The sequence below is a fragment of the Sphaerodactylus townsendi genome, linkage group LG07, assembly GCF_021028975.2.
Source record: "Sphaerodactylus townsendi isolate TG3544 linkage group LG07, MPM_Stown_v2.3, whole genome shotgun sequence".
Lineage (NCBI taxonomy): Eukaryota > Metazoa > Chordata > Lepidosauria > Squamata > Sphaerodactylidae > Sphaerodactylus > Sphaerodactylus townsendi.
Genome location: NC_059431.1, coordinates 101,984,242 through 102,099,344, shown reverse-complemented (window position 1 = coordinate 102,099,344; position 115,103 = coordinate 101,984,242). Strand labels below are relative to the sequence as shown.

The 115,103-nt window shown below is 45.1% G+C and overlaps 2 protein-coding genes across 4 annotated transcripts; one reads left to right on the top strand and one right to left on the bottom strand.

Moving 5' to 3' along the window:
- The first annotated feature begins 47,338 nt into the window (after positions 1-47,338).
- On the top strand, positions 47,339-78,243 carry GNE (glucosamine (UDP-N-acetyl)-2-epimerase/N-acetylmannosamine kinase). Its single transcript, XM_048503350.1, is given in 13 exon segments — positions 47,339-47,698; positions 53,673-53,881; positions 57,360-57,811; positions 59,430-59,582; positions 60,795-61,007; positions 62,487-62,574; positions 64,227-64,437; positions 67,346-67,475; positions 68,694-68,915; positions 70,681-70,834; positions 70,836-70,861; positions 71,972-72,088; positions 74,912-78,243. Coding segments are annotated over 12 exon segments (2,166 nt in total). The 5' UTR covers positions 47,339-47,698; positions 53,673-53,717; the 3' UTR covers positions 75,148-78,243.
- A 3,609-nt stretch (positions 78,244-81,852) lies between these two features.
- CLTA (clathrin light chain A) lies at positions 81,853-113,755 on the bottom strand. Of its 3 annotated transcripts, XM_048502981.1 has the most exons (8): positions 113,322-113,754; positions 99,414-99,451; positions 97,098-97,215; positions 95,283-95,394; positions 89,081-89,134; positions 87,196-87,231; positions 82,515-85,577; positions 81,853-82,374 (listed from the first exon to the last, which is right to left on the bottom strand). In XM_048502981.1, exons 1-7 carry the CDS (start codon positions 113,533-113,535, stop codon positions 85,499-85,501), a joined length of 651 nt encoding a protein of 216 aa, XP_048358938.1. In that variant the 5' UTR covers positions 113,536-113,754; the 3' UTR covers positions 81,853-82,374; positions 82,515-85,498. The 3 variants fall into 3 exon arrangements, with proteins under 3 accessions (XP_048358938.1, XP_048358939.1, XP_048358940.1); XM_048502982.1 differs by lacking the exon at positions 87,196-87,231 and having other exon boundaries at positions 113,322-113,755; XM_048502983.1 differs by lacking the exons at positions 87,196-87,231; positions 89,081-89,134 and having other exon boundaries at positions 113,322-113,753.
- Between the last annotated feature and the right edge of the window lie 1,348 nt (positions 113,756-115,103).

The window sequence follows — 115,103 nt, the reverse complement described above, 5'->3', positions numbered from 1 at the left end:
AAAGGGTGCTTGTATGCTTTGGGGTTGTTAAATTCATTCTGAACCTGTAAATCTCACTTGGTTTAACTCCTTCCACTTTCTAATTTCTCGACTCAGATTCATGATTCAGAAACGGACTCTTTAATAGCTATTATTATAGGAATACAAGTGGAAACCTGCACTGCAAGAACTAGCAAGAGGCATCTCATTTCCCCTTCCCTCACTATTTCCTCTTTCTCTATGGCCGAATCCCCGGCCCCTTCTGTCTGTATCCCTGGATGAAATGACTGCTGTGGAAGGTGTACTGTATGACATTATATTCAGTGAAGATCTTTCTCCTCCCCATCCCCTTCTCTGCTCAGACTCTACCACAAAATCTCCAGGAATTTCTCAACCTGGAGCTGGCAATTTTAGCCAAGCTTGGCCCCAGCGAGTCCTCCCTGAAAAGCTAAAATAGGCTCTTCCCCTGCCTTTTACTGACAGACCCATGCCAGAATCTATTGTTGCCTAGCAATAGCCCCTAAGGGAATCCCTTTCTTGAAACTGCAGGGGCTCCATTATCATTGGAGCATTGTTCAAGTTTGCAGGCAGATCTGTCTTGCTCTCTTACTGCTCCATTCTCTGGATTTAAGTATTCTCAGATTTAGCTGACTTTGCTTTAGTATGTAGACAAGTGGGGCCACACAAAACTCACAGGGGGGAATCCCATCTGTTATATTTTCTAGTATCACTCACTTTGGACTCCAGCCACAGCAGCAGCAGTATCTGAGAGCTACTCCGAGCCTAGAGTGGAGCCCGGATCCATCACCATGGCCAGGCCCAGAGCAGTCAGCATCCATAGTGGCTACTGACATCTACTCCTGTGACTGGACCCAAAGCAGCTTCTGGGCTCCACTGCCACCATAGCCAAGCCCAGAGCAGCATATGGCCCTGATTTGTGGATTTAGATATCCGCAGATGGAAGTTGCACTTGGAAACTATGTAGATATGCCCTTTGTCCTTTACAATACTAATAACAAAGGAGGAAACAGTTTTAAATAGCAAACGCAAGTGGAGTTTAAAGGTTAAACATCCCTTCTCCCTGCCCATGCATGACCTTGAGGCAAACAGAGACAACATATATTTGCACTTGCATTTTATGGATGGAACCAGGCCTGTGACCTGTGTGTTTTAATGGACTCAAAATAAGAACATATGTCAGTCAACTTGATGCGGGCTCAAAAGGAAAATGGAGAGGGAGGAGTAGCAGAGATGAAGGCCTGTTTCATACATTCCCCCAGCCAGGGATCTTTTCTCATGGCTAAAAAGTAAGTGCACCTCTCCTCCAATGCATTACTGTGATTGTATTGATTTTCTACCTTTTTGGTACATTTTTTGGAAAAGCAGTAATACGTTTGATAATTTAAAAAACATGCACACACAAACACAAGGAATATACAATATACCATCTGCCCCTTCCCTTCCAGTAACTTACACAGGTCCTTTCCATCAGAGGTGTATGGGGGCGGGGGGAGGGGGGTATTGTGTCTGAAGACAAACTTTCTCTGGGCAAGCCCCCCCACCTGTGCCTGGGGGCAGGGCTCAGGGCAGGGCCCCTCCCTCACCCCCTCCCCACAGCCTGGCTTCTGCTATCCCCAGAGTCTGGGGAGAGCAGAAGCCACTGCCAGCCTCCGGCAGCTTTTATAGGTACGAAGTCCGGGGCAGGGCTTGGGTGGGGCCACTCCCCATGAGGCGGGGTGTGGGGCAGGGCCCCGGTCACAAACTTTCTTCATCTACTTTTTACAGTGAAATAGCCATTGGATAAGCTGCAAGCAGAGGAAACCTCCGTGGAAGGCCTTCAGAGAATCTCTGCTGCTGCACACAAAATAGCAGGCGCGACCAGCAAAAATAAAAATTAGAGGTTTAGGTAGGAGAAATAAACCATTTCCTGCCTGCTTCTGTCCATTCAAGAGGCAGGAAACATCTTCAACCCGGGTTGGAGGGAAAAGATCATTATTGATTTTTGAAAAACCCAGGTTGAGAGAAATAGAACATTTCGAAGACATTTGGGGAGATACAGCTGTGCAAATTCCTCCCCCCAAACGGTTTTTAAAACATCCCAAAGACGTTTTATTTCTGCTGAGTGGAATTCACAGCAGAAAAAGTGTTTTTAAAAAACCATAGCAAAATGTGTTAACAGTGCCCTCTGGTGACTTTTGGGATGCTATATTTGTTCTTCAGGGTTTCCAGTCACTCCTCTGCCTCACATTCCCAGCCTTCAAAAAAAAAATTGAACACCTAACTTTTTAAAATAGTCCCATCAAAAATCCTGAGTACTTGGTCAGGTTGCCATGTTTATTCCCCAGCAAGGTGCTTCTGCTGCTAATGACTACAGTAGGGGAGGCTTTTCATAGCATGCAGATGCAACATTCACCTGCGGAAAAGGTTCTGCAGCAGTGAAAGGCTGAGGAACACAGCCAATTAAAAGGGCTGTGATCCTTGTTGTCAGTATACTAATTGTAGGACTGCTGGACTGAGATATATTGTAAGATCACTGTCCTTGGCTCTTGCTCCTATTTCCTTAACAATATCAACATCCATAAATTAAGCATGCACACGTTCCTCCCCCTCCCATCACATCTCCAGGACAGGAATTGGTGGATGTTGAAAGTACAAGGAGGGGGGGATGGCAAGACCCTTCTGCACATGCAGAATAATGCACATTCAATCCACTTTCCCAATTGTTTGAAAGTGGAATTTGCTACTCCGCACAGTAAAATCCAACTTCAAAGTGCATTGAAAATAGATTGAAAGGGGATTATTCTGCATGTGCGGAAGGGGTTAATGTTTTGAACAGGAATGACCTTCACATTCCCTGTGACATGTTTGTTCTCTCAGCTAAAGGGAGATATACTTTCCGCCCTCATGTCAGTCACTTTCCCCACCCTGCCCCTGCTGCTGGTGTACCCCCATGCCCAGAATGGGTTGACCCAGTAAGGGGGTGGAGACTCGGAGCAGCAGAGAGGCTGAAAGAGCTCTTTTGCAGAAGAACAAGGCTACCAGACTCGGACCTTGATTTCTATAAGCCCTTAACACCTTGTTAAGGGTTTTCTTTTGTGGTTGTAATGGGTGAGAGTTCTCCTGGAGACCTTCATCATGTTGCAACCTGTTCATCAAGCCCTTGGAGTCTTCAGGAGCCAGCCAACTTGCAAAGAAGAATTTGGACTTGGCAATATCAGTAGACTGTAAATAGAAGGACTTGAAATGCAACCTGAACAGGACCTTGAATTGTAACATTAAATGTTGATGTTTTAAAAGTGTTAATTGTAAAGAAAAGTAAACCATTTTGTTGTTTAAAAATTGTTGTTGCAACTCATTCCAAGTACTGCCCCACAGAACCCACAAGCTGAGGTTACACTGGCAGACCTTTTGCCTGTTTTTTAATCGGTACTAAGAATATTGCTATAGTGCTACACATATATGATGATTCCCCACTTGCTTTTTCACTTAATCCTACTGAGCTGCTCCTTTATCTTCTTTGTTTCTCTGTCCCCGCTAGATGTTAAAATGTATGTCTTTTGGCCAAGCCCAGGAAGCTGAGGAACTGAAAGACCCTTTGTCAGTATATGTCTGAAAATGGCACACAACATGCTAATATTAATTCATAACACATATTTCACTCTTACTGGGAAATGATCAAGTCAGACTGTTTAGGGAGTTTCCAGTTTTAAACTTGGCAGGTGAAAAGGCAACAGGAAATGTGGAAAACTTCTAACTATGTGCAATAAATACCTTCTCACACAAAATGTAGCTGTTTTGTACATTAAGTAATTTACAGCTGATATTTCTTTTAATATTGTTTAATTATTGTTATTAAACATCTTCTAACATTACATTATATTATTGCGTATTTATACATTACTTTTATACTTAAATTGTTAGATCCTTGAACTGAATAATCCCATTATGGGTAAGGGAGAAATAAAATTGTGTCACTGACAAAGTGCCGTGGTCAAGCCTCCGTGGAATGGGAAGGTTACCAGAGCCCCTGTCTTTTCAATATTTTTGAAGATTTAGAACTGTACCTGTGTCATTTGTCCAGACATTTACATATAGTGTGTCTATATGTTTGTTTGTATGTAAGTTGCTTCATATTAGTGGTGCTCAGTCTTAGTTGTATGTGGACATTCATTGTATATTGTGCATGTGTTCACTTTATGATTCTAGACACTTTATAGACATTTTATTAAAGCAGCCCTTTGTTGATTGGATCACATTCTTGCCAGTAGCAGAAGGGTAGTAGGTTCATTTGATTACTCAAAATAACACACAACAGGCTGGTATTAATTCACAACACATAAACTTTTTAACGTTTCATTCTTACTGGGAAATGGTCAAAGTCAGACCTTTCAGGGAGTTTCCAGTTTTAAATTTGGCAGGTGAAAAGGCAACAGGAATGAAGAAGAGAAGAAGAGTTTGGATTTATATCCCCCCTTTCTCTCCTGCAGGAGACTGAAAGGGGCTTACAATCTCCTTCCCCTTCCCCCCTCACAACAAACGCCTCAGAGGTGAGGGTGGGGGGGCCGATGGGAAACTTCTTGTGTACAGTTTCTCACAAAAATATGGCTGTTTTGCTCTACCAACAAGTGTTTATAACTGTTGAGAGAAATTACTTGGCTGTCACTCCTTAGTTAAACAGGAATTATTAAGTTTATTTGACACACAATTTATGGAGTCTGTGGAAGCAGGAACATAACACACAGGTTCTAATTTTCCTTTTTTAACTCTTGACAATTATTAACCCATTTTCCTAGGAACTATTTCCATCAGGGAAGGCCTGCTGAATTAATTTCCCTCTTTCAGGATCCTCACTAGGAACACATTTATCTTCATCACCTCATTTACAATGGTAAAACATAGAATCCATTCTGTTCCAGCACAAATTTATCCATAGGTATTAGCACTATCTAAAGACAACTCTTGGAGCATGAGAGACACTGAAGTCCAAAACAGAGATACACCCTTCTTGCGTCCACTGATGTCAATGGGCTTAGAAGGATTCGACAATGCTTAGGACTGAGGGGTCATGAATATGAAACATATTGGACTCCAGAACGTTTGCAGTTTCCCTTAACTGTTTTTTTCCCTCTTATCTTTCCCTTCAGCACAGCTGGCATTAGGCAAATAACACATCAGCCATACCTGACTTCCTCTTCATAATAAAACACTCCCATGTTGGCAAAGCATTCATTCACTTTGGTGAAGAAAAGCTCCAGTCAAGCAGTACGGACAAGGAAAAGTCACAGTGAGAGACAAGGATACAAATCCGGGATGATAATCTTTTTCCTGGACTTCTTTCACCTGCTGCGGTGATGTAATAATGCACAAAAAGACCTCAAGTGGCCAATTGAATTAAATTTTACTTCAGGAGAGCTCACAAACTAGGAGTCAGCAGCAGAGGTGGGATCCAGCAGGTTCTCACAGGTTCCCGAGAGTAGGTTACTAATTATTTGTGTGTGCCAAGAGGGGGTTACTAATTGGTGATTTTGCCACGTGTTTTTTGCTTTAGTTACACCCTCCTCTCAGCAGTAGCGCGCAGAACTTGAAGCAGTCTAGCAGGAGGTGCACCAGGGCGCAGGCAGCCTACGCATGCGTGCATTCATTTCACTTCCAATGACTTCATGCAGCTGCTGTGTCCTTTTGCTACAGCTCCTCACTTCGAATGCTCTCAGCCACGCCCCTGCCGTGCACTTCCAGCCCCATTGGAAGCTATTTCACAGTTTGAATCCCACCACCATGAGAACCTGTTACTAAAATTTTTGGATCCCACCACTGGTCAGCAGCAACTGTCAGTCTTTGGGTAAAACATAGTCCTTTGGGAAATGTCATTTCCCCCCTTCCCAAACTCTAGAGGCAAAAGAGGACCATGGTGAATTGTGGGGTCTATGGCAGTTATCCCAATTTGGAACCCACTGAAGTACTCCTGGTGTTCATTTCCTTCCTCCACAAAACAAAGAGCCAGTCTGGGCTTCTTAGCTCCCCCATGTTGCCAACCCTGGTTTGGGAAATTCCTGGAGATTTGAAGGTGAAGCCTGGGGAGGGGAGGGCTTGCAAAGGGCAGGAACCTCAGCAGGGCATAATGCCATAGAGTGCACCCTCCACAGCAGCCATTTCCTCTCGGGAAACTGATCTCTGTAGTCTGGAGATCAGTTGTAATTCCAGAAGATCTCCAGGCTTCATAGGGTTGTCAGATCCCTGGTAGGGGATCACCCGCTTTGGGTCTCCATCCCTGGTTCCATTCAGAGGTCTTACCAGGCACAAAATAGGCCTCAACACCACTCGTACATTAACATCACTTTCAGAAGTGACATCATCACGTTGTCAATGACGTGGGAGACTCTGTGGTATTTGGCAAAACTCTATGGTAAAAACAGCTTCTACCAAACAGCTTTTGCCCAAATATCAGAACGTCTTACACCATCCCCAGTGTGATGATGTCACTTCTTAGCATCAAGGTCTAAGCCTCAATTTTTATCTGTAAGACCCCCACACCCCACCCCTCCCCCACTGGGTACTTAGCAATCCTAAGGCCTCATCTGCAGGTTGGCAACCCTACTGCTACTTCATTGTCACTGGAGATGTTTCAGAAGTCTCCCACAACATTCTTTAGGCAACAGCTGCCTCCATCATAAGACAATGCTTGGTTTGGAACTTTCTGTTATTTTGTGACTGACTCCAGCCCCCCTGGCAGCCATTTTGTCACTGACTAAACCCTTCAGTGGCAGCCATTTTGTGGTGGCACTGGCAACCACTTGGTGTTCTCAACATTCCAAAAGTGCCTACAGATTCAACGCTGAGGCCCCCACTTTATGGCATGAACCACCCTCTTCTTTTGCATAACTCCTGTAAGGATAAGGTGACCAAATAATCACCTTTGGGAACTGGGACGGGCGCGCGCGCGCAGCCGCAGGAGCACACTGCATTTTGGGGCGCTCCAGTTTCCTGCCCTGTCACAGGGCGGGAAATGGGAGCGCCCCAGAAGGCCGTGCGCTCCTGCAGCCACGCAGGAGGCTGCCGCACTGCCTTGCGCCCCAGAAGGCAGTGCGGCAGCCTTCCAAAACCTGGGACACTTGAAAAAACCCACGGGACGTGGGACAAGTTGTTTCAAGGTGGGACTGTCTCGCCAAAAGCGGGACGTCTGGTCAGCCTATGTAAGGACCACAGATGAAAATAAGCAGCTTCAGAGGCCATAATCATTAGGAGAATCATGGTGTGGAGATCAGGCTTCTTCAGTTGGTCTCTTCCTACTCATAGAATCATAGAGTTGGAAGACCACAAAGGCCATCAAGTCCAACCCCCTGCCATGCAGGAATACACAATCAAAGCACTTCTGACACATGGCCATCCAGCCTCTGTTTCAACTCCTCCAAAGAAGGAGACTCCACCACATTCCAAGGCAGTGTATTTCACTGTTGAACAGCTCTTACAGTCAGGAAGTTCATGTTTGGGTGGAATCTCTTTTCTTATACCTTAAATCCATCACCTCTTGTTCTGGTCTCTGGAGCAGCAGAAAACAAACTTGCTCCCTCTTCTACATGACATCCCTTCAAATATTTAAACACGGCTATCATGTCACCCCCTAACCATCTCTTCTCCAGACTAAACATATCCAGCTCCCTAAGTCTTTCCACATGGACCTTTTACCATTACTCCTTCATGGATTGCTTTTCTCCATAGAAGTGGAAGATATGGGAGGAAAACCTTTTGGGAAGAATTTGTTCTGGCAAATAGGAGGGAAAATGGTTAAATAGCCACCATCCATATTTCATTCCTGATCACAGCCACCAAAGCCTGTTTCTCACATTTAATAAAATGCATAATGAAGATGCATCTCATATCCATTCAATAATTTTTTATCCCACCCTTCCTCTGAGAAGTTCAGAACAGCAATGCCGCTTACATGGCTCTCTCTTCCATATTTGATCCTCACAACAACACTGGGAAATAGATTAGGCTGAGGGCCAAACTAGATGCCACAACATCTGCAGGTGCAACCTGTGGGAACTGTCACACCTGGCTAAGCCCTGAGAGAGAATGAATGGTTGAAAGTCACCCCGTAAAACTCATGGCTGACAGAGCTGAGATTCAAACCTACATCTGTCGCATCCAGCATGCTAACCATTACACTGTTTCAATAGAACTTTGTGCCCTGTTTACTTTCTCCCAATGGACTTGTGATGGCTTCTTCTGGTCACATGTCTCTGTTACACAGAGGTTCCTTTCTCTTGGGCAGTCTTCTTATCTTTGGCCAAATGTTTCTCATTCCTCTTTGTGCCTATCTGGCATCACAGCCTTCTCCCCCTTCCCCCCCACTATTCTTCTTTTGTCAGAAACAGAACTTTCCAACGAACTGGGAAGGGCAGGCAGTTTGCTACAAAAACAGATACCCATATAAGCTGCTGTGAACTCCATGGACAAAACAGAACAACCCCTCCCCCCCTTTTAGTGCATTTTTACCCTTCCCATCTTCCAAGGCTTCTAGGCAGTATATCATATTCTCTCTCCCCATTTTATTTTTGCAACAAGAATGTGGGTAGGTGAGGCTGAGGGAGAATGGTCGAAGATGACCCAGCAAGCTTCATAGCAGGGGAGGGATTGGCACTCCCTTTTAAATCCATCTAATCCAGTACCATCACCCTATCATATAACAGTGAGTTCCATATGCTAGGCCCCTTCCGCACACGCAAAATAATGCATTTTCAAACCACTTTCACAACTGTTTGCAAGTGGATTTTGCTATTCCGCAAAGCTTCAAAGAGCACTGAAAGCAGTTTGAAAGTGCATTATTCTGCATGTGCAGAATGACTAGTTACCTATAGTATGAAGCAGTCATTCCTTTGGTTGGCCTTGAATCTACTGACAATCAGTGTCATCATTAGGTGTCACTGAGTTCTAGACAGAAACATTCCTCTTGGGTTGATTTTTCACGGTAAAAATGCCCTGTTGTTAGCCTGGAGAATACTCTGGTGCAGCTGGGAGTTCTTCACGGCTCCCGGTGCTACAGCATGTCAATCACGTTGTTGCCCCTGTGGCGTTCCGCAGCATTGGCTTTGCTCCGCAAATTTCAAAAACCACAAAATTAGAGGTTCTTTTGAAATGCCCCTTTGTTGCTCTGGTGGCTTCCGCTGCCATGAAAAGCTCCACAGCAGCAGAACCGGGGCCATTTTTCCCGCCTCACCGCTCTGGCCAGCCCCACCAATGAACAGGTGCTGAAAATCAGCCTTGATCCACTTTCTCTACCACATACTTAATTTTGGGAGGTTCTCGTTTTGATGCCAGAATAAAACTGCCTGTTTCTCAGTTTGCCCTGCACCTGGAGTTCACTGGAAGAATGAGCAGGAAGCTCTAAAAACATCACTCTGGACGTGAACTCTTCCTGAACTCCATGAAGTTGGATTATTTCAAATAAGTGAAGTAATGAAGAACGTGGCTTGGAGGTCTTTCAAATTACTGCAAGAGGTTTTCATCTTCGCTCATGCTAGATAGTTTAAGTGCCAATTTATTGGAAGAAAAGTTGCACAGCGTATGCAGATTTTTAATGAACCTTACATTATGTTTTCTGAAATTGAGGGAACGTTTCCTAATCTAGCCCTTCACATGTGAATTATGCTTGCCACCCTCCAGGTGGGGCCTGGAGGTCTCCTGAAATTTCACCTAATGCTCAGACTACAAAAATCAGTTCCCTTAAAAAAATGGCAACTCCTGGGAGCACACTCTGTTCTATGGTATCACATGCCCACGGTGCTCTTTACGTGTGTGTGTACATAAGTGTGTGTGTACACACACACACACACACATATAAGCAGAGGAGAACAGAAGAGACAGATTCTCAGTTGCTTTTTATAAATGAGTTTACTAACTATAAGGGAGGGTTACATGGAGATAAAATTAGAAATCCTTTCTTTCCTGTTACACATCTACATTACCGTATGTTTGGTTACCTCTTGGTGCCTATCTGCCGTCTCACATGATGTCATCTACCTCTCTGGTGTCATGTCTGCTCAAATGAAACAGAGTTAACTTAATAACTTTGGATGTACGTGCCCACTCACATGTAAGCGATGCCTCTCTGACTGACCAATAGCTGATCAATAGGCCCAGGTCATAAACAGCGGCTTCAGCGACTTGTTTACACACAGTTAACCCTTTTATGACTGAGTTGTGACAGACACTTGCAAAATCCCGACACTCCTTCCTTCCCAACGTCCTCCCTGCCAAGCACTGATCCCAAATCCCCAGGAATTTCCCAAAACAGATCTGGCAACTGTGGCATGAACAGGCTGACTAGACGTCCCGCTTTTGGCGGGACAGTCCCGCCTTCAAGCAATTTGTCCCGCGTCCCGCGGGGTTATCTCAATGGTCCCGATTTTTGGGAGGCTGCAGCACTGCCTTCTGGGGTGCAAGGCAGTGTGTCAGCCTCCTCGCTGGGTAACTTCTGGAGCACCGGGCCTCTCTGGGCTTTCTGTTGTTTCGGAACGCTATCGCCAAGACGACGTCGCTTCTACCCCATCCCATCCTTCGGTTCACAAAGGTGACCATCCCGGTTCACAAAGGTGACCATCTGGTCACCTTAGGCATGAATGAATTATGGCTTTTGTTCAGCACAAAGGCCTGCAGGCCATCATAAAGTACCATCAAGTTGCAGCTGACTTATTGTAACCCTGTAGGGTTTTCAAGGCCAGAGATATTCAGACAAGGTTTGACATTACCAGCCTCTGTGTAGCGAACCTGATATTCCTGGTTGGTCTCCCATCCAAATACTGACTAGGGCCGCTAGTGCTTAGCTTTCAAGATCTGACACAGTCACTACATTTCCTTCAAACAAGTAGTTCTTAAATTATCTTTCCTTCATGGTCCAGCCACAATGTAGGGACAAGGTTGGTAAATTCTACCCAGCTTTCCCAGGGTTGGTTCTCCGGTAAACTGCCTAGCAGCAAGAAGAGCCAGCGTAGTATAGTGGTTTAGAGCAGGTAGATTCTAATCTGGAGAACCAGGTTTGATTCTCCACCCCCCAATCTGAGGCTCATTCCACACATGCAGAATAATGCACTTTCAAACTGCTTTCAGTGCTCTTTGAAGCTGTGCGGAATGGCAAAATCCACTTGCAAACAGTTGTGAAAGTGGTTTGAAAACGCATTATTTTGTGTGTGCGGAAGGGGCCTGAGTGGCAGAGGCTTATCTGGTGAACCAGATGTGTTTCCACACTCCTACATGCCAGCTGAGTGACCTTGGGCTAGTCACAATTCTTCGGAGCTCTCTCAGCCCCAGCTACCTCACAAGGTGTCTGTTGTGGGGAAAGGAAGAGAAAGGAGTTTGTAAGCCACCTTGAGTCTATTTACAGGAGAGAAAGGTGGGGTATAAATCCAAACTCTTCTTCTTCTTTAATCTGCAAGCTCGTTACAAGATATAGTATATTTATGTCATTTCAGAAATAAAACAGACATTTTTCTTTCATAACTCACAAGATTTCATATACAAGGTGGGGCTGACTGTGCAAGGAGTTACAAGTTTATGCTGGATCTTGAGATATGATTCTTGACCCTGCTATCTTTTGCTGGAGAGTACATAGTATGCCAACATCAAACAGCTGGATTGGGTAGATAGGCAGGTCCCCTTATCTAAACTGCAACAGAGGAAATTATTTGTTCATAAGTTTAGCAGTATCAAGCTAGATCTAAACATAATTCTCCATATTATGTGGAAAAAGAAAGGGAGATTTCCACCACCTGCCTGCCTCTGATCCACTGCTTTTTGCGATGCAAGTTGCTGTTTACATAAGGGAGAATTTCTAAACATGACACTACTCTCATTATTTATTAATTTTTTCTTATTCTCACATTTCTACTCCACCCATTCCCCATAGGGCTCAGGGCGGTGTACAACCATTAAATATAAAAACACATTTAAAACACAATAAAAGTGAAGTAATGTAGATAAATACAGTAAAATACAATATATTAAGTACAACCAGTGGTGGGATCCAAAAATTGTAGTAACAGGTTCCCATGGTGGTGGGATTCAAAGTGTGGCGTAGGACCAATGGGGATGGGCGGGGCATGATGGGGGTGTGGCCAGGCATTCCAGGGGCAGGCCATTCCTGGGTGGGGCTGTGGCAAGGACGCAGCCGCTGCGCCAGTCCTTGGGCAGGAAACGAATGCACGCAGGCGCAGGCTGCCACGCACGCCGGTGCACCTCCTGCTAGACTGCTTCAAGTTCTGCGCGCTACTGCTGAGAGGAGGGGCGTAACTAAGCCAAAAATCATGTGGCAAAATCACCAATTAGTAACCCCCTCTTGCCACACACAAATAATTAGTAACCTACTCTCGGGAACCTGTGAGAACCTGCTGGATCCCACCTCTGAGTACAACCCAATAAAATGGTGCCACGAATTCTTGCCCACAGAAGGCCAGAAATGGACACTAACCTGGCTGGTTAGGTGGAAACCCCTGGTGGAATAGCTCCGTCTCACAGGCCCTGCGATACTGATTTCAATCCCCCAGGGCCCTGATCTTATTAGGGAGCATATTCCACCAGGTTGGGGCCAGGACAGTAATAGCCCTGGCCCTCATAGAAGCCAGCCAGACGTCCTTGGGGCCAGGGATCACCAGAAGATTCCCCTCTGATGAACAGAGAGGCCGAAGAGGGCCATACAGGGAGATTAGCCCACTGCCTTACAATCGACTGGATCCAACCAGGTTTTTCCACTGCTGAAAAGGGGCAGAGAGAGTCAACCCTCTTTGACCATCAAAAAATGCTATGCTGGAGATCATGGGACCCATATAAATTAGCTTTATGGTATGGAGTTTATAGTAAGAGAAGGAAGGGAGTGAGGTTGAGCAAAAGAGCTCGCGTGATTCAGTCCAGAGCTGCCAATCTCCAGGTGAGACCAAGAGGTCATTCAGAATTCCAACTTAGCTCCAGACAATAGATTACTTCCCCTGGAGAAAATGGCTGCTTCGTAGGGTGGACTCTATGCCTTTATATCCTTCACTCCTCAAACCCCGCCTCTAGGCTCCATCCTCCAAATCTCCTAGAGTTCCCCAACCCAGAGTCAGCAAACTTGGGCCCCTTCCGCACACGCAAAATAATGCGTTTTCAAACCACTTTCACAACTGTTTGCAAGCGGATTTTGCTATTCCGCACACCTTCAGAGAGCACTGAAAGCTGTTTGAAAGTGCATTATTCTGCATGTGCGGAATGAGCCCTAGTTTTTGTGGAGTGGCTCAAAGAAAGAGAAAGCTAGCCAACACGTATTTTGAGAGTCACAAGGTGGCATCTTTCCACCTTATCATAAGGAAGCCTTTTTATTATGCCCTGGTGACCTCTGGGGCTCAGAGGGATTAAAATAGATTGCCCCAATTGAAAGGAAAGCAGCGGCAGGCCACGCGAGGTGGAGAAGCAGAACCACAAACAAGAAAAGCAAGTAATGCAAGCTTTGTGAAATAAAAGGCCTGGGTATGACGCAGCTGCATACTTCCTGACCTCCTTAACAAATACTTACTTTCCTCAATCTTGCCCCAAAGCAAAGAGATCTATATCAGATGACGTTTAAAGTTCACACGGAGTTTTCTGCCTTCCTGGTTTCAAAAAACCCACATCAGCCTGTGTGTTTCAATCACAAGGTTGTCATGGGAAAAGCAGGCTTTAGAATTTAAAAAAAAAACAGAAGGGAGTGGAAGGAAGCTTTCCATTGACCCTTTCCCACCGGGTTCCGTTCTCCTTGACTGAGAACAAAGTTTGGTATAGTTATACAATTCTTTCACGTAGCATAGTGAAGTATCAGGGTGTAAAGTTAACACTAGGGAGACAGAGAAGCAGGCTGATGACTACACCAGAAAAATATCTGAGAGAATTTACTTAGCATTAGAAAGCAAAAATAATGGTTTTCAAAACAAAATTTGAACTTCCTTTTTATTTGGGCACAGCCAGAATGTAGAGGGACTTGGAGGTTCTTTTAGGAAATCTGATTACAAGTTTATCAGTCTGTTACCATTTAAGTTTTAAAAAATCCGGTTCAAACAATTTTTTAATGGCTCCGAGAGGTTCTGACTTGTTCAAACTGGTTCAGAAGTGTTCAAACCAGTTAAAACAAGTTCAGAGAGGTTCTGACCTGGTCATACTTGTTGGAACTGGTTCAAACCAGTTCAGACCAGTTTAAAATGGTTTGAACTAGTTCAAACTGATTCAAACCACTGAGGTTCAAACCAGTTCCCACCAGTTCAGACTCGTTCAAATTGGTTAAAATCAGTTCAAACTGGTTCAAATCGGTTCAAACCAGAGGCGTTCCTCCCATTGGGCAAAGTGGGCAGTTGCCCTGGGCGCAGCCTTGTGGGGGGGCGTAGGTTCGTTTGTGGGATTTTTTGTATTTTCAGTGTTTTTTCCATTTTTGACCTGCAGGGGGCGCAGTTTTTAGGCTAGCAGCACCAAAATTTCAGGGATTCTTCAGAAGACTCTCCTGATGATATCACCCATGTTTGGTGAGGTTTGGTCTAGGGAGTCCAAAGTTATGGACTCCCAAAGGGAGTGCCCCCCATCCTCCATTGTTTCCAATGGGAGCTAATAGGAGATGAGGGCTACACCTTTGAGTGTCCATAACGTTGGACCCCCGGAACCAAACTTCACCAAACCTGGGTGGTATCATAAGTAGGGTCTCACGATTTATCATAGTTTCTTGGAAATTCCTTGGTGCTGCTATCTTAATAATTGTACCCCTGGACAGCAGGCACCCCTAAATTTCCCCAGATTCCTCCTTTTTTTTTTTTAAATCCACCCCTTCCCTAAGCCAATGCTTGTTTTCTTTCTTTCTTTTATTCTCTCAATGCCTAATAAAGGTTGCCATATTATTATTAATATTATTAAAATCCATCCCCTTCTGCATTAGATTTAAAGGGAGAATCTGAGGTCTCCTGGTTTAAAACATTGAAAGTGGTGATGCCTGTTTCAGGGAGGGAGTAGAATCCACCTTTCAAGAAAAGAGTATCATCACTTTCTCAAATGTCAAGTTAAAACTGTGGACCCCAGATTCTCCCTTTAAGGTGGATTTAAAAGGAGAATCTGGGCTCCCTAGTTTAAACACCATTGAAAATAATGATGTTTGGGGGTGGATTCCAGCATCCCTTGTTTAAACTAGCAGTAATAAAACATTTCAAAAGCATTTTCTGCTGTGTTCAGATTTGTGAGTTGGGGCAGGTTCTATAATGTGATGGTGACTTTGAAACAACCTGGTGGAAAAAAATCATTGTTTGGTTACCGTGGGAGAGGTTGGCCACTTCAAGAAAACAAATCTCAGGTTTTGGCTCCAGGGCTCCAGTTTGGCTCATAGGGTACTCTCTGGTTCAAAACCAGGTACAGATGGGTCTTCAGGCTGGCCTCGTAGGACTCTGGTGGACAAACCAGTTCAGACGAGTTCTGACCAGTTCACACCTAACCAGGCTAAGGAAATATTCATTTAAATGACAGTGTCAAATATTGGATATGTTCCAGGGAAAATTCTAGTTTCCTATCTATCAGGTGGATCCATCCAAAAATACAAATATTTGGGGTGGGGAAAGTTACAGGGGTCAGTGGAAAAATAATGAATTTGAAGTTATCTGTAGATCTATTCAATGTATTATTCATCCTTATTGAAGAAATGGTACTGAAGGGCTTCAAACCAATGACGGGTCACTAAGCTTTTAATAGCAAAGAATAAATGTCAGGCCAACCCTCTGACATTAAAAAGTTGTCTAAAACTTGAGAAATGGTTGACATTGTGATAATAATATAGGATACTAAGCAAATGCAAATACTGAATGGCTGATGTTGTTAATTTTATTTTACACTTCAACTGGCATAAGCCCTATATATTGAAAAAATACAAAGGGGTATACATAATATTCTTTAAAAATGAGAGAAAGAAAAAACCATAAATGTGTATCTTAATCTCTTACTCATTAATCATCTTAATGGTCAAAGATTCAACTGTATTGGCATTCAGAGATTACAATTTAAATTTACTGAATACCATTGGGGTTCTATGTGTAGATTATTTTCAAGCAGATTACAGGCTACAAGTGCCTTTTAACCCTAAATAAAAAGCTGTCACAAAATCATAACCATCAAAAATCACAACCAACTGATTACCTTCCTAAAAGTAGCAGAAGGACCGTCACAAGAAGAGTTGGATGTGTTAGACACCAAAATGGGCAACCACTCTGAAATCTCATTCCCCAACCATATTCTCTCTCCCATCCCATCCCTTCCAAGTTCAGACTCTGCCACATCACCTGTCACACACAGTGTTTTTCTGGACAGAGATCTAATTTATTTTTTAAAAGGGTCACCTTAGAAATAATGATTACATTAGACAATAAGCAGGAACCACACAAGGCTGTGAACTTATTAACATCCTATTTGGGAGTGGTTTTTGGATGCCCGCTGTTGAAGAAGAAGAAGAAGAAGAAGAAGAAGAAGAAGAAGAAGAAGAAGAAGAAGAAGAAGAAGAAGAAGAAGAAGAAGAAGAAGAAGAAGAAGAAGAAGAAGAAGAAGAAGAAGAAGAAGAAGAAGAAGAAGAAGAAGAAGAAGACGCATGGACTAGGACGAGGATCGAGGATCTCCATCATATCGACGAGGACGCAGGATCTAGAGTTTGGATTTCTATATCCTCCTCTCCTGTAGGGACTGACATGCCCATAACTTTTTGCCCCTTCCCCTCACAACAAAACACCCCTGTGAGGGTGGGCTGGAGAGGAGCCTAGAAGAACTGTGACTCTTCTTCTTTCTCCTTGCCCTTCCCCCCTCACAACAAACACCCTGTGAGGTGGGTGGGGCTGAGAGAGCTCAGAAGAACTGTGACTCTTCTTCTTCTTCTTCTTCTTCTTCTTCTTCTTCTTCTTCTTCTTCTTCTTCTATTTGTATATCATTAAAGTCTTAATGATAGATAAATAAATAAATAAATAACAAAAGAAATGTTGTTTATCTAGATTACCTAAAATTCTGCAAGAGAAATTGAAGTCTGTAACTCTACATTATTTGGATGCATATTACATCCAAATAGTACACAATTCCTTGTACTTTTCATAATTTGTCTTCAATGGAGTTAGAAAGGTGTAACCCTGCATGAGACAGGACTTCCAACTTTCCATCTGAATTGTTGCGCACAATTTGTCCTGCTGCCATTAGTCACATGGGTGGGACGAGGACCTGTAGATGCACCCTCTCATTCTGACAGTTACACTGGCTTCATCAGCCACTGCCACATGTTTTCATGCATATCTTGATGATCATAAGATCTAGTGATTTGCTTTTTTTTTTTAGAAATTGAGATCCTTGGGAAACCAAATTCTCTACGAGATGCCACATTCCACAGCTCTTTTTGCCCTTTTGTGGAAGAACATCACAGCAACTTTACAAACTGGCCAGAAAATTCAACTTCCCAAGGAAGTCACTATCATTTTGGGGAAGATCATAGCAGCTTTCCAATGAATCTTTACTACTCTAGCATGGTGAGATTACTGGGTACCAAATGGAGTGCATTAAAAGGGGCAAGAGCTTAGAACTGCCCCAGGATAGCCCAATTTCATCAAATTTCAGAAGCTAAGCAGGGTTAGCCCTGGTTAGTACTTGGATAGGAGACCCACAAGGAATTCCCGGAATGATATGCAGGCAATGACAAAAATCATGTCTGTTAGCCTCTTGGCTGAAACACCCAAAGTGTGTTATAGAGCACTCTTTAAGTTTACAGCCTTTTCATTTCTACATAATAAAAACGATATCAGTTACCTGCCTGACCCCTCAAATCCTGCACATTCTTTGAAGGAAGAAGTGCCACACAGAGGTGATATCGTTTAGAGCAGCCATTCTCAACCAGGGTTCCGTGGTACCCTGGGGTGCCATGAGCATGTCCCAAGGGTACCGTGGCAACACTACCGCCCGCCCCCCCTCATTTTTGTGGTGTCTCCCACCGGCGCCAGCAAGGACATGGAGCTGGCCCATGGGGCAGGACCTGACACAAGGTCAGCAGCCGCCACCACCCCCAGTGCTTCCCTTCACCCTGGTGGGTGTGGGTGTGGCAAGCAGGGGGATTGGGAGGGGAAGGTGGAGGGTGGCGGCAGGGGTACTGTGAGATATGAAGAGTGAGGTCAAGGGTACCCTGACCTCGAAAAGGTTGGGAAACACTGGTTTAGAGAATTGACAAAGGACTGTAATCCATGGTGGCCATTTTCCAAAAAACCAAGATGAAAATTAAACCCATCTGCTTTTACCACTTTGTGTGTGTATAAAGTGCTATCACGTCATAGCCAACTAATAGTGACCTCGTAGGAGTTTCAAAGCAAGTGGCTAACGGAAATGGCTTGCCATTGCTTGCCTCGGTGTCTGGAAGCTGATATTCCTTGGTAGCGTCCCGTTCAAATACTGATGAGGGCTGACCATGCTTAGCTTCCAAGGTCTGATAAGATCAGGCTGGGCCATCCAAATCTGGGTATTCTACCTCTTGCTTAAAGTTAAGGGTAACTTTCCTATGCTTCACAGAGGATAAAGGACAATAACCTTAAATAGGTCAAGGAAAATAGCAGCAGTTGTTATGCGGTTCATTCTAAAGCCTGTGTTGCTTTTACTCTATGGTGGTCACTTTCCTCTGTTGAAGTAGAAAAAAAGTCCCTTTTAAGTAAGTTCTGTATAACCATTGGTAGATGAATTTCAATTCCTTCATTATGCGGTCGATTTGAAATATTGCCTCAAACTCCTGTAGGAGACAACTCATTAACGCAATGGATCGGCAGCTCCTGGGTGAACTCCCAGTGACCTCCAAAATAATGAATGGCCGGGTTGCAAGGCGAGGTGGGGAAATGTTTGGAGAATATTTTCCCCGTAGCATTTTGCAGGAGAAATACGGCTTTGGACACCCTTAAATCATATACACCATCCCAGAGGAGCATCTAGATGCCATTTGTATCAATGTGCACTAATACATCAGAGGTGATGAGCCAGAATCTATTTTCAGGCAAAAAGGGGAAGGGGGAGGGGGTGTCAATCACAATTAACAGCATGACTCAATATATAAGATTGAAACTTTGCAGATCAGCAATGTGATCCCAAACAAGATTGCTGGTACTAGCAGGTGGTGCTCAAATTGTAGCCAGTATTGTGTAATGGTTAGAGCAGGGGTGTCCAACTCATTTGTTATGAGGGCCAGATAAGACATAAATGTGACTTGGTTGGACCGGGCTCTAGGAGAGGGGGGAGAGGGCTGCTTTGGCTGGTGAGCCCCCAGCAGGCTCACCAGCCCAGACTGGCACTGGCGGGCAAGGGGGCTAACTTGGCTAGAGAGGGCTTATCAGGCCGTGAGCCAACTAAGGCAACTCCCCCCCCCCACTTGTTTCCAGGAACCCCCTTGGCAGATTGGGAATGGGAGGTTGCCTCAGCTGGCTCATGGGCCTGATAAGTCATTTCAAGGGGCCAGGTTTGGCCCCCAGGTTTAGAGTGTTGTATTTGACATCCCTGGGTTCAAGGCAGAGGTGGGATCCAGCAGGTTCTCACAGGTTCCCAAGAGTAGGTTACTAATTATTTGTGTGTGTGTGCTTTCAGAGAGGGGGGGTTACACTAACATTTTGGCTACATTTTGCCACGTGATTTTTGCCTTAGTTACACCCCTCCTCTCAGCAGTAGCGTGCAGAACTTGAAGCAGTCTAACAGGAGGTGCACCGGTGTGCGTGGCAGCCTGGTCGCCTTCGTGCATTCAAGTATCTGCCTCAAGTGACTCTGCATAAGCAGCTGCGCCCTGCCACAGCGCCCTCGGCCTCAGGAATGTCCCGCCTCGAGTGTTCGTCCCGGCCACGCCCCCATCGTGCCCTGCCCATCCCCATTGGCGCTACGCCACAGTTTGAATCCCACCACCATGGGAACCTATTACTAAAATTTTTGGATCCCATTACTGGTTCAAGGGTTGGACTAGCATCTGGGAAACCCAAGTGTGGATCCCCACTTGGTCATGGAAATTCACTGAGTGACCTTGGGTCAGTCACATACTATCAGCCGACCCTACTTGTTGAGAGGACAGAAAGAAGGTCTGGAGGATCACGTAAACCACTTTGGGTCTCCACTGGGGAGAAAAACAGGTTGTTAATAAGATAAACAAGAAACATATTCATGAGCGTGATTCAGGGATAAGACTAATTTACCATTAGGGATGTGACTGTTGGAAGGAAAGAGGTCATAAGACGAGTTTAATGGTGACAGTACCGTCTGGTTAGGAAGCTGAAGACTGGTCCAATGCTGACATGCACAGGTGCAGTCCCAGTGTGTGACTGTACAGAAAACCCCAAAGACCAGAAGTTACAGGTAAATGCAATGGCAACCCTGTCTTACCAAGGAACTAAATTAAACTCTTCTAGGATCTATGGCGAAGAAGAAGAAGAAGAAGAAGAAGAAGAAGAAGAAGAAGAAGAAGAAGAAGAAGAAGAAGAAGAAGAAGAAGAAGAAGAAGAAGAAGAAGAAGAAGAAGAAGAAGAAGAAGAAGAAGGAGAGCTGAAGGAGGAGGAGGAGGAGGAGGGAGGGAGGGAGGAGGAGGAGGAGGAGGAGGAGGAGGAGGAGGAGTTTGGATTTATATCCCCCCTTTCTCTCCTGCAGGAGACTCAAAGGGGCTGACAATCTCCTTGCCCTTCCCCCCTCACAACAAACACCCTGTGAGGTAGGTGGGGCTCAGAGAGCTCCGAGAAGCTGTGCCCAGTATGTGTATATATGTGTCCACCACCATACCACAGTTTTTTTTTAAAGGGAAGGGGAAATGACATTCATTAATTTCATTCATTTTTATCCTTAGCTCTAAGGAGCTAAGGGCAGCATAGTTCACCTCTCTGCACTGTTTTTCAATTCCATAATCTTGTTTTATTGTTTATGAGATACCTTTTAATTCATTTGAAATCCGCCTTAAGCAAGAAAGCTGGGCAATAAACGAAGTATGAATAAAAATAAGGAAATTCTCACCCTTCTGCCACTTTGTCTACACTGCAGATATGAGAGGTAGGTCAGGCTGGCCCAAGGTCACAGATGGTCAACTCATGGTAGTTGTTGTTCTGGTGTTTCAGCTCAGCCTCTGATCAGCTTGATCACTCTTAATACAGCAATGGAGTCAAAGTAGACACGTTGTGTGCTTTTAATTTAGAAATCTGGTGAGCTTTTAAAAAAACACCTTTAAATAAGTAAATAAATAATTAGTGCTTTGTGGAGATTAGAAACACTTCGTGTGACATCATCATGTAATCCTAACAACAGCCATGCAAGGTAGGACACAAGTATTCTTCTCCTGCCCACTGTGTTGCAGGTTTGAGACTGGGAAATGTTGGCTTGCCTGTGGCTACCTAAGGGATTAATGGTTGTAGGAAGCTTTGAATGGGGGCAGGGATTGGTGATGACTTCCTAGCTCATAGTTCACGTTCTTGACTGCTATGGTGGAGAGTGCTACTAGGTCACAACAGACTAATGGAGACCCCCTAGGATTTTCAAGGCAAGTGAATGGTTTGTCATTGCCTGCTTCCATATAGAGACCCTGGAGTCCCGTGGTGGTCTCCCATCAAATTACTAACCAGGACTGACCTTGCTTAGCTTCCCAGATTGAGCTAGCCTTGGCCATGCAGATCAGGTTGTTAACTGAAGTGCAACAAGATTATTCATTAATTCTAAAGGAGAAACAGAGACTTGAACATATCACTCAAGATGCACCTTTGGGAGCTGGTCAGTTTAACCCAGGGGTCTGCAACCCATGACTCCGGAGCCGCATGCGGCTCTTTCAGCCTTATACTGCAGCTCCACATGGCCTAGAGGTCAGAGGGTAGCGTGGGCATGTCCCTCCAGCCCTCCAGAGCAGCGCTGAAAGGAAAGGTGAGTGGAGGGGCCGAACCGAAGGCGGCTCCGTTCCCCTCCACTCACCTCTCCTTCCAGCGCTGCTCTGGAGGGCTGGAGGGACATGCCCACGCTTCCCCCTGGAGGTCGGAGGGTAGCATGGACGTGTCCCTCCAGAGCAGCCGCCATTCCCCCTCTGCCATCCCCGCAGCCGCCATCCCTCCTCTGCCCCATGGAGCAGGCGGCTTTCCCTGCCCGGCGTTTCCCTGCCTGGCGCCTCCGCCTCCCAGCGCTGGAAGGAAAGGTGAGTGAAGGGGCTCGGTAGACCTTCGGGGCCATGGAAAACAGGTCCAAATGGCTCTTTGGATGGTAAAGGTTGCCAACCTCTGGTTTAACCTCACTCACCCTGTATTGATTTTACGAGTTTTGGAGGTGTTGTTAATTGCACCTCTGAAGATTAGTCTAGACCGGCTGTGGTATTTTGCTAAGAAAATGTTTTGTGTGTTTTATTTATGTGCTTTCATGTGGGGGTTTTATGCATGTTACTGTGGTTTAAAACACAATCCTCTAGTCTAGGGTAAGAAAGAGAAGAGCCCCTAGAGGATGGGGCGGTATAAAAGTTTAATAAATAAATAAATAAATAAATAAATAAATAAATAAATAAGATTGGTTGGCAATTGAAGTGTGTTACAATTGGATGGTAGCTGTACACTGGGGATGGATTTACCCCATTCATGGAAGGGGCTTTTGTCTGATAGAGGACTGAAGAGTTGAGTGGGTGGAGAGGTTGAATGAGGTGCTACGGAGAGTGAGAGAAATCTTCTTTGTGGAAGTTATTAGCCTCTGTGGCAAGGGAGGGAAATAAACTTTTGGGGAGAGGTCTATTTTAGGAACTTTACAGAAAGGAGAAGAACTGTACCAACCGGAAACCATTATGTGTAAAAGCTATACTGAAATCGTTACTTTGCAATAAACTCTACGTTTAAGAGAAAACAGCTCTTTTATTTGGAGCAATAAAACATTTTACCTCAGAGGCGTTGACCTGTCGTTCTACCATAAATAGCGAAACCATCCTTTTATTGGGGTTCAACTAAGAAGTCTACAGTGAGAGCCTCGGCTGGCAGGAAAAGTAGGCAGGAAACGTTAAGGAAGACGAGGAGGCAGAAAAACGCACATCATCTCAGAACATTACGGAGAAGGGCCATCACAGGTGTTACACATAAGGGGTTTTAGGAAAGCCACATACCTTTACAACAGCCTTGCAGATACATCCACAGAAATACATCCACAGAAACAGAGTTGTCACCCACTGTTTAAATTTTTTTTGTAGTCTCAAGGGTCTCAATTTGTTCATGAATTAGGTCAAAAGTAATAAGGACTCCCAATCTCCTAGTGGTGGTTGGAGATAGAATTACAAGTGGCCTCTAGCCAATAGGTCATTTTCTCTGGAGAAAACAGTCTTTATGGCATTATATCCTACTGAGGTCCCTCCTCTTCCCAAACCCCACTCTCCCCTGGCTCCAGAGGCTTAGCTATAAGGGGGGGGGGGTGCGCCACACACCGGGCGCACACCTGGGGGCAGAAAATTGCCCCCACACCCCTCCCCCTTCCCTCCTTGCCTCTGCACTTTGGAAGGTCTCCTAGGAAGTGTAGTTCCCACCAAGGCATTTTTTCAGTCTGAACTGAACAGGCTACTTTTTGCAGCCTGAACTAACGCAAGGGGGGGCGGGGAAACATAGGCCCTTTCCCCACTCACCTTTGCCCGAGGGTTGCTGCGGGCAATTCCCGGCGCGCGCAATTCCTGGCGCGTGCCCTGGCTTCCCCATTCTGTGCGGGGTCGTCATAAGGCTAGGCTGACCAGTCGTCCCGCTTTTCGCGGGACCGGCCCGCCTTCGGACAATTTGTCCCGTGTCCCGCGGGTTCCACAAATTGTCCCGATTTGGGAGGCTGCCGCACTGCCTTGGGGGCGCAAGGCAGTGCGGCAGCCTCCCGTGCGCCAGGCCGCAGGAGCGCACAGGCTTCTGGGGCTCGCCGTTTGCCGCTCTGTCACAGGGCGGCAAACGGCAAGCCCCAGAAGCCTGTGCGCCTCTGCATGGCTGCGCACGCTGCCGTAGGAGCCGCGACAGGCTTCTGGGGCTTGCTGTTTGCACGCCCCCGTGACAGAGCTGCAAACGGCGCAGTCTCCAGAAGCCGCAGCGCTGCTGCGGCCGCGTGCGCTTGCTTACCTGGGGCTCCCGTAATACTCTGTGACAGGGCGGCAAACCGGGAGCCCCAGAAGCCGGCGCACGCGGCCGCAGCAGCGCACGGGCTTCCTGGGCTTGTGGTTTGCCGCCCTGTCACAGGGCGGCAAAACGGGAGCCCCAGAAGCCCGTGTGCTAATGCGGCTGCGCGTGCGCGCGCGCGTGCACACAACCACCTCCCCGTCCCGGATGAGAAAGGTGACCATCTGGTCACCTTACATAAGGCGCCATTTCAAAAGGCGCCAGGAATTCCACGCGTCGAGGGGGCGGGAGAGAGGCAGCGTCGGGGCGGCTGCGTTCTTGCCGCCCCTGAAGTGGGGAGGGCAGCTGGACCCTGCGCTACTTGAGGAGAGTAGCGCAGGGCTTAAGGTAAGTGGGGAAAGGGCCATAGAGTCCACCCGGGTGCAGTTTGGCCCAGCTACGCTTCTGCCTGGCTCCCCCAGCAAAATCTTCAGGACTTGCCCAACCCAGAGGTAGCAATCTCATAACTGCTGCCTGATTATTGCTGGGGTGGGAGCAGCATTTTTAAAACCCGCCTGCCAAACCCATGAATCCGCTAAGCAGCGAAGGCCCAGTTAGCAGCCTACCAGAATTTTCACCAGCTCTCTGCTAGCACACGGGTGTATTTAGTTCTATGGTGAACAGCCTGGAGGACCAATCTAGCTGAGAGTCAACAGGGAGAGGTATTTTTTTTAAAATGTGATTATTGATAACTGTTAAGGAGGACAAAAGTGTCAGAGTAACAAAATAACGATATGCTGTCTCTCTGCCATTGTAACCCCAATTATAATAGCTTCCTTCCATGTTCAAAGGGCTGCAATGCCCACCTACTGCAGTGGTTCCTAACCTGGGACCAGAGGCATAGCAAGGGGGAACAGCGCCAGGTACACTGGTGCGTCCTCCACCCCTGCCGCCCCCCTGGAACGCCCCCCGGCCTGGCCCCCGGCACACCCTTACCACACACCCCACAGGGGTGCCCGCCTGGTGCATCGTGCACCCTCCGGTCCCCTTGGAGCTACGCCTCTGCCTGGGACACACGTACCCCCAGGGGTATGCATCACACATTGGGGAGTACACGAGAAAACTATATAATGAGTTTGCTAGCAAAGGGGTACAATTTTAGGAAAAGGGGTTGCCAAAGGGCACGGGAACGAAAACAAGGTTGGGAACCACTATTACATAAGCAGTCCGATTTCCAAACAGGCACATGTCATCCACATTTCCAATTTTTCTGCCGTGCATCTCCGGCATGCGTGCACTTTGAGAGGGGGAAGTAATAGGTTCTTGTTTGGGGACCTGCCACGGGCAGGGGAGGGAGTATATACATCCCCCCCCCCCAAAAAAAACCAAACAATGCATGGATGAGGAATAAGGAAGGTAATCTGAGCAGAAGAACACACACCAAATAATAATAATAATAATTTCCATCTAAAAGGGGTGAAAACGCGTCCCGTTAAAAACCCCTGCCGGCTATGGGGGACCATGGGAATGAGTCATTTCTCCATCTATTCTTCCCCCGCCTCTCTCTCTCTTTTTTGTAGTTAAAAAAATGACTTTCCGAAAGGGCGGGGCGTAACGTGGAGCGGAGCATTCAGGTGCCCATCGGGCTTCCTCCTTGTCTCTCTGCTCCTCCGCCGGCGCCCGAGCCAGAAGCACCGGCTCTGCGGGATGGGGACCAACTTGCACCGGCGCTGGGAGTGGGCGAGCCCCCGCGGTCCTCACGTAAGCCAGCCGTCGCCTCCATGGACAGCCTTTTGTTTCTGGAGCCGGGGTGGGGAGGGGGAGGTCCAGAGAGCGGCCGGCCGCCGTCGGGGGGAGAGAGGGGCTGAGTGGGGGGGGTCTCCTTTCCCCCTCGCCTGCTCTGCCTCCTGCCCCCCCCCTCCATTCAATTTGGGGGCTGTTGCGTCGCGATCTGCCTGCAAGACGCACAAAGCGAGTAAGTGGGGAAGGAAGGGGGGGGGGTCCGCCACGCCGGTCGAGAGTCCCACCCCCCACCCCCGTTTTCCAGACCCCTGAGAGCTGCTATGGCTGGGAAAGGGCGGGCGGGGAGGGGGGAACCGAGAGACTTGGTGGACTCCGTTGCTTAGATGCGTTGTGATGGTGGGGGGGGTGGGGGGTGGGGGTTAGGGTCCTCTAATCTTAGGAAACATCACCTCCTTCCGCTCCGGAAGCCCCTCCAGCGTGCAACCGCTCGGTGGTTAGGAAGGCGTGACGAGGCACTCTGCACGCGCTCAAGAGAACTTTGCTCATCCTAAGGCGAACGTGGCAAACGGGCGCCGGGACTGACCAAGGCACAGAAGGGCTACTTGTGAACGTCTTCCTTGCAAGCCCAGCGCTGTTTCTCTGGTGCTCCCCGTGGCTTTTCATGCAGGCACTGCCAACCTCCGCAAGTGTTTGTTTGTTTAGACCCCACTTTCTTCTCTGGTCCTGTCCTTCAAGGTGGCTGCCGGCCTTGTTCTGCTCTCCCTCATTTTATCCTCAGAAGACCCCTGTGATGTTGGCTAGGCTGAGAGTATGTGACTAGCCTCCGGTGACAAAGTGTGGATTCGAACCTGAGCCTCCCAGATTCGAACCTGAGCCTTACCCACTACGCCACTCAGCTTAAGTTTCAGCGGTCCTTCTTCATCAAGTGCTCCCAGGACACCCTTGTGTCCCTCTTCCTGCACACCTCGCTTCAAAAAGAACAGCAAGAACTTGGGATATTTTTCTTAAGTATTTAAACTATTTTATACCTAGCTTTCCTTTTTGCATAGCACCCCCCCCCCTTAAAAAAAATCCTCCAGTTTGGACAGTCCATTACAATTATTTACCCTTCGTTTTAAAAGCCCCTGACAGGCATTTTGAGTGATTCACTTCTCTTCCACCCTGGCAAACCGGAATCTTTGGGAAACTGTGTGCTACTTTGGGTGCTGTGTGGTTTCCGGGCTGTATGGCCGTGTTCTAGCAGCATTCTCTCCTGACGTTTCGCCTGCATCTGTGGCTGGCATCTTCAGAGGTGCTACTTTATTACGAGACATTTCCTCGGAAAGTCTTCATCTCTGCTTGGAAACCATCCATGCTTCGTGGCTCACCGTCATAGAATACGCCCTTTCTTTACACAGAAATGCCTGGCAAGACGTCTGTCATTATGACAGGCGGAATATGCGTGGCTCTTTTACTGTAAGGATGAGAACGTAGAGCATATCCTTCCAGTGATGTGGCGATATCCCTCCAGTCTGGCCCTTTAAGCAGATAAGAACTGCTCTTCTGCATCTTTCTAAAACCCCAACATCTGGTCCCACCATCCTTTTTTTCCTCAGGAGCAGCCAGGTATTTCAAAGAAGGGAATACCTTTTTTTAAAGTGACATTCGAACTCTGCACCAGAAGATGTTAGTTATTGACCGTGGCTAATTGCCAGTAATTTACCCTATACATTTGTCCTAAGCCTCTGAACCAGTGGCTGATGATCCCCATGCCTTGTAGCTATGAATTCCACACCTTCATTACTAGGAAGGCAAGTAGATGCCTTTGAAATCTGATGTCAGGAGATAATGTCATGGATACCGTGGACCATCAGAAAAACCCCAAATAAGTGGGTTCTAGATCAAATCGAGCCTGAAATGTCCCTGGTAGCTAAAATGACTACACTGAAGCTGTTGTACTTTGATATTGATATTAATATACTATTGAGAAGACAAGAGTCACTGGAAAAGACAATAATGCTAGGAAAGGTGGAAGGTAGCAGGAAATAGTGGAAGACCCATCATGAGATGGACTGACTCTGTAAAGGAAGCCCCGGTCCTTGTTTTGCAGGACCTGAGCCAGGTTGTTAACAATGGGACATTTTGGAGGACTCTGATTTATAGGGCCACCATGAGTTGGAAGTGGCTCAGTGGTCCCTTCCGCACATACAGAATATTGCACTTTCAATCCACTTTCACAATTGTTTGAAAGTGGATTTTGCTATTCCGCACAGTAAAATTCAGGTGCAAAGTGCATTGAAAGTGGATTGAAAGTACATTATTCTGCATGTGCGGAAGGAGCCAGTGGCACTTAACACACACTTCATTTATACCCTGCCTTGTGTTTGTAATTCCTTCAGTGGGTTTGCATTTCACCTAGTCACAAAAAAATATTGCTGCCTCTCTGTCTCTTCCTGGTAGTCATGTGGGTATCTCTTGGAAACCGTGCCCACCAGGTAATCATCAGTCATTCAGAATAACAACATCATCTCTGTGTCTCTATACCTTGCATATTTTTTTATAAATCTCTGTCATATCCCTCCATAGTCTAAACTAGCAACCCAAAAACAGGATGCTCAAACCTTTGATCATTTTAATTGCCCTCTTGTGCGACTTTCAATCTTTATCTTTTCTTTTTTTGAGATGGGGAGACCAGAACTGTAGATGGTTTTGCAACGAGGTCGTGGCTTAGATGTGCGTAAAGGCATTAATTATTTATTCTTTTCGTTTATACCCCCAACAGGGACCCAAAGCAGCTTCTGTCATTCTCCACTTTTCCATGTTATCTACACACGACAACCCTGTGAGGCAGGTTAAACTGAGAGTGTGTGACTGGCCCGTGTTCACCAAGCAATATTCCATGACAGAGTGGGGATTCGAACTTGTGACTCACAGATCCTCGTCAGACATTCTAACCAGAATACCGTTCATTGTTTGTCTTATTCTCAGATTGCTTTCCTCATAATCAGCTGCATCAAATTTTCCTTTTTCATGACACAGAGTTGACATTTTCAATGCCACGTTTGCCATGACATTCAAATCTCTTTCCTGGTTAGATACTGCCAGTTCACACTCCAGTGTATATGTTAGGATTTTTCCACAGAGTGCCTCATTTTAGGCTCACCTGTGTTGAATACCGCCTGACAATCCATGCCTGTTTCTGATGTTTATGAACAGCACCTACCCCACTTCAGGTCTTGTGGCACTCTACTGCTTAACTTCCCTCCATTTTGAGAAGAATTCTCCATTTACCTCTCTGTCTTCCCTTATCGGTCCTTTGACCAGTCTACGGAAAGGTCTTACTTTACCTTGCTAAATTTACTTCGGAACCTTTGCTGAGGAAGTTTCTCAAAAGCTTTCTGAAGATCCAACTCTAGCATGAGTACAAGGGTCCCCTCTGTCGACAGATAAGAGTCTGCCACTCATGTGGAGGAGTGGGGAATCAAACCCTGTTCTCCAGGTAAGAGTCCACCTGCTCTTAACCACTACACCACTAACCCTAGAATTTAATTGTGAATTCAGTTAATTTCAGGTGTCCCCTGTGAAAAAGGGTGTTCAGGTCTGAGAACTTGTACAATACCTTTCATTACATCCAGGGCGGTAAGTGGTTAAGAGTGTTGGACTACTATCAGGGAGAGTCATACTGTCACAGTCATACTGTCACAGCCTATCTTACCTCACAGGGTTGTTGTGAGGAGAGGATAACAATGTTGACGTCACTTTGGGTCCTCATTGGGGGGCAAGGTGGGGCGTAAATGATTCAGTTAATTAATGACGAAGACCAATTTGAAGAATTCATTAAGCTGCCATTTCCCTATCTTCCGGTACCAATCCTTCAGCTTTTTTTATCATTTAGTGGTCCAACTAACTCTTTGGCTGTTTTTCTACTCCAGATATCTCAGCTCAAACAATAGTTTCCTAAAGAGACCACTGATAACATTAATTTGAGATTCATCAGGTGCTAATTACTCGTGCATGTGTGAACCCACCTTCAATGTGAGAAATACCAGAATTAGATCATTAAAAATCCTGTTAACTAAACTGAATGACTTTCCCGATTTTCTTCTATTAGAGAGTGATAAAATTCACATCCAGGACAAACTTATTTGTCACAATTAATAGATAGGATTTATGTTAAGGAACTATTGCTGGGGGGTGGGATTTTTTGTTCTGGTGGAATTAATTTCCAGCGTTTCTCCTAATGTTCATGGAATTCGACAAATCCCAGTCCATGCTGGCAGGGGCTGATGTGAATTGTAGTCTGCATGAACATCTGAAATGCCATAGGTTCTAAACCCCATATAGTCTCTCTCCCACGTGGAAGAAGAGGCCGTCAAGTCTCCCTTGGCTTATGGTGATCCCAAGGTTTTCAACGGAAGACATGACGAGAGGTCTGCACCATTGCCTGCACATGGATTATCCCATTTCTGTGGTGCACTTTGCAAGTGTCTTTAAGAGATTGGTACTTTAGACTAAGGGACGGAAGTGCATGCAGCTGTTGGAATGACTGAACTTGTTGACTGAACTTGAATAAAGAGGTTTGATGTAAGACTTGGAGGGCTTATTGCTAAGACATAAGTTCCTGGATGGTCCATATACTAACCAGGGACAAACTTGTTTAACTTCTAAGATCCGACAAGATCAAGCTTGCTTGGGCCATTCAGATCAGATGTATTATTGTTATGAAATCGTGCAAGCTACAGTCTTCCAACTCAGTTCTGTAATAATAATAATGTGAAATTAAGTTCTACTGATTTGTTTGGGATTGTGGTGTTAAGCTTGCAGGGAGGAAACCTACGGCCATGTTTATGTCTCACAATGTACAAACAAGAAAATTGGACTGACGATGTAAGGTACCTGCAAGAAACTCAGGAGTGGGGAAATACCATTATTTCCTTTACTTCTTCCCCCATTCCTTATGGTTGCTACCATCTCCTTCCCCTGGCTACTACTATTGAAGTCCACAGCAAATCTCAAAGATGGCATTCCAGTGAGCATCACAGTTGCTTCAGTAACCAACAATATTGCCTGAACTGCAGTTAGGTTCCCCCCCCCCCCCAGTGGCCACACATGTGTAAACACTGGTAGTTCCCAAACTTATTTTTTTTTAATAAGATTTTCCTGCAAAACTCAGCGTCCCCTTAGAGTTGAAGAACCATCAGTCGTAGTATTGATTGGCCCCATTGCATGGATTTTGTGATCCTCGCAAGGGCCAATCCTTTGGAATTCGACACCATGACTAGGTTTTTCTGACGAACGTTAGTATGTTGCATATGTGCTTGTAATGTGGAAAAGCCATATATGTGGACCTCAGATGTGGTTGAAAGTTCTGATGGCCACGTTTGCTTTGCATATGTCAGAAGTAATGGTGGCCACACATTTATCTTGGAGCATCTTAGAACCATCGGTAGAAAGGGGGAATGGCTGCAAGTGCTTCTGCCAAAAATAGTTACTTGACTTCCTTTGCCTTCTAACGGCAGCTTTGAGGGGCAACTCAAGCTGGAATTCAGTTGTGGGACAAGCAGTTTCAATTAGACTCGCTTCACATTGTTTGTTCATAGAAGACAGAATACCCCCCCCCCCTCCCAAATCTGCTTTGCTGAATTGATTTGGTGGGGTTGGTTCTACTTGTGTCCATATTTAATGGCACCCTACGCTGAACTGATTCAATGCCATTTCATATACAGTGGAACCTCGATTTTTATTGCCTTCGGTTTTCATCGGTTTTGGTTTTCATCAATTTTTTCAGCGAAAAATTTGTTTCAGTTTTCATCGATTTGCCTCGGTTTTCATCGATTTGCAGTAAGGTGCAGGGGTTTGTGGAGAAAAATCACCCGGACAAAGCTGTCGCAGGCCGTGTCTGCAACTTGTTTAATGACAATGTCTTGCCCCATTTCAGACAAATCTTAAAGAGGCATCAGAAACAGTCTCTTTGGACAGCTTTCTGGTGTGACATTGGTCCACTGGCTCTGAAGCTGATCCTAGTGTTATTGTTTGTTACTGTTTTCAGCATTAAACACTATGTTTATTCACCAAAAAAATGTGGCTTTAGGTATGTTTCTTTTGGAGGTGCCTAAAACGGATTAATTGGATTTACATTGATTCCTATGGAAAAGTTTGGCCCTCAGTTTTCATCGGTTTCGGTTTTCACCCTGGCCTTTCGGGATGATCAGCACTGAAACCAGTAGGTTCTCACCTGCATATTTTCCCTCCTGTATACTTATGAGCAGCAAGCCAACAGGGTGTAGTGGTTGAGAGTGGCGGGCTGAACCTGGAGGTCCTGAGTCTAAACTCCCACTCCTCCACCAAAGTATGCTGGGCCACACTTGGGCCAACAGAAGTCTGAACCCCCATACAGACGCAGGCAATGGCAAATCCCCTCTCAATGTCTCTTGTCTTGAAACCCCCATGAGATTGCCATGAGACAGCTGAGACTTGACAGTACTTTCCACCACAGCATACACTCCTTAAAACATATGGTGTGAATGTTGCAAAAGTGTGCATCATATGTGGGGGCAAAATCCACTGCAGCTCCCTGTTGAGATTATACCCAGCTTTGCCTCTGCGTAACGTGTGGAATGTCGCTTTACAACTTTTAGTTCCCTGATTAGATTTATGGGGGAATCTAGACTGTTGTGAAAAGTTATGTCTTTGTAAAGTGCATGGACTCCGGCTGAAAGTACTTGCGTGCATACTCATAAATAAGTAGTGTTTGCCTTTACAAAATGTACTTCTTGTTTCCACCAGATTTTCACAGGTCTGCATCCTGATCAGAAAATGACATTTTAAAAAAAGTTACAAATAAATTAAATGAGGCACTTTTTCTGCTTTGGGAAAGAAGTCTCACGAAGTAGGAGAGAGACTATGCAATTCTAAGCAGAGTTATCCCCTTGTGAATCTATATAACTCTGTTTTGGATTTTACTGTCATGCTGCAATCCAATCACACTTAAATTGGGAGTGACTCATAGGCCCTTTCCGCACACGCAAAATAATGCGTTTTCAAACCACTTTCACAACTGTTTGCAAGTGGATTTTGCTATTCCGCACAGCTTTAAAGAGTACTGAAAGCAGTTTGAAAGTGCATTATTCTGCATGTGCGGAATGAGCCTCAGTGAATGCCTGGGTAAACATGTTTAGAAGGTTCAAGGCTACTTAGAATGCACGGATCTTTAAAAGCTAGCTTCCAAATCCCAGCTGTGCAAAGCTGTCTTAATCTGTGCTGGAAAGGCACTCTGTGTATGCTTAGAAGCTTCTTCAAGCAATGTCATATTCTGGGTCTGAGTTGTCCTGCCTCAAAGAAAGCTTGGCAGCTGCTACTACTGTTGACTAATCACTCAGAGTGTATTCCTCACTTTGGGAGTATATTAAAAGCAAATCAAGATAATAATTAAACTGGCAAACGGCAGAACAGACATTCATCACAAATAAGTTCCATTTGGTGGTTCAAAAGTGGGTTTCCAATTCCCAACTTCATAATTCCCCTGATGATTATTTCATAGTGTTTACATAGGGCTGGTACACACGTAAGGCAAGTGTGGTTGAGTGACCCGGACTTGCTTGTCAGAACATGGGTGCTTTTTCACTGTCAACATAACCATGGTTATATTTATATTAACTAAGATTCCTATTTAACCAGGATCTGAAATCCAAAGCTGTAAAAGGCTCTTAGACTATTTTCTGCATTGGGGATGCAAAGTGGTTAAGGTACTGCAAGAAAGGAAGAGGATGGAAGAAGGGAGAGCACATTCCTTTCTCGTGAGAAACCCCAGAGGCCACCATAATATGTTGTGGTGTAGTGCCGGTGGACTCTAATCTGGAGAACCAGGTTTGATTCCCCACTCCTCCATCTGAGCAGCAGACTCTACTCTAGTGAACTGGATTTGTTTGCCTGCTTCTACACAAAAAGCCTGATGGTGACATTGACTAGTCCAGGGGTCTGCAAACTGCGGCTCTCCAGATGTTCATGGACTACATGGTGGCAGGGGCTGATGGGAATTGTTGTCCATGAACATCTGGAGAGCCGCAGGTTGCAGACCCCTGGACTAGTCCCAGTTCTCTCAGAACTTTCTTAGCCCCACCTACCTCAAGGTGTCTGTTGTGGGAAGAGGAAGCAAAAGGAGTTTGTCAGCCCCTTTGAGTCTCCTTACAGGAGAGAAAGGCGGTATATAAATCCAAACTCTTCTTATTCCAGTTTTGTGCAGGGCACCTTCTCAGGGCAGATGTTCAATCCAGAATTTTACTTATCAAGGACTGACTCTATCCATGCCTACTTGCACATATAAAAGTTCTGAATCCAACTAGAATTATTTCGGGCCATCTGTGAGCTCTCAGAAACCTTTCATTCTGGCAGGTATTTTGGAAGGGAGTGTTAAAGGTTGAAGACATCACATGCACAAAACAATAAAGAACAAACACAAGAACATCCAGGGGTGTTGGCAGTATTGTTATACTTTTGATATACAGAGCATCAGTCTAAACTAGAGCAGGGGTCATCAACCTGCGGCTCTCCAGATGTTCATGGACTACAAATCCCATCAGCCCCTGCCAGCGTGGCCAAATGCACGGATACTCCAGAGTATCATAGCTGTCACCATTCCCCCTTTTATTTTATTTTTCTCCTGCTCCTCAAATGATTGAGGATTGTGGGGGAATCCCACTGTCCACGTGCAAATGGCAAGCTTCTTGGAATAAGCGGTGCTTCAGAAGTCTCCAGGAAGCATCATCTCTGGGTCTGCCGAGAGTACCCAATTGGAAATGGCTACCTAAATCATAGTAAATGGCATGGCTTGGAACCTCTAAACATTTTGAGGAGCCTCCCAGTGTTTGTGACTGGACCCAGCTCTCATGACAGGCATTTTGGATTGGTTCCAGGGCAGCCATTTTGTTGTGACAGCTGCTACTTGCATACAAAACATACGAAACATGCTATTTGCATACGCAACAAGGCTAAGAACCCCTGTCCTCAAGTATGTTGTGTGTTTACTGTGGTAAATTCATTTGAATGTCATTCTCTTGGTCTTTAACAAGTCATGTTGCATAGTTCTCAAAACTGGCTGTCAATGTCTAGGGTTGAGCACATAGCTGTTGGAATCTGGATTCCATTTCCTCCTCCTTGCCCCCAAGAAGCTGGTCATCCCTACCCTACCCAAACCTTCAAAATGTCAAAACTCAAAAGGTGTTTCCAGGCTTGCTTAGTACCACAGAGCCTAAATATGTGGGCGATGCACAGAAAAGGAAATGGGAGTATAGCACTCAAAACTGAACTTCAATACCGTGTTTCCCTGAATATAAGACAGTGTCTTATATTAATTTTTGCTCCCAAAGATGCGCTATGTCTTATTTTCAGGAGATGTCTTATTTTTCCTGTGTTCTGTTCGTCGGGCATGCTTCCAAACAAAAACTTTGCTATGTCTTACTTTCGGGGGATGCCTTATATTTCGCACTTCAGCAAAACCTCTACTATGTTTTATTTTTCGGGGATGTCTTATATTAAGGGAAACAGGGTAGCATCCTACCAGCCAAACATTCCAAGAGCTTTATTTCAGTAATACTTGTTGTATAGAATACTATTTAGCCCATATTTTAGTTGCTAGTTAGTTTTTAAGTCCTATTTCTCTGCCTGTTTCTTGTTTTCAATTAGTCTTGCTTTTTTATGGTACTGTGGTTTTTATTGACTATTGACTGTGAATTGGAATGGTTTTGATAGCTGATGAGGTTAGCTTTATGGTAGGGTTTTTTTTTTCCAGTCACCATTTCATTTTGTATTTTTAATCATGTTATGTGTTATTATTCACTTCCATGGGCAGCTCTCTGTAAGGGCGACATGCCAATATCTGAAATATTTTTTCCTCTTTTGGTGGCACTAGTACCAAAGTGAAATTCAAAAGCATTTTGTAGAGTTGTCCTTGAGATACAAATCTGTATTCAGCAATGAACAAATTAATTTCAGAGTTACAAATATCTAGGGAATGGAGGTAACTTGTAACGAAACTAATTTGTAATTCTATCCTTGAGCTTCTCGCTCACGCATACCTTCCCTTAGAACCATGTGAAAGTCACCTCCTTATACCCTAATTTATTCCCTTGAATCTTGAAGACTGAAGCACACCTTCCCTTGGCACCCCCTGAAAGTCACCTCCTTATACCTTCATTTATTCACTTGAATCTTGAGGACTGAATGGATGAAATTCAGCTTAGTTGACCAAACTATTTTGCAACAGTCCAGTTTTTATAAGGGTGGCACGGGAGGAGGAATCAACTTGTTTTCATCTGAATAGAATAGAATAGAATAGAATCTTTATTGGCCAAGTGTGATTGGACACACAAGGAATTTGTCTCCGGTGCATATGCTCTCAGTGTACATAAAAGAAAAATACATTTGTCAAGAATCATAAGGTACAACACTTAATGATTGTCATATAGGTCTAGTAAGCAATCAGGAAACAATCAATAGTAACGAAACCATAAAATGTAAAATCATAAAATAAAATGAAATTAAATGAAATTAAATGTAATGTCAGCACAGGCTATAGTCATACAGTCATAAGCGGGAGGAGATGGATAATAAGAATGATGAAAAAAAGTAGTGCAGTAATTATATAATAAATATATAATAAATAGTTTAACATTATCGAGGAAATTATTTGTTTAACAGAGTGATGGCATTCGGGAAAAAACTGTTCTTATGTCTAGTTGTCTTGGTGTGCAGTGCTCTGTAGCGACGTTTAGAGGGTAAGAGTTGAAACAGTTTATGACCAGGATGCGAGGGGTCAGTAAATATTTTCTGGATTGGCTCTCAGTCAAAGCCACACAGCAACTTTTTACTAGGACCAAGCAAAATGACACAAAACAGCGTGTGAGCTTTTGAATTCTCCAGAACTCTTCATCGGGCCAAATATTTTTTAAAAAATAGGGATGGGGATGTCTCAGTCCATGATAGTGACTTTATGTGAGATGTGCAGGAAGGCAGGTTTGAAATGATGTCTTTGCACACACTAATTCTCCTGTTACATTCAGTGCATGTACTGGCGACTGTGAGATTTAAACCCAACGTTTATCCAGGTACAGGTCCTTGGATTAATTTGCATAATGAACACTGTGCACACATAGATGCAAGCTGTTACAGACATTCAGTGCCACATGTGAACAGGACTTAAGTGCTTGTGTCACTTTAAAAGCAAGGTAAATTGTGTAATGGAGAGAGTTTGTGCCAGTTATCTCAATCTGTACTTCCTGCTCGGGTGTGTTTTAAACAGCGATAACAGCAGGGGAAATTTCTTTTGGTTGTAGGCTTTTACATTCTGTGATGAGCTCTGGTTTGCAGAATGAACTCTTAGACTCCAAGTCTAGGATTACTTATCCGTGTTGCAAAACCACAAAAGATTATCGCTAGCTTATTTAATGTTTCCGGAAGGGGGATGGGAAACTGCTGAATGAATAAACCTGAAACAAGAGTCAATATGAACTGTACGTGTTCATCATGAAATTCATTTGCAAATTCAATTTCGGAGGTAATTACGTATCTGCGTAATCTGAGTTTGAGCTATGTGAATAACATACCAATACGTTACTGATGCAAACAAAAGAAATAATTTCCCAGATAGTTGCGTTACGTTTTTACACGCAATCAGCATTTTGGCCTCCAGCTGGTTTTTGAAAAATGGGTTTATTGTTCATGGCTAGGCAAGCCAAACGGTGGTGATCTTGTTGCCAGGGAACGCTGGTGACAGTTGGGGAGAAACCGTTTCTATGTCAGTCGCTGGAAGCTTAATCAGAACAGCCGGTGGTGGTTGGGTTTTTTTCTTGAGTGAGAGAGAGAGACATGGTGAAGAACACCCAGTAGCTACACTAGGGGGGAAGGTCAGCTTGATCCATTAGTGTGATATGTTGCTTTGATGAACTCTTTATAGAGGGGCAATCTAGAGTTTTTACTACTTGTAAGGTGACTGACCCTGCACTCCAGAGGACACTTACCTGATGGAATAAAATGGGACTTACTTCCATGTGTAAGGACTTGCACTGGAAGTTTGCATTCCCAGCTCCTCCCAGGATTTATGTAAGATGCTTTGTACTGACTTCCATGTTCTAACTCTCCATAAAAAGCTGTTTTCCTGACGTCTGGTTGGAGAGTGTCTCACAGTCCTTGGGAGGAGTGTGTCTGGGTTTTTGTCCGGTCTGTGGTCATTCGAGATGTCTGGTACTCGTCACGCCCTATTGAGAGACAGACAGAGGAATCTGGAATCCTCGTGTACAAAACCAGGAAGAAGGACAGCCAAGAAACAGCAAAATTAATGGCTAAAGTGTTGCACTCGGATCTGGGAGACTTCGGTACAAATCCCCACAGTGCCATAAAAGCTTGCTGGGGGACTCCCACACTCTCAGCCTCATCTACAGCACAGGGTTGTTTTGCAAGGATAATATGGAAAAGAATGATGTAAACTGCTTTTGACCTTTTTTGAGGAGAAAAGTCGGGTAAAAATGAAATGAATAATTAAATTATGCCTTTATATAAATCTGTACCAGGGCTTCCATGAAATATCATTTCCAAGGTGGTTGCGAGGTAAAATGGGAAAAAGAAGGTTGTGAGCTATTTATGGCCCAATCTGGGGTGGGGTGAGGGTGGAGACAGTTTCTCTGTGCGGCGGAGGGCCAGCATGGCGTGGTGGTTAAGAGCAGGTGGATTCTGATCTGGAGAACCGGGTTTGATTCCCCACTCTTCCACATGAGCGGCAAACTCTTACCTGGTGAACCAGATTTGTTTTTCCATTCCTACATTCCTGCTGGATGATCTTGGGTTAGTCACAGTTCTTTCTGAACTCTTTCAGCCCCAGCTACCTCACAAGGGGTCTGTTGTGAGGAGAGGAAGGGAAAGGAATTTGTAAGCTGCCTTAAGTCTCCTTACAGGAGAGAAAGAGGGAATATAAAGCCAAACTCTTCTTCTTTGCCCCCACTGCTGGCATAAGGGTCACCCCTGCCAGGGGAGAGGGCACAGATGCCAGTGTTGGGCGCCCTGCAGCTCTGCAGAAGAGAAATGGAGATACACCGATGTCAGATCGGACACCAGGGTAAGTGTGGGGGTAAGCTAAGGCGTTCCTGGGGTTTAGTCGGTTTTTACCTGGGCTTTGGAGCTGGGAATGGTATGGTACAAAGCTCAGAGTTATGCCACTCAAATAACTCCATTTTGAAGTACAGTATATACTCGTGTATAAGTCAACCCGTGTATAAGTCAAGGCACCTAATTTTACCACCGAAAACTGGGAAAACGTGTTGACTCGTGTATAAGCCTAGGGTGGTAACTCTGAAGCAGGCAGGGGCAGGGAAGAGCTGGGGCACCCTCTCCCCACCGGATCACTCCCCCCCTGCTGCCTCCCAGATCCCCACAGCAGCCCCAGCCCTTGGCTGCTCTGGCGTTTCCTTGCTTGCAAGCAAGGAGACGCCAGACAGAGCATTCACCCACTTTTGGGGTTTCCTTGCTTGCAAGCAGACAACTGCTCTGCAAGCAGACGACTGCGCCTGTGGGGCGCCCAGCAGGCTCCTGTCCACTGCCCCACCATCGCCACGGCCCATCGTCCCACACGCACACACACACTCACTCACTCACTCACTCACTCACTCACTCACTCACTCACTCACTCACTCACCTTTTCCTTTCCCCGCAGGCTCTGAGGCTCGGCTTCAGGGAAGCTGCTGCTCAGGCAGCCTGCTTCTATCTTTCTTAAAAGGGCAATGTTTCAAAGATTGCTTAAGCAATCTTTGGAGCATTGCCCTTTTAAGAAAATCATAGAGACACCCTACCCGAGCGGCAGCTTCCCTGAAGCCAAGCCTTGGAGCCTATGGGGAAAGGAAAAGATGAGGCTACTGGGGTATTAATAATCGATCCGGCACAGGCATGAAAAGAGGCAGCAAACCAGAATCACCAGTGGCCTGGGAGATGATTGTGCTTTTCACTGTTGAGAGCCAGTGTGGTGTAGTGGTTAAGAGCAGGTGGAGCTTGTAAGCCACCTTGAGTCTCCCTGCAGGAGAGAAAGGTGGGGTATAAATCCAAACTCTTCTTCTTCTTGCTTCAAAGTCAGGAATAGGATAGTTTTAGAAGACTGCTGTTCTGGTCTGCAGTAAAACAGTTAAATTTGAGCCCAGCAGGGCCTTAAAGACCAACAATAGTGTCAAGGTACAGTATAAGCTTTTGAGAATTGCAACTTTCGTCATAAAAAATTGAGTCAGATCCAGTCCAAAGGTTGGAGGAATGTAATAAAGAATGCTTGTAAAGGATTCATATTGTAATCAGCTTATTGTTCCGTGCATATTTTATTAGATCAGTGAGGAAATGCTTTGGGGCATTGTGAGTTATGCAGAGAAAAGCAACGGCAAGCCACCTGTTAGTTTCTTGCCTTGAAAACCCCTCTGGATTGCCATAAGTGTGCAGTGGCATATTTGCCTAGGGACGACGGGTACTCCCTGTCCCTGGGCACCACTAACCTGGTCACATGGGGGGTGCAAAAGTGGGGGCCCCCATGTGATAAGAAAGACGGCAAGGCAGCAGGAAGTCTTTGTCTTCAGGTCCCCTTGACACAGAGGTGGAGCTACAAGGGGACCGTGGGTTGCGTGTTGCACCAGGTGCATGCCTGGGGGGGGGGGGGGCGCAAATTCAGGTTTGTGTTTTTTGTATTTTTTAGTGTTTTTAGTTTTTGGCCTGCAGGGGGCTCAGGTTTTTGGTTAGCAGCACCAACATTTCAGGGATTTTTCGGGAGACTCTCTTGATGATACCACCCAAGTTTGGTGAGGTTTGGTTCAGGGGGTCCATAGTTATGGACTCCCAATGGGGGTGCCCTATGTCCCATTGTTTCCAATGGGAGCTAATAGGAGATGGGGGCTACACCTTTGAGGGTCCATAACTTTGGACTCCCTGAACCACACTTCACCAAAACTGGGTAGTGTCATCAGGAGAATCACCTAAAGATACCCTGAAAGTTTGGTGCTGCTAGCCTTAAAACTGCACCCCTTGCAGGCCAAAAACTGAAAAAACACTAAAAATACAAAAAACACAAACAAACATAGCCCCCCCCCCCCCCCCCCCGGCCCGGCAAAACTCTGATTTTTTGTACCGGGCTCCATTTTCCCTAGCTACGCCTCTGCCTCGATGCTGCCCATGTCATCATCGACATGGGCAGGGCCAAGGAAGCCCAAGGACACCACCTCCCCAATCGAAAATTCTTTTCCCAGGTTCATTTGCAAGTTCTTTGTGTCATACCAGGATATTGTTACTGCTGGGCACACATTTTTAACTCAATGCCTGACGTACAGGTTGTGTGGAAATTGCATCCGGATATTGTTATTGCTGGGCAAACATACCTAGAGTTAATATTTACCCAGAACTGTCCCTTTCAAGAAAGATGTCAATGCACCAATTCAGTGCCACTCCATAGGTTCATCTCTTCCCTTGATGTATATTTATCTGCACTTACAAATTCAGCTAATGGTATAGGCTTTCGTGAATTAGCCTAACTCCAGCTGCAGGGAGCATTTTGATGTCTCCACTTGTGTTTGTATTATAACAAGGACAAAATGTTCCCACAGGTAGAAAACAAGCACATTTAGAATGAAGATTTTGAGCATAGTCCTGTTTCTGATGAAAGGCTGGCTCAACCTCAACTATAGAGACAATTTAGGCATTTTTCTGGGAGCTACAATTCTACATGTACTTCAGCTATGTACATCTTGTGGGTGTGGGGGAGAGATTTTGCATGAACTTTCGGAGGCATCAGAAAGAGGCAGTTAAGATTCATGGCTGTAGGATACAACTGAGTATTTTCATATACCTTAGCTATACAAGAAAGGGAAGGCAGCATGCTATAGTTTGATCTTGAATCCAAGGTCTCCTAGATATTAGTTCTAAAAATTTGGACAGAAAGAATACCTTTCAAACAAAATGGTCAAAATATCTTTACTGCAACAATGGTTTCAATGGCAACCCTAGAATTTTGTATTTATGTATTTATTTTATTGTGCAATATGTAAAGCTGTGAACTGATGACTGAGAAATGGTGGATGAATTCATCAGCTCATCTTTAGCATCTGGCCGTGTGGCAAGGTGAATTTTTCCTATCTCTCCAAATCCATGTTTGAATAATCACTAAAGGAGATAAAAATTGTCTTGCCAGCTCCAGATCGTCTTCAAGGGTAACTCCACAAAGAGTGCATTATAGTAATCCACAGTAATACAGTGGAACACTCCAGCAGCTTGTGATTATCTCCTGCCACCATGGCAGCCATTTTGTTGTAGCACATGCCAGCTACTCATTTCATTTCAGAAGTGCCCACAGGTTTCAACGTTGTTTTGGGACCCCTGAATCAAGACCTTTAGTGTCCCAGTTTTACAGTTTAGCCCATGAAAGATGTTGTTATAAAGATATGTGTGTATCTTCACTCTTCAGCTACTCTTCAGGTTTTCTTCTAATATGGGCTATGTTCAGTGATTATTCAAACATGGATTAGAGATATAAGATATGGGAGAGTGTACCACCCCCCTGAAGAATATCTACATATGCATGAAGTGAATAAGGGAAATCTAAATAGGAGGGGAATTTATTTGGTCACTATGACATTTCTTGAGGAAACGTGTAGTCACTCTTCACCTCATTTCCTGTGCTTGCTCCAAAACATAGTGAATGAAGGCTATCCCTCCTCTCAATTGCCACAACACAGCAAGTTTCCTTTTTTGTTTCCACCAACGATTTTTGTTTATGTGGTAATTTTGAACTTTTACTTCACAGAACTTGTTCCAACAGCCTGTAGCATCTACTGGTGCATGAGGCAGGGAAAGGAATCCTTTTGCTCTAAAAAGATGATCTGTACACACTTGGAGGGAGCTGTTTGACGAAGAAAATCTAGTCACTGGGCAACCAGATTGATTGGAGGCTTGCTGCCCAAGTTAAGTGTTCACAAAGGACTGCAAACTTGTCCCAGTCTTTAAAAAATTAAATTAAAAGTCTTATGGTAGACTGATGCCAAAAGGGGAAGCAGCCAGAAGCATCTTTCCCCTTGATGAAATTGATTCCTGCCAATATCCATTGTTGTCCTCAGGGACAGTTCAAGCCGCCCGCCATCCCTCCCCCCCCCAATCCTTTTCAATGCTATGTATGCCAGGTTAGTCATCCCCATGGCATCAGCTGGGTTGCCCTCTTGGTGTCCAGCTGGGAAGCGGCAGCATTGATACTTACCCTCATGACATCTTGCTATTTTGGCATCTCTGATTGGTTGCCTGAGCATTCAACTGGCCCTGAGAGTTAGCGTGGTGTCGTGGTTAAGAGTAGGTGGACTCTAATCTGGAGAACCAGGTTTGATTCCCAACTCCTCCACATGAGCAGCGGACTTTTATATGGTGAACTAGATCTGTTTCCCCATTCCTACATTCCTGCTGGATGACCTTGGGTTAGTCAGTTCTCTCAGAACTCTCTCAGCCCCACTTATCTCGCAAGGTGTCTGTTGTGGGGAAAGGAGTTTGCAAGCTGCCTTGAGACTCCTTACAGGAGAGTAATGCAGTATATAAATCTAAACTCCTCTTCTTCTTGTTGTACATCAGTGGTTTGTAGTCAGAGTGAGTAATGAAGTTGCCATGTTTGCAGATGGTACCTGGTTAGTCAAAATGGCAACACCCTCAGAAAGTGCTCCAAAAAGGATCATTCCTAGTCAGTGCCAGATTTAGATGAAGAGGTTATTCCACTTGTGAGGCCCCTCCCAACCCCCCCCCCTCTCCAACTACTAGAAAAGGCTGGGTCCACAAAATGAGGTCACAAAATGGAGTCCACTTCAGTGAAGTCCTGGAAGGACAAAATAAATACAGAAATCAATGCTAGTGCCGAGTTATTGGTTTAAGATAGTATTATTCTGAAATGGAGCACAAGGAAAATTACTGAAGGGTTGTTTAGAGACTACAGTGCATTATGACAGCATGTGTAAGAAAAGCCTATGACAGTGTCAAAAGTATTGTACACCTTGGCTGGAGACCCTCTAGATCAGCGATTCCCAACCAGGGTTCCGTGGTACCCTGGGATGCCGTGAGCATGTCCCAGGGGTACCACGGCAATGCTACCGGCCCCCTTCACTTTTGCGGTGTCTCCCGCACCAGCAAGGATATGGAGCTGGCCCAGGGGGCAGGGCCTGCCGCAAGGTCAGCAGCCACTACCCACCCCCCGTGCTTCCCTTCACCCTGGGAGGGGAAGATGGGGGGTGGCAAGCAGGGGAACTGGGAGGGGAAGGTGGGGGGAGGATGGCAGAGGTACCGTGAGATATGAAGAGTGAGGTCAAGGGTACGGTGATGTCGAAAAAGTTGGAAAACACTGCTCTAGATTTTGAGGCCCTAGGGGCTCCAGCCTGCCTAGCCTATACATAAATCCAGCACTGTTCCTAGGCTGGTTTGGCAAGCAACCGAATGACAAATGAGAGTCAGCATAATTTAGCATAAAGTGACCTACAGCAGGGCAGAAAATAAATAAATCCTAAATTCATACACACAATAGCGACATTTGAATTGCCAGTGATATAACTAGGAAATAGATCTTGGGGTGTAGTGGAACGCCCAGTGAAAGCATCATTTCAGTGTGTGCCAACAGTGGAAAAAGACAAACTCCACGCTAGGGATTATTAGGAAAGGGATCAAGAATACAACTGTCCGCACCACAACGTCTTCATACAAATCTGTCTTTTAATTTTTAAAATTTTCTCAATGTATAGAAACACGAATAGCAATAACAATAAACATAAACATTTTACACCTCACACAAGTATAAAACATAAGCATGAAATACCAAAAAAAGCAAAGCAAAAAAAAGATAAAAAAGAAAAGTAAGAAAATATCCAAATGACTTCCCGCTGTCTCACAATTGAGTCTTAATCCATTCTAGGTTCATGCATCTAATTAAAATAAAACATCTGATCAGCTATACTCTGTATCATAATATACTATTTCAGACTGCTGTTTTCTTTTAACTCTCAAATCCTGCAGTTATTTCTCTTCTACCATATTTTCTCATTAGGTAATCCATAAAAGGTTTACAGTTTTCTAAAAAAAAAATTCTCTATATTACTGTCCTTCATTAAAATTGTTAGTTTTGCTATTTCTGAATATTCTGTGATCTTATGCAAATCTCTGATGCAGTTGCAGTTGGAATACTATGCACCGTTCTGGTTGCTCCAAGGTAAAGCTGGAATTAAGGGCAACTGATCAACAAGTTGCAGCATTTTCCTCTTATCTGGAAATGCTAAAGCATCTGGAACTTTAGAAAAATTATAAGGAGAGATAAGGGGATTCCATTTAACAGGGCAATCCCAAATAGAGTTATGCTTTGTTCATTCCAATCAATGGCCTTAGAAGAGTGTAATTATTATTGCACTATAAATTTCCCAAGGTGTGTAGAGAATGCAGGAAGAGAAAACTTTTCCTCGCTCTTCCATGTTACTAGAATCCGATTAATAGCCTAAATTCTAGAAAGACAAACAGATATTCTTCACACACACAACCTATGGACTGTTACAAAACATGTCTACTATTACAAGGGGCTTATTAGACAATTTCACACCTAAAAGGATAAGGAGCCTCCATGTTCAGAACCGCCTGCTGCAGAATATGAATTGCAGGGCACAGCGGCGATTAGCTCCAGCTTATGATCCAGGAGATCCAAGTTCAAATCCCTGCTCTGTGAGGAAGCTACCTGAGTTACCACAAGCCAGGCATTCTTCACCCGAATGAATTCAGCAGCCAGAAATTAAACAAGGTCACCAAATTCAAATGCCTTGGATCACTGTTTTCAGCTGATGGAAACACATTGACAGATGCCCGGTCACGAGTCAATACTGCATGGCTTAAATGGTGGCAAACCACTAGCATCTTGTGTGACAAGAAAATGCCTGAACACCTCAAGGCCAAAATCTACAAAACAGTTGTTTGCCCACGTCCAGAAGCACTGTTCGGAGCCGAATGCTGGCCAGCAACAAGAAAACATGAACAAGCCCTTCATGTCTTAGAAATGAGGATGCTTCGATGGATGCTAAACCTGACACTGTTCGACCATGTGCCGAATGATGATATACGGCAAAGACTTAAAATAACAACTGACCAGTACATGAGGCAGGCACAGCCAAGGTGGTATGGCTACGTCATGCGCCGTGAGGAAACATCTGTAGCAAAGACAGCCCTGCACCTTGAACCTGGTGGGTGCTGCCCACGTGGCAGACCCAAAAAACGGTGGATGGACACAATCAATGAAGTCTTAAGGGCAAAGACCCTTACCCCAGAAGACACTCAAAATCATGACCTTTGGAAGAGACAGTTACAAAACTGACCCTGCACGTACAGGAAACCTGTTCGGAAAGAAGGCATTCTTCATCCGACTTACCACACAGCATTGTTGTGAGATAAAAAGATGGGAAAAGGAAGAACAATATATTGCAGCCCTCATCTCCTGGGAAGAAGGGTGGGATAAACATTTGATAGCTTTTATACTCTGTCATGTTGAAGCTGGAAGGGTGATTCTGAGCCAGCCTACCTAACATTGTTGTTATGAGGATAAAAATGAGGGCGAACTCAGCCATGAAGTACACCATGAGCCACTTCCTTTCAGCATCATCTACTACATTATAATGCTACAGGGAAAACTGCATGGGAGTTACTTAGAGAAATGGGCAGGTGGACTTCAATGCTACAGGGAAAACTGCACTGGAATTACCTGGAGAAATGAGCAGGTATTCCATTATATTATTTAATTTATTATTTTTATATTTGGTTTGGTTTATTAGATTTATATACCGCCCTCCCCAGTAGGGCTCAGGGCGGTGAACAACAGCTGCAAAATGACAATATCCATAATCATAACATTTAACAACAACCATCCATAAACAGAATCAATAAACATAGCACTATAACATATCATTCTAAACAATGAACATAGCATTTTAAACATAGCATTATAACAAAAGAAAATAAGATCACAAATGATATAAAGCAACAACACCCATAACAAGACATCACTAGCAGCATAACAATAATAGATGGCGACTTTCTTTTTCTGTAGCATGCTACAGAAAAACACAATAAATAATGACCCAAGAACAAACCCCCAATATAAACTACAGCCACGTTGGTACAAAAACCTAGCTTGTGACAAATCTAAATACAGGAAAGTATCAGTAAATTAACCTAAACTATACCTAACGCTAGCTGAACAATTTTGCAATGATACAATGACAACATCAAAAACGGGAGGGTAACCCAACACAACCTCACTAGCTAGTAGCTACATTCACCCCCCATTAAAGAAGGGCTCAGGGCGGCTTACAATGGCATCAAGCCTAAAATAATACATAATTATAATGCGACAGCCAGGGGCAACTGCGCTGAAGTCACCCGGATAAATGGGAAGGTATTAAAATGCACTGCAGGCATTAACATATTCTGTGAAAACCCGCAGGGTTGTCCCGCTGGGCGGGTTTCCCGGGGAGCACATATCGACTGCCAGAAACGCGACCCCCACACCCCACCCCACCCCACCCCACCCCAAGCAGGACTCCTCGGGTGCCACGTGTCGTGTGAATGGCGCCTCTGACAGGAGGCTGAAGAGTGTCGCGGGTGGGAGGAAGAAAAGAGCGGGCACAGCGACCGCCGTCGCCACCTTGGCTGAGGCGGGGAGGAAAGGCCAGGCCGCGGCGAGGGGGCTGCAGCCGGGAGCGCGCCATCCCTGCGCTCGCCCTGCTGCCAGGCGCCGGCGCCGCCCCCACCCGACGCGGCCTACGGAGGGAAATCGCAGCGGCTCGCGTGTGCCGCCTTATCTCCGCCGGCTCTGGCCGCCTCCGCTCCCAGGTTCCCTCCTCCGGGCCTGCGGGAGGCGTGGTGAAGCCAGCATTAAGGTAACCGGGTGTGAGTGTGTGTGTATTAATGACTGCTTAGTGTTAATTAGAGCGAGGATAGTGAGAGATGGGGGGGGGGGCGAGGATCGTGAGAGATGGAGGACGAAAAGCCTCGCCGGGGGGTTGCGGGTGTGCAGAGAGGCCGCTGTGTGGGAGGGAAGGCAATGGCTGCTTTTTTCCCCAGACCGTTTGCTGCAGCGTTCCCCCCCCCCCCGCTTCCAAATGGATTAAAAAAACCCGCTTCCCCACGACCGCCAGCCTTGCCTCCTTCCTCTCTTCCTCATCATTGAAAACTGGATAAAAAGCTGCAAGAGGAGGTGGAGGGGGGAAAAAAAGGACAGAAGGCTGCTTCAACATGCCTTGCGGACTGCTGCTATTCCCCGGGCAAAAGTGCCCTCTTGCGCTCTCCCTTTTTGCCACGTTCCTACAACAAAAACACGCAGAGAGATATGCTGGGTTTTGGGTGCATCCGCACACGTCAGTTATTCGCATTTGCAGCCGTCGTAAAGGTAAAAACCCGCTTTTCCACGACCGCCGCCCCTGCCTCTTTGCCCTCTTTCACAGAATTAAAATTTGAATGAAAGACTGTCGATAATACAAGAGGAGGCTACTGTCAACACACAGCAGACAACACGAAAAGGCTTCAGAAATGCATAGGACAGAGCTTGGACGGGGCAATGGTACCAATTCAGGCAGAACCAGGTGTTTCCAGGGCAGGTGCGTATCCCAGTGTTCACCTGCTGGCCACTGGAGTTTATGACAAGCCCCGTGAAAATACTCCACAACCTGCCATTCTCCACTTTGGGGCCCGTTAGTTTATGAGAAAGATGGCAAGAAGGATGGGTGGTGGTTGCGGGAAAGCAGGTTTGTACATTTATGAGTGTTGCAAATGCAAATAACTTCTGTGTGCAGATACACCCAAACATATTATATCTCTGTGTGGTTTTTTTTTAAGGAATAGGATTGTGGCAAAAGCGCTGAGTACAAGAGAGCACTTTTGTCCTGGGAATAGGACTGTAGTTGTCTGTAAGGCATGCTAAGCAGCCGTCTGTTCGTTCTTTCTTTCTTTCTTTCTTTCTTTCTTTCTTTCTTTCTTTCTTTCTTTTTTTCTTTCTTTCTTTCTTTCTTTCTTTCTTCCACCTCCTCTTGTATTATCTATAGTCTTTTATTCAGTTTTTCATTATGAGAAAGATGGCAAGGATGCAGGAGTGGTGGTCGAGGGAACCCAGGTTTTTACATCTATGGCTGTTGCAAATGCAAAAAGCTTATGTGTGCAGGTACTCCCAAAACGTATATCTCTCTGTGTGTTTGTTTTAGGAATGTGGCAATAAGGAAGAGCGCAAGAGGGCACTTTAGTTCTGGAACTAGTAGTTGTCTGCAAGGCATGTTTAAGCATCCTTGTGTTCTTTGATTCCTCCATATGAGCAGTGGACACTAATCTGGTGAACTAGGTTTGTTTCCCTTTCCTCCATGGGAAACCTGCTGGGTGAACTTGGGCTAGTCTCAAAACTCTCTCAGCCTCACCTGCCTTGCAAGGTGTCTGTAGCAGGGAGGGGAAGGGAAGGAGTTTGTAAGTCACTTTAGGACTCCTCACAGGAGAGAAAGGTGGGGTATAAATCCAACTCTTCTTGTTCTGATGCTTTTTGACATTACTTCTTCTTTCCGAACTGGTTTCCTGAACTCTACAGAGACGTATAAATGGTGAAGGTAGAAACTGAAACAATGACTACTCTTTTCTAATCCGGAGATTCCCTGCTCCTGCACATGAAGCTTGCTGGGTGACCTTGGGCTAGTCACAGTTCTCTCCGAACTCTCTCAGCCCTACCCACCTCTCAAGGTGTCTATTGCGGGGAGAGGAAGGGAAGGAGTTTGTAAGCCCCTTTGAGACTCCTTACAGGAGAGAAAAGTGAGCTATAAATCCAAGCTCTTCTTCATTTTCTGATACCTGCAGCACTGTATTAAGGCTACAGTGCAGGCCATTGGAATAAGGGGTTGCTTAGTTCCTCATTCCTTTTTGCTCTTTTGGCATTTAAACAGGGTTAACCTTTTGCCCTGACTTTCTACTTGACAGTGGTTATTACTCTTTAAAAGTTTACAGTTCAATGCTATGCAGTATTACTCCAGTCTCAACAGGTTGAAGTACCTGGCTTTGGGATTGCCCTGTTAGTGTCAGATGCTGTTTGCTTCAGCTGAGGAAATATGAAGCTGCCCAAGCAGGTAATTTATGTTAGTCACGGCTTCTTGTTTCCGTACCATTGAGGAAAGAGGGTGGAGAAAAATCTAGTGTAAATATTTGCCCTTTAAAAATTTTTAAATGTATTATGCAGTGAATAAGAAGAGGGAAGGAGGCAAGGTTTTTAAACGAGAGAAAATGATTCTTAAAACAGGAATGTCTACAGCCTTGACTATTTATAAATTTAAGAAAAATTCCCTTTTAGTTCTTGTGAGAAGAAACAAGTAAAAATTAAAATATGTGATCCATTCTCAAAACATAAAGCCAGGGATGAACATGTCGTAAACTAGTTTTCTTGGCTGTTACAGGTTTTTAAAAACAGTGGGTGATACCTTGATTATTTAGCTTTATAGCCAGACTGGTCTACTCAGGTTTGCTTAAACCGAAAAAAAAACTTTCCTTCCTGGACTTTGGTAGCCAATTGTATGACTAATAATTTTCATTTCTATCTAATATAAAATTTATCGTGTTGCCACTCGATGACATGCTCTCTAGCACAGGCCAGTTGTGTCACACCAGTTGTGTCACCCAAGTGTGTCACATGCTGTCTAGCACAGTCAGCCCCTGTAGTTGAGAACATGTTCATTCAGTGTGCAAAGACTGTGTTTCTGTGAGCGACCGAAACATGTTAAAATGATGTGGTGAGAAGGTCTTTCTCATTGTATGTTTGTGACGGGGGAGGAAGAAATCTGAAATTAGTTAAGTTATATTTGTTTGCTCAGAGCCAGGATGACTTTAGAATAAACTGAAGTCACCCAAGCAAGCTAGTTGTCACACTGCTTTCAAGTTGCAGCCCATTTATGGGGGCCCTGGCAGGTTTTCAAGGCAAGAGGCAGGCAAAGGTGCCAATGCCTGCCTCTGTGTCGCAACTCTGGACTTCTCTGGTGACCTCCTATCCTGTGATAAGTCCCACAGGGCTGGCTCTTGCTTCGCAGAGCGTTCCACAATTTCAAGGCCAGAGCCGGAAAAGGCTCTAGCCCAGGTTAAGGACGGTCAGACAATTTTTGAGCCATGGACCACCCCTAAGTTGTTATTCGCTGAACAAAGGGCCCTTTAGAGGAACGTATTGGTAGAGGCGGTCCCCATAGCTGATAACTTGTTCTCTTCCTAATTTCAGTTCTACATTTAGGACCGAACAAGACCTGGTAACGTGCTGGAGAAGGTCGGGGGTGTTTGGAATATTTCTTCATTGCTTAGAAGTAGGTTGGCTCACTCCCGGGCAAAAATCTGGCTTTTCCACAAGCCCTTGAAAGGAATGTCTTTTTTATACCAGTGGGGTTAAATGGCAGTCTCTGCGGGTGATGTTTTGTAAACAGCCAGCCAGCAAATTGCACCAGGGAACTGGCGTCATTCTCAGATGAGCTGCTTGGGACTTTTAGTTTCAGACTGTATTTGCAGGAAGAGTCAGGCCGGACAAAGCGGGGCTCAGTTTCCAAGACAGGACAGGGTGTGGCAGCTGCTGCTTCTTGCTGTTTCTTGAAATCTATTTGTGGATGTGTAGAGAGAAGCCGCAGGGGGAGGCCAGCTGGTTAGCTGCAGGTGCCTAGTCGCTGTTTTTGCTTTGCGACAAAAATAGTTGAAGATGTTGTTCCAGTTCAGTAGTCACCAGTGCAGAAGTTTCAGATCTGAGGGCAAGAAACCAGGAAAATTGGTTCTATTCAAGATACTTAAAAATAGTATTACGGAAAATGTATTGTCGAAGGCTTTCACGGCCGGAATCATTTGGGTGCTGTGTGGTTTCCGGGCTGTATGGCCGTGTTCTAGCAGCATTCTCTCCTGACGTTTCGCCTGCATCCGTGGCTGGCATCTTCAGAGGATCAGAGATCCTCTGAAGATGCCCAACCTAGGTAGGCATAACGTCGAGGCATCTGCTGAAACTCGAACATACATCTGAAAACACACAACACTATATGAGAAAAGTTTGAACAGTAACCTTTGAGGTTAGTTTAAAATGCTGGCCTTTGAGGAGAACCTACATTTAAAAAAAAATGGGGATGATTTTGAAAGGTTGCTTTGACTGAAACGCTGTTTGTTGTCTAGAAGGAACTGAAGGAGAATTTATACCTCACCTTTCTCTTCTGTAAGGAGACTCAAGGCAGCTTACAAACTCATTTTTCTTCCTCTCCCCACAACAGACACCTTGGGGCATAGGTGGGGCTGAGAGAGATTTGAATGAACTGTGACTAGCCCAAGGTCACCCAGCAGGAATGTAGGAGTGCGGAAACACATCTGGTTCACCAGATAAGCCTCTGCCACTCATGTGGAGGAGTGGGGGATCAAACCTGGTTCTCCAGATTAGAGTCCGTTAAAAAAAGTAGTAGTATGCAGAAAGTTTGGGAAAGAAGTTGCATCCTTTTTCACAGTGATACTTACATTTTATGAAGGTCCTTTAATCATGACAGCAGTGATGGTGTAGTCCAAAACGTTTATGGTCATTACAAAGACACTTTGTTTGTATACAGGTATACAGTTCAGAAATCCTGCATTTAAAATGTATAGGATGCAAGGTCAAAAGACATGCTTTCAGTTGCTGTTCACATGAGGCCATACAGGGAGGCAAATGGGTTTAATCCATCTACATCTACAAGATTTTGTTTCTCAAAACCTCTCTTGCCTGGCTGCTGTTGGCCTTGAAAGGAAACCCCACTGGCAAAAATCAGGTGACTGTCTCTTCCCTCCTGTGACTATCAGCTGCACAGGGAAGAATTCCGAGTGCCCACATAGTCTGATTTAGGAGTACTCTCTTGACTCCAATCGCTCTAACTTTCTTAATGTTTCAACTGGGGATAATGTTCCCAGCTCAGATCTTTGGTAGAGGGGGGATGACCAATTGAATGTTCTAATACACTTTTATTTTTATTTTTACTTACACACACACACACACACACACACCCACCCACCCACCCACCCCCCCCCCCCCCCAAGCGGGAATCAGCAGGGCTGTATGAGACTGTCATATATTTTTATTTAACTAATATGCAAAGGTAAGATGGAGTTTATTGTCCTGGGCAAGGAGGACCTTTGGACTACAGAATCTGCTTGGTGACTACTTATCTATGTAGGCTGGTGGCAGCATACCTTGAGGTGGGGCAGTTGCCAGGGTCCAGAGCTTCTGGTGGGACCCCCCAATGCCACCCACCAGCTTCTATTCCTCCATCCACTCTGTCCGCAACCTGTACTCTCAGCTGCACATGTAACACCACTTGGGGGTGGGAATGTGTGCCGCCCATGTGGCTGGGAGCATAGGTGGGGGAGAAGTGAGGAGGGAGGGAAGGATGCATGGGGGCGGTGTGGGAAAAGGGATGCATGGAAGGGACATGGTGGTGGGTGATGATAGGGGCCCACATACTCTCTGTCCAGAGCCCCTGAAAACCTGGAACCAGCCCTGCTATCTATTACAATTTTCCCCCGCCTTTCCAAACTTAGGGGTGGTTGAAAGGGAACATGGATAGCGACACTGCTGCAGCTAAACAGGCCTATGTCAACTTTGTGCTTTGAGAAGAGACTTCCTTGGAATCCTACAGTGCAATCAGACAGAGAAGTATATCTTTTTAAGCCCACAGATTTCAAGGAACTTAGACTGTAACTGCGCTGCACTATTGTCGCCTTAGATTCAGTGATGGAAGTAAGAACAGGTGCAGATATAATGTATGCATGAAGATTGTCTCCTTGTCTTGGCCAGCACTTTCAGCAGAATGAGGTTTTGTCTGAGAGATCTCATTAATTGTTTCTCTGTTTCAGGAACTGTATTTCAAGAACCTGTCCAAACAGAAACAGAAGCGAGTCATGGAGAAGCATGGGAACAACCGGAAACTCCGGGTTTGTGTCGCTACCTGCAATCGGGCGGATTACTCCAAGCTGGCCCCGATCATGTTTGGCATTAAGGCGGAGCCACAGTTCTTCGAGCTTGACGTTGTGGTTCTAGGCTCCCACTTGATTGATGACTATGGGTAGGACAATAATTTGTGCGTTTTTAAAGTTGTGACAACCGCTGCCCCCCTTCCCTGACCACCAGGAAGGTTCATTCATGTTTATTTGAAGGCAGACTGGCAGCAGCTGGTGGCAAGCGAGAAGGTCGGCAGCTGAGCCGCCAGGCTGCCAGAGGGGAGGGGGAAAGCGCCGGGAAAACCCGTTGTGGGGGAAGAGGCTTTCTTGCCCCGCCTTTCCTAGAGCTCATTCATTTCCATGTGAAAATGTGCTTTGCCACTAGTTCTGTATAAAACGTAAAATTCTTATTAGGCAGAGTATGAGGATGGGAGAATCTTTGTGAACAGCCTAGTATCAATGTCCTTAGTTTTTGGGTTACAGTTGACAACAGGGTTTTTAATGAAGATTATAATACAGTAATAAATGGAGTGCTGTGTGGTTTCCGGGCTGTATGGCTGTGTTCTAGCAGCATTCTCTCCTGACGTTTCGCCTGCATCTGTGGCTGGCATCTTCAGAGGATCTGATCCTCTGAAGATGCCAGCCACAGATCTGAAGATGCCAGCCACAGATCCTCTGAAGATGCTAGCCACAGATGCAGGCGAAATGTCAGGAGAGAATGCTGCTAGAACACGGCCATAAATTCCGGCTGTGAAAGCCTTTGACAATACAGTAATAAATGTCTTTACATAATGATAATGGTGAATATGTATGTTTGAGGTTGTGAGTTCTTTGTTCTTGTTGGAGTATGGGTCGGCACTTTAATACTAAAAGTAATTCATCTTATTTAAAGAGCTCCCTGCTTTTCTGGTAAATGCTGTAATTAATGTCACAGTGCAAAGCAGAGTTGTGTCTCTATCAATATTAGCAGTCAGGTTATTTTTTAACTTTGGGTAGCTGTTGCATTTACCCACTTGCAAAATTTAACATTGATTTTTCCGCTGTCACTGTTGGACACTTATGCATTGCATCAACTGAGCCAATAGTAGAGCACAGAATGTGCAAGACTATTTAGGAGCAATTGTACTTCTAGGAAAGTATCATCAGCTAGCAAGAAATCACAGCTTGAGTGTTTTCCCATCCATTATTATTTTGACAGAATGCAGTTGACCCAAGTATAAGAGATTTGGCCAGAGATCCACGTTTACCTTTCTTGCTTGGACAACAAAACTAAGTCCTTTGCTGTTTTCATTCATTATCCCAGCCACAAAAATCATTATCCCAGCCACAAAAATAGATTATCATTGAGGGGAATGCATCACTTCACTCTTATAGTTAGAAAGAAACATATTTATTTTATTTTCATTGTAATTCTTGTTATCCCTGGTCCCATTTCCTGTTGCTGGTAAAATTGGGACTAAATATAGATAACGGTTCCGGAACGTTTATTAAAATTGTATCAACAAAATTATATCCTGCTGCTATGAGTGCAAAAGGGTCTTTTGATTTTCTTGCTTTTCACAGTTGACTGTGTTTTAATTTGAGGGAACACTTTTACTCCAGTTTCTATGTTGTATATTATCCACTAGAGATTATGCACTTTTACTCCAGTTTTTATGTTGTATATTATGCACTAGAAAAGCATACCGCTGAATATTTTGGCTAGTTGTAAGGAATTGCCCCTGTTCAAAGGTTTGGCTGGTCACCTGCATGGCAGTAGAAAAAGTTAGATCATGTCAGTGTGGAGTAGCTGTTAAGAGCAGGTGGACTCTAATCTGGAGAACTGGGTTTGAATCCCCACTCCACCACATGAGCGGCAGACTCTTATCTGGTGAACCAGATTTTGTTTCCCCACTCCTACATTTCTGTTTGGTGACCTTGGGCTAGTCACAGTTTGTTCAGAACTTTCTTAGCCCCACCTACCTCACAAGGGCTGTTTCCGCACGGAGGCGGAAGGGGTCGGGTTGGCGTATTCCACGCCAACCCGACCCCTCTGGGACCGTTCGCATGAACGGTCCCTAACGCCCGTCGTCAGGCGACCTTCACCAATCCCTCGTGACCCTCCAGCGTCGCCCGAGGCCAGGGGACCCTGCCCTGTGACTGCTCGGTCGCCAGGGCAGAGCGTCCCCAGGCACTGCTGACGGAGAACCGCAGGACAGGTAAATGAGGGGAGAGCCTTGGAGCTGCTGCGTTAAGCCGCGGCAGCGGCTCAAAACGCCGTTTTCTGAAAACCTCGCTTCCCCAAAGCGAGGTCGGAAAATGGCAGCTTCAGCTGGCCCGGTCAGAAGCCGGAGCAAGAGATGGTCTTGACTTTCTTGAAGCGCCTTCACCTAATCTTGAAATGGCTCCCTGGGGATGGCGTTTTTGCCGTCCCCAGGGCGCTATATTCCACCCGTGCGGAAGGGGCCAAGGTGTCTGTTGTAGGGAGAGGAAGGGAAGGAGTTTGTAAGCCGCCTTGAGTCTCCTTACAGGATAGAAAGGTGGGGTGTAAATCCAAACTCTTCTTTTTTTGAGCTTGGATCTCCACATAGCAGCACATAGGAGAGGCTGAATATTTTCTCCGATAGTTGTTTGTGCATCAGTTTCAGTGGAAGAACAACATGGTATTTGAAAACATGGTTTAACCTTGATTTAGAAGGAAAATTAACATGTCCCTGTAAATTTTCCCAAGAGGAGAAAAAGCAAATTGATTTTCAGCAACAGAGAAGCCTAAATGAAAAGGGTTACAAAGCCGGTCTCTCCCATTAAATTGTAGCTGAAGCAGCTATATTTGGTTGGGAAAAAGAAGAATCAAGGAACAGTTTGTAATGTGTACTGCCATATCAAGAATGCTTGATGCAGTTTTCTTAAGAGGAGAAATCTATCATTACGAATATTCATGGTAATCTTTTGGAAGAATGCAGTTTCAGAACTTTTTGGTAGGAGATCCTATAAATTTTAATAGGAAAAAAAATGACCTGGGGTCAGAATAACTGTGCAATCCAAAGTTGGGGTGATCCTTGTGCCAGGGCCTCCAGCGCGAAGCAACCTAGGATGGCCACCCACACAGAGGCACTGACTTCAGTGTGCCGTGTGCTTCAGTAGTGCCCGAATTCAGAAGTTGACCCCATGGGCTGGCACTCCTCTACCAGACAAGGCTGTACCAGAGGCAAAGCCAACTTTAGTCAGCTCCCAGAGCAGTTTCAGCCCAGGAAAGCGCCCTTTTTGCAATGCAGGCTTATGCCACGAAAAGGTGGGTGTAAGTCATGTCCAACAATGAGCTTTCCCAAGAGAGAAAAGCATTTCTCTTTCTCTCCTGGCACTTTCACTGTGGTTTGCCTCTTTGGAGATGCTGCTATCTCAGGTAGCTGCTTTAACTCCCCCCAACCCACTTCTAAAGGGGCTTCCTGTGATGCTGTCTATCATTAGTATTATTGTCATATATATGTGTGTGTGTGTGTGCATGTATATATATACACATGCACACACACACACATATATATTAGTATTATTGTCAGAAATGTATTTTGATACGTCGGTGTGTCCTTGTGCAGCTGAAACCTGTTCCCCTCTTCTTCTTTCCAGTAACACGTACCGTATGATCGAACAAGATGATTTTGACATCCACACCAGACTACACACCATAGTGCGAGGAGAAGATGAAGCATCCATGGTGGAATCTGTAGGTCTGGCCTTAGTCAAGCTCCCGGATGTGCTCAACCGCTTGAAACCCGACATCATGATTGTCCATGGCGACAGGTTCGACGCTCTGGCGCTGGCAACGTCGGCTGCCTTAATGAACATTCGGATTCTTCACATTGAAGGCGGAGAAGTCAGCGGGACCATAGATGACTCCATCAGGCATGCTATCACCAAGTTGGCTCATTACCACGTGTGTTGTACGAGAAGCGCCGAGCAGCACTTGATATCCATGTGTGAAGACCACGACCGCATCCTCCTGGCGGGCTGCCCTTCCTATGATAAGCTGCTATCTGCCAAAAATAAGGACTACATGAGCATTATCCGCATGTGGATAGGTAGGTGTCTGTACATGCGCAGTCCAAGCCTATGGCTTGGGACACGTCCAGTCAAACATTGCTACGAAGGTTTTTGCAGTGACCTGCAAGACTGTGGCTCTCCAGTCTTCTACTGGTCTGTTGCCTGCCTCCACCCTCAGCCGACTTCCACCACCCAGCCCTGCGGCATCCGGACAAACTCCGGTCCTGTGCGCTCAGCTTGGCCCTCCTGGGATAAGTGAGGCCAGGAACTCTTGATCCCAAAAACACATATTGTTTTGTGCTTCTCCATCTTATCTTCACAACTAACCTGGGAGGTGCGCAACACTGAGAGAGAATGACAAGTCCAAGGTCACCCAGCCAGCTTCATGGCAGAGAGGGGATTTGATCCTGGGTCCTCTTTCTAACCATTGTTCCCCATTCCCCTGTTTCATCTAGTTTGATGCTGTGATTAGAGAAACCGAAGTCAGATTATAGAAACTGAAGCTCAGCTGTAGAGTTTGAGGGGTGTCTGGGGGCCAGTCGCTCTGTCAGCCAAACTTACTTCATTGGGTGGTTGTAAGGCTGAAACGGGAGAGTCAGGCCCTGAATGTTCTTACTGGAAGGATAAGCTACAGATCTAGATAGATTCAGATAAATCAGTTAATTGGTGTTGACAATAGAAGTTCTTAGGTCTAAATTTGTCCTTATCCCTTGAGAGATAGTTGTTTACTAGCTGTCGCTTCCCCAATAAATTCCACCAATCTCTTGCCTCTTCTTTTTGTAAAAGATATGGGGTTCTGACCTAGTTAGCCCAGGCAACCCTGATCTTGTAGATCTTGGAAGCTCAGCGGGGTCGGTCCTGGCTGCTATTTGGATAGGAGACCTCTAGGGCAGGGGTAGGGAACCTGCGGCTCTCCAGATGTTCAGGAACTACAATTCCCATCAGCCTCTGTCAGCATGGCCAATTGGCCATGCTGGTAGAGGCTGATGAAGTACAGTTCTGAATCTATCCCACCTACTCTAAGGCTGTTATGCTGAGGCAGGCAAACCACCTCGTTAGTCTGTTCCCTTGAAAGCACTAGTGCAGTGGTGGGGATCCTATGGCACTCCCGATGTTCATGAACTACAATTCCCATAGCTTCCCCACCACGACCCTAGTGCAGTGGTGGCGAACCTTTGGCACTCCAGATGCTATGGACTTCAATTCCCACCAGCCCCTGCCAGCATGGCTAATTGGCCATGCTGGAAGGGGCTGATGGGAATTGTAGTCCATAACATCTGGAGTGCCAAAGGTTCGCCACCATGGCCCTAGTGGGTCTCCATAAGTCAGATGTGACTTGATGGGAAAATATATATATATATTTTAAAAGATATGTCTGTCTTCCTTCTCCCTTTTTCAGTACATTTGAGACTAAGTGCTGTCAGGAATCCAAATAGATAAATGAATGTGCTAAAAATAATCAATGAGCCTCTAAGCAAAACAAATCAGATCTTCCCTTTGGGTGGGTTTTTATAATTCATGAAACGGTCAAACTGATTAATGACTTGGGAATTAAACCGTCTTATTTTACAGTGAGATAATTTGCCTGCTGTTCCTTCTTCAGCTTGAGAGGCTTTTTAAAAAAAAACCTGTATATTTTTCTCTCTGCTTTCATAGGCGAGGATGTGAAACCAAAAGACTATATAGTTGCTTTGCAGCATCCTGTGACCACGGACATTAAACATTCCATAAAGATGTTTGAATTGACCTTAGACGCTCTCATCTCCTTTAACAAGAGGACCCTGGTGTTGTTCCCAAATATTGATGCAGGTGAGCATAGAGGAGTCTTACTCAAGGGATCGAAAAGTGGAGGTGGTTTTGCTACACTTCTCATCCTGCCAGACCTTTTTGTGTAATGAACATCTAGTACTTGGTGGGGCTGTACAGTTTCCCCTAACAAACAGCCATTGTTAAAAGTCCTGGTTCTCCGCTTCTGTTTGTAAGGGAAATGGTCAGGATCTGTCTCAGTGTGTTTGCCTCAGTGGTCGAATGTTGTCATTGAGCATTAGTGACATTTGTATTGTCAAGGCTTTCACGGCCAGAATCAACTGGCTGTTGAGGGTTTTCTGGGCTGTGTGGCCATGGTCTACTAAGAACATAAGAACATAAGAACAAGCCAGCTGGATCAGACCAGAGTCCATCTAGTCCAGCTCTCTGCTACTTGCAGTGGCCCACCAGGTGCCATTGGGAGCTCACATGCAGGATGTGAAAGCAATGGCCTTCTGCGGCTGCTGCTGCTCCTGAGCACCTGGACTGTTAAGGCATTTGCAATCTCAGATCAAAGAGGATCAAGATTGGTAGCCATAAATCGACTTCTCCTCCATAAATCTGACTTCTCCTCCATAAATCTGTTTTTTTGCTTCTGACGTTTTTTGCCTGCATCCAGGGCTGGCCTCATCAGAGGTGTGCGTTTCTCTCTGTGACGCTGTGGAGTAGGGGAGCAAAAACTACTAGCCATGGCAACACAGCCCCAGAAAACCCACAACAGCCAATGAATGGCGTTGAACCATGAATGGAACTTATTCAGAATTTCTAGTGCTGTCGGTCGCGATAAGCTCTGTTGTGCTGCAGTTGATTATCAAGAATGCTCAGTTAACCAGCCTTACCCCCCAAACAAGCTCCTCCCCCTCAACAGCCGTACCCCTGCTTCTTTGAGTGCATGCGTACCCCACTCCCGCCTCTTCATTAGAGCCATCATGCTAGCTTTATTTTAATTGGGGAGATTGTCCGGTTAATGTATGGTTAAAAGCCAGAAAGGCCTAACTGAATGCACGGAGCTTTCTCATCTCTGCCATTCACACTGCCACTTGCTCTGAAATGGTAAGGCGAATCGTCTGTACACCTTGCAGCAGAGCTTTGCCAATAGCAGCTTCCCTGTAGTCGTGGTTACACTCATAGTGGCAAACGGTGCGCAGAATTATTGTGTGTAACACGTGATCAAATTTGGGCCTCTTACTATTCTGCTGTTGCTTTTCCTTGCAGGGAGCAAAGAAATGGTTCGGGTCATGAGGAAGAAGGGTGTTGAGCACCACCCGAATTTCCGAGCGGTAAAGCATGTGCCGTTTGACCAGTTCATTCAGCTCGTGGCTCATGCTGGTTGTGTGATTGGGAACAGCAGTTGTGGCGTGAGAGAAGTTGGGGCATTTGGAACCCCTGTCATCAATCTGGGAACCCGACAGATAGGGAGAGAAACAGGTACTGTGTAACGTACCTCTTCTGTGGCCCTTTAAAATCAGCCAAAACTTTCTTGGACTAGAGTCCACTTTGCAATTTAGCCCACTATGGGCAGATATATTTGTGTCTGGATGTGTTTTGTAAGTCCTGTAGGTTACCTTCCTGTATTAGTTTTCATAATTATTTTAAAAATGTTAAAAAGTACTACTGGTAAATCTAGATGGTTGAATATCTAGAAGGGAATAACATGAGTGGGGTTTGGGAGGGAGGGTGGGATTGGGAGGGTGGGTGGGTGGGTGGGTGGGTGGGTGGAGGAAAGATTCTGAGAGAGAAAGGGACCACCTCTCAACAGTTCTCAGATCCAAAAACTAGAAACAAGGGCCCCTCCCGCACACACAAAATAATGCGTTTTCAAACCACTTTCACAACTGTTTGCAAGTGGATTTTGCTATTCTGCACAGCTTCAAAGAGCACTGAAAGCAGTTTGAAAGTGCATTATTCTGCATGTGCGGAATGAGCCAAGGTCATGGGTGTTCTCTTCAGTCCCCAGACTTTTGAGCTCAGCTGTTATCTCTGGCTATCCTTAAAGCTGACTGAGAAATAGGAGTAGATAAGAGGAAGGAGATATGAAAAGGGAGCCATTTTGACAGACCTCTTTTGTTCCATTCTCTTAACGAAGCTCATTCCATTGGGTAGCAGCCCTTAAGGTGAGTTTTATGAAATGTGGGGCAAAAGGGATTGGGTCTATACAACTGATTGCAGAGGTCCATCCTCCTTAGGAACAAAGTCTCAGTACTGCTGGATGTAGCCAGGAGGCTATATTTAGCTGACCACCATACCACAGTAAAGCTTTAGTTTAGAAGATTTAACCTGGCTGGGAGCAGCAGTGGCGTAGTGGTTAAGAGCAAAGGAACTGGGTTTGATTCCCCGCTCTGCTGCTCGAGCTGTGGAGGCTTATCTGGGGAATTCAGATTAGCCTGTACACTCCAACACACTCCAGCTGGGTGACCTTGGGCTAGTCACAGTTCTTCTGTGCTCTCTCAGCCCCACCTACCTCACAGGGTGTTTGTTGTGAGGGGGGAAGGGAAAGGAGTTTGTAAGCCCCTTTGAGTCTCCTATAGGAGAGAAGGGGGGATATAAATCCAACTCTTCTTCTGTTACTGTGCCTTCGACCATGCTGTGTTTGACTTTTAATCTCAATATCCACTGCCTGCCCATTGCCAACAAATATTTTTGAAAAAACATCCCAAGACCAGAATTGTTCTGTTGAATGAACCCAGCATATCTGCCTGCAGTGCAGTGTCTTCTCTATTCTGCCCAGCACAGCATCTGCATTTGTAGCAATGAGCTGGTACAAAAAAGGGCTCTACCCAGCTCGAGCAGTTCTTTGCTGGTGCTTGCAAAGAATGTCTTTGGCATTCAAAGCAAAGTACTTTTCATTGCAAGGTTTATTCCTGTAGCACTCATTGATATTACAGGGGTTTTGTTTTTTTTCTCCAGGGGAAAATGTCCTACATGTTCGGGATGCTGACACCCAAGATAAAATACTACAAGCCTTGCATCTCCAGTTTGGCAAACAATACCCTTGGTGAGTACCTGTAGCCATAGAAGTCACTGACCTTTAACAAGCTTTTTCATGAAGCATTAACTCACAATGGATGTGCTCTGAGGCCCACTCCACATGGGCTAAAAACACCGCCCCTGGAATGGTAAAAATACTTCGCATGGAGGCAGCACCGTGCTCCCCCCCACCCCACCCCAAACTGGCAAGGAAACACTGTTTTTGAAACTAATTCAATGAACAAGTCTTTTCAAAAACAGCATTTTGCACCCAGTGCTGAGCAAACCTGGTGCCACTTTTAGGCACCTCTGTTTTGTTGGCAAACTTATCTTCTCTTCCCTGCGGAGCTCCGCAGGGGACACACCTCCTGCACTCTGCTCCCCGAGGCATTGCCATGGCCATGGGGCGTGTCCCCTTGTCCCTGCGGAGCTGCGCAGGGAAGAGAAGGTAAGTTTCTAAACAAAACGAAGGCGCCTCCACAGGCTGCGGTGGCTCCGGGGCCGCCCACACGGAGTGTGTGAACAGTCCCAGGGCTCCACCAACATCATGTATGTGTGGAGTGGGCCTGTATGGAGTGGGCCTCAGCTGGCATTGCAAAACCAGTCTCGTTCAGTGATTAAGGGAGTGGCAGGATCCTCTGCCACATTCACATCTCATTGTGTTTGGTGGGGCTTAATCTCTGGTTAACATTTCACTTTTGCCACTGTGATCTGTTCTGGCTCCTTTGATCAAATGGGAAGCAAATGACCTAATTCTAGCTGTATAATGTTAGCCATTTGCCTTCCTATAGTCAGTGCATTCAGCACCTCAAGATAGCTTTCTCACAGATACTATAGGGCCGTGGTGGCAAACCTTTGGCCAATTGGCCATGCTGGCAGGGGCTGATGGGAATTGTAGTCGATAACATCTGTAGTGCCAAAGGTTCGCCACCACTGCTATAGGTCATTCTGATAGTCAGGCAAGATTTTACGGAATCTACAAAAACTTTGTGTCCTCCTTTATCACAGCGTAGTTTATAAAAAATGGTATTCAACGGACTGACTGCTGGACCAATGTTTATAAGATTGTATCCTTTAAGGTGTCTAATATGTAAATAGTAATAAGGGAATTTTGCTTGCTGGTCATTTTCCTTAACTAGTTTTGCAAATCATGGCAGTTCAGTGTATGAAATCTCCCCCCCCCCCCCCCACCCCTTCCTTCATTTTAAGGGCTTCTGCAGTAGACAGCTTCTTTATTACAATCCTAGCCAACCAAACAGAAATAACCCAGGGGACAATCCTGCCAGAATTAAGTACATGTTTGTTGGTATGCCAATTCAAAATGTATTTTCCCTGTGTACACAAAAATCTGTAAGTTATTGCTGTTTAGAAGTCTTTAACAAACATATAGGATAGTTAGATTTGATTATAATAGCACCTTACAGACCCACAAGAGTTTCAAGGTGTAAGTTTTCAAAGGGCACGTTGACTCTCAACATATACCCTGAAATGCTTGTTCATCTCTGAGATGCTGCTGGACTCAAAAGTGTTCTACTGCGGCTAGCATCTGAAACAGTAAATTTATAGGATGCATTTTCTGATGTACCTTTGTGTTGGCCAGTAAGATAAGCACAAGCTTACTTTAGGTTGTCTGCTAAGTTTTCTTTCACATATTACTGTTACTGTCCTCTGATGTTGCAGTTCAAAGATATATGGAGATGGAAATGCTGTTCCAAGAATTCTAAAGTTCCTCAAGTCTATTGACCTTGGAGAACCTCTTCAGAAGAAATTCTGCTTCCCTCCTGTCAAAGAAAACATCTCCCAAGACATTGACCATATATTGGAAACCCAGAGTGCCTTGGCAGTGGATCTGGGTGGAACAAACCTTCGGGTAGCAATAGTCAGCATGAAGGTAAACATTAACTGTAACCCAGGGATGAGGAATATTTTGGGGATTGTACCACAAAATTTTAATTTTTTTTAATTCTAGAGAAAGTTTACATTTTTCTGCTCACTATTTTCAAGCAAGGCCTTATGAACTGTCTTAAAACTTAAGTACAGTTTGAAAAAGTGGATTGGGTCCAGCCGTCTTTTTCACTCCATTTTCTGTTTTCTATGAAGAAGAGCAAAAGCCATGGCAGAATCAGATGGGTGGATGTTTTTCAAGCTAGCATGGTGTAGTGGTTAAGAGCAGGTGGACTCTAATACCGTGTTTCCCCGAAAATAAGACAGTGTCTTATATTAATTTTTGCTCCCAAAGATGCGCTATGTCTTATTTTCAGGGGATGTCTTATTTTTCTGTGTTCTGTTCGTCGGGCATGCTTCAAAACAAAAACTTTGCTACGTCTTACTTTCGGGGGATGCCTTATATTTCGCACTTCAGCAAAACCTCTACTACCCCTTATTTTCAGGGGATGTCTTATATTCGGGGAAACAGGGGTATGCAGAACCAGGTTTAATTCCCCAATCCTTCACATAAGAGTTGGACTCTTATCTGGTGAACCAGATTTGTTTCCCTGCTCCTACATTCCAGCTGGGTGACCTTGGGCTAGTCACAGTACTCTCAGAACTCTCCCAGCCCCACCTGCACCTTGTGGGGAGAGGAAAGGAAGGAGTTTGTAAGCCCCTTTGAGACTCCTTACAGGAGAGAAAGGTGGGATATAAATCCAAACTCTTCTTCTAAGCTTCAGAGCAGACACCACATTTTACATTGTGCCCCAAACACTAATCACATTTTTTTCATTAAAATACTAGAGTACAGCATTTGCAGGCACCACCTGTAGATTAAATTATGGTCTGATTCTTGCAAGCAGAATAATGTTCTATTGTACAATAAATTGTCACAGACATATTGTAAATTAACACAAACTAAAAAATAGTACTTTAGCCTGTAGTTTATGATCCAGAATGACTAGCAAGTTATAAAAATCTGAAATCGTGGTTTACACATAAGGAGATGCGATCCTGAGCAAAGTTATGTCATTCTAAGCCCATTTACTTCAGCCGACTTGGACAAGTGTAACTCTTCTTAGGATTGTGCTGTAAATGGCACTTTAGGCATGGTTGTATGGGTTGCTTTCTAACAACATATAACCTATTAAGGCAAAAATATTTCAGACTTGTTTCTCAATTCACTTTATTCTCAGCATTCTATCCCGCCCCCTCCCCCCCGGCCTCGTTTTTAACACATTGTGGGCATAAATGGATGCTTTTCTGAATTCAAAGAGTTTTAAGCATCTGAATCAGCAGTTTGAAGTGAAATTACCCTTGACCTAAATATATTACACGGGAAATAATCTGCAATATTGAAGATACAGAGGTACTTCATTATGCATCACTGATACAGCTACAGCAATTTTTTTAAGTCAATCCTAGAAGTCACAATAATATTAGCTAATATGGTGTTCATTACTGTCCATCAGTTAGATGTTACTGCTGTTCAGTTGTAGCATGGATTCACCACTGTACTTAGTATAAAAGAAAATTACATTATCTAGTATTGGTGCTCAAGGAATACTTACTTAGACACAAGGTTACTAAAAGAAAAGGAACATACACATAACATTCAAACACATTTAAAAATGGAATGGGAATGCCTGCTGCGCCAGTTAAGTGTTAAATGAGTCACGTAAGATTCCAGTTTATGAAAAACACTATGGCCCCTGAGCCAGTAGTTGCTCTGAAAATTCCTGTGAATCCAACTTCATCTGCACACCAGAAGGCAGGCCAATGAGTGAATGAAGGCAGAATATTCCTCTAGGGCACTAGAGAAATTATAAAGATTATGCATTTTGAATAGACAGTTAAGATGCACACACACAAAAGCATATGTGGTTCACATGTACAATTTCACACAAATGTGTTGTATTTCAGCAGGAAGCCATTTTTGTGATAGGGCTGGCATATTATTGATGAACTGGGGAGTATAAGAAGAAACCCTGTAAAGCAAATAGCACGATTTGTCATACCGAATTCCCATGAAGGCAAAAAAGAAGGAATTGTCTGAATAAAATATTATTATTATTATTATTTTATTATATTTTTATACCGCCCCATCCCCAAAGGGCTCTGGGCGGTGTACAACATGTAAGACAATACAATTAAATAGCATTTAAAATAACATTTAAAAGCAGCAATAAAATCTCCTAATACATTTATCAGATATAGCCCAGATTGAAATTTAATTTAAGATTCAAGATATAGATTAGTTGGCGTCCAGCGTTCCAGTCATATAAATACGCAGTCCATTTGGAACAGTGGCAAATGTGTGTTGACGAATCAATATATGCATGGCCTAGGAGCTCAGAAGGGATGTTTGCATTCGGATGTTTCTTGTGAGAACGACTTAAACTAAATATCTGGCTGCATAAGCCCTCGCTGCTGAATAAATAGTTGTCACAAAACAAAGTGAAGATCTCTCACACAGAGACATATCTTGTCTGAGAAGCCAAGATGGCAGCTGGATGTATGGAATGTGTAGTAACAATGGAATACCATGTTCAGCAGAATATGCAGTCTCTTATGTGCTGAAGTTTTCCCTTTCCTTTGTAGGCTATATTGATCTTCTGCTATTTTCCTCCCATCTGTATGGTATGGGATGCTCAGGGATAGGGAAACTACTCTTAAAGCCCAGATAGGCCGGATCTCTGCCTGTTTCGCTTGCGCTCATGTACATACCCTTCTCTGTCTTTGCATAGCATTCATAATCATGTGTTCTCACACTCTTTGACACAGGCTGTGGAGGAAACCATGGTTAATATAGAGGAGGAGGGTGACTGAGAAAGTCCGAAGAAGGCTTAATGGTTTTTCCTCTCCCTTAGGGTGAAATAGTTAAGAAATATAGCCAACTGAACCCCAAAACCTACGAGGACAGAATACAGTTGATCCTTAAAATGTGTGTAGAGGTTTCCTCAGAAGCAGTAAATCTGAATTGCCGAATCCTGGGTGTGGGTAAGTTTAATGAGCGTGGTATTTGCCTCCCTTATGAAACAAACCACCTTAAAAATTGTGTTTTACATAACCGTGTTGGAACTGCTTTTGCCATTTGTTGAAGCAACAGGTTTAAGAAATAAGCTGCGTAACGCATTGGCTTACGTTAATGCTGATGCACAGTTCTGTAATTCCACGCCAGAAAGCTCTTTGTAGTAATTTGGCTAATGGTGTAGTAGAAGCATTTCTACTACCTCTGGATTGGATTAACTCTTAAGGACAAATAAAAATGCCAGTGGAGAACAAAGGACTGTGGTGAAATGGGTAATTCCATCCCTCTCCTGAGTCCCTTCCACTGTCTTTCTGATGGTTAAATATTTGTGCTGGTGTCTTTTTAATGTATACAATGTAGATACAAATATGGGTCCCAACTGAGTTTCCCAGTGGTCATTCACTCTTCTGGATCTTCGTGCTTTTGTTGTGGCACAGCGGAAAGAGTGAGAAAGCCCACTGATGAGAGAGAAACTTCAGCTTATATAGGGTTGCCAACTCCGAGCTGAAAATTCCTGGAGATTTGGGAGTGGAGCTTTGGGGAGGTGGGGTTTTGGGAGGGGAAAGGCCCTAATTTGGGTATGATGCCTTAGAATTTGCCCTTCAGAGCAGCCATTTTCTCTGATCTTTGTAGTCCTGAGGTGAGTCATAATTCTGGGAATTGATCTGTGTAGTACCCTCTGAAGCTGAGTACTCATTTTACCAACCTCGGAAGGATGAAAGGCTGAGCCAACCTTGAGCAGGCTAACTAGCACCAAAGCAAGAAATTCACAGTGCTGGTTTGCTATTTTCAAGGAATTATTAATGTACTCCTCCCCAGCAGTCTGAAGCACTACCAGACATTATACTACCAGATCAGGCTATAGTTTGTTGCTGTTGAGTAGTGATGAGCCTATAAGGTTTCTGTTGTTCAAAAGTTCAAAAGATGCAGTTCTTTACATGGCTTTCTTTAGAACCGTGGTGGTGAACCTTTCAGATGTTATGGACTACAATTCCCATCAGCCCCTGCCAGCATGGCCAATTGGCCATGCTGGCAGGGGCTGATGGGAATTGTAGTCCATAACATCTGGAGTGCCAAAGGTTCGCCACCACTGCTTTAGAAAGACGTTGTTGCAGAATGGCTGGGTCTTGATGAGTTTTTCCTTAACCTTTCTGTTTTTCTTTCTTGATGCATGCGTTGGGGCTCAGGCATTTCTACAGGTGGACGGGTCAACCCCCGAGAAGGCGTCGTCCTTCATTCCACAAAACTTATTCAGGAGTGGAGCTCTGTTGATCTGCGGACTCCAATATCAGACGCTTTGCACTTACCCGTGTGGGTGGACAACGATGGCAACTGTGCTGCTTTGGCAGAGAGAAAATTTGGGCATGGAAAAGGAGTGGAAAACTTTGTAACTCTCATCACTGGGACAGGTATCTATACCCTTTGTCATCCAGCAGTGCTAGTTAATGGCAGTCTCCAGTCCCCCTCAAATTTGACACGAGTCCTGACTTTCTTAAACGTTGCATGCCATTATTTGTCATTTGAATCTGATCCATTCCACCTTCTGGCCAGGATATAAGGGCTGATAGAGCTTCATTCCCTTATGTATCTGATGAAGTGAGCTTTGACTCTCAAAAGCTTCTACCCTGGAAATGTTTGATAACTTATAAGGAACTGCTGGACTCAGATTTTGTTCTTCCTAATTATGGCACTATTGATGGTGACTAATGTAGAAATGGAGTGCAGAAAGTCTGGCCATGGTAGAGAATGCTGAACCGTATCAAAGGGGCAGCATGGGATCAGCAGAGTTCTGAAGGGTTTCCAACTCTACAGCCTGCCTGAAGGTGAACCATTTTTTAGGGGTCACATTAAACAATGTGTTTGGCAAACGCATGCAGAATGTTTTACCTGAGCATGTTAAACGTAATATGCTCATGCATCTCCCTCTAAATGTGCCATGCTGATGATATGTTTGCTGAGCAGCCAAAGATCAGCCAGGACTTCATGCATTTATCACCATGTAATGTGCAAAGCAGTTCTTGGAAGTGCCCTTAAGCCATAGCCAGTTTGTGATTCTATAGGATTTTCAAGGCAAGAGACAAACAGAGGTGGTTTGCTGTTGCTTTCCTCTGCATAGCAACCCTGGACCTCTTGGTGGTCTCCTATCCAAGTGGTATCCAAAGCTGACTCTCCTAGGTTTCACATAATTCAATCCTAGCTATTGTCTGCAGGACATGACAGCAGTCTGCATGTTAGATTATGGTGTGCCTTTTCAAGACAGCACTTTTCTGAGAAACAAAGCCAAGACTGTGAACTTGTGGTGGGAATGTACCCCCTTCCCCGTGAATGGATAAACAGGGACATCTCCAAAGCAGTTCGAGAAAATGTTGAAAAAGGCATCAGTCCTGTAAGTGTCGTTACGCTGTTCAGGGAAAGAATCACACATTGTCGTGATCTTTTGTGCATTGAGGAACAGAAAGAAATGTAATTTGGTCTTCAGTTGACTCTGAGCAGTAAAGTACTTGGTTTTTATTGTTCGATCCATCTCGTCAGATCTCCAAGGGCAGCTTTCAAACAGTGATGTCAGACAGCGGCTTACTTTATGTGTTGATTTGGTTATGGCTCTGTTTTTTAATGTTTGACAAACAACTTCTGATACTGGTTGTGGTGGGTTTTCCAGGCTGTGTGACCATGGTCTGGTGGATCTTGTTCCTAACGTTTCGCCTGCATCTGTGGCTAGCATCTTCAGAGGTGTATCACAGAGGGAAGTCTGTTACACACTATGTCCAGACTGTGTGTGTAACAGACTTCCCTCTGTGATACACCTCTGAAGATGCTAGCCACAGATGCAGGCGAAACGTTAGGAACAAGATCCACCACACCACGGCCACACAGCCCGGAAAACCCACCACAACCAGTTGAATCCGGCTGTGAAAGCCTTCAACAACTTCTGATATGTTAATATGAAAGTGGTATTAAGTCTAATAAAAATCTGTCTCTTGGGGTGCTGTTCTATAACTGGGGTACCACCCAGAGAAGACACCGTCTCTGGTTGCTACTTACCTAACCTCTAAAGGGGCACCTGAGGCAGTTTCTCAGGTAAAAATATCAATGCTTTCTGATGTGTGTTTTAGGCCCCAGCATCCTTTGCTGGATGAGTTCTTTTTCTTATTTTTAATTTTCCCTTCCTTACAGGTATTGGTGGTGGAATCGTCCACCAAAACGAATTGATCCATGGAAGCTCTTTTTGTGCTGCTGAACTTGGGCATATCATGGTAGCCTTGGATGGTCCCGAGTGCCTTTGCGGGAGCCACGGCTGCATTGAGGCCTACGCTTCTGGGATAGCCTTGCAGAGAAGCGAAGAAATTGCACGATGGTAGGTCCAGGTCTTCCTCATTGATTTCCAGGATGTGCTATAAAAATTGATCCAATTTGTTAAAAAATCTGCAGTACTCCCGCTTAAAATTAACTGTAGAACCAGAATGCCACCTTGTGTTGTACTCTTAAGGAGAAAATCACGGCAAGACTTTCCAAAGCACCCCTTTCTGATTTGTCTGTGTTGCCGGTGGCCAAGCCCATGCAGAGCTTGTCAGAAAAAGCCTGTTCAAAGAGCTGCTTTAGATGTGCACGCAAATCCAGATGTGCCCTGTAGTCAGGCACTCTAATCCACATTATGCAACTTGAGGGGGAGCAGGCTGTTCCTGCAGTTCAGAAGAACCACACGCTCAAGCACACTGCATGAGACATCACACAAATGCTGTCAGCGGAGCATGCAGGCTGGCTCTTAGGAGTAGACTTACTGAATGGTATTGCTGAGGGATTATTCCTGTCTTTTAGCCTGAGGTTCTGGAGTCTTTCTCTCTGTGTGTGTTGCAGGGGGTTGGACTTGGTGGCCCTTGTGGTGTCTTTTAACTCTATGATTCTATGAATTTTTTTTTAATTTGTGTATTAAAAATATTTGTACCCCACCTTTCCTTTTGGCTTTCAAGTTTGAAGCCTTCCTACAGTCAAAAGAAGCTTTTTCAAAACAGTGCATTTTCTGTTGACAAAGAACCATTTTAAATGCTGTTGACGAAGAACCATTTTAAATGAGAAGAAGGCTACTTGGGCTCGAAAAGGCTCCTTTGAGAACGGCAGGATCCAACCAGGGGTTATCTATACCAGGGATGTCCAACTCTGGCCAATTGGCCATGCTGGCAGGGGCTGATGGCAATCGTAGTCCATGAACATCTGGAAACCAAAGTTGGACACCCCCAATCTATAAATTTCTAAAGCATAGTTATTAATCCGGTTCCACTGTTTCCTTCGGATTCTGTATGTGACAATTATGAGCCCAAATTTCCTTCCTGTTATACTGTGGGCTGAAAGTAGCAAACCATCCATCTAATGATGGTAGTTTTCCATTTTAACTATTTGTTCATTTTCATTCCATTTTAACTATTTGTACTTCGTTTCTTCATCCCACCCCCTGCTTCATCCCCAACAGAAGATTCGTTGTTAATGGAAGGTATGTCTGTAAAGAAGGAAGAGACAGTAACAGCTGCACATCTCATTCAGGCAGCAAAATTGGGAAATGTGAAGGCTGAGCACATCGTTAGAACAGGTAAGAATGCTCAGACGAGTCAGAACACTCTTTGTTAGAATCCCATCTAGTGATCAAGCTGGGTTGAGACTCTTGTTGTGTTTATAGGGCATTGTCCATGTTCACAGCACTTTACTGAGCAATATTAGCCCAAAACAAAACAACAAGCAGTGTAAGATGAGGATGTAAACGTTTAAGTTTTGCCGTTGTGGAGATCAGGCAAGACAGGATGTCTGTGAGAAAACACATGGGGCACTTTCGCACAGGCAGAATAATGCACTTTCAATCCACTTTGAATGCACTTTGCAGCTGGATTTCACTGTGCAGAATAGCAACATCCACTTGCAAACAGTTGTGAAAGCGGATTGAAAGTGCATTATTCTGCATGTGCAAAAGTGCCCTAGGAGAAGTGAAAGGTGGTAGGAAAAGGTGGGTTAACTCCACCAAAGAAGCCGTGGCCTTCAATATGCAAGACCCAAACAAGGCCATCCATCATAGGACATTTTGAGAATTGTTAATTCATAGGGGGCCCATAAGTTGGAAGTGACTTGACAACATATGACACACATGATTGTTGTTCCAAGGGGAAGTGAGTCCATATTCCTCTGGATGTGAGTAGAGACATGCTTCCTGCTGGGAAGTTAACTGTATCCAAAAGCAACATACAGCCATTTTCCAGACAGTCTAGGGGACATCACTGTTCTTTAAAGCATGTCCTGATGGTTGTTTTCTATGTTCTTTGTTGGATCCTGTTAACATCAGGCCTGTCCACAATTTAACAAGTCATATGTCCTTTTAGGACTGAATGTTAGGACTGATTTGGTATATGTATGCGAAGTGCCTGATTGCAGAGATACCGATGGGCAAGGACCACGGTTTATGAAGTCTTGGGCAACCAAGTCTAGCCATGTGCCATAAAGGAAGGCAAGGCCACTCCTTAGGCCCATGGTGGCGAACCTTTGGCACTCCAGATGTTATGGACTACAATTCCCATCAGCCCCTGCCAGCATGGTCAATTGGCCATGTTGGCAGGGGCTGATGGGAATTGTAGTCCATAACATCTGGAGTGCCAAAGGTTCGCCACCACTTCACCAGCCAACATGTCTTGACAGAAGATTCTGCTGATTCCAGATAGTTTACATGGAGCTTTTCTCACCAGTTAGTACACACGAAGGCCTTAGCAGAAGATGGAGAAGAGCTGCAAGATCGTGGAGTGGGGCTAGGGTTGCCAGCTCTGGAGATTTTGGGGGTGGAGTTTGGGGAGGGAAAGGACTTCAGTTGGGTATAATACAATACAGTTCACTTTCCAAAGCAGCCATTTCTTTAAGGTGAACTAATTTCTGTTGCCTGGAGATCAGTTGTAATCCTAGGAGATCTCCAGCTACCACCTGGAGATCGGCAGCCAGGGGTTTGAACCATTTTTTCCTGCACTTTTTGTGTCCAGGTTTAATAGACTCAGGAACTTTTGGAAAAGCTGAATCCCAGTGTGTATATGGCGGGGGGGGGGGGGGGGGTTTTGGGGATGATCAAACATTTTCAGGTCTATTACATCCAACTCCAAAAAAAAATCACCCACCCCCAAATTCCATGTGGGTCTCAGAGGCAGCAGGTGGGGCAGAGTGTTCAACTCTGTAACGCCTGCTGTTTAAAAGACCCAGCCGGCTTGCCAGCAGGTAAGTAAGGGGGAGAGGATATTCCCCCTCAGTTTTTGTTGAAATGGCGGTGAGGCCAAAGCAGCCTGAATAATGCCAAAAAAATTGGCATTATTTGGGATCTGTTTCTTTGACTCCCTCAAATTGCCATCATTTGGTGGGGTGAGGGACAGTATTTGGGCAGGGTGGGGTTAGTTCAGCTTTGCCAAATGTACACCCCTATTGGCAACTGTTGGAGGGCCAGAATAAATGTAGCTTCAGCTTGCCACAGCTGTGATGAGAGACTTTATAGCTTTATGTTGAAACTGGGAAAAGGTGCTTTCTAGTTCCATCTTTGTTCAAGAGAAACAGTTAGAGAGCTTTCATGGACAGAAACCTCAGTCTTGTTCTTCGCAGTGCATGCCCCTCTCAAACTTTTAATGATTTAATGGTTCGAATCTCTCTGTTTACTAAACAGTGAAACTGACAGGTGGTAAAAAATGTTCTCTGTAAAAGTAAGATATTCCCAGTGAACAAAAACAGCCCTCACCACAATGACATTAGGTCTGCTCTGAGTTGTTCGGTGGAACAGACTGTACCTTTCTTTTGGACAGTTTTAAGTGGCCTGAGAGGGGCATGGTTGCTCATGGTGTGTAAGTTCATCCTGTTGTTTTTCCTGATAAACAAGGTTAGTTTATTCCTGCATTGTTTTGGAACCTGACCAAACTGGACAGGGGAACCAAATAAACGCTGTATACCACAGGTGTCAAACTCGTGGCCCTCCAGATGTTATGGACTACAGCTCCCATCATCCCCTGCCAGCATGATGCTGGCAGGGGATGATGGGAACTGTAGTCCATAACATCTGACATGAGGCTTGTTTCCTATACTACTCCAACCAAATAAGCGCTGTATACCACAGGTGTCAAGCTGTGACCCTCCAGATGTTATGGACTACAGCTCCCATCATCCCTGCCAGCATGATGCTGGCAGGGGATGATGGGAACTGTAGTCCATAACATCTGGAGGGCCGCGAGTTTGACACCTATGCTGTATACTCAACCGCAAAGCCTTTTCTGGTTTTTTTAGCTCCCTGAAAAAAAATATTTTAGTTCCTTGAAAAAAAAGAACTTTTTTTCAGCTCCTTGAAAAAACTGTTGTTTTTTTATAGTCCTTTATAATCCCTAACTCTGTTCTCTGGTTTTTCTCACAGCTGGAACAGCTCTGGGGCTTGGAGTTGTGAACATTCTGCACAGCATCAACCCCTCACGTGTGATCCTTTCCGGCATCTTGGCGAGTCACTACGTCAACGTTGTCAAAGACGTGATCCATCAGCGAGCCTTGTTCTCTGTGCAAACTGTGGACGTGGTTGTCTCGGACCTGACGGATCCCGCCTTGCTGGGGGCGGCTAGCATGGTCCTGGATTATACCACACGCAGAATATATTAGGCAAGATGGCAGAAATAGATTTCATGCATCTCTGGTAGCACTTCGGGAGGAACAGTTTCCTTCCAAACATGAACAGCCTTTTTTCATATAAAATATAGAGGGATTTTTAGGAGGGCTAGCAGGTACTTCAATACCTCCTGAACTCTTTTATCTGATTTTTTTAATGACCTTATTTGGTTCTCTTGCTCATATCTTCACCCTGCAAGCTCAGGTGTTGTTACTTGTTGCAGGAAAGGTAATTTAATATGAAGATTTTTCTCATGGACTTTTCTGGATGAAATGTGCCACACCAATCAATTTCTGGTGGATGCTGGGATCCTACACCTTTGAAAGTAAAAGATGAGCCATGTAAACTTGTGTTCTTGTATGTACGGGGTTTCCAGCCATCACAACAGAAGGAAATGGAGATCTTCTCTAAACAAGTGAAGAAATGTCTCTTGCAGATATATGCATCAACTCACTCGTGCCTCTGGGAAGACCAAAACAAGCAGCTATAATCAAGCAGAGGCCAGTGTTAGACTATCTGATGATACAGAGATTATCCAGTTATTTATTGTTGAAGTAATATAAGAACCTTAGCTTGAAAGAAGAGTCTAGATGCGCTTATGGCAGTAGCTTCCAAGAGTTTATTAGAATATCCTAGGATGAAGCGGAAGGTAGACTGAACTGTCAGTTCTGGCTCCCATCATCTGTATTTTTAAAAAATTATCTGTCTCCTCTGACTTGGAGGTAACGACACGTTCTGGTTTAGTTTTTTCTAACAAATCCTCGTGGGTTTGTTTTTGCTTATGTTGGCCGTTTCATGTTCCATTGGTGTTTCATTCTCATTGATCCAGGCTGCTAGAATCTGCCTGGAAAAAAAGACGTCTTGGTTAGTTATGGGCGTGTGTGAAAATGTCTGATTTATTGTCTGGGTGTATTAACTTGGAGTGGAAGGCTGATCCTCACACTTACACTGGTGTTCAGAAGTGGACACAAATTTTAGCAACCCACACATAATCTGCTTACTTGTCGGCTGAGAGATTCTTTTCTCTTTACTCGCAGAATTCACACAAGCAGATCTCTGATAGGCTCTGACATTAGTTTGGATGTAGTTTATCAGTAGCCTCTTCCACTGTTGCTCTGAGCAGCTGGTTCATTCTTAGAGGAACAAGATTTGAAAAGGTTAAGATGGAAAGCCACTGGTGATAATCACCTGTGAGGAGTCTGGCAAAAAAAGTTAAGTGATTTATCTGAATTTCCTTAAGGTTGCATTACTCTGAGTAGCAATTTCACCAATTTTCCATGGCAAAAATATGGATAATCCCCCCACCACCACCACCACCACCACACACATGCAATTTCAGTTGCTGGCTGGGGGGGGGGGGTGGGGGAGATATGTTGTAGACTTGACCAATTCCATAAGGTGATGATAGGTCTTCCTGTTAAATTTTATCTGTAATGTGCACGTCTGTGAGGCTTGAATTCCAAGTTCTTTTGTTTTGCCTTGGATTTTCTTGATCTGGAAGTTTCATTCATTTGTTAGTTCATTCATTGATGAACCAGGTGGAAAATGTCTGGATTAGAGCATGGCAGGTACACAGCAACAGAAGGTTTCAGAAATAATTGCTGTTATCTTTTTTAGAACATTTCCAGTTTGCTTCTTGTCATAATTTTGTTTCCCTCAACCCTGGGGAAAGAGCAGGAACACCTGTAGATGTGGCTGACTTGAAATGTGTCTGTTTCACTTGCACAGCAGTAACTTAGTGAGAATTAGGGGCTGGGTCTACCCATCATATTTTGGAGTTCGTGGCTACAATTTCTCAGTCTTTCCATCCTGGTCAAAAGGAGATTTCAGGCCCACTGTTTAGCTTGCCAGGACACCACAGTAGAGATAGGACAAGAAATATCAGAGGCTACGGTGGTCTTCAGTAGAACAGCAAAAGGACTGGAAAAACCTGGATATGCTGGATCTGGAACGATGGGCTCTTTTCCCGCACCCCCTTTAAAACCAGTAGCAGTGGTGGTGAACCTATGGCACTGCAGATGTTCATGGACTACAATTCCCATCAGCCCCTGCCAGCACAGCCAATTGGCCATGCTGGCAGGGGATTATGGGAATTGTAGTCCATGAACATCTGCAGTGCCATAGGTTCGACACCATGGAGCTAGGGCATTTCATTCCACCCAACTTTCATTTTTCATGAAATATTTTTCTCTGTCTCATTTACACACATAAACTGGTGTTTGACAATTTGGCCTGCTCTATTCTTGTCCTGCTCCTCTGCACTTTCTGGGACATCAGTGTAACTTACATTGGAGCCACACCCTGCTACGCCACTGACTTCAATAGATTCAGGATTGCACTGTTAGCCAGATTAGAGGAGTATAAATTCTTTGACATATCAAACATCTTCTCTCCATTGCTACTCCCCCTTTTGCCTGCTCTAGAAGTTTAAAAAGTGTTCCATATTTATGCCAGCAGCTACTATGTGTGTAAGCCTCTCCCCAAAAATAGCAGCTAGGTATATCATCTCGTCCTTGGAAGTTCATTAATAACTAGCATATTTTGAGGCTTATTTGTTCTCTCTTTCTCGCATTGCCAATAAATGTACTGTCTGAGTAGCTAGAGTTTGGAAGCGTTCAAAGTTTTATTTGAGTTTCTCTGCACCATGCTTTTAATTCCACACGTATCACTTTTTCCATTTGTTTTTTTCCCCACACGTTTGCCTCTTCCACGGCTGACTTTTTATCCTTTTCTTTTACGAGCTCTTTTATGTTTATTTGATATCCTTCCCCCATGTTTTATTTCTAAAAGAACGAACGCCTTTCAAAAATTTTAAACCTGATTTTTAAAATCAGTCTGTCAACTATTAATCTAGAATCCGGTAGTAAAAACAAAACCAACAGAAGCCTCCCCTCCTCAAGGAAATAAAAAGAAAAGGAAAACCCAGGGCGGAGAGAAGGGCAAATACCGGAAAGAAGACTGCCAAGAAAGAATTCCTTCGAAGAAAAAAGTTGGAGAAATGTGACACTGATTTCATACCACTGGAAAACAATTGTATCGCTTGAATGTTGTAATAGGGTTTTAAATAAAGATATGCTATTTGGGTCTCATTTGTGCCATCAGCATTAAATTTAAGAATTAATTGCAAGCACCACGGAAATATTTAGCTGTTATTTCTGGCCATGCCCTTGTAGGTATTTGAGAATTTAATAAAGGGCAGCCAGGGTTCAAGATGCCCATTCTCAGGTCAGTCTTGTTAGTCACTTTGTCCATCAGCAGTGTGAGCAGCACTCTTAAGAACAATCCCTGCATCGAAGGAAGCCTTTTAGATTTTGTGTTTGGCTGCTGGTTGTGGTTTTGGCTACCAAGAGGAACAATAGAAGCAGCTCTTCATGTGGTTTGAGGGTATTCAGCCAGCAGCAGTGGCGTAGAGGTTAAGAGCTCATGCATCTAATCTGGAGGAACCGGGTTTGATTCCCAGCTCTGCCGCCTGAGCTGTGGAGGCTTATCTGGGGAATTCAGATTAGCCTGTACACTCCCACACACGCCAGCTGGGTGACCTTGGGCTAGTCACAGTTCTTCTGAGCTCTCTCAGCCCCACCTACCTCACAGGGTGTTTGTTGTGAGGGGGGAAGGGCAAGGAGATTGTAAGCCCCTTTGAGTCTCCTGCAGGAGAGAAAGGGGGGATATAAATCCAAACTCCTCTTCTTCTTCATAACATCCTATCAACTTAACACAGTTTTCTTTTGTTTCAGGGATATAGGATTTGTCTTACTGCCAGATGTACCTTTGGGTCTTCCACTAACTGGACTTCCCATTTAAGATGAATAGATCATAGAGTTGGAAGGGACCACAAAGGCCATCAAGTCCAACCCCTGCCGTGCAGGAATATGCAATCAAAGCATCCTTGGCCATCCAGCCTCCGTTTAAAAACCTCCAAAGAAGGAGACTCCACCACTCTCCTAGGCAGCGAATTTCACTGTAGAACAGCCTAGACCCGTGGTGGCGAACCTTTGGCACTCCAGATGTTGTGGACTACAATTCCCATCAGCCCCTGCCAGCATGGCCAATTGGCTATGCTGGCAAGGGCTGATGGGAATTGTAGTCCATAACATCTGGAGTGCCAAAGGTTCACCACCACTGGCCTAGACGGTCAGGAAGGTCTCCCTAATGTTTAGGTGGAATCTCTTTTCCTGCGCCTTGAATCCACTACAGATGTCATGTGTTACTGAACAAACATTTAAATCCAGAACTAAGGGGCAGGAAGAGGAGCTCAAGAAATCTAATTGTCCATTTTAGATAGCTGATAGCTCTTTCATCCACAAAGAAATTTATTTACTAAAAATGCTGTTATCTGTTTCAGCACATAATTATGGAGAACTCCCTCCTGCCTCTAATCCAATAGGTGTCAAACTCACGGCCCTCCCGATGTTATGGACTACAGTTCCCATAATCCCCTGCCAAGAGCTTCCAAATGAACTAACTTAATTTGGCCCATCTGTTTGTTTAAATATTTTTACCTCACTTTTTTCACACCGGGGAGCTCTAAGCAGCTTAACAGTACGATTGAGATTAACAATAAGGCGGCTATTATAAACCACCTTGAGGCAAGACGAAAGGCAGGATTTAAAAGTTTCAATCAATAATAAAACATGAACCGGAGCACGTACCTCCCAATGGGGCTCCAGTTACTGGGACAACTACAAGGATATTCTGGGCTGGTTCAGGGCCACAAGCTGCAGGAGGAGGAGGAGTTTGGGATTTATATCCTCCCTTTTTCTCCTGTGAGGAGACTCAAAGGGGGCTTACAATCTCCTTTCCCTGTGAGGTAGGTGGGGCTGAGAGAGATCCGAAGAACTGACTAGTCCAAGGTCATCCAGCTGGCATGTGGTGCAGTGCACAAGCTAACTGGTTCCCCAGATAAGCCTCCACAGCTCAAGTGGCAGAGCGGGGCATCAAACCCAGTTCTCCCAATTGCAGTGCACCTGCTCTTAGCCACTACACCACGGTGGCACAGGTTGAGAGGTAAGAGCCCTTCGGCTGGCGCCTCTAGCCAGGTTCATGCTTGCGGCTACTGGCAGATGCTCAGCCAACTGGGACGTTCTGCTACAGAGTCATCAATCCAACAGTTTGATTACATACTGTATTAGACCTGCTGTAACAAGCCTAATTTATATTTCTGCATTATCACCACACCTATTAGTACTTATTTGAAACCTGTATTGATAAAACAGCAAAGACAAATGTTAATCCAATGACCTGTATCAAACGAGTGGTCAATATTAGCTCAGCAAGACCAAATATTAGCACAGCAGCAAAACTGAAGCTGCAGTAGGTACAACTGCCGTAAAATTAATGGGCTAGTCCAAGTCAGCGCCTCAAGAGGAATTTCTTAAAGTCATTACTTGAGGCTCGTCATCGTCTTCTTCTGTAGATGAAGAAACTTGTGTACAGGCAGCACAGGACAGCTTATGGAGGGAGCAGAAAGCCCCACCTCAGCAACTGTTTGTTACAGCTTGTTTCTCAATTGTCCTAGGAAACTGGTCACGGTTTTTCCTCTAGTCTCAGGAATGGCTACTCCGTTCTGACTGTTTCCGGACCGTAGCCTGCCTTTGCTGCCAGAAGGGCTAGTGAGTACCACTGACGTTGCTTCAAAAGGGGATTAGACAGCTTCAGGGAGGAAAGGTTACTAGCTGCAGTGACTAAAAGGACCTTGCACATTCAGAGGTAATAAACCTCTAAACCCCATTGCCAGGAGGCAATATCGGAAGACAGCCCTGGCTTCCATGCCCTATTTGTTGGCACTCCCGGGTTGACACCTCTGCAAACTAGAATGCTGGACTAGACAGACCACCAGCCTCGTCCAGCAGGATACTCCTTATATTCCAGTTGTAGTAGAGGGTGAATAGGTGTGGCTTTCTTGGGGGTAGGGGCCGTCTCACATTTCCAGGACTTGCATTTCCTACTGTCACTGACGATATAATAAACATACCACTTGGCTGTGTATGCCCTTTTCTGCCTTAAGTACAGCTATGCAACTGATAAATATACTCACCCATAGAGGGCAAAGCTGCTCCTGGATTTCAAAATAAAAACAGCTGCTCTGTGGAGGTCTGTTATGCAGCTGTTAGGATTTGCACTAATAGATTCCCCTTTGAGGAAGCCCCTTACCAACAGGGCAATATTGTTGCCCTGAATGTTTGCTAGTGTCTTGGTTGAGTACTAAATAAAAGCTTGCGGAAAATTCCCCCTCACACCAAAATTAGTAAGGATCTTTGAGTAGTTTCCTTTCCCACCTTTCTTTTTGGTTCACTTAACTGCCGCGTTCAGATTCTCATTTTTGTGGGCATATTCTTTTCTTACAACTGTTTTTGATCAATCTTAGGGTTTCTATGACTTTTACTAGCAAATCATTAAACTCCATCGAGTGCCATATTAATCATTGCTCCGCTTCACAGTTTTACCTCATGAAACGAGAAGGCGTTTCTCATGGTGCTGAGTACTTATAAAAACTAGAAAGAAGGGTTAAATTACGAGAACAGACTTGGTTGCCTTTCTCTAACATTTCTCTTGTGTCGACGGGGGGAGATGATTTCACCTCATAGTCAATGTGAAGTTTGCTTCTTTAGAATATTAATTTTTCATTATTCGGGTGCCGTAAAACATCTCCCATGGATCCAGGCTCTCAGAACACTTCCCGTCACAAATCAGACCAACGATAAGTTTCAAACGTTTTACTGAAGAGTTCGATATACACCAATTACAATGAAAAGTAACAATGATTGCATGACAATTAAATCATCATTTAAAAATTAGAGCAAGGAAAAGAAGTTTCGGCAAGACCTCAAGTAAGTAAGTTAAGGAACAGATACTCCAGAACAAAAGTTTTAAATCAAAAAATTCCACTGCTGGAATACCCCTACAGGCATGATCAACAAATAAAGGTTATTTTAACCTAAGTTCCTAAGCAAAATCAAACATTGACGTAGATTTGGATCAGCATAGTTATCAGGGTTACAGCATACAGTATTGTACAATGGTCATTCTTGTCTGCACTCAGAAGGGACCTGCTATTTCATATTCTTACAGCTGCTCCATTCCCCAAATTCAGGATTCCAATCATTTTGAGTATGAAACCACCTCATTTGCCCAAGACCCAACACTGTTTAGAGGTTTGAGATCACAGCTTAACAATCAATCCATACTCACACGAGGTCTTGTTATGTGCTTGATGACTTTGCCTAGATCCGTGGTGGCGAACCTTTGGCACTCCAGCTGTTATGGACTACAATTCCCATCAGTCCCTGCTAGCATGGCCAATTGGCAGGGGCTGATGGGAATTGTAGTCCATAACAGCAGATGAAACCGCCTATGAAAAAACCTAGATCATGGGCAGGAAGCTTCTTTTGGTTTGCACCTGAAGGTCCATCTGTGGTGGAGTCTCCCTATAAACTACTACGAAGTCACTATAGTATGTAAAACAAATTAGGATTGCAAATGGGATCACATGACCCTGGAACAGGAAGAAGCTGACTACATTGGCTCCCAGGAAAATCCTCATACTTGGTTAGAAACTTTTTCCCTAGACCAAATAGAGGTATAATTGACAAATACAACTGCCTTTAATCAATGATTATTTCCAGTCAAGAGAGGCACTAATAACTATGACTCGATGAGGGAACCATTCCTACATTTGGTAGAAAAGCCATAGGATCAAACACACCCTTCTTGCAAAATTCTGTTGCATTCAGTTCTAGTTTTACTGACGTGTGGGTGTGCGTGGGGGGTATCCATCCGTTCTGAGCAACACTTAACCTTTTGTTTTGCTTGTTGTGTCGAGGGCTTCGTTACACAGCTTACTCCCCCAAGAAGGGGTGGGAAAACACATTTTAATTAGCATCTACATTTCAGTTACAGTTTATTCTACAGGACATGCCCTGCCTAAGAAAATCGTCTGCTGCACAACTCCTAGACTACAGTAAGCTTGGACGGGCTTTTATCAAGATAGGCAGTGGTTAGTGGAACTGCCTGCAGGTGTTTCCAAAAATGTGGCAATGGCAGTAATAGGGGAGAGTCAGATTTTTACAGGGTGCTCCAGGCCTCATCCAAGATGGCTTCACTTATAAATTTTAGAGCCACCAAATCCTAGAAGAACCTGGCAGATCACCAAGAGTTCAGTGTGCTCTTCCCAGCTGCTCCCTCTTCTCCCTGACAGATGGCTGAATGGAAGCTTCAGTCATCCCTACACCACCCAATAGCGGCCTTATGGTCTGGGCGGGTGGGACTGTAGCACGATAACTCCCAACAGTACATTGGTTTGGGCTGGATCCAAGTTTAGGAAGAGGGAGAGCATATACATGCACTTCAGAGCATTCTGGCCTTCTCCTTGTGATTCTTTTCTTAGCTGGCCCTGTGATCAGACCAAGTGTGAGGGCACAGAGCACAGAATAAAGCACATGACTACAGAAACTTGGGACTATTTCCTGCAGGGTCCTGTTATGAAATTCAGGGTACAGTTTGCTTCCCTCCACAGGGGAGAAGGATCATTAGTTTATGATAGGCCAGAGTAACCCCACAAACTGCAGTCCTCTGGCAGCAGACATCTTGAGAACCATCTAGCTGCTCCATTCTTCAGGGTGGCACTTCCACACAGCTGTATTGCCTCGTTCCCTTTACTGCCAAAATGGTTGCTGGGAATGTTACTGGCCCTGGCCCATGAGGGAACAATCCCGTATTTCAAAGAAACCAAAAACAATTCCCTTGAGAACCTGCATGAAAACACTGACAGACCCCACCCATCCTCCATGTCAGGCGGACTAAAATAGCTAGGAGACACTCCTAGACTGCTTCTGTGAGATAGTTGCTAGGACCTTTCCATACTACCTCCATTTATCTAAGCTGGAAGCTCCGGGACACAAGGGGAAACCAGGCTCTGCACAAAACCACAAGACAAGAACTGGCCAAAGAATACCACTGTCCTTATCTTTCAGGCGAGGATGCCGGGGCAAGATACACAATGCTGTTTTATCCTAATACTGAGAGAGACGCTAGGCTGAAAGTAAGGAGGTCCACTTTTATGGAGCTTCAAACCCAAATAGTTTTGAGCCCAGTGTTTGAATCCAGATCTCCCCGGCCCTCATGTGACACACACACAGGCACTCTACACCAACTGCTCCACTGAGTCGCTGGAAGTCTAACTGACTTTGTTCCCGGAAACAGCAGAAGCACCCTGAGTCCACTGAACGGAAGAGGAATTATCCTATAGGCATCACGAGCAGGTGAGCCAAGTTTAAGGGAAACTGCATAGGCAGCATCATTTCACCACCAAAATGTTGCACTGGCAGAATCCGAAGTTGAAAAATCCCTTCTTGTACCGCAGAAAGTGAAGCAGCCATCCAGCCTTGGCTTTATCAACCCTATGCATTAATTTCCCACCCCACTGTAGCACATGTATCTTGCAAATCCATGGGTTGTTAACCTTATTCTTCCCCCACGAATACACACAATTGATTTGGGCCGCATCTAATCCTCTTCTGTACCAGCAGAATTAAGCTGACAGATGGGAGGTGGGCGTGCACCAAGATCCCTTGGCCATCTACCTCAATAAAAGGTTAGAGCAGCTCCCACTGGAGCTACAACCGTAGGGAAGACACCGCGACCAGCGGTGATAACAGAGCAGACAGGGGAAAGGGCATGCAATGGCGGAGATGTTGAGATTTGGTCTGCAAGTGTGTGGGGAACTTAATACAGATACAAGGTAACCCAATAGGAAAAAGGGCTCCCTTTAGAAGGCAGTCTATCATCGATGAAGCTGAACCATCTCAAGAACCGCTTTCCGCAAGGGAGAAAAATGCATACCGACAAGTGTCCATGGCAACTTTGAACCTGCTGGCCCATGACCTGCATGTGGAAAGTTGCTTATTTTATTTAGCCCCACACAGGGAAAAAAAGAGCAGTTGAAACAGGCCTTTAATATGTTTACAGCTGATCATGAAATCTCAGTGTTTGAGCCCACCAAGACTACAATGTCTGGAAGTTTCCTCCCAATTTGGAATACTGGAAGGACACATACGGAGAGAAGGAACATGCAATCACAAACAATGATCAAACTCTAAATACACCGTGAGGTTTGGTCCAAAAAGAACATTGAAACATAATTAATCCAATTACTGCAAACACAGCTTCTCTGAGTAAAGGTAAAGGTATTGCATTTGTCGTGTCATGTCGCGGGTGCCTTCCCGGCCTTCAGCGAACCAATGGAGCCTGCTTGAGGGAAAATCCCAGCCACGGGAGCGATAAAGGGACAAATCGCCCATAGCCTCGCTTGCTGGACTTCTCGGTTAAAGTCACACAGAAGCGAAGCCATTACCGCGTTTCCCCACTTTCGGTGCCAGGGAGGATGACGTCAACGCTTATCGTTCCCACAAAGGCTTCTTCGGCTGCCCTGAAAGCAATGCAATCCCATGTTCAGTTTCAGTAGTGGACACTGCCCTACCCAACCCTGAGTGGCTCTTTGCTTCCTTTGGTTTAAAAAGTTCCACGGGTGTGAGAATCTAGAAGTTTTTCTAGACTTCCCGGCCCTCTAACCCTGAGCTTCCAGAGCAGGAGGTGAGAAGTGCTTGGCAGCGGCCAGGCTTGCTTGAGCTATGCAAAATGGTGGAATACAGGTGCTTGTTCAAGTAAGCCCTCGCTCGGCCTGTGGCGTATAACCAAGATGTCAAGGTTACCTCAGAGAACATGAAAACAGCCCCACCAATGCTCTATGTCAGTGATGGCGAACCTATGGCACGGGTGCCAGAGGTGGCACTCGGAGCCCTCTCTGTGGGCACGCACACACAGAGTTCATAATGCGGGGGGGCGGAAAATCACTCCCCCCCCCACACACACACACCTAGACTGGCCTGGGCCACTGAGCACAACATGCGCGAACCATGGTGACCAGGGAGCACTCGGCTGGTGGGCCTGGTGCCCGAGCTCCGGGTGGCTTCTGCCGAAGGCGGTGCAGGGGCATAGAGATGCTAGAGAGGCACAGAGTGGTGCGCAGAGGACTTGCTGGAGGCTAGAGCAGGCTGGCCCCTGCTCTAGGGGGTGGGGCGGAGGATGAGGGAGCCAACTGGTTTTTTTTAACTAAAACCTCAGCATTCAGGTTAAATTGCCGGGTTGGCACTTTGCGATAAATAACTGGGGTTTGGGTTGCAATTTGGGCACTCGGTCTTACATCTGTAGACATCTGGGGGTTCTGCAGCAAGGGATGAGAATTACAACAGGGGTCCTTGTGAGTACAGCCCAATTTGGAAATATGATGTTTAGTACATGTCACTCAGACATGCCACATAGTTAGTGCCTCACCCTCAGGTGACAGTATAAAACACAACACATGAATCTTGATAAAGCAGAACCATTCACAGGAAGCATGTGCTAGCTAGGAGGGCCTCCTGGTGGTACTATTGGAAACTGCCTTCCGAGGCTCCCAAGCCCTCAAGTGAGAACGTCACATTGATTTCCAAGTCTTCGGAGAAGCAGAGTAAATCCGTGGAAGAGCTCTGAAGTCACAGCTCTGCTGCTGACACGTGCTAAGGACTTGCACTATCTGGGCTGGAGCAGGGAAAGGATAACTTGGGCCTGTTTGCCTGAAGGATAACTTGGGCCTGTTTGTCGCATCCAGGAACAGGGTCCTAGTCTGTGGGCATCGCCGTATAGCATTCACGTTATCCTTTCAGCACTGGCCCGCTGCCAACAAGGCTGTTCAAGCACACAAGTAACTTGGGGAGGGCTAACTGAAGCAAAGAGCAAAGCCCCCGGTACCCACACAACTGCAGAAGCCGTAAGCACCCCCTAACGAGGCGGAGGACCAGGAGGGACAGAAGCCGTCCTCCGCTCCAACAAGCAGTACAGAAAAAGCAATGAGGATGTTCTCGTGAGGTTTAAGCACGGATCACAAAAGATGGTTGTTGTTGTTGGGTTTTTTTTGTTTTTACAAACACCACTGATGAGGAGGATCACTACGACACTGCTGTTTCATGTGACGAGACACTTAAAGGGCAGTGAAGAGTTTACTTAACTGTTCTAGGCTGTAGCAAGGATGGTTTATGTTTGTGCTTAAAGGTGGAGAGAAGAAAAGAAACAAAAAAAAGGAGAGTTTAAGTCAGATATAGAAGATGAAAATGAGCATAATGCAGATGGTAAGTAAAGCTGGCCGGACATGCATTTTTTAGCACTGTCTGCATTCGGGATACATGCTGCCCACTTTATTTTTGAAGCTGCGGAATTATAGATCACAACCCCCGCCCCTTTACAGGAAATGTTCACTCAGGAGTCTCTCAACATCAGCTTCGATGACAAAAAAAGCAAAGGCAAAAACCACCTGTAAATACAGCATTTCTCAAGTCCTGGTTGGCAGCAACCTAAAAGAATTCCGCTTACAGAGAGGAGCTTTAATGCCAGTTCCTTTGGACTACACGGCCTTGCCCAGTTCTATAAGAATGAAACAGGTATGCAAAAACCACAGGCTTCTCCAGGTGGTGCCACGTGCCATTCCTAGAGGCACTGTGACAGGCCACGAAACAGGAAGTACAACATTAAAGAGTACTTCCTCTTTACAGGGGAGGAGTATATGTATTTGACACATTTTCCTCTCACCTCACTCCTAGACACAACTCAAAACCCAACATCTGGAAACTAATACAGAAGTATCACATTTCGAGGACAAACTTCTGCAACCGTTCTGTGTTCCCTGGACACAATTCTTACAGGCAGATTTTTTGACCAGCACAAAGCAACATCTGGTCAGCGGAAATCCAAACATTAAGAACCTTGGCCTGACTTGATCTCTAGGTTTCTCAAAATCCAACTACTTCTGCTACTTCAGAAAACTGCAACTGCATTTTCCCCATTCTCAATTATTCTAGTTTAATTGGTTGTTGTGGGTTTTCCAGGCTGTGTGGCCGTGGTCTGGTAGATCTTGTTTCTAACGTTTCGCCTGGATCCAGGACACAGTGTGTAACAGACTTCCCTCTGTGATACCCCTCTGAAGATGCCCGCCACAGGCGCAGGCGAAACGTTAGGAACAAGATCCACCAGACCACAGCCACACAGCATGGAAAACCCACCAGAATCAGTTGAATCTGGCCGTGAAAGCCTTCGACAACACACTCTAATTTAGCATTTCCATTTTAATGGGCTTAGGGGAGGTGCTTCCTCATGGAAAAACTTGTAAGTAAGCTGTCTGGCCACTGTGTTTTGCCTTTGAAGGTTGGTAAACTTCAACAGTCTTGAGGGACTACACACTTATTCAGCTACACAATCGCACTCCTGTCACAGGTCATCAAGATCTCCGATCAAATCAAAAGCCAACAGGTCACCCCAACATGTAAAAGTGAACTCTCAAACAGCCCACCTTCTGAAGTTAGGATGATGGTGGGAAGGGCCATTAAGTCATGACCAATGGTGACCCCGTAGTAGTGTTTTCAAGGCAAGAGACAAGCCTGCCTCTGCATAGCAATTCTGGACTTCCTTGGGGGTCTCCTATCCAAGCACTGATCAGGGATAACTCTACTGAGCTTTTGAGATTACGCTAGCTGGGCCATCTAGATCAGATCCATTAAGTATCCTTTCAGATTTTTGTCACAGTATGTTAGAGCCACGAATTCACTAAGGCAGGCTACAAACTTGCAGTTAGCGCCCCCACCCCCCTCCCAAGTTCCTTTCACTACCACTTACACCCTTTTTCATGGATGAAACTGGTATGTCCTTCCCTATCTTGGGAAATGCTTCCTTGAAATCCACTCTAATGCAGAAAAATCTCCCCATCTGGACAACATGCTGATCTTGGGAGTCCTGCCCCCTGGAGAAAACCTTTACAGATCAGAAACGTCACAGAACCTGACAGATCAATGGAAGTTGACAGATAAATAGACGAGACAAGAGAGCAGTAGTTAGGCAACATACACATAACCAATCACGTCAGCGGAGGGTTGTTTGTAGAAAGCTTCATCTGCCACCCTAGGTAGCAAGTGGTCCATAGGCAAGCAGGCAGGAAGGAAAAAAAGAAGAGTGAGCAGCAGGAAACACAGCAGAAGTAGTGTTAGGTTTCACATGTCAAGCAGGCAACAAGTTAGATTGCACCAGAAAGATATTGACATACATTTCCAGACAAGAAAGCCATCTTTAAGAAACAGGGACAAGTCCCTTGCTACATGTTACAGAACACTGCGGCTCACTGCAGAGGTGATGGTGGTTCCCTGAAAATGAGGGTTCAAAAATGGAAGCCAGAACAACGTGCTGGTGAACTGACTCATCACGACTCCCATCCCCAGAGTGTTTTGGGCAGGCAAGAGATGAGCAGAGGCAATTGGCCATCACCACCTCGTGCATATTATTATTATTGTTATTGTTATTATTTAGATTTCAAAGCTGCCAGATCTTTAGCTGGTTGTTGGCCTTCATTACAATTCGAGCCTCACCCAGAGGCTTAGGAAGTTGCAATGTATTGTTGTAGTATTCATGCGGACCCCAGCAGGACTGGCTTCTGAATCTGACCTATGTTAATTTTGTCAATTCGAAGTTGTTTCAAGTGCTGCCCTAGTGTTTCTGGGATGGCACCCAGCGTGTCAATTACCACTGGGACGACCTCAGCTGGTTTGTGCCATAGACGTTGAAGCTTGATTTTCAAATCGCGGTATCTAGTGACCTTCTAGACCAGGGGTAGGGAACCTTTAACACTCAAAGAGCCATTTGGACCCGTTTTCCATGGGAAAAGAAAACACTTGGAGCCACAAATAATTTTTGACATTTAAAATAAAGATAACACTGTATATATTGGGTTTTTTAACCTTTTACTCCGCTCATTCTGAGAAGGCCATGGATGCGTCCGCCCTGTTGCCTGCAGGGCGGGCAAGGATGGGGCCAGCAGCTCGGCCTCGCTGGCCGCCAGGAAAACACCGATCCCGGCTCAAAGGGGCGAGGCGAGAGAGCGGTGGCGTGTTGGCAGGCGCGTTGATGCTGCCCTGCTGCAGAGGCTGGGCGAGATGGGACCAGCTGCTTCATTTCCGTGGAGCCGCCAGTGCAAGGGCAGAAAAGAGCATGTGGCTCTCGAGCGCGGGTTCCCCTACCCTGTTCTGGAGCCTTATCTAAAGTGGCATTATTATTATTATTATTATTATTATTATTATTATTATTATTATTATTATTAAAAATTTAATAAATCACCCACCCCAAAGGGCTCTGGGCGGTGTACAACAAAACTACTAAAAACAATAGTGCACAATAAATTAATAAATAATTAAACATTCATAACTGCATAGGAACCTCAGCCTCTGTCAGTTTCCTCCCATCCAAGTCCTAATCGTAGCCAACCCTGCTTACCTCCTAAGTTCTGATGAGCCTGGGCTAAGCTGGGTACTTGTGTTAGGCTTATAAAAAGACGGTGGCCAAATGCCTGGAGAGAACATATAACGCGCTTTTAATAGAGGCTTCAGTGGAATACAGTTATCCCACACTGCTGGGGGTTCGGGGCACGGAATCCTGTGCAATCTGGAAATGTGAATTACATTTTTTGGCCCTCTCTTCGTACCAGACAATAAATCTGAAATTCTTCCTTTTCCTTTTAACTTTTAAAAAATAAACCGTGTATAGTTATGGCATTAACAGATCAATTATGTCAATGTACAAGTACTATACATATATTTTATGCGTTTCTGAGTTTCTCAACTTTTAGCTGAGTCATCTGCTGGCTTTCACTATCGCCTGCCGCTTTCGGAAAACTCCCCCAAATTCCCACTAAATTCCTTCTGCTGACCTGCAGCGCGCCAAAACCGCGATGGGGAAGGCTGCAGTGCGCCAGGGGTAACTGTACTACTTATCTCCAGATGTTAAAAACGTCAGCTGCTCATTTCCACACATCAAACCTCAATTAAAGGGACCGGATCACTAAGCCAGGCCTGGTGGCCAACCTACGTAAAACCCATCTTTCCCAGTTCCTCCAGGTACAAGTCAGGGCTCTGGTCACCAACACAAAGTACTATGAGCCAGAGACTGTATAACGCCTGAAGAGATACTGGAAACCACAGTCATGAAGACACCTGGTTTGCACTAGTATTTGCACTATGTCTCCCAAAGGACACTGTGATCAGCAAATAGCAACTTACTGGTGATCCCTGGCCTGAAAGATTATCTGACTGCCCTCAACTAGGGCCAGGGCATTTTCCACCCAGACCTGGTGGGAATGCTCAGTCTGGTGTTACCTGGGCCCTGCAGGATTTGATGCCATTCCATCGGGGCCTGTAAAACAGAGCTGTTCTATCAGGCGTACGATTAAGACAGCTATGGTTTGCATCGTACTAATGGCCTCCCTCTTCTCCCAATTCTTTTTATAGGTAAATTGGCTGGGATGTTACTGATGTTGGATCTTTTAGGGTTTTAATGATTAGAGATTTTAGTTGCCAGCTGCATTTTAAAGTTATTAACATGTAGCTTTTTAACTTTTATGGTTTTAATGATTAGAGATTTTAGTTGCCGGCTGTGTTTTACAGTTATTATTTACTGTATGATTTTTGTTTTCTATGCTGGAAATTGCCCTAAACCTGTGAGGGGAAGGGCAGCATGTTAATTAAACAAACAAATAAATGGCTCTTGGTGAGAAGGAAGGGGGAAACTGCTCTGAGAGGTGGTCAACAAAACAGTTGAAGGAGGGAACACAGGTTCGCTTCCTAATTTGCTAACCAAGGTTATAAGCAGTCAATATTATCCGTGTTTCTGTATGTTTGCTGCATGGTATTAGCTAAAAAGGAGCCAATACAATATCCTGGACATCTCTTCCCTTCTGGCAATTTATCTCAAGGTCCACAACTGTAATGCTGCATGGAACTAAGTACGAAACAGCTTTCATTCCTGTCTGGAGTACAAAACAATTGTCTTTAACTGAAGGACAGAAGAATCCTTCACTTCAAGAGATAGCCATTTCACCCAACACTTCAGAAACCAGGAGACTAATAGCACCGTTGGCTAAGTTGAAAGGCAGGAATAAGAGTAGGCTCAGAAGCTTCCCCTCCCCCCTCACCCCACCACGTGTTGCGGTGGATGTAGTTTTCAGGACTTCAAGAACCAGAGTTCAAATTCCCATTTGGTTATGAAGCTTACTGAAAGGTATATGGAGAGTAACCGTTTAACCAACCTCACAGGGTTGTTGCAAACATGAAAAAAAAACAAGCTGGTTTCTTTTGAAGGGGAGGAGGATTTAGAAAGGGCAAATACTGTTTTCCTTGGAAGATCTTCCAGGTTGCCACGGGAAAAGGTGCAGCTTCTGCTTATCAAACTGGCTCACGTGATCACAGGCCGTTTAACCCTGTTTTGAATTTGGAGGAGGAGGCGGCAGAAGAAAGGCTCAGATCTACTGAAATAAAGTAGACAATGTAGATCTAATTGGTTTCCCAATGGCAACCATTTCACTGTCTCGCCTCTGCACATTAGCTTAGGCTGCAATCACTTTCACACTTACTCAGCGGGGCTTGCCTACAACCAAACACGCAAAAGAAAATATAATTTTCAGGCTTTTAACTGTTCTTTCCTTAATGCTGATTTTTTAAGGAATTCATTGGCTGAGGCAAGATACGGCATACCGTATACACTCGCGTACAAGCCGAGTTTTTCAGCCCTGTTTTAAGGCTGAAAAATGCCCCCTCGGCTTATACAGGAGTCACTGCTTACCAGCTGACTCTTCGGGCCTCTGCCGAGGCTGGGGGCGTGGCCGGGACGACCTCCCTGTGGCTGCACAAGCCGCTTGTTGCTGCCCTCTTCAGAGGGTGAAGGGGAATCCTGGCTGGCTGGGCTTCCTCAAACCCAGCCGGGAGGTGGAGGGAGCTCCTTATTTGGCCAATGACATCAGGGAGAGTCACTGCCCAAATAAGGAGCTCCCTCTGCCTCCCGGATTCCCACCTTTGGCTTATATGCGAGTCAATACGTTCTCCCAGGTTTTGGTAGTAAAATTAGGTGCCTCGGCTTATACATGAGTCGGCTTATACACAAGTATGTACGATAAAATAGGGTTATTGCAAGAGACCCCATGAGCTACGCAACTGAAAGGTCAATTTCCAAGAAGATCCCCTTCCAGATAACATGAACTGAGTAGGACACAGAGCTACATGTCCTCAGTTCTGTATTCAACCTTGCATACAATTCTGTATGCAACATTGCAATCAGCGGCTGTTACTTTTAAGGGAGTTAACAATTCCACAAAGGTCTGCCAGATGAATCAATATTCAATCACTACCGGTGCAAGAAACCCAAGGTCTAAAACCCCTGAAATCTTGGCTCGAGCTCTCCCTTGTACCACTTCATGTACAGTTCTTCAAACACTCCATTTGGGAAGGGCAACTCCCAACTAACGGATAAATTTAAGTCCAGACTTGTGTAAGGGAAAATTTTGTTGGTCTTTTAAGGTCCTACTGAATTTAACTGTAGACTGTGCTGTGCTGGAAACGGTCAGATTTAAATCTACTGGTGGTCCCTGGTCTAAAATTGGTCCAGCGGGCCTCGATTGGTCCAGGGCCTTCTCGGCCTTGGTCCCTACCGGATGGAACACTCTGTCTAATGAGACCTGGGCCCTGCGGGACTTGATAAGATTCTGCAGAACCTATAAGATGGAGCCGTTCCACTAGGCTTATGGTTGAGGCAGCTACAGTTTCTTATCATGGAAACAGCCTCCCTCTTCACCTTCCCTCTGTTGTTTATATTGGTGGGATTATGTAATTGAGCTATTTTAACGGAATCCAATTTTGCTGCCATCTGGGGTTTAACTGCTGTATTTATTGGAAAAACGCGGCTCAAAGCCTGCCAGGTCTCACAATTCTTAGCCACCCAACGCTAGGACACAAAAGCCAGCCACCTCAACTCACTGCTATGAAAATCCTCAAGTACAGGTAGCCTTTCCTTTTGCCTTTTCAGACCTTTCCCATTGCTGCAAACCCAGACCTAGAAGATTTTAACTTTAGTATACAGTTGACGATCAAATGGCCATTTTGTTACGTCTATTTATGGTCAGATTTAAATCCGAGAGTTGGAAATAGTATTCCTTACCGACAGGAGCGCTGTGCTATGTGAAGAAGCACCCGTTATTAACTTTTCATACTGCATACATGAATCTGCCTCATGTTGATCAGGCCAAAGCCAGTATTGCCTAATCCAGGGGTCTGCAACCTGCGGCTCTCCAGATGTTCATGGACTACAATTCCCATCAGCCCCTGCCAGCATGGCCAATTGGAGAGCCACAGGTTGCAGACCCCTGGCCTACTCGAACCAGCCATGGAGCTCCAAGATCTCAGGCAGAGCTCGTTCAACATCATCTCCTACCTGAACCCTTTAATTGGAGATGCTGGGGCTTGAACCTGGGACCCCCAGCATGGCAACCGGATGCTCTACAGCTGAGCCACAGTCCCTCTCCTACTAATTTACGAATGATACATTTAGAAGAAACAAGCAGAAATTAACAGATGCGCTAGAATTCTTTAGCTCTGGTCTTATTTCCTAGAACAGTGGTGGCGAACCTTTGGCACTCCAGATGTTATGGACTACAATTCCCATCAGCCCCTGCCAGCATGGCCAATGGGAATTGTAGTCCATAACATCTGGAGTGCCAAAGGTCCGCCACCACGGTCCTAGAATCACCTCGAAGGAATTAGGCAAGAATTCATTCCAGAGGTCTTTTAAAGTGCCACAAGTCTTTGTATGAGTTTGCTCTGCATGTACCACCGTGATCTGGTTTAGATGCAACACTGCTTCCCTGCAAACCGTGACAGAGGCGTCAGTAGGCAGCCAAACCAATACACACCTTCCTTCTCCACAGCAGATTTGCCCCACTCCATTGTCAGATCTTTAAGTGCTTTAGCACTTACACCATTGCCAGGGTTAAAATGGAACGCTGGTTAATATTAACCATGGGCTACCATCAATGCAGATGTTGACTCCAATCACGGGTCTCCTTGAAAGTCAAAGGGGTAATTTACACCAAAGAAAGGAAAAGAGTGCATTTCTTGGTCCGGCTCTAATGTAAGTCAGCTTGCAAGGAGTCCATGTTACATCTGCACCAGGCAGTGCTGGAGGGAAAGCCAGCAATGCACTAGTTAAGAGGGCAAAAACTCTGGCAACCTCTCCTTACCTATTGTTAACTTTTGTTTTCTGTAGTTGTTCATCCTGTCTTGCATACCATTCTTCCAATTCTTTTATTGCTTTCTCCTTCCATTCTGCTTCTTGTTTTCGAGAGTTTGCATCTGAAGGGACAGATGAGAATGCAGTTTACAGGCAAACACTTAGCCAAAAGAGAGATTCTTCGTTGCAAGCAATCTAGGCCTTTAAAGGCACAGACCCGCTTGAAAGTGAAGCATCTCCAGAGAACCATATCTAGTTTGTTACCCAGTTGGGCAGTAATTAGATTAGAATCCACTGGAACAGCGAAATGGAAGCATCTAATAATGTTATGTCACGGATTGGTTTAAACCGGTGGTTTTCAACCTGGGGGTCAGGACCCCTTTGGGGGTCGAACGCCCCTTTCACAGGGGTCGCCTAAGACTCTCTGCATCAGTGTTCTCCATCTGTAAAATGGATAAATGTTAGGGTTGGGGGTCACCACAACATGAGGAACTGTATTAAAGGGTCGCGGCATTAGGAAGGTTGAGAACTACTGGTTTAAACCATGCAAGATAAAGGGGGTGCCTCCCCCTCCCCCCCTCACATTTTTATTTAACATTGTGAATGCACAGCCTAGTCCATCAAGTCCTCTAAGCCAGGTCTCATCTCCCTAGATCAGTGTAACATGCTTCATATAGCATGGGTGTCTCAGTATCATCACTGAAAGCCACTTTTGGGACGAAGCCACCACCAGCTCCAAAAGTTACGCTTCCCACGCTCGCAGTGCCTGATCACGTGTATTTCAGTAGCAGAAAAATGGCTTCAACTCATCCTCAGGACCTTGAGGTCATAAGCAAAAGATCAGCCCCTGACCACCGACATAATCCCAAGTTCCAAAGACTGATAAACAAAGAGCTTCTGAGGCAAGATACAGACTGAAGGTCCTTCAATGTCCTGCTACGTAGTAGGAACAGGGGCTCTGTCCAATTCTTCCCACAGGCCTCAACTTTTGACTCCTGCATTAGTGAAGACAGAGCTAAGGAGGAGACCTCTGTCAAATCTGGGGAGGGGGGGGGGGAGAAGACCACCCCTGGCCCCCATACTCTCCAGACAGTTTCCAAAGTAAACACACAGAGTAATAAAGAATGCTTAAAAGCAAACTGGAACACCAGTTAATACTGCACTTGCTCCAATCCAAAGCAATAAAACAACAGCCTATGAATCAGGGAAAGTGAAGGGCGAGGGCTCCCTGTGTCTCGGCTCATGGCTCATGATTACAATTCAATAAGCCTTTATTGGCATATACGATAGTATAAAAACATATACACGATAGTATACACGATAGTATAAAAATACAGTTCCAGTTAAAAAGTGAATAGTAAAAAACTTCGCGTTTGTCATACATTCAGTTTACAAACTTCTGACAAAGACTTTGCCACTATAAGGCAACAATGAAAATCCTGACAATTTAAAAGCGTAACTACTTTATCTAATTCAGTATAATCAATCATAGAGACTATAGCTTGGGATAACAGGCTGGATCGGAGTTCTTGGTATAATAAGCAGTTCAGGAGAATGTGAGGGATGGAATCCAGCTGTCCTATGCTACAGGTACAGAACCTCTTATCGCTTGGAAGACCTTTAAGTCTTCCTCTATGTAGCGGAGATGGCATGATGTTAAATCTAGCCAGCATATAGGCTCTCCTGTGTATGGGATTTGTGAGCGCTGTAATATAGGCTCATGATTAGCAAACCAAGCGGCAGAGCCCCTAGTGCTAACCCCTCACACCTTGCCAAGCTGCACAGAAAGAACTGGGGCTGATCCAGGCGCTCTGCTTTTCCTTACCTAGAACCTCTAGGCGCTCCAGCTGTTCTTCTCTCCATTTGCGGATGCTCTCCGGTTCCGTCTGCAGGCGATCAGCTTGTGAAATCGCCGCATAGCAGTCTGTTGGACCGTTGCTCTCCTGAACCACAGGGAGACAGCAAGTCTATTAGAGTCATCAGCGCGCAAAGCTCAACTCTGCTTCAGGTGGCACGACTGCAGGTGAAACCATGTTAACAGTAAGCAGAGAATACGACAGTTGAGGACTGGAAAGGTAGGCCAGGATTGAACGCAAGAAAACGACTGATGGCAAGAGAGGTTACTTGGATCGCAGTCAGCTGCAGAGGAAATGCACTGAAAAATTCAGGATGAAAGATTGGAAGAGGGTTGCTGACTGGTGATTCTTAAACCATCAGCCTACTACCCAGAAGACAGTTCAGGTAATCTTTGCCAGGGATCCTAAACCACACTGTAGTATCATAAGCATCAGAAACAGAGGTGGAAGCTGGGAGAAGGGGTGGCTGAATGCCTGCATGGAGCCCATGTCAATGCCAGCCATGAATGTTAATCTTTTGGTGAAAGGGGAAGAAAAGAAGAAGCGCCCTCATACTAGACCAGGGGTGTCCTTTCGCTTCAAGGACAGGCAAAGCCCAGAAACAGCCCTCTGGAAATTAAAATCAAGGAATAAACATACAGCGGTAAACAAGCAGGCGTAGAGATATCTGGCAGGCAAATATCTTCCCCAAGGCAAACTAGGCTGTTAGCATGCTCACCACACCCCTCCAGGATATATTCCTCTGGCACCCAAAGAAAATAAAACCCCAGAAAGCACTCAGCCAGTACACGGGCTCGCAGTTCTCACAAAGGTTTGTCCGCCCAAAGCAACCTTTTCACCGAAGGACCCCGCAGGGAGACTTCAAGACCAGTTTGAAAGTCACCACTCTAGTGCTCCAAGAGAAACAGCCCAGCATGACATCACACACCAGTTCTGGACGGGAGCGGGGAGGAACACTCCTGCAACTTAGCAAGATCTAGAAAGCTTCAAAGGTCTTTTCTGTGACTGGCCTCATGGGACTGCATGGAAGCTACAAAGATGACCCGTTTGCCCTTTGGAAATGAAAATATGTAAGAATCTACAGCATTAGATAATCCTAATTTCTGTGTATATCATAGAAATATGCAAAATATTCAACACTATCAGCCCAATCCAGAGTTGTCAAGCAGGTGGGAATGGTGCCGCTCTGGCGCTGCCCTGCCCCCTCCAAAGGGCTTTCTCGTGGCATAGGAAACCCAAAAAGGACAAAGAAAAAAAATTTTCCAAAGCAGAAATACATCACAAAAACTGTGGCAAGACTGGCTCCGTTGGCGCAAGGGGGCTGAAAGGGCAGTGGAAGCCAACCAACAGTTGCTCCACCCCTGGGGAGCAGTTCAGCGCTTTGGATTCCATAAATACTCAAAACAGTATAATTTTGTGTGAAGTTGTAATGTTTGATGTTGTTAATTCAGTAAAAGAGTTTAGGTTCGATGGGAAGGGAATGTATTATATTTTCATTTCTCCCCACTCTCCCCCACCCAAAAAAAACTCAAAGAACTTTTCTAGCAGAACTTCGAAATTTCAGGAAATTGCACATTTCTAAATGCAATCTTATTCGCTCTGGTTCAGGAAAAGATTCAGCTGCCCATTGCTACACATTAAACCTCCCTTAAAGGGGCAGGACATATTTCTCCAAGCCTACCAGCAATCTCCACTCCATACATACCTCACAAGGTTGTTGCAAAGACATGTGGCATCCTTAGATGAACTATAGCAGTGGTGGCGAACCTTTGGCACTCCAGATGTTATGGACTACAATTCCCATCAGCCCCTGCCAGCATGTCCAATCGGCCATGCTGGCAGGGGCTGATGGGAATTGTAGTCCATAACATCTGGAGTGCCAAAGGTTCGCCACCACAGAACTATAGTAAGCACCTCCTTTTTTCACACTAGGAAAAGAAAAGGTCACAGTGCTCTTTCCGAGTCCTCAGCCAGGCCTCTTAAAGTAGTTGACAGTTTGAACTTTACCATACCAGCTTGCCCCAACACTGGGGTATGTGCCTGCAAGCTCCCAAATATCAAACACATTTCTGGTCCACCTTGCCTCTAGCGTATCCAAAATAGGTTACAACAAAGGTTACAAAATAGGTTACAACATCCAAAACAGGTTACAAACAAAGACAAATTCAGCTTACAAACCAGAATTAAAACCCAACTTGAAATACAGATGACATGACTGGAGCAAACTGGCTGATCTAATTATATTTTTTTAAAAAATTCTTAACATTATCTTTGATTCTTGTTACCTGGTTGAAGTCACCATTTATCACTCCATCAACAGCATCTGCAACAGGAAAATTATTCAGGTTAGAAAGGAACTGAAAAACTGAGGTTTTGTCAAATTGTACATATGTAGGTAGGCTGGATCCTCAGCATGGTCTATAAGTACTGAACAGCACAGCGACTAAGAGCATGAGCCAGACTAGGGGTTTGCAACCTGCGGCTCTCCAGATGTTCATGGGCTACAATTCCCATCAGCCCCTGCCAGAATGGCCAATTGGCTGGGGCTGATGGGAACTGTAGTCCATGAACATCTGCAGAGCCGCAGGTTGCAGACCCCTGAGCCAGACAATCCACCATTTCAAATCCTCCGTCAAAAGTTCAGAGAACCTTAAGCAAACTGCTATCCCTGACTCCTTGCAACTCAGGGATAATACTGGCCTACTTTTACTGGGTTATTAAGATAAAAATTACAAAAACAATTGTTGTCAAGAACTTTTAATGCTATTGTTCATACATCTAATTCTAAACCTGGCCCCTGTGTCAATAGAAAAACCCAGACTATAGGACTAGGTGCAAATTAGGAGGAGGGGGGTCTGTCTGAAGACCTGGGGGAGCAGCCAGGTTTACAAAAACCTGAATAACAAAAAGGAGGGGGGTTTAAACCGCCTCCAAGGAAGGAATGCTACCTATGCTTCCAAGACAAGGCAAGGGAGCATGACTCAGTTGCTGCCACTTTCTACGTTGGCCTTGAGGGGGCGTAGCAGAGAGGGGCCATCACATGTGGCAGACAGGTGGAGGGGGCAGTTGGAACCACAATCTACTGAGTCAGGCATATGAAGCCAGTGGCTCTGCAGGTAGGAGGGCAGCCAATGAGGCAATGGGCCCCAAAAGGTTGAAATCCCTCCTGCAAATCTTGTAGATTCCCTCCTTATGTACTCATGAAGCAGAAATGTGCCATTCACTAGGCTTGGAACATGATCTTCTCTCCATACAGTTATAAATATGGCCCCAAGCCAACAAATGTATGTGACACCAGGAGCCGTATTGCTAACGAGTTAGTAGTAACACAATTCCTGACATCATGTATATTTCAACAGCACAGCTTAAGTGCCTAAATAATTCAGTGACAGTCATCAAAGTCACGGCTGTTTATCCCGATTCCAAACTAGTATACGGCCAGGAACAGGAAGGAACCAACTCCCAGCTATGATTGTGCATGCAGTTTCTTATCTTAAGGAAAACATCTGTCAAATACAAGGTCTGTCTGCAAGACCTAGTTTCATCCGCCAGCAGCAAGAAGACACCAGCGGCAGGCCAAAAATCGGAAGGGAAAGCTTCTTATAACCGCCACCGGTGTTCAACTATTGCAAAATGCCAATATTCAAAGATGCTGGAGACATGTGATCCGTCACAGCAATACAGTCAATTCACCACACAAGGCAAACAAACAGAACTTCAATAACCCTCTTGTTTTGGGTGCCTGCTTTGGATAGTGAAAACAAGAGCCATCAAGCACCCAACAGAACACAATCCATGGAAGCTTGGCCAATACACTAGTCATTCTGCAGCTGTTATGAGCCCTAAGATACGGTGCATACCAATTAGATGCCAGTACTGACTACGAGAGTCAACGGCTAGAAGGCAAAAAAATATTCAGGTTTAAGGGTGGGAGAGAGATGAAAAACGTACAGAGGTGCCTTCCTGGAAATATCTAGCGGGGAGAATCACGAAGATTTCATATGCTATGTTAAGCAACAACAGGTACTATCACAAATATTACACCAATGCGTACTCCAACTCACTAAGTGAGTATCATTTCAATAATATCTTTCTATCACAAATGATAATTTCAAAAAGTTCAAAACAGGTAAGTACACTGTCAATTATGGCTATAAAACCTCTAGATTAGGTTTTTATTTCAGCAGCCCTTTGTCAAGCCAATCTAAAACGTACACATACAAGTGTCAATATATAAAAAACTCTGTCTAATTTAAATTAGTAAGTGTACTTGTATGTTTTGAAAGGCATTTGACTACTTTTGAAAACATTTAGAACAAATATATTTAGAATTTATTCCTCATCTTTCTCTCCCCCCCCCCCTTCCTTTTTTTGCTCTTATAGAAAAAGAGCCATTCAAGTGAAATCTGAAATTCAGTTTGGAAATTATGTATGTGAATCTTCACTATGAAAAGTGTTGCATTATTATTCATATGAAAATTTAGGTTTAATCTTGAATAATATGAATGTTTTATTTTTTATGTTTCATTTTTTATGTAGCTTAAGGAAAAACAGTTGTGCTCCTAGAGGAGTAAGGAAAGAAAATACTTTGTACAACAATTGTACGTGCATATGGAAGGGTTCTCTGGGTTTTTGTTAATTAGATGAAATGAAAGGATTAGACAAGAGTTTTTAATATACTGACACTTGTATTTGTACATTTCAGATTGGCTTGACAAAGGACTGCCGAAATAAAAACCTAATCTAGAGGTTTTATAGCCATACTTGATGGTGTATTTACCTGTGGAATTGTTTTTGAACTTTTTGAAATTATCATTTGTGATAGAAAGATATTATTGAATTGATACTTAGTGAGTTGGAGTACGCATTGGTGTAATATCTGTGATAGTATCTGTTGTACACCTGCCTTGATTACTATGGTGGAAGCAACAACAGGCAGCATGATGCCCACACGTGGTGATTTTGCTTGGACCTTCAAGTTGGAAAAGACAATGGAACCATTTCAGTGGCTTGAGGGAAAGGCACATTCCTTTCAACTTCTACATCTTATTTTATTTATTTATTTATTTTATTGAACTTATAGGCCGCCTTATCCCCGGGGGATACAAGTGTCAATATATAAAAGTCCATACTTCAGATGGTAGGATGTGGTAGTTGATTCAAATACAAGAATTAGTCACATTCAAAATAGAAGAAAACTATGGGGGGAAAAATAGCAGGTTCACTGAACACATGATTAACTGCACTTAGTGATTTGGGAGGATTTGTTATATCCTATGACAGCGAGCGTGGTGTGGTGGTTAAGAGCAGGTGGATTCTAATCTGGAGAACCGGGTTTGATTCCCCACTCCTCCACATGAGTGGCGGACACTTATCTGGTGAACCAGATGTGTTTCTGCACTCCTACGTTCCTGCCGGGTGACCTTGGGCTAGTCACAGTTCTTTGGAACTCTCTCAGCCCCACCCACCTCACTAAGTTTCTGTTGTGGGGAGAGGAGGGGAAAGGAGCTTGTAAGCCACCTTGAGTCTCCTTACAGGAGAGAAAGGTGGAGTATAAATCCAAACTCTTCTCTTCTTCTACTAAACATATTGCAGCCTCACACTGGAGGAAGAATATTTCTCCTGTGGCATAACAGAAAAGCAACACAGATGTATCTCTGAAGCCTAACTTAGAAAATAATGACATAAGCAGAGATGCAATAAAACCATATTTTGGATTTTGCCAGCATGTCCTGTCAGACAAGATAAGACAGATCTTGTAAAGGAAAGGGGTGCTCGGAGTTGACACCTTTTCTCCCACTGAGCTATTCTAACCTGATCTGACAACAAAAGGAAGAAAATCCTTTAGTGAGCTGCTTCAAAAAGCAGGAAGGCTGCTCCATCTAGTATACTCAGAACCTGGTACATACTATGTGGCAATATAAAAATCACACAGTCCAGCAGCTTAACTAGCTTTACGTTCAATGAGCTATACCGTTGTCATCGTCCGTCCCCCCACCCCACCCCCATCGCGGGGGTTATGCTCACGGCATCCCCTGCGATATGGAAAACCTTGTAAACAAAATTTGCCCTCCCCAATCCTTTCCCCTGCTTCCAACCCAAGCTCAGTCCCAAGGGCTGGCCTTTTCCTCCATCTGGCCCTTTAAGGACACTCTCCTCCCCAAACCACCCTCTGCTCATTCTGGCTTCAGTCTGTGCCTGGGGGAAGGAAATGCTGCTGGTCCTGACTGTGCTTCCTCTCCCTCCCGCCACAGCTTCACTACCAGACAACCTTCTGCCACTCTCCAGGGCCATACGCTGATCAAACAGGAGCTCACACTGAGATCTGTTCTGTGGGAAACACGGAGAGAACATTTACTGTGTTGCTCCTTTCCTACCACTTGTGGCAGTGTTGGTTTTTAGGCTTGGATGCCATGGTTCTGACAGTGGAAGGGTTCCAACAGGATATTCCCTTCCCACTCTCAAAGACACCCGGTTCCCACCCTCGGTGAAGCTCAGGAAACCCTTGAGGGCAAGGTTCCATGCAGCCGTAACAAAAGCAGGACGAAGGGAAACTGTAGCACCCAAGTGGCGAAACCAAGTGGTCAAGGAACCCTCATGGACACCAGGAGAGCCAGGAGGAACCAGGTCACCCAACTCTTTCCGTTCACACAAGTGTAGAATACCATCCTTCACAGTATCTTAACTTTAACTATCCCATTTCCAAGGAGCTGTTGCAACAATGTTATGAACTAACAATGGTTTAGACCTAGGACAGCGGTGGTGAACCTATGGCATGGGTGCCAGAGGTGGCACTCAGAGCCCTCTCTGTGGGCACGCGCAAACAGAGTCACCCCCCCCCACACACACACACACAGTTAGGCTGGCCTGGAACGCTGGGCTCGATTATTAGCATTAAACCGAAGACCTAGTTTTGGGGAAGCAGTGTAGGTAACCCTGTTAAGCGCTGTTAAACCCCACTGATTTTCATGCAAAGAACTAAAGCATGATCCTTTACCTGGGAGTAAGCTCTGTTGCTGGCAACGGGGCTTGCTTCTGAGTAAACCCTCCTAGGGTCGTGATTCATCCGTTGGAAGAGTTGCATGGTTGCTTCAAAGCAAAGCCACCGACTACCACCAAGCTTACTCCCGAGTAACACATGCCTCGGAGCCAACTGTTTTTTCTGAACTAAAACCTCAGTATTCGGGTTAAATTGCTGTGTTGGAACTTTGCGATAAATAAGTTGGTTTTGGGTTGCAATTTGGGCACTGGGTCTCAAAAAGGTTCGCCATCACTGACCTAGGACCATCGTAGTGCAGAGGCAAGCATTCATATCCCAAACTGTTGATCAGTCTCAGTTTATATACTGTGTCAGTCAAATCTGCTTGACAGGCTAGCTTCCAGCTCAGGACTACAATTCCCATCAGTTTCGTCAGCATGGCCAATTGGCCATGCTGGTAGGGGCTGATGGGAATTGTAGTTCCTGAACATCTGGAGAGCCGCAGGTTCCCTACCCCTGGGCTAGATGAACTAAAAACTGTCTCAAGCTCCCTAGCAGGAGGGCAGGGTCCAGACATCATCAACAATCCCCTCTAGAGGTAATCCTGACCACACTTGATGAATAAGGGGACAAACCTCATTACATGCAGCATTACTCACTTCTCAGTGCAGTTCAGCCACGCTCAGGCTGGTCAAATAATCCAGAAAACTGAACAGCATTTACAGCGTGCGCTTTTAAATACCTGACCTTTAGCATGCACAACAGTCCTGAACACAGAGATACGGTGTTCTGTAAAGTAGTGCGGAGAAACCAGTGCTAGAAAGCAAAATGTAGAAATCAAACATAGCTTCAACATTTGCAACAGCTGTATCACGGACCAACAAGGTCAGCCACGTGCCTAAAGTCATGTGTAACAGGTCCTGCACACGGAGGTCAAGACTGCACGATTTTCCTTTCCCATCTCTCTTGAGAACTGTGAAGAATCCACAGGGAGCCTCACACTTGATTTTAATCGGGGCAGGCACTTGCTCTTCACGTATCTAATCTGTAACGGAAATTGACGGTGGCCCCAGGGAAAATACTGGAATCTGAATCTCAACATGCAAAGAACAGGTCAAAAATGGATGTGGATTAAAAATACGCTTCAGTTTAGATGAGTTTCGGCTCCAGCATCACCTGGTTTTAAGACACTGTCCAGATCTATACTTATTTCTCCCCGTGCCTTTTCAACAAAGCACCACCACACTGTTTTTCACATTACAGAGTAACTCAGCCAAACTGCTGAGTCTGAGTCATCAGCATTCTTGCACTATACTCCTGGGCATTTTTGCAGAGACACCCACTCCTTAACCAGCCAGTCATTTGTACTATGCAATTTCACTCACAGCGTTATTTAGTTTCAATGACACGGCTAAGGAACAACAGCCGCCCAAACAAAAGAGAAAAGAGCACTTGGCAACCAAGTGACACGTCTCAAGACTATCACCAAATTCAATCAGATAGTTCAGAAGGTTAGTTATAAAAAGTAAATCCAGAAATCCACAGCTGCTCTCCCTGCTTAAGGGCTTACAATTAAATAGGGTGTAAAAAAATCAGCTAGCAAAATTAACTAGCCGGATACAGGCAAAGCATTAGGCAAGAAATTGGACAGCTCTACATAAATTAGATGTATCAAAGCAACGGAAATGTGTCCCAACACTTCTGTTACCACCTTTTAAATCTGTTAAACCTGAGGTGAAAATGAGTTGTCACACCATCTTTTCCTCTTTTTTATATGGAATAATATCCACCCTTTGTACATCAATGTATAAAAACAGACTGCAAAGAAACCTCTCTCCAGCAGACAGGCAAATTTTTGCGATGTCGCACCAAGCAAGCCATTTCTCAAAACGGACAATATGCCCAAAATGGCACATACCATTGTCGTGAAGAGAGGTAGAAACTTGTCACTGGCCCCAATCGTAAGTAAGAATAGCCTCCAGGTGGTCAGACACAGCTTTAGTAAGATCCCCCCCCCCCTTAAGCTGAAAATGATCAGCATACAGAGGAGTGTATTGTCGAAGGCTTTCACGGCCGGAATCACTTGGGTGCTGTGTGGTTTCCGGGCTGTATGGCCGTGTTCTAGCAGCATTCTCTCCTGACGTTTCGCCTGCATCTGTGGCTGGCATCTTCAGAGGATGACAGAGGATCTGATGAAGATCTATCTGTAGATAGAAGATCTATCTGATGAAGATCTATCTGATGAAGATCTATCTGTAGATAGACCTTGCTATCTACAGGGTTACTCCCAGGCTATAGTCTTCATTGTTACTCATACTTCTATTCAGATGCCCTCAACTATTGACCTGGTTGCCGCCTTTGTTACTCACAGACAAGGTTTCCCCACCCACCCTGGACAGTCCCCACACACCCTGGACAGATATATACTCCACTTGCTTTTCCAACATCAACTCCTCTGAAGATGCCAGCCACAGATGCAGGCGAAACGTCAGGAGAGAATGCTGCTAGAACACAGCCATACAGCCCGGAAACCACACAGCACCCATACAGAGGTGTTTCACATTTTGGTAGGCCATGATCACCAGACAAACTCTGTGGCTGGCAAGACCCATTCCTATGAGGAAGGCCAGGACTTAGCGTAACATCATGATGTTGTAGTTCGAAAAAGCACTCAGAGCACCTCTGAAGGCCAGAGACAGCCTCCATACAGAAAGAAGATTGGGATTCCCTATTCAACCGAGGAGAGAAATACACATCATGGAAAATCAATCTGGGGATCTCTGGACAGAGAGTATGCAAAGTTAACATGTGGCCTTGTTTAGAAGAAGAGTTTGGATTTATATCCCCCCTTTCTCTCCTGTAAAGAGACTCAAAGGGTCTCCTTTCCCCACAACAAACACCCTGTGAGGCAGGGGAGGCTGAGAGAGCTCAGAAGAACTGTCACTAGCCCAAGGTCACCCAGCTGGCGTGTGTGGGAGTTCACAGGCTAATCTGAATTCCCCAGATAAGCCTCCACAACTCAGGCAGCAGGGAATCAAACCCAGTTCCTCCAGATTATAATGCACCTGCTCTTAACCACTACACCACTCCTTACATGCCAAGCCCACAGAACACAACTGTAATATTCATAAGAAGCTTTCAAGTTTGCTAACTTCAGGGAACTCTTTCCATATCAGCTTGTCAGGTGAAGGTCTGAGCAGGATCCTTAGGCAAGTTCTAAGGGCACGTTTGGCTCATGTTAAGTCCCGTGAAGGCCTCCGGAGGACGATGTCCCTTAACAGCTGCCTGTTTCCGAACAAGAGCTATAACTGCAACCATGACCAGATTTAGTCCCTCTCACTGAAGAACCCCCAAATTTGCTGGAACACAAGTCTGCAAACCACTCAGCTAGTGATAGGTGTGAAGAAATGGGGTTTATGATGAAAGCAACGTTTAAGGCTATACTGCACCATGGTTGAGCAGGACTATTAAACATGACACTTCATCAATTATGGGCTCCTTGTGATTCCACAGCACCCACACAAAGCTCTCAGTGGCACCATGACTGTAGAATGCATGCGCATATGTGCATGTGCTGTCAAGTCACAGCTGACTTCTGGCTACCCAGCAGGCCTTTCAAGGCAGGAGACGTTCCAAAATGGGTTGCCGTTGCCTGCCTCCAAATGGGCTGAGAGAGTTCTGAGAAAACTGAGAGTCTCCCAAGGTCATCCAGCAGGTTACATGTGAAGGAGTGGAAATGGAACCGAGTTCTCCAGGTTTCAGTCGATCACTCTTAACCGCTACACCACGCTCACTCTCAGCCCTCCACATTCGGAGTGATATTTCCATCTCAAAAACAATTCAGCCGAGCTCTTCGCCATTCTTGTCTACATAGATTAATTTTGCATTTCTTACCTATCCTATAAAGCCAGCAGCTGGAAAGAAATGTGAATACAGGACAACTGATTCCCAGATCTAGTTGATCAGAGAGCATTTTGATCTAAATAACTGTGTACTAATACAGTATTTCTTTTCAGAAGTGGGCCTCATTGTTTCCAGAAAGTATGTTTCTAAATGCCACTTTTTCTGATGAAACCAACAGCCCAAATCAGTAGTTCGCTTTTTTGAACTGAGAAATAAGGGCACAGTGTGGGACCTTTAAACATGCCAGAATGGAAGACTCGCTCGTTCTCTTACAGACAAGATAACCTATAATCCCAAGGATTTCAGACACCATTAACAACTCTTATCCAGAATTTAAGCCCACCCAGATTTCACACATGAACCCCACACCCCAAACTGGAAAAACCATTTCTACTTTCAGTGATGTTTTAACCACAACAGGTTTTTCTAAAAATAAGGGGAGGGATATGCACTTATCTAGAAAGACTGAATTTAACATCTATGGGACACTGAAGCTAATTTGAAAAACCAAATGACAGGACTGCTCTTTTGGCTAGCTTACGTGAATCTGTACGGGTGGAAACTATTATTTATCGTTGCAGGAAAGCTCCACCTTCCACAGGACTTGATCTCTAACAAGAGTCCTTAGGATTGTAGCTTCGGGATTTTTCACTTCTCCCAGCGCCCATCATAATTTTATACAAAGCGATCCCAACTGCTTATAGGAGAAGACTTAGGGTTGCAATTATCATTCACCCAGAGGCGGCCTGCAAGTGGAATGCTAAAGCAGCAGCGGCGTAGGAGGTTAAGAGCTTGTATATCTAATCTGGAGGAACTGGGTTTGATTCCCAGTTCTGCCGCCTGAGGTGTGGAGGTTTATCTGGGGAATTCAGATTAGCCTGTGCACTCCCACACACGCCAACTGGGTGACTTTGGGCTAGTCACAGCCTCTCGGAGCTCTCTCAGCCCCACCCACCTCACAGGGTGTTTTTTGTGAGGGGGGAAGGGCAAGGAGATTGTAAGCCCCTTTGAGTCTCCCGCAGGAGAGAAAGGGGGGGATATAAATCCAAACTCTTCTTCTTCTTCTAAAGTACATTAGAACAGGCTGCACAAAAGTTAGAACTTTGCAGAGAATCTCCAAAAAAGAAGAGTTAGCATCTTTATCCCAATTCTTTCCTCCTGATGGAAGCCATCCTGTACACTTTGTATGACAGAAAGGTTGGCATGTGTTTACTGAAGAGACTTGCAGTCTGAATGAAGACACGGAACGTTAAGAACCGCAGCACTGAGCTAGTTCATTGACTGACCCTGTGAATTCTGATCTATTTCACACTCACATGGACACATGAAGGTACACGACACTGAATTAAACCAGTGGCGCACCAAGGTCAGTATTGTCTACTCAGACCGGCAGTGGCTCTCCAAAGTGTCAGGTTGGCAGCATCTCTTTCACAGGAACGACTGCTTGACCCTTCTACCTGGAGACGCTGGGGACGAAACCAAGATGCCGGCAAGCAAAGCAGGCGTCCTACAACTAAGCCACAGTCCCTCCCCCTTAATCTCTGAAAATCATCAGGATGCAACAAAACATCTCAAAGAGCTTGTGGGAGAAGCCCCCCCCCCCCCCAAAGCAAGCTGACCTACTTTTCTACCAGATGTCTCAAACTATTATGGATCCTTCCCATAGCTAAACCATCACAATGAGATTAAAGGAGGTGTTTCAAGTGGGAGGGCCAGTTCCATCACTGGGACATGAACCCAGCACGATTCAGTCCACAACTGCAAAGCCATATATGCAATCCTAGCCACGCTGCACCCCAGAGTAGCAGTCACTTCCACCTGTCCATGAATGATCTGCTTCAATTGCACTCACTGTGTCAATTTGGATGTGTTATTAGGCTCATGTTGGATGAGACCAAAGCACATTAACAAAAAACACCACACAGTGCAATCCTAAACAAAGGGACAACTTTCTAAGTCCACTGAAGTCAGCGGTCTTAGAAGGATGCGATTCTGCTTAGGATCACACTGTTTCTCTCTAAAAACATCGCAGAGTAAGATGAGCTTGGCCTGTGTAAATACTTGCAGATACTGGGAGGAACCAAGCATGATTTTAGAGGAAGTCGCCATCTGATTTTTTGTTATTACTGTCAAGTTAAAAAATTTGTTCTATTGTGGGATGGGTTCTATTGTTGGTTATAAGGATTAATAAGTATGTTGTTATATACACCTGTGCAGATGTTATGTGGTTTTGTTGTTGATGTTCTACGTTATGAATATTATTATGTGGTATAGTTAAGAAATGATGTTGAACCTGTTAATGATGTTTATTATGTGGATGTTAAATTACTGTGGTGAATTGTGTTAATGTTAACCTGATATTAGATATTGCTAAGAGCTATTGAGTTTCTGTTAGGTATTTTGTTCTGATGTATTGTATCTATCATGTATTATTGGTTGTATTATTATTTGCATTTGTTCACCGCTCTGAGCCCTTCGGGGGGAGGGCGGTATATAAATTAAATTTAACATAACATGTGTTTTTGCAAAGCCCAAAAGTATTATTTTTAGGTGAGGTGTGTAGCACAGTTTAACAGCAACATTGTGTAGTATTGAATGAAACTATAGTCTGGACTCAGATAGCTCCTCCGGTCTCACCTCCTCACTAAAGCATGACTCTTCTCAGCCTCCTCTCAGTACAGTATCAGGTAAGGTTGCAAGAAGTTACTTCCTACTCAAGGAATCCTTTCCTTTAAACAGATAGCGACATTCAGGTAAATTAGTGAAACGGGGAGGGGGAGGGGAGAGTAGACAGAGATCATAGAGAGAAAAATAAACTCACGGTAAAGAAAGCGTACAATGCACTCCCCAAGCTACAGTTGTCCATTCAACCCCCATGCATTTTCTCAATGGTTTATTTCAAGGCAAGCCTTCCTATCAGAAAATGTTTGGATTTACATCCCGCTTTTCTCCAACAATAAGAAGTCGAAAGTGGCTTGCAAATTTCTTCTCTTCCTTTCCCCACAACAGACACCTTGGGAGGTAGGGTTGAGAGAGTTCTGAGAGAACTGTGAATAAGCCCAAGGTCATCAAGCAGGCTTCATATGGAGGAGAGTGGGTACAAATCCAATTTCGCAGATAAGAGTCTGCCACTCATATGGAGGAGTGGGGAATGAAACCCAGTCCCCCAGATTAAAGTCCACCTGCTCTTAACCACTACACCATTAGGCAGGATTGGGCTGCTTATTTCAGGAAGGAGGTTTTAGGGAACCCTTAACAAGAAAACAAATTATCAATGATTGAGCTGCGTTTTCAATGGTAAGGGGGAGAGGCCAGATGGACTACTTTCTCAAATCATCACTGGGTGAATTCACTCAGTCTCTCTGCTGCAAGCAGACATTCTTGCAGTAATATTTTGACCTAATATTCCTGCATTGCGGATCAGAAGAGGCATTGTACAACCACAGCAGACGATGGATTGCGTGTTGAGGATCTCCCATGTTCAAACACACACAGCATACAAAGTCTAGGCAATAACACTCCCATGGACACCCAAAACTGCTTTATAACCAGAAGTCTATATTATCTTTACTCAAACAGGCAATAAGTGGGCGTCCAGGGCTAGGCAGAGGCCTATCACCTATCTATTCTTCTGAATGGGGAATGCTGAGGATTGAATGTGGGACCTTCTGCTTGCAAACAGAGATTCTGCCCCCCATTTTATTCTATTTTAGGAAGGGGGTTGCAGAGAGGGAGGAGCCAAAGTAGCCAAGCATTTGCTTGGTAGACAGGTAATCCAGACTGTCTGTATAGCTTGCAGAAGATCCCAGGTTAAGTCATTCCCTGGCGTTCCAGTTACCAGGATTAAGCTGCTGGTAATGTGAGTGACCTCTGCCTGAAATACTGGTGGACAGCACTGTCAGTCTGAAGCGATAATACTGGCCTGAATGGACCAGTTGACAGAGAGAAATTTTTCTCTCTTTCTCACAATACTAGAACCAGGGGGCATTCATTGAAAATGCTGGGGGGAAGAATTAGGACTAATAAAAGGAAACACTTCTTCACGCAACGTGTGATTGGTGTTTGGAATATGCTGCCACAGGAGGTGGTGATGGTCACTAACCTGGATAGCTTTAAAAAGGGCTTGGACAGATTTATGGAGGAGAAGTCGATCTATGGCTACCAATCTTGATCCTCCTTGATCTCAGATTGCAAATGCCTTAGCAGACCAGGTGCTCAGGAGCAGCAGCAGCAGGCCATTGCTTTCACCTCCTGCATGTGAGCTCCCAAAGGCACCTGGTGGGCCACTGCAAGTAGCAGAGTGCTGGACTAGATGGACTCTGGTCTGATCCAGCAGGCTAGTTCTTATGTTCTTATGACCAATGGTCTGATTTGGTATAAGGCAGTTTCATAGGATAAGAATTTGTGTTACAAAAGAGGACTAAAAATGAGAAACCCCCCGGGAGGAAGCAGCACTGGTCATTCCACCACTTCAGAATCTTATGGACTCACTTTCCTGCATTCAGGCCTGATCTACACAGACAAAAGAAGGAGGTGGTGAATTAAAGAAGGGAAAGACATGTCTATAACATTTTACACTACATTTGCTACAGTCCCCCTACCTCACTAATTCCCTATAAAGTGGAAAACCAGCACAAAGTAAAACAGGCTAAGGTTGGAGCCTCTCCCACAAAGATTATTACAATTATATGTTGGATTTGACGCCCTAAGAAGGCTCCGAGCGGCTTCCAATACATGTAATCGTAATTTACAAATAAATATCATTTAAATTTTAAAAAATCAAACTCAAAGGTATCAGTCATGTATAAAACAAGTTAACTTATGGTGCTAAAACATGCCCAAGAGAGGTGATCCCACCCACCCCCCCAAGCCCGTATAAGAAAAAAGGGGATGGAAAGAGAGAAGGGAGGCCAACAAAATTGCAAACGGCAATATTTCTATAAGGGGGAAGCATGTAAAGTGTGTCCCTCCTTGCATTTAGAAATAGAGCAACCCATTTTACCATCACACAGGATTGTTGCGAAAATGCAAGGAGAAAGAGCCGGGTAGACCAGGCTGAAGGGACGCCGAGGCCAGAGGCGATTTGCTCAAGACCAGACTAGCTAATCTGTGGCGGATTCGTGTCACGGTCTTCCTAGGACGACTCTAGAACGTGTGGACGGGCTGGTGGAAAGAGACCTGGGTTTCAAACAGACTTGAAAGCCCTCTGCGTGCAGAGGCAGGGGAGGCGCTCTGCGGGCTCACGCACATTGGCTCCCTCCTCCCGCCATCACGTGAAAAGTCCTGCACGTGTGAACCTGCTGATCCTCACCTTCGGCGCCTTGCATCCCCGCCGGCACCTCGCCGTTCTCCAGGATGTTGAAGCCTTCGCCGTTCTGAAGGATGTTGTAGCCTTCATCGTTCTCGATGCCCGCGATCTCGTTCTCCTGCTGGGCCAGGAAGGCGGCGGCCGGGTCTTCCTCCCCGCCGCCCAGCATCCCGTTGCCCGCCGGCTGGGGCGCGCCGAACAGATCGAACTCGGCCATGGGCGACAGAGGGAGGGGTGGAGCCAACCGACGCAACGGCCGCGGGCGGACTAGGAAAAGTCGAGCTCGAAGAAGCGGAATCGGCCGTTTAACGGATCCCGAGGGAGAGGTGGCAGAAGGCGACGCTCACTACTTCCGGCCTCCACGAGCCGTTTTCTCTCTCAGCCCGTCAAGCTTCTCCCTCCGCCCTCTTCCCCTCACGTCCCCGGAAAGTTATCTGATCGACGAGAAGAATCCACCAATCACATGAAGACCGGGGGCGTCCGAGAGCCAATCGTCGCCTAGGGCAGGCGGGCTTTATGAAACACGCTGCCCAACCAACGTGACTGCTCGTCTCCCCCTCTCCAGCTCTCTCCGAAGAAGGGTCGTGGCCAATCAGCGCGCGTTCCTTCCCCTCCCTCGCGCCTCGTTTGGGCTGCTGACGGTGCAGGGAGGGAGGGGGACAGAGAAGGGGCGTGGCTTGGATCTGCTCAGTCTTGTCCATTCAATCAATCCTGACCCTTCTAAGTGTTCTTGGACAGTTTTGAACCCGGGGAGGTGGGGGGGGGGGGGTGTCCTTTTACACAATGGTGGCGTGATCTGCGTGAAAAACGCACATTCTGAAAGAGCTGAACTAGGCGCATTTACACGTGCCACTTTGTAGCCTTGCGTGTGGAAAACAGGCAGCACTAACTGCACGAATCTGTAGCTAGGGTTCCCAACTGCCAGGTAACATCTGGCAATCTCCCGCGGCTTCAATTGATCTCTTGGGGAACAACATCAATTCCTCTGGAGAAAATGGCCACTTCGGAAGAGGGAGTGGCGTTAGGTCCTGCTGAGGTCCCTCCCCTCAGACTCCACCCTACTCAGTCTTCACCCCCCAAAATCTCCAGGGGTTTCCCAATCCACAACTGGCAACCCTGCTTGTAGACATGTTCTTGTTACAGGAAAGGGTGGGGTATTACATTTAACAAAATAAAAATAAATACACACGTGTATTTATCTGCTTGTAAGAGTGGACATGCAAATACTGTAAAAATACAACCAAAGGCCTCATATCTGGATAAACAGGTTTTTAATTGCATGTTCGAGCTGTAAATGTGTCATAAGTAATGTGGGAATTACTGAAAGAAAAATCCAGCAGACCCCACTGTACCTGGATTGCATATATGTCCACTCCCATCTGCACACAGGGCTGTTTTTTGTGGTATGGAAAACAGAAAAATGGTATCACGTTCTGTTCTTTTAGTTTCAAATTGAATAAAATTCTCTAGGTGGGCTGTTATCACATGTCTGACATTATTCTACCCCATGGCCCTGGAGAGTCGTTGTCTATGCTGAATCTAGTTATGACTATGTGGAGTGTCCAGGGATAATTTACTTGCCCCCTTACTATTGTCAACTTTTGTTGACAGAAGCTGCCTTGAACAGTATCAGGATTCTTCCTACCCTTTAGGGTGGCGAGAGCCAAAACAGCTAGACTCGTGAAGTCCCATTAAAATATGCGTGTAGGAAGCTAAACAGCCACTTTCTCCTGAAGTGTGTTTGAACATGTGGCAGAAGAGTGATAACAAGGCCTGAGGGAATAG

What these genes read in the sequence shown, in the direction of transcription:
- CLTA (XM_048502981.1), bottom strand. Translation starts at nt 113,535, where the DNA reads ATGGCCGAGTTCGATCTGTTCGGCGCGCCCCAGCCGGCGGGCAACGGG. An exon ending in GGGGATGCAAGGCGCCGAAG is followed by an intron (nt 99,452 to 113,321) that starts GTGAGGATCAGC and finishes TTCCTGTTGCAG; the next exon opens with ATGCTGTTGATGGAGTGATA. An exon ending in CCTTGCTACAGCCTAGAACA is followed by an intron (nt 85,578 to 87,195) that starts GTTAAGTAAACT and finishes CATTGCTTTCAG; the next exon opens with GGCAGCCGAAGAAGCCTTTG.